This window comes from Zootoca vivipara, chromosome Z (genome assembly GCF_963506605.1).
Source record: "Zootoca vivipara chromosome Z, rZooViv1.1, whole genome shotgun sequence".
Taxonomy (NCBI): domain Eukaryota; kingdom Metazoa; phylum Chordata; class Lepidosauria; order Squamata; family Lacertidae; genus Zootoca; species Zootoca vivipara.
The window spans coordinates 46,971,541-47,115,719 of NC_083294.1; the positions used below are offsets into that span (position 1 = coordinate 46,971,541).

Below are 144,179 nucleotides of genomic sequence, written 5' to 3' on the forward strand. Positions count from 1 at the left end.
AACTCTATGATTACATTGGGGTGAAATACCACTATGTGCGTGAGGTGATAAAAGATTGACTTGTTGATTTGGCATATTGTCAAACCAAAGAAATGACAGTCAATATTCTGACCAAGGCACTACCAAGAGACAGTTTTGAGAATCTTTGAGTCAAGATGGGACTCTGGGTGGTTCATTACTTGTGTATGCAATTGTTATATTTTCCAGAGAAGGGGTTTCTGCAATAACCAGCTTCATACAACCAACATGCTTAAGTCTATTAATGCATGAAGGGGTTAATAACATAGGGTAAGCTGCCCTGCCAGACTTAGTGAGGTCACTTTCCCTTAACTTAGGAGGAAATGGGTAATCAAGCCTGTTGTTCAACCCTCAGTCTACCGGAGAAGCTGAATCCCATTTAGTTCCTATACCAATGATTTAAGAAATTTCACCAGTGCAACTAAGCCAAGTTTTACTGCCTGTGCAACTTTTCCTGAATGATGTATGGAAAATTGCATGCATCTGACCTTTACAGAGTTCAAAAGTACCGTAAACTATTTTTAAGTTACCAACCATGTAGTCTTTTTCTGCCCTTTTTATATCTCTATTTTTTACTTGAACCAACATGAGTCACATCTATTGCTCCACCCACTATTGTATTTAGCCCCACCCACCACTTGTAAGTGGACCCTGGAAGGTTATGTAAGAGGGGAGCCTTTGAGTTAAACAAGTTTTCCTGCCTCAAGCTTACAGAGTAATTGATCCAGGCACCCCATTTAAATTGTTCCAACAAGATTCTCCTGTTCCACTTCTTGTATATAAATAACGTTTTATTCACACAGAAATGAATTTTATTAACTATTTTGATTGTGGGTTGGGTTGGGGATATAACACTTTGGCAAAGGCCAGCCTTCCTCAATGGTTTAGATGTCCACCTTCCACCAGCTCCAGCCATTGTGTCCAGCACTGCAATCCAGCAGCCTCTGGATGGCACCAGGTTCAGAAAGGCTGGTGTACAGAGAGAGATTTGGTTACAGGTGATGGTTGTCCTCCTCTAATCAGAAATGCTCAGCTGAGTCCAGATGTTCTCCACTGTCCAACTCAGGTCTGAAAGATGGAAGTATTTTAAATGGTCACAGTCTATGGGCAGAATTAAATACTGAAGTCTTGAGAATGGTTCCCCTCTGGATTCCATTAGGCTCTCTACAGTTACAATAAACAGAAAATGATGAAAATGATATACCGTTGGCATTTAACACCATGTAAGCTGGCTAAAATGTATGGGGGTATGAATCCGAGGTGCTGGAGGTGCAAGAAAGAAGATGGCACATACTACCACATGTGGTGGTCCTGCAAAAATATAAAAGAATACTGGAACAAGATATATGAAGAACTAAAGAAAATGTTTAAAATAATATTTAAAAAAATGCCTGAAATGTTCCTTTTAAATATCCTACCACCGGAAATAAATAAGGAAATAAGATCTTTATGCCTATACGCTGTGACCACTGCTAGAATCTTGGTAGCTAAAAATTGGAAGAGCGAGACGCTACCCACAGTAATAGACTGGCAAACACAAATGTTACATTATATTAGGATGGCATGGTTGACAGACTCAATGAGAGATATACCTGTACAAAAGACAGTGAAAGAGTGGAGAGTGTATAAGAACTATCTCAAAACATATTACCCAAATAGCTCTCTACTCACGGATATTGAATGATGCTTCAGAGAAATAGAAAGGATTAGAATAATAATGAGGAGGAAAAAGAGATATCGTTAACATAAGCCTGTGAAACATAAGATATTGAAAAGTGTGCAACAAAAGGGACAGGAAGTATCTATATGTAGATGTGAGGAGTGTATCTGTTTTATATTCTTATTTGTTTTGTAAATCTGTGAGGATAGGTTTTGACGAAATATTGTAAGAATAAGGTTTTTCTTGCCCTTTTTTTTCTTTTTCTTCTTTTTTTATCGATCTTCTTTATTGTATTGCTGATTTCCCCCCCCTTATTATTCTCCCCCACCTTATTATTCCTTTTTATACGTAAGTGTATATTTGTTGCTTTGCTGATTTTAAACAATAAAAACTATTTAAAAAAAGAAAAAGAAAATGATTGTTTTCCTATCAGGTATAGAGTAGAGACCAAAGTCTTAGAGAAGCATCGGCTTGATGGCGCTCTCTGTATGGACCACTGGTCGTCCTTTGGGATTATCCCTTTCATGGTTGCTCAGATTTTCCAACCATTGCTTCCTTTTCCACCTGTCCTTCTGCTCTCCACTTAGCTTTCTTCTCTGCGTTCATCTTCAGCAGCGTGTCCTCTCTTTTGACAGCCTTCAAAAATAAGAACATCTGGTTGGTAACATTCCCTACAACAGGGAACCAGGGTAAAGATCACAAGGGCCCCACACAGCTGACTGTTTCTTGAGCAGCCCCCAAGTGCAGGCATCACCTGTCAGTGTTTGAAAAGGTTCTGACCTTCTTTGACTCCTTCACCTGGTCCTCAGACCCTAGTTGGCACAAAAGAGTCCTTGAAAAAGGTTTTTTTTTGCAGAGTATTGCTGCTTTTATTCTTAATCTTCTTCAACCACGACTGACAGCTTTATACATAAACCAAACTCAGCCAACTTTCTATCATCCAACCAACCCACACTCGCACAATCAATGAGCACTCTATATATACAGGCATATGTAGGTGAAAGGTTGGATGAGTCATGCAGGCTTTGCCAATTCATTGTAGGCCGTGAACTCATGCTAACTCAGTTCCTTTTGTATTAAAGAAACAGTGCCTGATTTTTAGCCGTGACATCACCTAGGACACTTGAGTGAAATTCATCACACACAGAAGCAGGGCCGTCTCAAGCCGGTCGGGCGCCGTGGCGCAGAGATCGCTCCGGCGCCCCTGCCCCCTGACGCCCCGCGCCACCGGGACTATCCCTAGGGCCGGGCCTGAGCAGCAGTTCCACCCCCAGTATGCTGGCTGTTTGCCATAATAATGAACATTAAAGACAACAGCGGCAACATGTGGACTGATGAAAAATGAGGGCATAAATGTATAACTTTATAAGTTGCAGCGAAGCGATATTCAAGAGTACAGTCCATATAGTATCAAAATAAAATTCATCCAGTGATATAATTTGAATGCTTAGTGATATCTGTCGATGCAACTACTGTAATAGCAAATCATAGACAGTGATCTGGATAATGACACTGTTTTGATGTGGTCTTCCTCAGTGTTCAACTACTATATATATATATATATATATATATATATATATATATATATATATAATGAAATTATATCAAGGACAATAACCAGCATAACAAGCTTCTTAATAATCAAAAACACTAATTTTCATCCAATACAATAAAGGTAAACAACACAAAAGTAAACAAAATAATAGCATACCACAGAAATGTTTACAGTCAACTTCTAAGGAGCAGTGGTCATAAAACCATAGCTGCCAAGTATCCCGTATCCGCCGGGAAAACCCCTTTTTTCTTACCGTTTCCCGGCGGTCTCCCGTTTAGTGGAAAATCCCGGTATTGTCCCTTAAATCGGGACACTTGGCAGCTATGAATGGAGGAGAATTACCCGGCCATTTTTCTGGTGCCGCTTGCCCTTCTATGGGCACCAGAAAATGGCGCCGGCGGCGCCGGAAGTCGCTTCCGCGCATGACCGCGTGACGCAACATCCGGTGGCGCTTTGCCCTTCTATGGGCATCAGAAAATGGCGGCGCCGGCGCCGGAAGTCGCTTTTACGTGTTTCCGGTCATGCGCGGAAGCGACTTCCGGCGCCGGCGCCGCCATTTTCTGATGCCCATAGAAGGGCGAAGCGCCACCGGAAGTTGCGTCACGCAACTTCCGGTCATGTGCGCGCTGCCGATCCCGGATCTTTACGACCCGGACTTGGCAGCAATGCATAAAACTATGTAACCACCATAGCTGCCAAGTTATCCCTTTTTTAAAGGGATTTTCCCTTATGCTGAATAGGCTTCCTCGCGAGAAAAGGGAAAACTTGGCAGCTATGGTAACCACTGCTACCCAAACCAAGGTGTTAAAAGTCTAATATACACCAAACCAACCACAGGTGACTCTCCTGCTAATCATGAAGACACAGAACATTTAAAGCTACAGACCAACTCTGATTTAAGATACAGAAATAATGACGCATGACCATGCTCTCTGCCCCCCCCCCCTGGTGCCAGAGCATGAAGCTCCACCACTGTGTAGAAGCTAGCATCTTCACAAATGTATGTGAACCCCGTGTGTGTGTGTGTGTGTGTGTGTGTGTGTGTGTGTTTAAAGCACATTGGGTTGTATTTCTTGGTCTGAGAAACAAATGAAGTCAGTTCTTTACCATTTTACCAGAGATTATCGTGGTCACGCATCCTAGCAGAGTCAATGCAATCATGATGTAGCAGATTCGGATCCTCAGCTGGCTCTGAGCAGCCTTGAGGACTTCCACTTTGGAAAATCAGAAAACAATGGTGTTGTCGTGTCATTGACTACTCTAGGATCCAACCTCCTGCTTGTTTCTGGACTCCATCAGCTCCAACCAACATGGCCAACGGTCAGGGATGGTGCGGCCTGAAGCTCATCCTGTCTGGTGAAGGGTGGGAGCCACCCGTGATCTAAAGTATATCCTCTCTTCAATTAGCACAACACAATACCACCCTAGATACAATGCCACAAAGTACAAAGTATCACATGTTGTCACATATCAACTTTCAGGCAACAAGTTTTGAAATCGGGCCTCCAAAACTGCACTCCCTTCCCCTCCCCTTTTCTGGCACAGCTGCAGGTATATATGATTCTATGACACCACAATAGTTAATTGATCTCTGGTTTTATTTTTTCCTGTGCTTTTTACAATATGATCTCATGTTTTCTTGGTGTAAAGTGCTGTTTTTAATGAATAGCAATATACATTTTTTTAATACTATAAATAAATATATGAATAATTTTTTGGAAGGAGGAAACAGCAAATTTATTTCGGCTTTCCCCTGCTCTCCAACATTTGTGTGTTGCTATTAAGCACCATGACATAACAAATGAACCATGATAAAAATGCTGCAGAGATCCTCTGTGTACCTTGTCATGGAAGCAGCTGAGTGCTACAGTAATTTGCTTTGCAAAATTTCTCTCAAAAGCAAGTGGAAGCGGTTATGGATAAATGAATGCTTCCAACTTGGTTTGGCTTATTTTTGGACGGAGATATTGATCGACGCCCACACACGAAACTTCCTGTATCACACACAGCCCCAGTGAAGCTCTTCCAGAGAAAGCACACACTTGCCATTAAATGTATTTTGGATGACATGGGAAATAATGGCTGTGCAGGCGTTATTATGAAGAGCAAGCAAGTGAGAGAGGAGTCGGGATTTAGTTCTCTCTGCCTGGAGGCAGGAAGTTGCTTCTGAGACACCAGATGGGTGGAATGATACGGTACAACAAAATGTGCCAGGGTCTTAACTCTCATTTTGCTGGTCTTGCTCCCACCCCTTGTTTCACAAATCTGGCAGGATGCCTCTGAATTCCAGTTGCTGGGAATCCCAAGCGGGGAGAGTGCTGCAGTTGCCCTCAGCTCTTGCTTGCAGGCTTCTCAGTGGGGCACCTGAGAAAATGGTGTGCAGATTAAACTTTATTTGCAGAGCCGATGGACCATAGCATTAAAAAGACAAACACCAACAAAAACACATTACAAATATGAATACCAATAAAACCTATTAAACCTATTAAAACCCAAGGTAAAAGCTGGGTTGTCATTCAGTCGATATCCCTCTGTCCCATGGGCGGCGGCCTTCTCTCTGGTAGATTGTTCTGGGCCGGTTAAGTGTAGAGTCCAGCCAAATTAAAAGATTGTGAATATAGCCTCGGGAAGATGGTCAGGACAAGGAGAAAGATAATAATAACCAAATAAGCAGGGGATAATAAATAAAAATGAATTAATAATCTCATTCCTTGAAACTTGGCATAAATAAAAAATATAAAATCCTAGGCGGGGAGTCCAGGTGACTACACAATTGTCATTCAAATAGTGTCAGTCTCATTGCTCTCCCGATAAATCTGGCAACCTTCTCTGTTATCGAGCTGTTCCGGTCGTCTAGGAGTGAAAACAATTTGGCTTCACATGAGCGGCCCGGGATGGCAGATAGGAGCGGCGTGATGGTCTCATCCCTCAGGTCTTTATATAGGGGGCAAGACAAGAGAACGTGTGACACAGTCTCTATGTAGCCGGATCCACAGGGGCAAAGCCGGTTCTCGATTGGAATTTTTTGGTATCGACCTTCAAGAACAGCTGAGGGTAACATATTTAGTAAAGGGTGCCTAAATTTTGGGATGGTTAGGTCAGACAAATATGGTGCCCGAGAGTCAAAGTGGGAGGGGGGCAGATAAGTGTACCAAGCACTAAATTTCTTAATAGAGGCCAGATTATTCTGCTGTTCGATATCCTTCAGGCGCTGGTCAATAAGGGATTTTGCCTTGGGGAGACCCATTTTAAGTAGGTGCTGTGCTACATGGCCACATGTAAGTAGTTTTTGATGCACTGCTTTGGACCACAGATTTCTGTGTGCATCATGTGTAACTAGGGATAATAGGCCGGATGGATTTAAATTTAAGCGAAGCTAATAATTGAATGTTCTTAGCCAGGTCCAGGTTTCGACAGAGGGGAGGCCGGTCTCCAATCGTAGGGCCACATTTGGTGCACATGGTGGGACAGCTAGAATCTGTCTTAAGAATTTAGATTGGACCATTTCAAGTGTGCTACAATGATTTCCCGTCCAGATTTGGGCCCCATAGAGTAATTGCGCCAAAGGTTTTGCTTGGAAAACCTCTAGAGCCGCTGGAATATGCCTGCCTCCCTTCGTATAATAAAAGTGAGACAGTATCTTGGCGCTTTGGGAAGCTTTTTCCCTAGCGTATTTATGATGAGCCTCCCAAGACCCTGTTGACTAGAAAACTATTCCAAGGTAGTTGAAAATTTTGACCTGTTCTATTGGCTGATTGTCCATCTCCCATCTGTGTAGTCTGTGTCTCCTAGCGAAGACCATGACTTTGGTTTTTTGGTGATTTACCACCAGTTGATTTCTCCTGCAATAGGATGAGAGTAGCCTTTTGAGGCCTACTTTAGTTCGTGATAGGAGAACCGCATTGTCCGCATAAAGGAGCACTGAAATTGATTTTTCCCAAGTTTAGGGGCATGAAACTCCGGGGATGTTAGGTATTTGACTATGTCATTTATATGCAAATTGAATAAGGCCGGGGCTAAAATGCAGCCCCGCTTGACTCCTTTAGTGGCTGGAACAGGGCCAATTAGTTGCCCATTAACTGCCCATTACATACAGCTTGGAGTCTTTGTATAGGCTTTTTATCAAGAATAGTAATCTTTTGTCAATGCGATGATAATATGTTGAAGAGTTTCTGCCATTGTTTTTTACTAATATGTTGGGTTCTTCTAGACGGCTTAAATTTTTTGATGTTTTTAGTTTTCTTCATCTTGGGTTCTGGTTTTCTTTTGCGTGAGTTCTTTTTGCGTGGTATGTGGATTCTAGCGTCTAAGTCCGGGGTCTGATCTGTGACTCTTTTTGCCTGTTTAAAATTCTCCACAAGCATCAGGAGTCGGCCATTTGTTATTGCTAGGAAAAATGTTTATATTGTGGAGGTCTGTCTGTATCTGATATATTTGGTTATGTAGCTGATCACCCATCTCTTCTATACTGTTGGCATTCACTGTAGGTCTTGCTGGTTTTTCCTGAGATTCTGAGATGATTTTTGAAGATCGGGGTCATTGGAGTTAGGGGAATTACTCGTCATGATGTTCTCAGCTAGGGCAAGTTCCTATGCCCATCTCATGGAATAATTTGGGCTTGCATGATCAGTTTGTAACTCTTTATGTTGTATTGACCAATCCAACACAGTAGGGACTACTTCTTTTAGGGTGCTCTCGCACTGTGGGTTCTTATTCCCTTCTTTATGAGGGAAATAATTGGTGATTTTACTTTGCCTCCTTCGGGGCTCCAACTCCCCCTGAGGTGATATTGGTGCAATTCCCAGGTCCATATAGTTCTTTCTTGTAAAGACCATATTGGGTATGGAAAAAAGGTAATTGGGAGCAGTTTGCTAGAGTCTCTTCATACCGGGGTTTTTAACTTTACCTTAATGGTGCTAGGGCCCGGATGGATTCACTTAGCTCAGTCACAAGCAGACGTGATTGATTATGCTTGTCTTCCAATTTCCCGCCTTCGAATCTTGGGCTACAGCTTGTTTTACATGCAAGGTTTCATGATTGTCCCTTGGCTTGTTAGAGCCTCCAGGGTTATTGCTCCCAACTTTCCGACTTCTCAGCTTAAGTTCTCAGCTTAAGGCTTCTACCGTGCTGTCCTATGGTGTCTTCCCCCTCATGTATACAAGCAGAAAATGCCAAGACTGTCTCCAATACCCTCATAGACCCCAATGATGTGCAGTGTCCTTTTACTTTTGAATTAGCACTTTTAGTTAACAATGTTTCTTTTTTTAAAAAAAATCTGATATATTCTAAATTTGGCATGGTATGGATTGGGGGGAGTAAGCAGCTTAAAAATCATGCTAGGGTCATATAGAGAAGCCTTGAAGGCTGCACTTGACCCCTGGGCCCTTTCCTTTTAAGGTTAGTTATGTAATAACTTATGACAAGAGGTGTGGGATGTCTTCTTCTTTTTTAAACCGTCCTGACCACAGCAGTACCTTTTTGTCAAGCTTGGTTGGTCTTCTTTCATTTCTGATTGCTCTGTGACCTTAAAAATATAAGCCAAAGTTCAGCAGTTGTTGGTTCCAATTGCATCCTGAACAGGATCCTTCATCCCCACCCCACTACTGAATCAATGGATAGGATTGACCCCTCTAAATAATTGGCATGTAGGATGGGATTTGTGGAGCATCCCTTTCCAGCAGGCTGATGATGGAAAAGCCACAAGTACTTTTCAAGGTGAGATGACATTTTCGTCCCATAAACTTCGGTTAAAGGACAAAGGGGTGGGGGGAGGTTCCCCCCTCCTTCCCCTCCACCCATATTTTTTTAAAAAAAACACAGCCAGCCCAGATGGAAATGGCAAATGTCTCATCTCCCTTTAGTAATTCCCTTCACTGAAATCAATAAAGCACACAGCTCCCAGAACAAGCTATGCAATGAAAAGAGTCTCTAAATGATTTATAGTTTGTGGGAAGAAAGAACCCAGAATAAATTGCTAAGACGGGAAGTTATAACAATGCTGCTGCAGCCTCACTGTGTACACACTTCAAGAAATAGATTATTTAAAAGAAATAGATTATTTAAAAGAAATAGATTATTCTTCATTTCTACCCAAGTCTACCTTCTGCAAGGAAATGGAAAGACTTTTACGAGAGAAAGAGAAAAATCATATGCATGCCTCTCAAGTCTTCCATTATTCAGAGGTGAGCTGTTTTTGTTTTTGTTGGCTTTGATTTTCTAATAACTAGAACCTGTATTAAAACAGGGGGGGGGATGACAGATCAGGTAGTGGAATTAGATGCAGTTCAAGTCCCTGCTTCAACTCTGAAGATTATTGGTGACCTTGGACCAACCACCATCTTATTTATTTCTTCCATTTATTAGGCACCCGATAACAGCAGATTTTGAGAAAAAATGTTGTGCACAAGAGAATCTGGCCCTTAGGTGAAAAAGCTTCCCTACCTCCGGCTTACAGTTTTCCTAATATTTTATTTATTTGAACTGTTATTTGAACTATTTCTATATCTATATCACTTAACTCCAATAGTCCAGACCCTCCAAGTGTCCCTGTTTTTCAGGGACATCCCTGATTTAGAGAAGCCGTCCCAGTTTCTGATTAGATCCCAGAATGTCTGATTAGATCCTTAGGATGTCCCTGTTTTCACTAGATAAATATTGGAGGGTACAGAGTTATCCAACCCCAGAGCCATCTGAAGGCAATCCTTTATAGGGAATGTTTTTAAATGTTGTATTATGTTTTTATTTATGTTGGAAGCTGCCCAGAGTGGCTTGGGCAACCTAGTCAGATGTGTGGGGTATAAATAGTAAAATTATCATTATGGAATGGGACCTCCCTATTTTCTTCAGAGAAATATCAGAGGGTATGATCGTCCCCAAAGGGAAAGGTACAATACCAAAAATAAATAAAAGCTGGTTAAAACTATAAAATCAAACCTCAGTTAAACAAATGCTAGCTGGAATGACAAAAAAGGTCTTCAGTAGATGCTGGTTGTTCAACAGGTAGAGAGCCTGCCTGGACTTAACTGGGAGGGTCTTGTACTAATTTGGGCACGTAATACTGAACACAGGGCTTCTGATTGATAGAAGCTATGCATCTGAGCCATGGGGGACCATTCACAGTGACTCCCCCGAGGATCCCAGTGACTGGTCAGGGATAGACAGGATTAGGTGGTCCCTGAAGTGCCTTGGACCCAAGTTGCTATGGGCACGATAAAGTAATGCAAGAACCCTGAAGCTGGCCTGGAAGCTTTTGAGCACTGGAATTGTGTGAAGTTGATTGTCTTTCCCCATCAATGGCCTAGCTGCAGCATATTGCATAGCTGCCAAGTCCGGGTTAAAAAAATAAGGGATCAGCAGCGCCGGCAACGGAAGTGGGCAGAGCGGCACCGGAAGAAATCAGAAGATTACATAGACTTGGCAGCTATGTAACAGTTACACACTTCCTGCAGAATTTTCAAAGTGTTTTTACTTAAGGCACGATGCCTTAAAGCTGCTCCAAGCAGCTTTGCACCGTTAAAGCAATCAATCAATCAATCATCAATCAATCAATCAATCAAAGAGAGCAAGCCCTCAGTTGACCTCCTAAGTACAATAGTTGAACCAACCCTCAGAAAGAGGTGTAGATCTAAAGAACTAAACTACAGGTCTGTGGCCTGTTTGCACTGGTCTGAGGACTGGTTTCGCAGCAAAATCTGGTATTCTCTGACATCCCAAATCTAATCTAATATCTGTTTACCCTAACTGGAAACAGTTCTCCATGCTCTCAGATACAGACCTTTCCTCAACACCTGCTACTTGATCCTTTAAAAACAAAACATAACAATAACAATAACCCTATGAGGTAGGTTAAGCTGAATGACTGGCCCAAGGTCGCCCAGTGAGCTTCATGGCTGATTGGGGATTTGAACTCTAGTCTCCAAGGTTCTAGATTAGCACTCCAACCACTTTAGCACACTGGTTTTTATTATGAGCTCTGCCCATGTGGCCCAGATCTTCCCAACATTATCTGAATAATGCGGGAGAAGCACAAGCTGCAGTGAATCCCACACCATCCAAGGACAGATCTTAGGACATGGTAGACCATGCTTAAAAAAATACTAATAATCATTTCAAATAAGGACAAACTAATGGCAGTGTGGGTCCACCACAATCATTTGTGTGCACCCAATTTTAAAATGCATGTTTCAGGACTATGGAATCTTGCCCACCCTCCCACCACCACCACTATTGCAAGGCTTACTTCTAACAAGTCATTCCTCCGATTTCACATTTTCATCAGCCAGGCTCCAATTTGAAGGTGAATCTAGCTAGGAGATAAATATTTTGTGTGGTAAAAGGCAGGGTGCTGTGGAAGGAGTGTTCTGAACTGAGCCAAAATAGGCAAACTGGTGTGCTTGGTCTTGGAGGACAGCATTGATATAATGAGATGTAAGTGTTGTTGAACCAGTTGAGAGCAGTGGCCATAAAGCTATTATGTTAAATATACATGCAAATTGCTAAGAAAACTCAACATGGTCACATTTGACTTCAAAAAAGGAAACCACCCCAAAATGAAGGGATTGATAAAAAAGAAGTTAATAGGCAAAACCAAGGGGGTCAAATCTCTCTGAAATGCTTGGGAGTTGTTTAAAAACACAAAATTAGAACTGGCATGCATACCGCAGATCAGAAAAGGTACCACCAAGGCCAAGAATATGCCAGTATAGAAGCAGAGCAAAGGAAGCTATTAGAGGCAATAAGGTTTCCTAAAAATGGAAGTTTTGTCCATGCGAGAACAGAATAGAACAGGAATTTGGCAAAAGAAATGCAAGCAGACAATAAGGAATGGTAAAATTACATAAAATTTTAGGAGCACATTGCTAAAAACATAAAGACAATCACTGCCAACAAAATCTTTAAATATATTAGGAGGAGGAGGAGGAGTATAGGTAGGGAGTGATAAAGGAGTTAAAGGTGTGCTGAAGGAAGATAAAAGGCTCAAGAAAGTGGAGTCTAGGCTTAGGCTGAGTGCACACCATACATTTAAAACACCTAGAAAAAGCAGCACCCAGGAAGCTGTAGTTCGTTAAGGATGCTGAGAGTTATAGCTCTTTTGGGGTAAGCTACAGCTCCCAGAATTCTTGGCGTGTGTGTGCTTTAAAAGTATGATATGTATAAAGCCTTAGATAGCTTTAATAGGGAATATAAGTTTTATAGAGGACAGAGATCTGCCAACAGTCCAAAACATTCATATTAATATACGTGCTGCTAATTTTCTCTTCCTTTATTATGCTGCTGCTCTAATAAACTGTTTTGTTATGAAAAAAACTATTCCATTGCGCATTTATTACTATCATAATTTGATTTTTATAACCATTTTCATTTCATCAGTAAAAGAAGTTACACGCAACTATTTAAAATATTTAAAAATAATTACAAATGAAGCATATACTAAAAAGCAGATTAAAATACATGTCCACATTTTACATGTCTGGATAGGCTTGCCTAAACAAACATTTATTTGTTTTTGCAAGCACCAAAAAGAAAAGGGAAAAAGAAAAAGTAGTGAAGGTGCCTGCCTGGAATCAACAGGCAGGGAGTTCCAAAGTCTACCTGTGCTGCCACACTAAAATATTGATTTCTCAGAAGTGCAGGTGTTTTATGTGGAACCAGTAACTGTGCTAGTTTTCTCAGATCAAAGCAGTTGAGTTGGGAATACATGGAGGAAGGCAATCTCTCAAGTAAACTGATCCCAAGCTGTTAAGAGATTTATAGTCCAGCATGAGTGGGATCAGGCCAGTGGCCCATCTAGCTCTAGAAACATGGCATTAGGGATTATTATTTTTTTAAAATACAGGAGGATAGCCATGTTGGTCTGCCATAGCCAAAATAAAAAAAATATTGAAAAAGATTATTTTTTAAAAAAAACTCTTCCAAAAAATTCCTTTGAATCAAATCCTTAAACTTTTTTTTCCTTAAAAAAATTCCTTAAAAGAATCCTTCCAAAAATTGTCCAGTAGCACCTTAGAGACCAACTAAGTTTGTTATGGGTATGAGCTTTGGTGTGCATGCACACTTCTTCAGATACTGGATATCAGATATCTGAAGAAATGTGCATGCAAAAAAATTTAAGGATAACACACACACACACACACACACACACACACACACCTCGTAAAGTGGCCCCATCTGATATTTGCAGGATTCCTTCCACCAGCCCAGACTTGCTCTTCTGAAAGAGAACTTACCCCCACCAAAAGCAGGGATCCCCAAACGTGGCGCCAAGGGGGAAGGGAAGAAAGCCCACAAAAAATCCAAAGCATTGGAAGCAGAGCGGAAGCAGCTAGCACCATAGAGAAAAGGTAAAGAGTGATCCCCGTGTGCACACTTCCTCCTGGCTCTGCTCGCAAAGCAAGCCTTTGTGCCGGGAACAGACGTGTCCATAGAGATAGGAAAAAGTAAAGAGTGATACTCGCGCACGCACTTCCTGGCTCTGTTTGCAAAGCAAGCCTTTGTACCGGGAACAGACGTGTCCATAGAGATAGGAAAAGTAAAGAGTGATACTCGCGCGTGCACTTCCTGGCTCTGTTTGCAAATTCCGGGGAAATGACGGGATTTTTACCCATACGGGATGACAGCAGGAAACGGCTTTAAAATCGGGGTTTTCCCGGAGGAAACGGGAGACTTGGCAGCTATGGATATTGTACCAGCCGGAGTTTCTGGACCAGGGAAGGATGGTTGGTGAGCACACACACACACACTGCAGTAATTGAGACTTGAGGTTAACATTGCATGGCTTATGGTGGGCAGATTATCCCTTTCCAAGAATGGTTGCCTGCTGTGCCCTCCCCCATGTACTTGTTCCATTACTTTTCACACACACAAATTCTAAAGAGCTTTAGAACTGCTCTTACCCACCTGAAAAAGTTCTTACCCACCTGAAAAAGCTCTTCACTGAGCCCTTCGTTTGGGGCAAAGGGGTTGTCCTCGCCAGTGTCATTCGGGTGCCAGGGCTCCTACAGAAAGCACCTGTTTTCCACAGTTTGGCTAGAGGCCTGTGTCCAAACAACCTTGCAAACATGCTGGCAGCCTCAAAGCTCCCTCTGGAGTTCTGGCTAGGTAGGCAACACAGGAGCAATTGAGTGTTGACTGAAGCAAGGCAGTATGGAAGAGGCCACTCCCCCCTGAGGTGACTCAGAGGCAAGTTCAGCCTTGGAGGTTTTCTTTCTGGGTTAAAGCTGATGGTCATTATATTATCATGAACCTTCTCCCAGTTAGATCTCCAGAGTAACAGTGACAATATCAATAAAATCTGCTTCCTTTGGCTGTGTGCACACCATATATTTAAAGCAACCCCTCACCTCCCAAAAAAGAATCGAGGGAACTGTAATTAACCTCTCATAGCACTGGATTTAGGGTGATGCAGGCGGCTCTCCCGTATAGGACACTGAACCAAGAGGGTGCAAAATTGAGAAGATCCATTTGGGGGTGCTAAATTTTGATCTTGCACAGAGTGCCATACTACCAAAGTCCACACCTGCCCTCACTGATAGACAATTCCTAGCACCCTTAACAAATTACAGGATTCTTGGTGAGTGTGCTTTTAGAAGTACTGTAAATGTATGGTGTGCTTTTAACCTCTCCCTTTTGCCACAGACCATGCATCCCGAAGGAGTCTGGCACAGGAACAGCTTGGGAAGCAACCTTGCAACATTCATATAAGTCACCTTCCTTCTCCAGGACAGAAATCCCATAAACATCCAAATGTAAAAGTGCTACAAAACTTAGCTGTGGGTGGTGATGGTTGGCCAGCACATGTGAAGCACATGTCAATCCCTGGAGAAGTTCTGCAACTTTTTTTAGAAAGTTGTTTTGGCATTGGGGAATAAGAGGAAGGATGAAATGTACATAGAATTGCAAAGTGACCATGAGGGTCATTTAGCCCAATCCTCTGCAGTGCAGGAATCTTTATTGCCCAACATGGGGCTGGAACCCATGAGATTGAGAATCATATGCTTTGCAAACTGAGCTAGCTCAGCAAAATTTTGTTTCTAGAAGACAGAGGGTTCGTATGAAGTAGGGTGGGTTCTCCCATACTGCTGGTCTCCAAGCAGACAGCTATTTCTTGAAGGTGCACTTGTTTAGGATTCCCTGCACCAAGGGCCCTTCAAGTCTGACCCTATAGTCCTTCCTGTGTTGGCATGGGCTAACCCAGCGTTTGACTTTATATTACTCCATGCAAGGATGGGAAGGTGGGAAGAAGCCTGGCACACTAGGAACAGAGGAACTTGGCTTATACTCAGGGGCGTACCCAGGATCAAAACTAGGGGGGGGGGAGCCATGGTTGTTCAGGGACGGGGTCAAGGCACAGGAGGGGAGGGGCCATGAAGTGAGAACATGGGCGAGGCTACAGGGCCAGCGGGCCCGACGGCATTGCGGCTACAGCCACCACCGCTTCTGGGAATGGTTGCTACCCTGCTTGGCTGGAGAGGACGGGAGGGTCGGGCAGGCGAGAGGGGGTGGCAGGGCGGGCGAGGGCGAGGCAAGGCACGGCCGCAGTCACGACGGCTCTGAGGCGTTGCTGCATATCAGCATAATATTTCAACCACCTTGGGGAAAAATTCCTGCATTGCAGGGGGTTGGACTAGATGACCCTTGTGGTCCCTTCCGACTACAATTCTATGATTCTATTGATGAATTACCATAGCATATGCATCATTCTGTTTCTTGAATTGTCCTAGGCATAGCAGCCAATGCGATAAACCATCTCCTTCAATAAGGGCCCCAAATATATATATATATATATATATATATATATATATATATATATATATATATATAATGTACACACACACACACACACACACACACACACACACACACACATAAAATGGGCAATAAAATAAAACATGTGTGATGGATTCAAGAGTATATTTCAGAGTATGGGATTTTCGAGAATCTACCTTGCATAACTGCAGACAGTAAGACATTAAAACTTGTGAAGGAAAGAGCTCTGCGCAGGTGGAGATCGTAAAGCTGGTGTCAATATGGAGTGCCCTGACCAAACGAGGGAGGAATTCCCAATCCCAATGGTGAACAGGTTTGGAATTCAATCTCTAGGATTCCACAGTGCACTCATGAAGCCTTTCTCACAAATGAGAATGGCCACAAGGAAGCAGAGGTTTAGGATCCTAGATGGGCTCCCTTCTCCAGCGGCAGAGCATATGCCTGTGCTGCCCAGGGTGGGCGTGCTCCCAAGGGGCATGGGGCGTGGAGGGTGCCCTCCCATACCCCGCAGTTCAGGGTAGGAGAGGGGCAGGGAAGCTGCTGCACACTCTTCTCCTGTTCTCTGCAGCCGGGTCAGATATGACCCGGCAATGGAGCTGCAGCAGTCGGGTGTGCCTCACCATGGCGGAGGAGGCCCGCTCTTTGCCAGTGGGTCAGAAGAGCTGCTGCCGCCGGGTGTGAGGTGTGCTGCCCACTTGCCTGCCATTTTGTCACCCCCTCAGTCATGACACCCGGGCAGACCGCACCCCCCGCACCCCCCACCCTTCCTACATCTCTGCTCTTCCCAGGTTGGAGACCCCCATCTTCCCCTTACTTCCCTCTTCAGTGTGCACAGAAACTGCCTTCTTGGTCTTTGGACCCATGATTGGTCTCATCTGCTCAATATGCCAGAGCCTGTTTTCACACGCAAGGCATAGGCAAGTCCCTAACTCACCTGATTCACTGAGAATCTGTTGGAGATGTGGGGACTTTAAGAAAGATCCTGTGAAAATGTGGGAGACTGAGGGACATTGGACTTTGTCCCAGCAAGAACCTTATAAGCTAGAGCCCAAGCTAGACTCAGAGAGTGAAGACTTCTTGCAGCAACTGTAAATAGTGTTTTTATATAGAGTGTGTGTTCCTGTTTGCTGTGTAAAAGCTGAACATCTGCCATACTGTTGTTTCCTGTTGCGAGCCTAAATGCTTGACTGAACTTCTGTGGCACATACTCAATACAACACACACAAACACAAACACGCACTGCCTCCATGCAAGTTTTATGCTGAATGCTCCCCTTTTGAACATCATAAAAATCTCAGTGACTTTCCAGTTTAGCAGAAGCCAGCCTTCCTCACTTAAGTAATATGAACTGCTCCTTTGGAATCAAACTAATTGAGCATTTTGAAGGGAAAGGTTAGTCTTGTAGATATCCTTTAGACTGTATTTAATCAAAGTCAAAGCAAACACGATTCAAAGAGTACCTACCGTAGGTACCTAGACAAATACGATCCACATGAGAAATTCCAATGAAGTTGATGCAAAACTCCCAGCAAACTTGAGTAGGTAGAAAATAAGGCAGGCTATAAAAGACAAAAGGGCCCTCTTATGCCTATGGAGTGTAAAGGTCTGTAACAGCAAGAACACACCCTTTGCATGTAAAAGTCCCAGGACCAGGCCCTGATATCTCCAGGTAAGGCTTGGAAATACTCCCAAAGAAGAACCTGCCAGTCAGTGTAGACAATGCTGAATTAGATGGAATAATAACGTTCTATAAATTAACTTCATATTTTTTCTTGTTTTATCTCTGAATGCAATCTATAGACTGGAAGGTAATTTCAGATCACAGCTTCTGATGTGATGAGGTGAAAAACCTGTCAAGTTTAGGAAGTTTCTATAAGTCATGAGGCCCCCCCTCTCCTCACGGATACAAGAGCCAATGTTCCCTTGGAAGAGAGATGGACTGTTAAACCAAGGGTGGATCTACACACACAGTATAAATAATACAGAAAATCAATCATTAAACAAAAGGGGAAAAATGCTATGGGAAATCTCAAAGAATTCTTTGCTCTCCATCGCCATCTGGTGTTGTATGTTTATAATTCATTCAAAGCACTGGTGTTTTTTTTTACTGATGTACCATGTTTCTCCAAAAATAAGACACCATCTTATATTTATTTTTTCTCAAAACAAAACAAAACACAGTGGCTTATTTTCAGGGGATGTCTTTTTTTTATTAAGTAAGGTACAGTTTAACCTACAAGGTTAAACTGCCTATCACTATGGCTTATTTTCGGGGTATGGCTTATTTTCGGAGAAACACGGTAGGTGAGTTCCAGGTCCTTGGTAAGTGGGCTGATAATTTCAGGGGCATCAGTCTGAGCTCCGTCCTCTATGAACATCTCCATCTAAAGTCACTATGTTAGGCTCCCCTCTCCCTACAGTAGCCTTTCACATGACCTCATACCTTCCAAAATCCCAGTGAGGCAAATCTTCTCTGTTCTCAACTCCCTCCCTTGGGGCTCACCAAATCCGCTTGCACCATCCTGCTAGTGGGCCCATATGCACTTTTGCCCACCACCACTTCTTCAAGGGCTACAGCAACTTGGCTTTCCAGACAGCATACTCCTGGAAGCCGGTGCCACTTCTGGAAGGAGGAAAAGGAGTGTGTGATGCTTGGGCACAGGGTGAGAGAGCATCTTTTGGTCTCATCTTTTGGTCCCATGCTCTGGTGGGAGTCAATTCACTCGTGCCAGAATGTGGAACCCAAGAGCATGCATCTTTTGGTTCTATATTCTGGCATGGCCAGAGCACAGGAGCCAAAACAGGACATCTGGGAATGTGATCAGAAGTCAGGGTGGCTTCTGTAAATCTGAGGTGTCTTTTTAAAAATGGGACAGTTGCATGGTATGTGAGCTGCCAGGCCTGAGAGCTCTTAAGCCTTTCTGGGCAATAGGCTGGATTAAATGTTCCCTACCCAGGTTTCCTAACATATGGGAAGGAATGATCCCCTCACTTCAGCAGGACCTGGTAACACCCACTTTAGCTAATATGTTAATTTCCCACCAGTGACATTTTCTCTCATTTGTTACACTTTGTGGTTTTTATTTGAAAGCCTGAAACTGTGGTTAATGCTGATGTTTAATTACACCACCAGGGCCTGTCCCCATGACATCTGTGGTCCCACCCCTACTTCTCAGGTTTGGGGAATCTCAAGGAATTTCAAAGTCTGGAATGTGCATGACTGTGCTTTACATGTGTGCTGCAGATGAAGCTCTGGAGAAAGTCTGCTTAGTTCCATTTTTGATGCTGTTCAGGAGGCAATAAGACAGGCCTGGCCTGTTGCACTTTAGGGACTTGTGTTTGCCAAATTGATTTTTGTTCTTGTTTCTAAACAGTATTCAACGGCATATTTGATCTAAATGTATGATGTTTCTGCTGTCGTTTGTATAATGTTTGATTAATGATATGTGTTCGGACGATTTTCTTTTCTTTCTGCCTGTGATTTTTTGTGTTGTTTTAGGGTGGTCTGGGAACTTTCTGTTTTCCTGTGAACTGCCAAGGGCAGCTCTTGCAATCAGGTGCCCTCCAGATGTTTGGGACTAGAGCTGTAATCATCCAGCCAGTTGTTGTCTCCAACATGTGGAGGGCACCAGGTTGGCCAAGGCTGGTCTTAAGTAAGCTCAGTTAGAAAAAGAGGCTATATTAGTGGGATAGGCAACAAAATATTACACTGAAGTTTTAGGTTTTTTAAATTTATTTTTCAAGCATCCATTCTAATTTGGTTGCATAGGTTAGACTAAAGCTGTGCATGCACTAACTCATACTGCTGGCATGTTGACTCCTGATTATGTGAGGTTCTGGGAGTCCCACTTATGTGGAAGCTTATAAGTCACTGATATACTGATTTAGGCCATCAGTATTGTAGATCAATATTGTCTATACTGCCTGGCAGGTGCTGTCTGTGGTTTCAGGTAGGCATTTCTCCTAGCCCTAGCTAGAGAAGTGAGAGTGACCCTGGGACCTCCTTCTCCATGCAAAGCAGCTTTCCATGCTTAGATTTCATCTGTATATGCTTCTGTACAGCAGGGCCCCACTTCCTGTGCGGAAGACTTTGCATGGCGAATGCATGAAGGGAGCTGCTGTTATGCCCCATTACACCTGGGGGCAGCTGGACAGGGGCAAGCACTCAGCTCTTTCCTCCAGCAGCTAGTCCTGCTGGTGTGTGTGTGTAGCACACTCTAGCTAAGAGGAGGGCCAGCCCTGCTCTGCTCTTCTGTAGGTTTAAAGTCAGTTTTTGCCCAAGCCTCTGCCTGTGCTGGACCACACCATTTGGCGATAAAAGCAGGATGCTGCAGGTCAAGGAAGAGATAATAATAAGATGATGATGATGTTTTTATTTGTTTTCCACTATTTCCCCAATAATAGCCAAATTATAACAATATCTACTTTCCAATTTATACAATTATTCAAATGCCAAAAACAATTATAAAAAGAATGAACTTGACAGAGATGGATGGTGGTCAACGGATTGAGGTTGAATCCTGACAAGACTTAAGTACTGTCTCTGGGGGGCAGGGGTATAGCCTTGTCCTGAATGGGGTATAGCCCGGGAGTCATTTTGGACTCACAACTGTCCATGGATCCACAGGTCTAGGCCAGCTCTCTACCAGCTCCATCTGGTACGCAGGTGGAGACCCTCCCTTTCTGCAGACTGTCTTGCCAGAGTGGCATATGCCCTGGTTATCTCCCACTTGGACTACTGCCATGTGTTCCAAGTGGGGCTACCTTTGAAGGTGATTCAAAAACTACCACTAATCCAGAATGCGGCAGCTAGACTGGTGACTGGGAGTGGCCGCTGAGACCAAATAACACCGGTCTTGAAAGACCTACAATGGTTCCCAGTACATTTTTTAGCACATTTCAAAGTGTTGGTACTGACCTTTAAAGCCTTAAACGGCCCCGGCCCAGTAGACCTGAAGGAGCATCTCCACCCCCATTGTTCAGCCTGGACACTGAGGTCCAGCTCCGAGGACCTTTTGGCACTTCCCTCCCTGTGAGAAGTGAGGTTACAGGGAACCAGGCAGAGGGCCTTTTTAGCAGTGATACCCTCCCTGTGGAACACCCTCCCTCCATATGTCAAGGAAATAAACAACTACCTGACTTTTAGAAGATATCTGAAAGCAGACCAGAAGGTTTTTTATGTTATATGTTGTATTGTGTTCTTATATCTGTTGGAAGCTGCCCAGAGTGGCTCGGGCAACCCAGTCTGATACACGGGATCCACATAATAAAATTATAATTTTTATAATTGTTAGAGAGAATTGTAAACTGCTTAGAGTTGTTTTATGATGGTGCAGTGTAGAAACTTAACTAAAACAAACAAACAAACAAACAAACAAAAAACAAACAGAGAAATGTAGAGGAACAGGATTTCAGCTGGGCAGCCCTATGCAAAGCAGGGGAGTGCATTACTGATCTTGTTCCCAATGCCATTTACTTTGTAAGAATTGGGCAGGGCAACAGCTTGCCCTGCAACGAAATGCACCAGGCATGGCTGCAAATTTGCAAGAGCAATGATGCTCCATGGTATCCACTTTTGATAACCTTGTTCTCCCAAGTTGTTGTTCTTATTATTCATATGAGGGATTTAGACACTGCACTTCAATAAAATATCTTCAAGAGCAGCTTCTTATGCATTGAAGCTCTTTCAAAGCTAGGTTTATGAGCTTTAGGGGCAGTTTGTGGCAGGGAAAGGGAAGGCAGCAAATGGAAAAGGTTGAAAGCACCACATGCAAACCACGAGGAGGATGCATTTGCTGAGAACAGAGGCTACAAGAACAAGGAGGCAGCAGAACAGCTTCAGCTTTTTTCACTTCTCTTTCCCCTTGTCAAGGTTGCTGAGCTAAGCAACAGGAAGGCATCACGCGCGCTTGCGGATTTGCCCAGGGCCAATTCTCTGACAGGTGATTGTGCGTGTTGAGTGGAAACTGCATGTTTCTTGAAAACCAGCCCATAGAGGGCAGCATAACCCAGCACTAAGCATCAAAAGCACTTTGTGCACTGATGATGAAGATTCTCTAACCCCTGCATGACAAACTCCCTAAGAAGAAGGTCAATCCAAAGAGCACAGCTGTCTCCCTTCCATTTCTTTATAATAGGCTCACCGTGTGCAATTTCATTTTCATATTTGGCTCTTTAAGTTATCTCTCAGGGCTACTACTGTGAGAAGCACAGTCTGCCAGGCATTGCACAGAGTTATAAATGGGACGCCTTGAGGGCAGAGAAGCTGTGCAGGCAGCTTCTACGATGCAGAGGGGATTGGTGTATTAGAGAGCCTCTGCGGTGGTTCTTAAGAAGGAAACCACCTTCAGAGGTAGTTTACCTAGGACTGCTATGTGTTGAGGACAAAATGGCTGTCCCTGTCTGACCTGCTTCTGAGCACCTTGAAGATAACTAGCTGTCCACTGTTAGAGACAGGGTACTGGGTCTATTTTGACCTAAGCTGGCAAGCCAAGCCCTCTGCAACTGGTTCCCACCCCCTTTGATGTGGATAATCACCCCAGGGAATTGTGAGATTATAAAAGGTAAAGGTAGGTAAAGGACCCCTGGACGGTTAAGTCCAGTCAAAGGTGACTATGGGGTGTGGCGCTCAACTCACTTTCAGACCGAGGAAGCCAGCATTTGTCCACAGACAGCTTTCCAGCTCATGTGGCCAGCAGGACTAAACTGCTTCTGGTGCAACAGAACACCGTGACAGAAACCAGAGTGCACAGAAATGCCATTTACTTTCCCGCTGCAGTGGTACCTATTTACCTACTTGCACTGGCCTGCTTTCGAACTGCTAGGTTGGCAGGAGTTGGGACAGAGCAATGGGAGCTCACCCCGTCATGGGGATTCGAACTACCAACCTAATCGGCAAGCCCAAGAGGCTCTGTGGTTTAGACCACAGCGCCACCCGCATCCCTTGTGAGGGTGTACATTGTTAGGGAGCCAAAGCCTCTAGTCTCAACTCCGATCTCCTTCTTCCCTGCTCCTTTAAAAAACACCATGATTGTAGATCCTTTTTACATGTACTGCTCTCAAGCCAGGTGTCACCCATCCTGTATTTGCCCAAGTGTAGTACTTTACATTTCTCCTTGTTAAAATGCATCTTGTTTGCTTTGGTCCAGTTGTCTAATCTGTTAAGGTCATTTTGAAGTGTGATCCTGTCCTCTGGGGTATTAGCCACCCCTCCCAATTTGGTGTCGTCTGCAAACTTGCTCAGGATGCCCTCAAGCCCATCATCCAAGTCATTGATAAAGATGTTGAATAAGACTGGGCTCAAGACCGAACCCTGTGGCACCCCACTAGTCACTACTCCCCAGGATGAGGAGGAGCCATTGATGAGCACCCTTTGGGTTCGGTCAGCCAGCCAGTTACAAATCCACTGAATGGTCGCATTATCTAGCCTGCATTTTACCAGCTTCTTTACAAGAATATCATGGGGCACCTTGTCAAAGGCCTTGCTGAAATCAAGATAGGCTACATCCACAGCGTTCCCTTCATCTACCAGGCTTGTAATTCTGTCAAAAAATGAGATCAGATTAGTCTGACATGACTTATTTTTCAGAAACCCATGCTGACTTTTAGTGATCACAGAGTTTCTTTCTAGGTGCTCACAGACCGTTTGCTTAATGATCTGCTCTAGAATCTTTCCTGGTATTGAGGTCAGGCTGACTGGGCGGTAATTGTTTGTCTTATTATAATAAGACAATTATAATTGTCTTATTTTTTAAACCATTAACATTCCATGTAATAACTCTTAATTCCATTTTCATTCACTTTACTTTCACTTTGTCCTACTTTATTTCACAAAAGAATACACTCCACAAATTTTTGATATAATGAAAAAGGAAATTTAAAAGAAGATAGGGAGAGGGAAAAAGAGGGAAAAGAAATAGGAAAAAAGAAAAAGAAAAAACACATATATACCTTCAATCTTTAAGTTTTACATTGCTTATTTTTTTAAAAAACCTATAATGAAATGAAGGAGAATGGTTATTTGATCCAACTATCTTAACTTCTGTTTTTACTCTTCTCCACTCCTGGAGGCTTCCTTATCCCCTCTGTTCTCCGTCTTGTCCAATGCCTCCTCCCCCCCCCCCGGAATTTTTCATATTTCCTCCAGAACTTCTCTGTTTCCAAGTCCGTGGTGAGTTTCCTCCAGCTCTGTTTATATGTGAAGGAAATCCCTTCTGGGAATTCCCATTTAAATTGAATGTTGTTCCTTTTCAGCACCTCCGTCAAGCATTTGATCTTTTCCTCAACAATTGATCTTTTCCTCAACAATTTCGGGAGGACTTCCCTCATGATGACAACTTCTTTATCATCGATTTTCAATTTTGTATTTTCTTTTGTTGCATGATTTTATCTCTCAATATTCTTGAGTTTAAAAAAACTGGGCAGTCCCCCGGTATTTGCTGCTATGTGCTTGCTTTGACTTCAACCTGAATGCTCTGTCTATGCATATGGATATGTCCTCTTCTTGTATTTACATCACGTCTGCAAGGCCTTTGATAATAATGTCCTCCACACTTTCATCTTGACTTTCTTTAAGGCCTTGAAATCTCAATGTCAAATCATTTTGCTTTAGTTCTTGCATCGCCAAAGCGTCCCAGATGGCTTCTTGTGTCTCCTTGAGTCTCTGGATGTCATCTTTCATTTTCTCTTGCTTTTTCCTATATTCTTTACATTCCTCTATATGCTTCTTCACCCCTTCATCTTGTTTGTTTATTTTACTTAATAAATTCCAGGATTCTTCTCCAAACTCTTTGCTCTTCTCTTGTAGCTCAGTGCATTGCTTATTCAAATCCACTATTGCAATAGTATTTTGCTCAATCAGTTTCAAATTCTGTTCTATTCTGTTCCCCATTTTATCTAATTTTTCATTCATAGCATCCATTTTTATTAAGTTCTGCTTTTAATCCCAGGATCAGTTCTTTGATGTCTGAGGTCTCTGTCTCCAAATTTGATGCACACCTTTGGGAACATGCAGGTGTGGCAGTGAAATGGTTTTTGAGCTTCTTATTTTCCATTTTCCAATTATTGATTCTACTTATACCTTTATACAAATCTTGACTTGGTTCTTTTCTTCCCTTTCTCCCTCCTTTTAGATAAGAGCAATTATATCTTTAGGTGGGGGGAGGGAAGTTTAATTCCTTAGTGTGGCATTCTATGTGTCTTTATTATATGACAGGAAGTGGACAGAGTCTTTGTTTTAGCTCTTTCCTGACGTTGAGGGTCGTTGAGTTCCCTGGCCTCTAGGTGTCACCAATTACTCTTCTTCTTCCTTGCGTGAGCTTCTCCTCTCTGACTTGGCTCAGCCTTCCCTTCCCATCCTTTTCTCTCTTGCCTTCTGGTGTGGGGTGACTTAGCAATATTGTATCGCCATATTGTATCCGGAGAGGGGTGACTTAGCAATAATGTATCGCCTTTTACGCCATTTCCCGGTATTTATTTTCACGCACTCCTCCCTCCCTCTTTATTTCTTCCTTCCTTCACTTTGGCGCTTTCTCCAATTTCCGCCTTTCAAACCTTCCTGGGGATTTCTCTCCGTCTCCCTCTCTTCATCCCCTCCCCTTCCTTTCCAGGAGTCGATCCAATTGTATTTTCCTCTCAAACCCCTCCTTTCACTTCATTTATTAAGTCAGTTTCCCTATTAAAAGTTCACCTTCCTCCTCTCCTCTTCGCCCCTGCCATCTCCGCAATGGCCTGTCTGTTTTTTTAAAGGAGCACTCCCTCTTCCCCGGTTTACTCACTCCATATTCACTGCTCTTGCATACCTCTGTTTTGCCCTTTCCCCAAATTTTGGGTACCTCCAGGCTTAGTGGGTCGAGGCTGGGGGTCGGTCCTTTTCGCTCCCAGATCTCCTGCTTAAATTCTTTGCTTTCTGCACCACTTTTTTCTAGCAGTTCGCGCATTCTCTGAGATCTCCGACAAGACCCTTTTGCAGTTCCTTACCGTTGGAATTCAGTTATTCTTTTGTGCAGCTGAAGCTCCTATAAATATCAGATTTTAAAATTCCATGTAAAAGCTTCGCTCTAGGTTCCCTTCTTTCCTTTGAGTGTCAGCCACTAGCCTGCGCCCCGTCCTGAGGCATCTCACAGAGGGGTGGACTTCTCCAAAGCGCTAGGGCTCTCTGTTTTTTATTAAGTTTTTAGCGCAAAAATCAGCTCTGCTTCTTGTCCTCAAACTCAGAAAATTTCCTTCTTGAGTTTTTAGGGGTTGTCACTGCTTTCAGAACACCCTTCAACCCTCTGCGATTGAACCGGCTTGAGCTCCGTTTACCAATTCACGACTTGGCTGCTGCCACGGCTAACCCGGTAGTCCTCAGATGGGAAGTGGGGAAAGTATAAAGATCTAATAGAGGAAAAGGAAGAGAAGCTCAAACTAAAAGAATATGAGGAAATAAAACATCTCCTGACGGGATGGATTCAATCCCACCAGATTCAATTCAATAAAGACAAAACACAAAGAGGATTTCTGGATAGACCTTCGCTGCTGGAGGAACATTTATTACAAAATAACAATAAGATCATATCTAAAATGTATAATGTCCTACTCGAATGGGAAGATAAAGATGAATTAACAAAGGAGACAATGATTAAATGGGCAACAGGGTAGGGGAAAACAATTCAGATAGAACAATGGGAAAAATTATGGAATGTTTCATGGAAGTTTACAGCCTGTGAAGGAATAAAGGAAAACATGATAAAAATGTTTTATAAATGGTACTTGACACCTGTAAAAATACACAAAATGTATAAAACAAAAGAAAATTTATGCTGGAGGTGCCAAAAAGAAACAGGGACCTTTATTCATATGTGGTGGCAATGTGAAAAAAATCAAGAATTATTGGAATCATATTTTTGAGGAAGTCAAAAAAAATTGAAGTATAACATTAAGAAGAAGCCCGAATATTTTCTATTAGGAATGTTAGATGAAGGGTATCAATAAAAAGGATGAAAAAATATTTCTTTATGCAGTGGCAGCTGCAAGAATAATGATTGCCACGTACTGGAAAAAACAGGAAATACCAAAAATTAGTGAGTAGCAGGAGAAATTATTTAGCTATTTAGACCTAGCGAAATTAACAAATTTGATCAGAGGGTGTAGTAAACAGAAATTTCATGAGAGTTGGGAGAAGTTTGGAGATTATATGAAGAGACATTGCCCTACATTAAGTACCTGGATCTATTTCTAATATCCTGTACTGTTTGTAAATTATGTGTATATGAGGAATTACTATTACGATAATGGAAGCAGTAATCAGTCTAGTCTAATTAACCTGTTATGAAGATAAGTGGAAGTTGTATGGCGGGAGAGGATAAATTTGTTTTGTTTGTAAGTTTTGTATGTTATGTTTATTTATTTGATTTTTGATTTGTAAATTTATGATCTGTCAATTTTTATGTATATCGATTTGAACTTTAATAAAGCTATTATAATTAAAAAAAGAAAAAAAGAAAAGAAGAATTACCCTCTCCAGAGAGGGTCACAAATGAGAGATTCAGGAGAGAATGGGGATAAAGATGGGTGAAGGAAAGAGCCTCTTGAGAAGATGGCAGCCAATACCAGCTTAATACAAGATCAGGCAAAACCATAGCTGCCAAGTTTTCCCTTTTCTCACGAGGAAGCCTATTCAGCATAATGGAATTTCCCTTAAAAAAGGGGATAACTTGGCAGCTATGGGCAAAACAGAAGCATCGTGCAAGTCAGGTACTTGGGCTGGCTGGCCAGTCACTCTGGGCTTTCTGAGACTAAGGCCACAAAGCACAGAATATGGCACTAGGCACAGGATCCAGCTTCTGAAGTGTCACATTTGAAAAACAAACTCCAGACACCAAGCTGCTAGCCTATATTGCTGGAACTGTAACAATATGCTTGAAGGTGTGGCAGAAACACCAGCTGAAACCCCCCAAAGCCAAAGAGCAGGCCGTGTTAAGCATATCCGGTGCCATGGTGCAAAGATCCCTCCAGTGCCCCCCCTTCCTCAGAGTTGTCGACCTTTTTTTAGGGAGCTGACACCACGCTTACACATTACCTCTGCTTTGGGGGGGGGGGAGCATGAAACATAAACAAACTATTTTAGTTGCTCATTTATTGACAATGCACTTATATATACACGACACCACCACATTGATTTGGGCAGATTTAAGACAAATTATCTTATTATGTAACACCTTGTTTTTAATAATAATTTCTTTTTAAATTCAGAATACCTGTGTTATTCATGTAAAATAGTTTGATAAAGTACATTGTATGGTATAGTTTTTCTCAAATTCTAAGCTTCTCCTAACACCTTAATCCTTTGCTTTAATAAGGGAGACCTTAAAACAATATGCAAATGTATTTTAAAATAATTAAAATTTGAAATCCACCACATCAAGCCAGCTCTCAAAAAATTAACACATACTGTATGCTTCAAATACCAGTTAAGAGATTTTGTGTACTATTGGTCAGATAACGTTGTTAACATCAGTAGAATTCACACCACCAAAATGCTTGCCCCTAGCACATTTCACAGCTTCAACTGCTACAGACTGTCACTGAAAACAATGCATTGGTCAGTCTGAACCACGTCAAGTAAACTATGGAAGTAGCATATCCACAACACAAACTGTGCTATTTTCAAGCCTAATTCCATAATGGCTCCAATCTGAGGGAGCCACTACTCCCAGCCTGTGAAAAGTAGTGGAACTTGGCTATCAGACATTTTGAAAATGTGATAGTTACAGTATATTCTTGCAGCCCAATGCCAGGTTCCAGGCATTGCAGTGGGTTGGACTAGATGACCATTGGGTCCCTTCCAACTTTACAATTCTAAGATTTAATAAAAGGTCCTTACAACATAATGCAATTTAGTCCCAGATTATTAAGCAATGATAAATAAATGAGTCCCACCCCCACCCTGAGAATAATGCACTCAGGTAAACTGGTTTGTGCAGATATTTTTTGGTAAGATACTTTGGTCATAACAACAGGCTACATCCAACTAAATCCTACTTAGGGCAGACCCTTTGAAATTAAAGTTTGAATTTTTAATTCATTTCAGTGAGTCTACTCTGAGTAGGTCTAGCACCTGAGGCAACCGTGTGTGTGTATGTGTGTGTAGGAGGGCAAACGAGGGCTGAAAGCAAATCTAAAAAGGATGGGACAGCTGCATATTCCTGCAATGAAGAGGGTTGGACTAGAGCAGGGGTGTCAAACTCAAATTCATCGGGGGCTGCATCAACAGTTTGGTCACCCTCAAAGGGCCGGTTGTATCTGTAGGACTATGTGTCCACTCTTTATTATCATAAATTATTGTCACTGCATTCAATTATTGCTGTTTTTTGTAATAATGTAAGTAATAACTAGCTCTGAAAGCAGAAACATAGTCAGAATAATGGCAAGTAGATATTCAAATGTACAATTATTGTACAATTTATTGAAAAATGATTTTTGGTAACTGCACTGGGTGGTGGAGGCTCGCTAGGATTTCATGCAGGACCTTTGCAGAGCTACTAGTACCTGGAGATGCTGGGGTCCTTCTGCATGCAGGACAGATGTTCTGCCAGTGAGCCACCACCCTTCACCAAAGGGACTGGCTGAGGTTGACTCACTGGAGCTGCTCTCCTGGTTCCAGGGTTTAAGGGCCAGAAGTATAAAGCAGCATCCTATGTTTCTGAGGAGAGGGAGGGGGGAGGGGAGGAAGGAAGGAAGGAAGGAAGGAAGGAAGAAAAGAGGGAGTGGGAGGGAGAGAGGAAGGAAGGAAAGAGGGGAGAGAAAGAAGAGTAGGAAATAAGGAAGGGAATAAAGAAGGAAAGAAAAAGAAAGAGGGAGAGAAGACGGAAAGGGAGAAAGAAGGAAGGAAGTAGAGGGAAAGAAAGAATAAGAATGAGGGAGAGGAAGAAAGATGGGAAGGACGGAAGGAAGAAAGGAAGTAAGTAAGGAAGGAAGGAAGAAAGAAAGAAAGAAAGAAAGAAAAGAGGGAGCAGGAGGGAGAGAGGAAGGAAAGAGGTGAGAGAAAGAAGAGTAGGAAAGAAGGAATAAAGAAGGAAAGAAAAAGAAAGAGGGAGAGAAGACAGAGATAAAGACGGAAGGAAGGAGAGGAAAAGAAAGAATAAGAACAAGAGAGAGGAAGAAAGAAAGGGAAGGGGGGGTCGCCTCCTTGATTCAGCGCCAGAAAAGAGCGCGAAGGGACCCAGGGGCAAAAAGCATTTCCCGTGCAGCGTGAGGCAGCGGGTGTCCGTTTTAGGAGAAGTGTGTAAAGCCTCAGAGTTGCACGTTCGTGAGGCTGAGCCGCTGCTGAGCTCACGTTCATGAGGCTGAGCCACGGCAGGAGGAGGAGGAGGTGAGGCAAGAGGAGGAGGAGGAGGCAGCTTGCCGGGTCGGTGCCTGGCAGCGCCGTGCGGAGAGTCCCGAGCCTCTGGGACGCAGCAGTGCTCTGTAGCACTTTGAATCCTCCTCCTCCACGTGGCGCTGCTGGGTGCTTTGTCTGTGCTTCAGCAGCAGCAGCAGCCGTTTCCAGGCGCCGAGCCGTGGCAGGAGGAGGAGGATTCAAAGTGCTACAGAGCACTGCTGCGTCGCAGAGGCTCGGGACTCTCCGTGCGGCGCTGCCGGGCGCTGCCCCGGCAAGCTGCCTCCTCCTTCTTCTACTGTGGCTCGGGGCGCTCCACGCAGTGCTGCTCCGGCTGCCTTTCTACCCCCCCCCGGCCCCAGCTGTTTGTCGGCACTTTGTCGGCGCAGCGCTTCAGCAGCAAGGTCCCACTGGCTGGGGCGCTTGGCGGGCCACATGACAAGGTCTGGCGGGCCGGATTTGGCCCGCGGGCCTTGTGTTTGATACCCGTGGACTAGATGATCCTCAGGGTCCCTTCCAACCCTACAATACTATAATTCTGGGGCACGAATGTCCAATATGTGGATCCTGAGGCCTCCTCCTCCTCCTTCCTCCTTCTGAAGCCGGCTTGCCTACTGGGGGTTAGAGCTCATGGGGAAAGCAAAGAACAACAGACATGGGGGAAAGCCCCCTTAGCGCTCCATGAGTTTGAGGGAAAGGCTTTAAAGCAACAGTAGGGGAAAGAAAGGTGGGTCTGCCTTATTCCTTCATTGGAGGGAGGGAGGAACTTTTATGTCACATCATTTGATGAATTGAGTAAGAACAGTAGGAGCTGTTCGACAGTGGAAAGGTAGCCGGAGGGGAGGGCGCGCTTCCCGCGGCTGGAGAGGGAAAGGCAACGCTGGACGGGAAGGAGGCTGATGAGGGAGCAAGCGCTTGGAGAGCAGAGGGAGCTAGGGGAGAGAGAGAAAGAGAGAGGCGGCAGGAGGGACAAGGCGGTTGCCTGCAAGAGGAGAGCTTCTCCCCTTTCTCTGCCACTGACACAGCCCTGGCCTTCTGACACTGCTGCCTGCCACCACCTCGCACCCCCTTTGCCCCGCCCCTGCCTCTGAGGAAACCCGAGGAGACTCCCCCGCCCCCTGCAAGCAGGACGGAGGAGGGGCTGCGGCAGAGCAAGGCCAGGCTGGGCACCCCTTGCTCGCCTCCCGGAACACGAGCAGCGCGCGAAGCAGCTGTTCCCGGATTCCCGCTGCTGGGCGCCCCTGCTGGAGCCAAACAGGACAGATGTCCCTGCCAAAGTGTTGGTTGGATCTTTAGCAACTGCATGAGGGTTGGAGAGCACCTGGCTTATCCATCAAGAAGAAAATCTGATCATCACCATCATTATTTTGCAAGAGGATAAAAATAAATTATGCAAAATAAAATAAAAAGTGCACATCACTCAGGTTTCTGTGGTGCCAAATTTGGAATGCCTGGATGCAGAAATACAGATATAGATCTGATGTATCATATACATGGTTCCAGAAACAGGAATACAGAAACAATATCTAATTGTCAAAAAAACTAATCTATTTGGGATTACATCCCACTGACTTCAATGATGCTTTCTTCTAGGTAAGGCACTTGTGTGATACTGAATCACCCTTCCAGCATTATGGAAGTGTATTCCTATCACAAAGTCCGTTAGGATGGGCAAGGCTGCTGCCCTTATTTTTTCAGTGGAGGTTTAAGACTCCAGGGAGGATTTCTACAGGGTTGTTGCAGGCATGGATCAAGATGGGTTAGGGAATGGAGCCCACTCCTAGCAAGATCTATGTTACAGCCTCCCCTGGGAACAGAGTCTAAACTCTGGAACTTCTTCCAGCTCTCCCCATGCATAGCATGGACCAGTTTTAGCACCAGCTAAGGGGACAGGGGGTGGCGCTGTGGGTTGAACCACAGAGCCTAGGGTTTGCCGATCAGAAAGTCGGCGGTTTGAATCCCCGCGATGTGGTGAGCTCCCGTTGCTTGGTCCCTGCTCCTGCCAACCTAGCAGTTCAAAAGCACGTCAAAGTGCAAGTAGATAAATAGGTATCGCTCCGGCGGGAAGGCAAATGGCATTTCTGTGTGCTGCTCTGGTTCACCAGAAGTGGCTTAGTCATGCTGGCCACATGACCTGGAAGCTGTACACCAGCTCCCTCGGCCTATAGAGCGAGATGAGCGCCGCAACCCGAGTCCTCTGCGACTGGACCTAACGGTCAGGGGTCCCTTTACCTTTAAGCCTTTCTCACTATATCTAGCAACTGGGCAGGTCAATAGGTCAGTATATGTTAGCGACGAAGAACCTGCCTCCACGCTCCATTGACTTGCTGTCCATTGATCTATCACAATATACAGTTCTCAGAATAAATAAAATGGCTTCCATTATATAAAAAACCCATTCACACAACCCCCCCCAAACCCCACTTTCTTTGCTGCACATGAGTGCCAATTGCCTCTCAATGGGCCACTTCACTCTGGTTTGTGTACATAGGCATCCACAGTCGGGATTTCGATGTCTTTCTCCTTCTCTGTGTCAACCATGTTGCGGTATCTTTCTCCACGATTGCGCTCCAGGGCAGGACCCCAGTTGGGCTGGGGTTTGCAGCAGAAAGTAATGCGCTAAAAGGGGGAGAATGAGAAAGGGGGAATGAAGGCTCAGTCTAGAGGTGTCATCCTAGTAGCAGACACAAGAGGCCTGGTGCAATTCTCTGCTGCAAGGTGTCTTGGTGAAAGCCTCTGGTTTAGATAGCTCTTCCAAACAGATTAGGTCAATAGTATGGAACCTCAAATTTGTGGGGAAATGAATGTGGCTCCTCTCCCCAGGCTTTTCTGCCTAGCCCCTGGGATTCTCCCCAGACCATGCCCCTTCTTCTCACACCATACCCCTCACTACTGCTGCTCCATGCCCTTATGAGAAGTGTCCATAAGTTTCTAGTCCTTAACGTTATGAAGAATGATTGGAAGGTACATGGCCTGTGTCAATATGTGACATGGAAACTCAGGACCCCAAAGGACAGGAGTCAGAGCAGCTGCCATGCAAAGGGTTCCGAAGCACCAAATTCCCAAGAACATTGAGGAGATGACACAACATCTGATGTCGCTCCACACCTGGCTTCATGTTAGGCTTCAACAATTGGGGGAGGGGCCAGCTCCTTCAAAAAAAATAAAAAAGAGCTGTTGCCTATGCAAGGGTTCCTTGGCCAACAAGTCTTTGCAGAAAGTAGAAAGCTTATAAACCAATGCTTTAGATTGCTCAGCAAAATTGTCCTAGCATTCATGGGAATTTACATGTGCATTATTATTTGCTATTGTTTCAGCTCTGGCCGAACTCAGTGCCTCTGGGTGCTTCCAGGCTGATTATTTACTGTGGGTGTATTCTGCAACATGTTCTTAACATAACAAAAGTGCAGTAATAGCCGGTTTCATCTGCTTTAGTTTGGTCTGTGAAGTTTCTTCAATGCTACCACATTATTGATGTCTGGAGGGCACACACACCCTGAACATTTGTGGTATGAAAAGTTAAGGAATTTCAACAGGAAGTTACAGGATATGCACTGATGGGAAATGAAGCAGTGTGACTGCTCAAAAATCTTTACAGGCACAAACAGTATTGAAAGCGGGATTGCATCCAACTACTTTGATAGCATTGTGATCACAAATCATCATGAATGCACAATAAAAGGACACCTGAAGGGACCCAGAGAAGAGCGACTATCCCATCAGAGCAGAGTTCATGATACATCAAAGCACTCACCTGCCACAAGCTCCCTTTTGCTTTTGCTATCTTGTAAATGGCAATGATGGGAATCCAAATCAGGCAGAACATGATCATGCACCAACCAACAGCGGCTCCCCAAACTGGGTACTCCACAGAGCCAAATGTTGGGCGCTCAAATGTGACCAAAGACCAAACCAAAATTGCCTGTTTGAAAAAAGAGTCAGAGACACAGGAGAGTCAAACTTAGACAATCCGAGCTAGTCAACTCAGACTAAGTTGCATGTGCAGCATTGAACAAGACCTGAACAGACATGTTTTACGCCCGGCTTTCAAGACTTGGTTTCCTAACCTCGAAATCTGGCCAAAAGGGAAAGCCAGGATCTGAGACTCTGAATCACGGCTGTAGAGCTGGTGGACCCTGGTAATGTCATGAGGTGGGTCTGGAAATTGACACTAATTGGGAGAGGGGAGCAGAGGAGGGCAAATCCCCCCCAGAGTGTTTGTGCTATCATTTGCAGCCAGCTCCTGCACTGTCTTCTTACTATATATATTTTTTATTAAAGGTACTCTTGCTCACCTGGAGATTCAAGATCTCCACCTGCCACCTGACAAGGCACCAGGCAAATTTGGAGACTTCAGAGCAGACCTAGACATCTGGCAACTGCACTAGGAAGAGAAGTCAACCCTTGCCTGTTTTCACACTGCATTTGAACATGGCTGAGCATGGCACCACCCCTCACCTATTCATGCTTAATGTTTGCAGAGTGCCAAGGAGAGTCAAGGCCATTGTCTTCAGTGGTGCAGCCAAGCATAAAATCAATGTGACTTGTTTCCTTCTGTGTAGCTAAGAACCATTCCAAGATAACGCATGGCCCCCCAAGAGAGGCATCTCATGGTAGTGCTGGGGTGGGGAAAATATTATGCTCCCTCTAGCCCAGGAGCTTATCCAGTCAGCCAGGGTATTTCTGGGCAGCCTGCAAAAAGACTACAAAGGCCTCCAATGTTTATTATACGTCCTGGCCTTTGTGGCTTTAAAGAAACTCTGTGCATCATGAGTGTCGGCTAAGTGCTGGATCTCTTGAGCCTTTTTTTTTTATCCACCAGGTGTTTTTTAGTTCTCTGGTTCTTCTTTGAACCTCAGCTTTAGCGTCGGCATAGGTTTTTTTCTTAGTGGCACAGTTTCTATCTCTTTGCCAGATCTGAGAGACCTTCCTTTTCTTGTCAATCATGCATTCAATCTCACTGTCATTCTCATCAAACCAGTCCTGGTGTTTCTTGGTTTGGTATCCAATAGTTTGTTCACAGGCTGCAATAATGGATGTTTTTAGCTTGGTCCAGTGTTCCTTGATGTTATCAGGGAATTCTGAAAGCAGATGGTCCTTAAGAGTCATTTGGAAGCAATCCCTCTTAATGGGATCTTGAAGGGCTTGAGTGTTCATTTTGCGCCTTGGTTTCCTTCCTTGAAGCCTGCGTTGAGGTATAATCTTGATAGCCATCGTGGAGCGTATTAGTCGGTGATCTGTCCAGCAAGTCATCAGTGCTCGTCATAGCTCTGGTAAGGAGCACATCACGGTGATCTTTAGCACAGCCAATAACCTAGTCTAAGAGGTGCCAGTGGCGAGAGTGCCGAGAGTGTGTTGGTAATAACAAGGTTGTGTGCTGCACATATCGTCAAAAGTAAGATTCTGTTCTGGTTGCTGTTGCCAACTCCTTCTTTCCCAATAGTCCCATGCCACAGATCTAACTCTTGCCCACTACTCTATTCCGAACTTAAAAATGGAAAGCATAATGCTCGTGGTCAACAAAAGAGGTTTAAAGACTGCCTCAAGGCAAATCTAAAAAAAATGTAGTATAAACACTGACAACTGGGAAACACTGGCCTGCGAGCACTCCAGTTGGAGAACAGTCTTTACCAAAGGTGTCATGGGCTTTGAAGACACTCGATCTCAGGACGCAAGGGAGAAACGTGCTAAGAGGAAGGCACGCTTGGCAAATCGACACTATGATCAACTCCCGGAAACCAATGTCCCTACTGTTGAAGGACGTGTGGATCCAGAATTGGCCTCCACAGTCACTTATGGACCCATTGTTAAAACCGTGTTTATGGAAGACAATCTTACTCGGATACGAGTGATTGCCCAAGAAAAAGAAGAATACGTCCTGGCATTACAGGGATAGGGACCAAGTAAGGTAGTATCAAGCTCCTTCCTGTGCTTCTGCTGGTGAACCAGGTTCTGTAGATTTGGGTGTGCAAGACAGTTTGGGGGGGGGGCAGACATATCACACATCCAAAGCATTCCTTGAAGTGCATGTGAGTTTAATCCTGCTCTCTGCAGGAATCTACCATGCGAGGTGCTGATCCAGCCATGTTGCCACCTGCCCAATACCTGACACCATATATGAGTTGTCAGTTGTGGAGATGGGGGGCTTGGTTTTGGGAAAATATGGGGAAGCTTGGTTGGGCAAATATGACCCACAGAGGTTCCCTGCAAGCCCAGCTCTACCTCCCCCCCCCCCAGCCTCAGAGCTCCTGAAATCTCTTGCTAAAAGCTGGCTACTTACAAGGAGAAGGAAAGGTGTGATGAAAAACCAGCAGGCTCTCCACCACAACCAGAACAACCAGCTTTTCTTCCCAATCATCATCTCAGTGTCTTCGATAAATCGGTTTCCACCTGTGCAAAGGGGACACACACAAACTGCTGGGTTAGTTCTGTGTTTGTGAACAGCCAACTTTCTTTTACTCCCCTTGAGAGTGATGGGATGGCCTGCAGACTGTCCTCAGTTGCACTGAGGTTGCTGCCTTGGAGTGGCTGAAAAACCTCTGCTAAAGTGTTTTAAGATGGGGAGAGATGTTGACAGACAGAGAAGACACAGGACTGAAGTTCTCTGACTGGCAAAGTGATTGAGGGGACTACAGAATCTGATCCAAGATGTGACCGGCTTGGTTAAGATCCTGTGACTCCATGCTAGAGTCCTGTGATTCCTCCCCACTCCTTCCCTGCCCACCTCACAGGGTCATTGTGAGGATAAAATGGGGAAGGGAAGGGACATGTATGCACCTTCAGTTCTGTGGAGGGAAGATGGGACGCAAATGTAATGACGAGGATGGTGATGCCAAGAATTAAACCTGGGACCTTCTACATGCAAAGCAGGTGCTCTGCTTCCCCTTCTCACAGGTGTAGTGGTTAGAGTGCTAGACTTGCACCTGGGAGACCAGGGTCTTATGAAACCCACTGAGTGACCTTGGGTGCCAGTCGCTGCCTCTCAGCCTAGCCTACCTCATAGAGTTGTTGTGGAGATTACCGGTAAATGATGAGAGGGAGAACCTCTCAGTTTGCATTTCTTAGTTCAGAAAGTATTGATCTGATGTGTAGAGATATTTCCTATTCTAATAAATTCAAGAGGGTTCTTTCTGTGTGAAAGAAACAAGCTAAAGATTCCTGATGTTTGGGTTATACCTTCAGAGAGCTGAGTACAGCTGGCTTAAACTGGTTCTCTTATCTCTTTCTGTCAAGGTCATGCTGACTATGATAATCAACCAGACGGAGCCTGGGTTTAACTTTCTCTTTTTATCTCTTTTCCTTCTGGTGTGGTGTTTTGCACATAGTATGCTTAGTATTAAGGTTTAGTCTTATTATAAGTTATTGTAAGTTTAAGTTAAGTCTGCTGCAGCTGTATTTCTTATGGACAGTGCCAATCCTGAATGTATTGGATTTGTGACCATTATGCTCATTTGCCTTCAGTAGCAGTAAAGCTCTGCTGAATAAAATATAATTGCCTCTGGTCTATTTTGGGGGGAATCCTGCAATGTGTTGAAGTTTTTACTCTGCCAACTATACTTTGGAGTTCTGCTCAGGATCAATATTGAGTAGAATTCCATGACAGAACCATGTACACCACCTTGAGCTCCTTGGAGAGAAAAAAGAGATATAAAAGCAACAAACAAACATACAAATCTGCTAATTCAATCTTCCAATTATGGGTGTCACTGGGTCTAGCCATTTGACCAGGGCGAGGGAGCATATAAAGCAATGCATTTGGGAGACTGAATTATCAAATTTAAGTTAGATGTTAAATGTTGATCACTGGCGGTGGAAGAGTGGGGCAGGGGGAGTGCACTGCCCCCTGCACCACGATCCCGGTGGGGTGCCATTGCAGCTGCCCCCCCCCGCAGTGGGTGCCACCCCCCCCCACAGGTGGTGCGCCATGCCCCCAGGATGTGCACCAGCCACGCCCCCGCCAGCTCTCCGCCCCTGGGGCCAGAGCATGAAGCTCCACCACTGATGTTGATGAAGCCTTCCTAATCATCAAGTTGCTGTTGCTGCTTTGGAACTGGGTGTTTGGTGAGGTTAGTGTTTTATGAGGGGCTGGGTGACACGGCATACATCATTTACCATAAATCCAGCAGATCCCCACCAGCTCCAGGACAGCTGCAAAAAGGATCCCCCAGCCAGCACAGAAATGGTCCACCAGGTTGACCCAGTAGATCCCTGCCTACAGAAACAGAATGAAAGGCAGTAGAAAAGTTAGTTCCATTCCACACAGATCTCTCTCAATTGTCTCTAGATTAGGGATGGATAAGTCTGTCAATTTTTGTTTCCTCTGTTTATCAAGTTCTTAAGTTCAGTTCACATTTTTGCTGCATTAACAAAATGCAGCAATTTCTCATTTAAAACTTTTAAAATCTCATTTAAATCTTTTACTGTGATTTCCCCCCCTAAAATACACATTTATTGTACGCAGTTTTGCTTAATATACACATTTTTGCAAAGCCCTTTTCCCCACTGTAGTGCATTTTCATGTTATTTTCAACAGCATATGCATTTATATTGGATGCATTTTTTGTACACAGTACTTGGCTAGAGAAAACTGCATTGCAAATTTCGGAGGAGGGTGAATTTCGGAGCATGGGTGTGTTTCAGTTTGTATACTGTTTTGGAAATCGAGTAGGTTTATCTTTAAACCCAAACTTCAAATTAATTTCTCCCCTGTTCCTTCTTCTGAGTGTCACTACTTTCCAGGAGGGACTGAATCACATCCCAGAAATATAGGCTCACATGGTTAAAAGGGCACTCTCTTGCCCTTGCACAACAAATCCTCTTATCCTTATTCTTCCTTTAAAAAAGACTTTTTGCAGCTAGGAAAGTGGCAGGAAATGCCCTGAAAAGTGCAGGATGCACAAATAATTAGCAGGAACATGCAGAGCAAACCAGGATGATCACTCAATAACGATGGGAATATCTTCTTTCTTCTTTGACAATCATTCCTAACCGAGTAAGATTGTCTTCCATAAACAGTCCTTAAACCTCTTTTGTTGACCACCAGCATTACGCTTTCCATTTTTAAGTTTGGAATAGAGTAGTTGCTTTGGAAGACGATCACACAACATGACCAATCCAACGAAGCTGATGTTGAAGAATCATTGCTTCAACACTAGTGTTTTTTTGCTTCTTCCGTTATACTGATATTAGTTCACCTGTCTTCCCAAGTGAATATGGCATCAACTGGGCCATAATTCAAAGCAGTATCACACCATTTCAAACAATGATGACTTTCTCTAAAGAATCCTTGGAAGTGTAGTTTGTCATGGGTGCTGAGTGTTGTTAAGGAAATCCTTATTCTCCTCACAGAGCGACATCTCCCAAAGCTCCCTGGGTAGAGGGATTGAGTGTGCTAAAGCACTCTGGGAGTTATAGTTTTGAGGAGGGTATACGGGTTCTCTTAACAACTCTCAGCAACATCACTGTTTAAAGCACTACCACAGTTCTTTAAATGCATAGTGGAGATGGAGCCACAGTCTAACCAGTGTGTAAGCTTCATGCACATAAACCAGGATGCATGCTCAATAGGACAGTCATCTGGAAAAGGCTATAGTGATTCCCACCCCACCCCCTTTGTCCCTGAGAGGAAAGATTCACAAATTCTATCCTCCTGGGGTCCCATGCTTCAAGGGAGAAGGTGGACCAATGGAAGCCTTGCTCCTTCCTACCTGCGTAACGCAGACAAGCCCAAGCAGGAATAGAACTGTGCACAGGCCCAAGGTCACCGGGATCCTCATTTTCTTCATAAGTTTGGGGTAAACATCCTGGATGGTGGTTGTAAGGGTCTCTGCAGGATAAAGTGGGCATGTTGAGCATTAGTACTATGGATTTACTTTATCATTTCAAGCTGCACTATACACACTATACCATTAAAGTGTGTGACTTCCCCACCAAAGAATAATGGAAACTGTTGTTTCTCCAGGGTATGAGGAACTGAACCCCTAGAGGCCTAAAGTACAATTCCCAGGGTTCTTTGGGGGAAGCCGTGTGCTTTAAATGTACTGACGTTCGCCAATCTAACGTGCATTGCAAATAATTCATTTCCGCAGAAGGGTTTGCAGAGTTTAAGGTTCTGTAATCCTAGGAAGACAGTTCGGAGTGGCAACCTGATTAAATAAAATTTAATATAATCTCTGTTGGCTGATTAATCAAGGGTTCATTTTAGGAGGTTAGAAATGTTAATAAATTATTAACTGAAGAATGCAATCCTAAGGATACGACTTTTCTGTTTAGGCCAGACATGGAATTTTGTTGTATATATTGTTGCTAATCTTATTATGTCTATTTGTTTATAAAGTCTGTTGATTTTATTGCTATTTCCCCATCATAATAGGTTTAAAAGCAATACATAAATGAACACCTATGAACAGGCTTTTACAGAGTTTGTCTGAGGCCTGGGGCAGGAATCTTGCTAGAATAAAGTTATAAACAAAAAAGGAGCCAGTCCCTGGTGGAGGCCCCCCAGCCAGCTTAGCTCTCATCAGCAAACCAGCTGGGTGAATGCAGGTTGGAGATTTGCACGAAGGTCACAGGGAAGAGTAGCTGAGCTAGGAATGGCTTATTTTGTACCATGACTCACCTACAGTAGCAAACTGGGAATCGAGCCCCAGGAGCAGAAGCATGAAGAAGAACAAGAAGGACCAGAGGGGGGCGACGGGGAGCTTTGAAAGAGCCTCTGGATAGGCAACAAACGCCAGATCAAAGCCTGTAACAGAAGAGAAACAATTGTGGGATGAGAAGGTAACAGGAAGTGATTTCTTGCAGTGTCTCAATGGAGGCCTCTGATGCCGTAGATCAAGGAAGAGCAGCAGAGAGGCTGCAATCTCCAGCCTAGTTTCATCAAAATCAGCTCTCATTCCATTCATTCTGCTGAAGTTTGATATCTGCTAAAACCTACCTTGTTCATCTTGCTATTTGTCATGGCCAAAACTAATGCAATTAATTACATAATCATGCATTTGATTTCAATGGAGGAAAACAGCATATTTATTCAATGCTTGTGGACTAAAAACCCCTCGCAATGATAGTGAATGCCGCTCATATTTGCTTGTGTGATTTCTGTTTCTGGCCTCATGAATTGATAGGATTTTTTCTGCTTCCGGTTTCAATGAAATGCTCCAACTTCCCTACCCACACATATCCCAAGAGCATCACAACCCCCGGACGCCCACAGCCTGTTACAGCTAAAGTAGGTGCCCCAGCAGGCTCTGGTTGCAGGTGACCAAGTATCCTCCAGCTGTGGTGCCCAATGGTCGGAGGGCACCAGCTTTGACAAGGCTGCTGTAAGATCACCAGAAGAGCCTTGCTGCATCAGAGCAGGGGTGGATCTGCTCCAGCTGGGGCTGGCACAGAAGAACATTTAGCCACCTAAAGTGAAGGAGAAGGTGGCGTCTCCCCCACATGTCAGGAGGGCAGCATCCTCTAGCACCTGAGGTTTTCAACCTTTTCGAGCTCTTGACCAACTACATTCTTTCTGCGGCTCCCCTGTGGGGCTCAGGACTCCAGTTACATCACCCCTTGCCTTCAGAGCTGGCAGTCCGTCACCCTTTTTCAAACACCCTCCCTGGTGGAGTGCTCCCTCAACCTCCTCCCCTCGCCTTGGGAGTCCTCTGGGCAGCTGCCGCCGCCCCCCACCCCCCTGCAAAGAGAGGTGCCTCCTCACACGACATTCCTAGCCGTAGTGGCCCAATGGAGACTGAGCAAAGGTGAACATGAGGCAGCACTTTACCTTGGGAGGCAGTAGTGGCAGCAGCAGGTGCTGCCGGGGCTGCATGGCAGAAAGGCTCCCCTTTAGCACAGGACACTCAGCTCCCAGGCAGGCAGTGCACACAGCGAGCACAAGAAAGGCCAGTGTAATGGCTGCCTGCCTGCCCGGCCTCCCACTTGTCTGTCCATTTCCCAACAGCAAGGGCTGGAGGACTGGCTGGCGGGGCTCCTTCGCCTGCTTGCTTTCTTACTCTGAGGCCACCTCAGCTCCTGGCAACCAGCACCCCCTGGCCAGCCCCAGAGGCACCATTTGCCTGCGGAGCTTATAGCCAGGGCTGCTGCAACAAACAGCTGTGCAAGCCTTTGGGAAGCAGAGATGTGAGAGGGCATCAGAGGTGGGAGAGAAGGAAAGAGGGACAGAGGCCAGTGTTGCCCATGGCACCCCTGACCATCATTCAAGGCACCCCAGGGGGCCACGGCACACTGGTTGAAAACCACTGGGCTATTGTATAGGGTGTGAGGCAGGGCACACGACACACAAACCTGTGCTCACTCCCCATCCTTCTGCACCCTCAGCTCTCTCTGCCTCATGGTAAGGCTAGCATCCAATTTGTCACAGTTCTAAGAAAGCTTAGGAGTAGTAATGGAAGGATCTTTTTTATTTTGCTTCTCCCAGCTTGTTTGCTTTTTCAGTCTTAGATTCTCAACATTCTTGCAGCAATTGGTGTACTTTCTTAGTGTACAAAAGCATGAAAATGTGCCAGTGTTTCATCATTTTTGTGTGTGTTCCTAATCAACAAATTTTTTGTATATCATTTTGACTACAAACATTTCTGCAAGTCACTTCCTAGTTCCGGGGAGGGCAGGAAACAAATAAATAAATACCTAATGGAATGCATTTTTGTATGTCATTTCCACGAATGCTTTCATTTTTTAGGCATGCTTTTCTCTGAAATAAGCATTTTTGTAAACATTGGCTGGTAGGAGAGCTGCATTGCCAAATTTGGAGAAGTGCAAATTTTGATGGCTGGCTGGCTATGCTCTGCTTCTCATATACTTCTCGAAAGTGCAAATTTGATAGATCCAACTTTACATGCAAACTGCATAGAATTTCTCCCCCACCCCTACTCACAAGTAGGGGATGCTTGCCACATCCCACTGCTGCTCTATAACACTAAAGAGTGCCTCATTTGAATGTCTGTTTTCTCTTCCCACATTCCATGTCAAGACTGCAGGCAGATACATACAGGGTCATGGCTTCAACACCAGCCAGCCTTTCCTCCACCTAAACCTTACTGCTTACTATCTAGCCTAGCGTGATAAAAAGCCATGGAGAACCCCAAAGGTGGCACACTATCATTGTGTTATTTTATTTATCACTAGCTGGCCCTGCCACACATTGCTGTGGCTTTTTGTGTTAAATGGACTTTTTATGTTAAATGGACCTTCAGAGTCTCCCTTCAGAGTCCCCTCATCTTCATTTTGCACACAATCATTCCCCCCCCAATACATGTGTTCTGTAATATTTTGCCCTGTTCCAACCCTGACTCCCCTACCCACGCGTGTTCTGTAAAATCCCCCCACCCCGCCCCGACACATTTATCCTACCCAAAGGCACGGCCCTGTAAAAGGCCCATATTCAGTTGGTTGTGGCCTACGGCCTAGTCAGTTCCCCCAGCTGGGCAATGCTGCGGCCTAGTCAGTTGGCTAGGCAATGCTGGGCCTTGTTGCTGCAAAAGGCCTGTTTTCAGTTGGTTGCCGTGGAATTTTGTGATGTCACCGATTGTCTGCAGCCAATGGAAACGCCGCTTCCCTGTTCTATTTCCCAGCATGCACTTTTGTCTGAGTGGGGAGGTTTTGAACACGGGGTTTGGGTTTTTTTTACGTTGCACAGGTGTGACACCTGTCTTTGAAAACGGTATGGGCTTGCTCTCGTGGTCACATTTGACTGTGTAAAAATTTGAACGCAATCGGTCAAGCGGTTTCATTGACCTTTGGAGAAGAACACACATGCCCAGTTTTCTTAAAATTAGGCCCCATTCATCCTTTCCCCAAATAAACTAGGGCAGCAAACCACTAACTTAATAATTCCAGTACAAACATAGACTGGGAAAGATCTTCATTTAAAAGAGGAAGGTGTTCAGCTGACACTGAAAAAAAATCAGAGGGAGTGTCTAACATTTAATTGGAGGGAGTTACATAGGATAGGTACCACAACACAAAAGACCTGATTTCTTTATTATGTGGAAGAAATCTCCTGATAAGGAGGCCTTCACCTGCAAAGCACAGTAATGGATTGGGGTGAGATAATCTTTCAGGTGCCCTGGTCCCAAGCCATATAGGGCTTTCTACACTTAAGCCAGCACCTATAACTTGGCTGTTAACTGGTAATTAATAGGCAGCCAGTAGCAATTAGGCCAGCACTTCGGTTGAGTAAAGTTATTGCTGTAATTTGGATTAAAAAAGAAGATTCTGAACTACAGGAGGACAGCTATCTTGAGCCTCCCACCCTTCCTTCATGCTCTGCTCTGAGCAAACATGCAGAGAATCCCATAATCCATATTTCTCAAGATTACTTCTAGTCCTCCTTGTCAAGGAGCCACTGCAGGACAAATGCATTTGGTGCATCTTCACCCAGGCATGAACTATGAACACATAATACATTTAAAGCACAGAGAATCTTGAGAACTGTAGTTTACCCCTTAAAAAGGTAATGGGATCCTTGACCGTTAGGTCCAGTCGCAGACGACTCTGGAGTTGTGGTGCTCATCTCGCTTTACTAGCCGAGGTAGCTGGCGTACAGCTTCCGGGTCATGTGGCCAGCATGACTAAGCCGCTTCTGGTGAACCAGAGCAGCGCACGGAAACGCTGTTCACCTTCCTGCTGCAGCGGTACCTATTTATCTACTTGCACTTCGTTTACCCCTTACAGAGCTACAATTCCCTGCACCCTTAACAAACTGCAGATTCCAGGATTTGGGGGGCAGGGGGAAGTGCCGCATGCTTTAAATGTCCCTTAACAGTACCTAGTCATAGATGGATCTAAACAGTATTTCTCCAGCCTACCTGAATCGACGACTTCTGAGACTTTCTTGCCTGCCTCGTGTGCCATGTGTCCCAAGATGGAGAAAATCGCAAAACCAGCAAAGACGCTTGTGAGGCAGTTTATCACACAGACAAAAATGGCGTCTGAATAGCAGTTGTTGTTGAATTTGTTGTATGAGGAGAGGGCGACCAACCCTCCCCATGCAACGGACAGAGAGAAGAAAATCTGTGTGGCAGCATCTTTCCAGACCTTGAGAAAGACAGATGGAGGTGGACAATATATATTATTGCATCGCAATCCCTGCCATTTTAGAGGGGTGTGTATGTCGCAAAGGCTGTTCTACACAGTGTATAGGCTGGGGTAGCCAACATAAGAACATAAGAGCTTGCTGGATCAGGCCAAAGGGGGCCTATCTAGTCCAACATCCTCTTCTGATAGTGGGTGACCAGACGCCCCCATGAGAAGCCAGCAAGCAGGATTCAGTCTTCTCCCCTCCTGTGGTTTCCAGCAATTGGTATTCAGAAGCATTGCTGCCTCTGGCTGTGGAGGTAGAACATAGCCAACATGCCTAGTAGCCATTAGCCAAGCTGGCAGGGGCTGATGGGACTTGGAGCCCAACCACATTGGGAAGGCACTGTCTTGACTACTCAGTATATAGGCTTCCACCCCACTACCTTCAAATTGTGTGCTCCCCAAGCTGTGGAGCAAATATGGTTCCGAAGATTGTGTTTATCTTTACAGAACATTGCAAAATCATCAGTCTCTCTCTCTCTCTCTCTCTCTCTCTCTCTCTCTCTCTCTCTCTCTCTCTCTCTCTCTCTCTCTCTTTCTCTCTCTCCCTCTTTCTCTCCCTCTCCCTCTCCCTCACACACACACCAACTATCACATAGGTGTCATAAGAAAGGCTGTGGCTCTTTTGCTTGTGGTTACTGACACTATAGTTCACCTCGTGTTGAGTTTTATGGTGGAAGCCTGAGCAACAAGCCAGCCTGAGACTCTGCACCACTGTGGTTTATTTTATTGCTATGGCCAGTGGCTGATGCAAATAAAGATTCTTCTGATTCTGAAAACATTGGCAGCATTAAGATAAATTCAACAGTGTAAATAAGTTTTGATGCATGTAATAATGGAATCCCCTACATGGATCACTGCCTTGTTGTGGCAAAGGGGCTTGAATAACTCCAAGAAGCTATGAGCTATGCCGTGCAGAGCCACCCAAGACGGACAGGTCATAGCTGAGAGTTTAGACTAAATGTGATCCACCTGGAGAAGGAACTGGCAAACCACTCCAGTATTTTGCCAAGAAAACTCCATGGACATAAAAAAGGAGAAGCTTTGAGAAGAAACTGAGAGTTTCCAAGGCATGCTCTGGTTCATGGGGTCACAGAGAGTCGAACACAACTAAGACGACTAAACAACAAATAAACAGTATTGGAATACTGAATGGTTTAGTTTATGTAAGATATGCAGGGATTTATTATATGCAAAATGAACCATGGAAAGAGAAGAAAGAAAATCATTTATATTTTAAGGATGTTTAAATAAGTATTCTAAATTGTAAAACAGAAAATTAAATAAAAATTATATGGAGTTACATCATTAAAGTGGCTACATCATCACAGTTGTGGTCTCTTGTTGTCTTCGCAGGACTGGCCTGTGTTGAAATAAAGCTAAGCTGGAGATTTGGAGACATCCCTGAGACACAAGGGGAAATTTTAGGTGTGTGGCCTGATTCTGCTCATATTTACTTTTTAAAATATAACATCCCTGCTCTCTTTATCCAGCAATGTTAGACAACAGGCAGTTTTTGCATGATGCCTGCCATGTTCAGACTGCAAAATGCTGCATTTTTAATGCCACACTGGAACTCATACATTTTGTGTGTGTGTGTGTGTGTGTGTGTGTGTGTGTTGGGCAGAGGGGAAAGAGGAATAACAGGATAACAGGGACTTGATCCCTCTTAGGAACATAATAGGAAGCTCCTTTATACCATGTCAGACCATTGGTCCATCTAGCTCAGATATGGAGATGCTAACAGGTCATGACTCCCCAAGGTTTCAAGGAAAGGACCCCCCAGCCCTGAAAAGTCTGTTGGGGATTGAACCTGGGACCTTCTAAATACAAAACAGTTGTTCTACCATGCACCAATGACCTTCCTCTTAAAAGGTAAGACTTTTCATGGTTGAAGATAAAGAGCTGATTTAAAGGTACATAAGAAGCTGCTTGACCTAGGAACTAATCTAAACAGGTGAGTTATAACGTTAAAAATTTGTTATAAAAATGTGACACCAAAGGACACTGTAGAGCAGAGATCTGTCACCAATGGGAAATTGCCCTGAGAGCAATATTTTTATAGCAGTTTTATACTGTTCTGCTGATCAGTGTAGAATCAGACCCCTGGGCCTATCTAGCTCAGTATTGTCACTCTACACTCAGGGCTGGCTCTAGGTATAGTCCCGGTGGCGCGGGGCGCAAGGGCACGGGGCTGGCAGGCGGGGCGCTGCGTGGCAAAGCCGCGCGGAAGCCATGCTGCGCACTGCGAGGGTGGGGGCGCCGGAGCGATCTCTGCGCCTCACGCCAGGGCGCCCGACCTGCTCGAGACTGCCCTGTCTACCCTGACTGGCAGCAGCATTCCAGGTTTTCAGGGAGGGGACATTCCCAGGCAGTGCTCTAACACTGACTCTTTTGTGGCTCTTCTGTACTGTTATCTGATATCTGGCAGAAGCTGTGCTCAGCCCAATTCTACCACCTGCCAGGGGACACTCACCTCTGCCTCTGTGAGCTTGGTGAAATTAGACTGTTTCCCAATGTAGAACTCAATGCCTTCTAGAGCACCATCTAGAGTAGCACCTCGGACCAACAATATCACGAGGACAACGTAGGGGAAGATGGCTGTGAAGTAAACAATCTGTGATGACGAGAAAAGAAATGAAAGAATGATCAAGATTTTGGATTTGGGTGGTAGAATTTGCTGCAGAGGCAATGGCAGAGCGCTCTGTGTCATCCATTTAAGCGGCAACATGGTTCTGGCTGTTAGGGCTCCCGGGGGTGTGCGCCAGAGCTAGGCGCCCCCCCCAAAACCCCATGGGCAAGTAGGGGGTCTGAGGGTCCAGCAGAGCATTGGAGAACTCACCACGACCTCAATCTCCCCATCACCATTTTTGCGAGGGGAGAAGGGGAAGAGGCTTGAGTCTGCTCACAGCTTTACTGTACCCTGCAGCCGAAGCCACACGCTGTCACCGTAAGCAGCGGATTTTCCAATCTGAGGTAAAGACCAAATAAAGATTTAAAGAAGAAATTGGACTTAAATTAATTGATTTGACAAAACGGAAGCAAAAAAGAAGTCAGCAATTTTGAAATACAAGAGATTTCCCTTCTTTTGGATACATACTGGATACAATTATGTCTGGTTGCTCTTCCGATAGGCAAGCTCTGTGGTTCAGACCACAGCGCCACCCGCGTCCCTAGGCTCTCCTTAAAGGTAAAGGTAAAGGGACCCCTGACCATTAGGTCCAGTCGTGACCGACTCTGGGGTTGCGCGCTCATCTCGCATTATTGGCCGAGGGAGCCGGCGTATAGCTTCCAGGTCATGTGGCCAGCATGACAAAGCCGCTTCTGGCAAACCAGAGCAGCACACGGAAACGCCGTTTACCTTCCCGCTGTAGCGGTTCCTATTTATCTACTTGCATTTTGACGTGCTTTCGAACTGCTAGGTTGGCAGGAGCTGGGACCAAGCAACGGGAGCTCACCCCGTCACAGGGATTCGAACCGCCGACCTTCTGATCAGCAAGCCCTAGGGCTCAGTGGTTTAACCACAGCGCCACCTGGGTCCCAGGCTCTCCTTAGGTGGAGATAAATTTAAGCAGAGCCTGGATGGCCTCTTGTTAGAGATACTCAGTTGCCTCTCCTACAGATTCGGAGGTTTGGCCTAGATGTCCTTCCATGCCCCTTACAACTCTACGATCCTATGGTTTTTGTGTGGTTGCTGCAAGGATGAAATGTGAGAGAGGAAGAACCATATATGCCTCTATGAGCTCCTTGCAGGAAAGGCAAGCTATAAATTTAAGAAATAAATAAATAGTGGCAGATGCAACAGGGAAGAACAAACCCACACACTGTGCAGAACTCCTTGGAGAGAGGACAGGGAAAAATTCAGATAATTTTTTAAAAAGGCTCATTTGGATCCAATTAAGATCTCCCAATTTTTTCCCGCTTCAAAAACTTCAACCATGACCCCATAACTTAATATAGTTTCTAAAAGTCTTTTTAAAGCCCACAGTGACCAAGAAATGCAAGGAGGTATAGCTACGTTTCCAACTGAGAGTATTTCCACTTATTAGCAAAAAACAAAAACAAAAAATACTGCAGAGTATCAGCAAATTGTAATGCACAGAATTCTCTTTGCTTCCAGAAGACAGTCTTCCCTTGCCTATCCAATCCATTTCTTAAGAGAAGGCAGGTTAATGCTGCGATAAGCAAAACAGTCCACACAGAGTTAGAAGTTGGAAAAATGCAACTTCCACAACCAGAGACACAAACCTGTGTGTCAAAAGACCCAGGAAACATGTTTATAATGTGCACATTTATCCCATCCCACAAACAGATACTTATTTACACATGCAGGCATCATTCTGGTTAGCTGCATTCTGATGAGCAATGCAACAGCTTTTACCAACTTTGTCTGATCCACCAGCTACAACCATATCTGGATCTGGATAACTAAGCCACTGTAGTGCTTGCATGAGTAACAGCAGGCATAGGCAACCTTGGCTCTCCAGATGTTTTGGAACTACAACTCCCATGATCCTTGACCACTGGCCCTGTTAGCTAGGGGTCATGGGAGTTGTAGTTCCAAAACATCTGGAGAGCCAAGGTTACCTATGCCTGGGTAACAGCAAGACTAGAATACTGCAGTACATTCTATTCTGGGGCTGCCCTTGGGCACGGTCTGGAAACTGTAGCTAGTACAAAAGGATATTTGCTGATCATAAAAGGTTTGTGCCAAAGCACTTCTAGGATGCCGTTCTTGCTACTGCAGGAAGCAATGGAGGAGGTGCAGCAGGCAAAGGTGCAAGGGGCGAGGGAGTGGGCGGGTGGGTGGGTGGACAAGTGGGGGGCCAGCATGGTGGCAGGGGGAGTGCGAACAGGCAAAAGGCAGCAGGGTGGGAGGGATGGGGGGCATGGTGCATACTGGCACCATTTCCCCAAGAAATAAAGCACTGTGCATAACATATAAGGTACAGGGACCCCTGACCATTAGGTCCAGTCGTGACCGACTCTGGGGTTGCAGCGCTCATCTCGCATTATTGGCCGAGGGAGCCGGCGTACAGCTTCCAGGTCATGTGGCCAGCATGGCAAAGCCACTTCTGACAAACCAGAGCAGCACACGGAAATGCCATTTACCTTCCCGCCGGAGCAGTACCTATTTATCTACTTGCACTTTGAGGTGCTTTCAAACTGCTAGGTTGGCAGGAGCTGGGACCAAGCAATGGGAGCTCACCCCGTCGCAGGGATTCAAACCGCCGACCTTCTGATGAGCAAGCCCTAGTCTCTGTGGTTTAACTCACAGCACCACCTGGGTCCTGTGCATAACATATATACATACAGCTGTTAAATAATATGTGCAATGATTGCCTATATAAAATATTTCTTGAAAATAATTATAATTGTAAAAGCTGCTCCTATCTACAGGCAAAGCAGCTGATCTGCATTTGTGATGGCCCCTCCCTCAATCCTGCCGGTACTGCAAAACCTCCTTCTGGGGAACAGCCTCCCTCTCCTCTACTGCAATTGTGAGCAGTCAGGTTCTCTGGAATGTATGAGTGTGTGAGTGACTGTGTGCGTGAGTGAGGACACTCCCATAGGTGATATCCCACAGGAGCCTCAGCTCTTGTCCTTGGGATCACCTCCAGATGAGCAACATAGATAAGAGCAACCCACTGCTTCCTGCCAAACTTGTCCTTCTATGCTGGCCCGGCAGAATTGGTTAGGAGGACCCAAATGCCGTGCCAAACTAGACTCATCTGCCACGTTGTTAACTGCTAATTTTAATGGAATCACCTTGCCGATGCTTCCCAGTGACTGGAGAAGGTAAGGGAGTCGGCCCCTGAGTTTAGCAGTGCTTAGGATAATCATTGCACTCTCAGGATGTCATCACTGAGCCAGTCAGGCTGGTTCTGCTCTCACAAACAGAAGCCCTCTCATTGCTTCACCATGGCCACTTGCCAGAAACCCTGTGCAGATGGAAAACCTTCTCTCTCTTTCTCTAGCCACCCTCAATTTAAAACACCATGATACTGCCTTAAACAGTCATGGTTTCCCCTAAAGAATTCTGGGAGTTGTAGTCTGTTAAGGGTGCTGAGAACTGTTGGAAGACCCCCTTATTCCCCTCACAGAGCTACAGTTCCCAGAGTTCCCTGTGAAGAGGGATTGACTGTTAAAGCACTCTGAAAATTGCCACTCTGCACCCTTAAACTACAGCTCCCAGGATTCTTTGAGGGAAGAAGCCAGGGAGGTTTAAAGTGCTTTAAATGCGAACTCTCTTCCAACTCAAGGGCGTTCTGAGCTGCGCAACCTCTTCTCAAGGGAGATTTTTATTCTGCTGATAGGCATGAAACAAGCCTAAACATCCCACATTGGAACAAGGGGACAATTATGTCATTGCTGCTGACTGGAAAGAACTGCAGGCTCTTATAAGCTCATGTATCTGCGAACACAAGTCTAGGATGTGGCTGCTGGTACTCTTGCTTTGGTGCCCAAAGGTGCTTGAACTATCCAAAGTTATTCTGGATTTTCTAGAGTGGGCTTGACCACTGCTACATAGGAAGCTGCTGTAAACCAAGTCAGACAACTGGTCTGTCTAACTCAGTAAAGTCTACACCTAGATAGCTCAGTTGGTTAGAGCATGATGCTGATGATGCCAAGATTGCAGGTCCGATCCCCGTATGGGACAGCATTGCAGGGGTTTCGACTAGATGGCCCTTAGGGTCCCTTCCAACCCTACAATTCACCAATTTTATGGTTCTTTGATGGTCACAGCTCTCGAGGGTTTCAGGAAGGGGTCCCTCCCAGCCCTACCTGCAGATGACATTGGGGATTGAACCTGGAACCTTCTGCGTGCAAGGCAGACCCTCTACCATGGACCTATGACCCTCCCCTTGAAAACAGTGCCTCACTCTAAATAAAGGGCTGGACTTACCGGTAGGAAAACTGTTTTGTCCATCAACTTCAGTACAGTCTGCACTTGACAAGCAGTTGCTCTCCAGGGTTTGAGACAGGGAGTTCATCTGAGCTACAGTGTTTTCCTTTCAATATGCAGTGGTACCTCGACTTACGAAGGAGATCCATTCTGCGGCGCTCTTCATAAGTCGAAACCTTCGGATGCCGAAGCGTCCATTCTGTGCATGCGCGAAGTGCAATTTTGCACTTTGCGTTTTGCGCATGCACAGAATGCGCGCTCGGCAAAAATACTTCCCGGTTTGCCAGCTTCGTAAGTCGAAACCTTCGGAAGTCGAGGCATTCGGAAGTCGAGGTACCACTGTGTTTGCATCCCATCACAGCACAGGCTTGATCAAAGAGAGGAAGAGCAGATCTGGTGGACTCATTATGTCCTTTCCTCACGCAAAGGAGGCTGGCGCTGCAGCAGGTAGCCCAACGTGTCTGGGTTAAGCCTACCTTTCCCGAAGACTTGATTCCTTTAAACAAGGCCACTGCCACAATCAGCCAGGAAAGGAGAAGGCAGAGGGCGAGGTACCACACAACCTCCCCGGTCTCGTCTAACCCACTTGAACGCTGAAGGACCTTGTTGCTGGCGGGAGACAAGGGAAGCATCAGCAAAGACATCACTTAGAACGGAGTGCTGTAGCCAGCTGTGCAAAATGAGGTGTTCTAAAGGAGGCATATGTGTAGCCTCCAAAAGGGACTCCTACATCCTGCAGACCACAGTTTGGCTTAGGAACTTTTATTTCACCCAGGGATGGCTCTCAGTGCTGGTGAAGGATGGGGAGAATGGCCTAAGAATATGTTACAGGCCACACAAAGGGGTTTAGAAGCTGGTTTTGATTCAGCAAGATTTCCCCTAACCACAAATACTAACTTAATCTTGACTTGGTCATACACCACGTCTGCATGTCTGAACCAGATCTAGGTTGCCAGGGTTTCATCCTGGCCCTGGGCACTGACTTTTTTGCCTCTGGGTTTTGAGCTTGGAGAACTGATCTTGTGAAGTCCCACCACCAGCTTCCAACGTTTCCCAAGCAATCAATGTCACGTTTCTCAAAGCAAAGCAGGATCCATGTCTCTCTTCTGGAGGTTGTAACGTGTTGTTTCACTAACAACATAGCTTTTATTACTCATATTACTCATCGGGCAAATGTGCCGCAACCCATGATGATTAGTGCACAAAAGAAGCAGGGCAGGTGACACACCTGCAAATTAGTTATGTTCAAGTGCCATTGCTACTCTCCAATGCCTGCCCCTTTCAGGTTGTATACACCTGAGCAAAGGGGTCCCCTAGGAAGATGCTTAATGATCAATGAGTTTTGGATGGGAGAAAAAACTGCCTAACATTTCAGCATCTGCCTTCCTGTGTTGTTAAACTGCTTCAGGACAGGTAGTGAGTGGGGTTTTTTTGGGGGGGGGGGTTTCAAAAAGATTGATGATAGAGGTGGATGGACAGAGGTCAGCCTGGATGTGGAAGAACCCTGTTGCTCATGTTTCAGTGTAGCCTTGGGCAAGTTTCTCAGTTCCCCATCTGTAAAATGGGGGTCAGCAGAGTCCTACCTCACAATGCCATTGTTTTAAAAGTCATAGGAAGTTGCCTATGGCTGTATGCAAACCAGACCTTTAAAGCACATTCTTCCCCACAAAGAAACCTGGGAACGGTAGCTTACCCCTCACAGAAATAAGGTTCCCAGCACCCATAACAAACTACAGAACCCAGGATTCTTTTGGGGGTGGTGTGCTCTGAATGTGCTTTAACAATCTGGTGTGTACTAGAGTTTGACTAAGTGACACCACTGGCCTATTCAGCTCAATGCTTTCTGTATCTTCTTTCTTTCCAGTATACCTAAAGGAGCGTTTCCACCCCCAACGTTCTGCCCGGACACTGAGGTCCAGCTCCGAGGGCCTTCTGGCAGTTACCTTGTTGTGAGAAGCCAGGTTACAGGGAACCAGGCAGAGGGCCTTCTCGGTAGTGGCACCCACCCTGTGGAATGCCCTCCCATCAGATGTCAGATAGAGAAAAACAACTACCAGACATCTGAAGGCAGCCCTGTTTAGGGAAGCTTTTAATATTTAATAGATTATTTTAATATTCTGTTGGAAGCTGCCCAGAGTGGCTGGGGAAACCCAGCCAGATGCGCGTGGTATAAATAATATATTTATTTATTTATTTATTTATTTATTTATTATTATTATTTTCTCCACTTGCCATTGACCACCAACCCTGGCCATTGACCATGTTGTCTGTGGTTGGTGAGAGTCGTGGTCTAAAACATCCAGAAGGTATGAGGTTGAGCAAATGCTGGTCTACACTGACTAGGAATTTTTCCTACCTGGGGATGCCATGGATCAAACCTGAATTCCTTCTATGTGTAGCTGTTGAGCCACAGCCCCTCCACCCACTGAGGGCAATCCCAATAACACCTGCAGACCACATTTCAACTAGAAGAGCAACAGGCCCAGGACTCACTTCCAGTATTGTTCGCTGGGAGCCTGGGTGTTCGCAAACACCTCGATGCCATTTTTGCAGGTGTGGTTGTTTCTCTCAAACCAAGAGTAATTCGTGATGATAGTCTCCCCGTCTAATGTAATGTTGCAGCCTGACACTGAAAGACAAAAAAGTGTTGCTCAGCAGTTCTGGAGAAGGAAGGGGGTACAACAAGTATGTGAAGCAACAGCAGCAAAAACATTTTTAACCCCCAGTGTGATTTTGACATCTGACCATTTCTTATGAGCAGAATGCCCATTGCAATGACACAAAGGGTGTGTGTCGGTATGGAGCAAGCAAGGATGGGGACCTTGATGGTCCCCAATATATTGATGTTGTCGTGGTGGTTGTCATTGTCACATTTATTAATCACTTCCCAAACCACCGTTGGAGTGAATTATACATATAACAAAAACAGTTAGAAACAGAAAAACAGCAAATACCTTTAGAGCAAAACTAAAACTGTAACCAGTGAACACTTAGGGTAAAGAGCCATTTTATCAAACTGGGAAAGCCTGTCGGAGCAAAACCGTCTCCTATGGTTTCTGCAAGGTGCAGATCATGGGCGCCTGTTGTATGCTATTCCACAGACAGAGGCAACACACTAAAAGCTTTGCTCCAGGTTACTGCAAAGCAGGCTGAGATCTTTGGAACTTGCATGAGAAACTCTTCTGCAGAGCACAATGAATGTATAAGAGATAAAGCAGGTCTTCCGGGTAATTTGGTCCTGAGCTGTGTAGGAACCTATACTCTGTTCAGGGGCGTTGCTAGCCACTTTGGTACCCGGGGCGTCAAAGCAGAGGCACCCCCCCTGGGGGGGCCAAGGCATTGCTCTCGCCTCCGTCCAAGGAGAGTGCGCACCGCAGCAGGAAGGGAGAGCGTGCATTGGCTGAGTGAGCCTTGCAGCGCCTAGCGAGGTTTTCGCTGGGCGGCTGCCGGGACCGGCTTGCTCCCTCGGCCGATGCATGCTCTCCCTTTCTGCTGTGGTGCGCGCTCTCCCTGGACGGAGTAGAGGGGCGGGCCAGCGAGGGGCATAACAAGCATCGCCTTGCTGGCCTGCCCCTCAACTCCACCCAGGGAGAGCGCACATCGGCCAATGGAGCAAGCCGGTACTGGCAGCCGCCTGACGAAAACCTCACTAGGCGCTGCAGGGGCTTGCTCAGCCAATGTGCACTTTCTCTGCTGCAGCGTGCTCTCTCCCTGGACGGAGGCGAGGGGCGGGCCAGCGAGGGGCATCATGCCACCCACAAGCGTGACGCCACCTCGTGTTCATTTTGGGGCAGAGCATGTGTTTTGGGGGCGGGGTTGGCAGCCGTGATGGGGCCCCTAGATTGCGCCGCTCGGGGCAGCCCGCCCCCACTGCCCCCATCTTCCTACGCCCCTGACTCTGCTGTATTATGGATCCCCATCATCCCAGACCACTGGCCATGCTGGCTGCTAATACTGAGAGCTGAAGGCCAGCAACAACTGGAAGAACCAGGCCAGGGAAGATTGGCCTACAGAAAAGGATGGGGGACCAATTAACACCCCAATTGCATATGGAAAACTGATTGGTTCAAAAGGAGTACAACAAGGCTGTATATTGTCTCCCTGCTTATTTAACTTATATGCAGAATTCATCATGCGAAAGGCTGGACTAGATGAATCCCAAGCAGGAATTAAGATTGCCGGAAGAAATATCAACAACCTCAGATATGCAGATGATACAACCTTGATGGCAGAAAGTGAGGAGGAATTAAAGAACCTTTTAATGAGGGTGAAAGAGGAGAGCGCAAAATATGGTCTGAAGCTCAACATAAAAAAACCAAGATCATGGCCACTGGCCCCGTCTCCTCCTGGCAAATAGAAGGGGAAGAAATGGAGGCAGTGAGAGATTTTACTTTCTTGGGTTCCATAATCACTGCAGATGGTGACAGCAGTCAGGAAATTAAAAGACGCCTGCTTCTTGGGAGAAAAGCAATGACAAACCTAGACAGCATCTTAAAAAGCAGAGACATCACCTTGCCGACAAAGGTCTGTATAGTTAAAGCTATGGTTTTCCCAGTAGTGATGTATGGAAGTGAGAGCTGGACCATAAAGAAGGCTGATTGCCGAAGAATTGATGCTTTTGAATTATGGTGCTGGAGGAGACTCTTGAGAGTCCCATGGACTGCAAGAAGATCAAACCTCTCCATTCTGCAGGAAATCAGCCCTGAGTGCTCACTGGAAGGATAGATGGTGAAGCTGAGGCTCCAATACTTTGGCCACCTCATGAGAAGAGAAGACTCCCTGGAAAAGACCCTGATGCTGGGAAAGATGGAGAGCACAAGGAGGAGGGGACAACAGAGGATGAGATGGTTGGACAGTATTTTCGAAGCTACGAACATGAGTTTGACCAAACTGCGGGAGGCAGTGCAAGTCAGGAGTGCCTGGCGTGCTATGGTCCATGGGGTCACGAAGAGTCAGACATGACTAAACGACTAAACAACAAACACCCCAACTGCATGGGTTCTTTTTATGCGGTGCTTTGCCAGTTTGCATCAGCACCTGCACACATAGGTTAAAACACTGTAGAAAACAGGACATCTCAATGTGACTGCACATCCAGGTGTATTAAGAGTTCTGGTGTGGTGTTTTACCACTATGCATGGATGCCTATACCTATCATTAAATGTAAAGGTAAAGGGACCCCTGACCATTAGGTCCAATCGTGACTGACTCTGGGGTTGCGCGCTCATCTCGCATTATTGGCCGAGGGAGCCGGCGTATAGCTTCCAGGTCATGTGGCCAGCATGAGAACACCCTGAAAAATGAACTGAACATAGGAAGCCTCCCTTAGGCTGAGTCAGACCATAGGCCCATCTAACTCAGTATTGTCTACACTGACTATCCAGGGCTTTGTACAGGAAGTCTTTCCTAGCCCAGCTTGGAGATCCTGGGCTATTCTACCATTGTACTACAGAGCTTCCCTGCACTGCAATCATATGTATGACCACATCAAAATTGCTCTTTTGTAGTGTTTTATCAGTCCACATTCCATACCGGTAACATGGAGGTTCAAATGAACAGAAGTTGTTGAGCGTGGAGGCAAACTCTGTATTTCCCCAGAGAAGTAGATGCCGGGGGTGGGGGTGTAGTTAGAGTAGTAACAGTCAGGCGGGGGGGGGGGGGCACTGGTACTTAGCTGACCTCCCGTCTCCAGTTTTGCTGCAGCTTACCCAAAAGAAGGAGGAGTGGTGAGGTCAGCATGGTACAAATGCATTGGTAGGAGTGCCAGATTGGTTCTGCCAGTGTGTTTGCACTATGCTAGCCTCACCCCTCTCCGTAATGACACACTGGGCAGGAAATCAGGTAAGAGCCACTTGCCCCACCCTGCCAACCACTACAGACTTAGAGGACACCATTAGCAGTAGGGTCACAGCTTGCTTTCTGCCCCTGGTGACTTGGCCACAGATAACCAAACTCGCTTCTAACTGCATAGTGCCACCTATGCATGGCCAAACGCTTCATTTGCAGAGTCCATCCCGGTTTCTTGGTCACACACTGATGAGTGATAGAATGTTGCAACATTGCTCTTATATACTGAGGCACCATTTGGGAGAGGGAAAGAAAAATGATGCACTAATCTAGACTCCAAATAAGCCATCATTCAGTAACAGCAAGAGACCACGGCATCAGTTTACTATAAATAAGTTGCAACACGATCAGGGATTATTGAATGAGCTTGAAAGAACAGTGTGCTGCTATGGAAGTCTTACCTAGCCTTGTTTTGCTGCAGTTCGCATTGGCCCACTCAGGATTGCAATCTGCCCAAGGGAGGACGCTTTGGAAGGAGGCAAACAAGTAGTAGAGGCTGTAGCCAATGATGACATTGTAATAGATGGTCACAAACGTTGAAATGATCACCATTGTGACTCCGACTCCTAAAGCAATAGAGAGGAGACATCGTGATAAGTGCAGGGGGAGCATTTCTAATGGCCATGATGTTCGTTCCCCCAGAATTATTTAACAGACTCACTGGATTGGAGAATAAGGATTTGGGGGGGGGGGCATCCCTATCTCATCCCTCCAGTACCTGCCCAAACTGTCCTTCTCCAAACTTTCTAGTTGAAAATCGCATTCCATATGGGCCAAAGCACTTTCTAGAGCAGAGATGGGCAACACTGAGTGTGAGGGAAGCATCCCCTCCTAGGGGCCACATACTAGATGCAAAAGTGGACAGAACAACAAATGTTATTTTTACCTCTTCTACACCTATGCAAGAGGCATGATAAGAGTTTAAGGGCGCATTTCCAACCAGGCAAAAGCAGTCAAGGAGTATACACATCAGATGTGTTGTTGAGTTTATGAATGGTCCACAGGGATCATGCCTCCCTACCTCTTAACATTTTTCATCCAATGGGTGGTGAATATCACATTTTTCATCTCTTGGGGTGGTGAATATCCCGTATGCTATTATTGTAGCACAGTTATGACCACCAAGCATGCAATTTTGCTTTCTCTGCTGCTTTCCCAATAAGCCACAAGTAAGAAAAGAAAGATGCAAAAGATGGAGTGGATGGAAACTGATTAACTCAAGTTCTAGATCAAATTCTTTTTGAGGGAAATATTGTGGGATGTAATCCATGAGAGGCAGTCAAGTACAACATTCCTTGAAAAGCTAGAGAAGACATGCGATGGAATGTTTGGTCCAGCCAGTTGAAACTTCCCATTCCTCCTGGCTGGAGCACCCTTCCTTTTGCATGTGATAGAAGGTGGGTGTGATGTAACCTGTCCAGGTATCAAAAGGACGAGTCACGCAGCACACCCTCTTTTTCAGTTCCTTCTTCATTTGACTAGCTTCTAGCTTGGACTACTTTGCTAGCTCTTGGCTAGCAGAAACTGGGATTATTCCCCCATATGGGGTAGATCCACATGTACATATTTGTAACTAAGTCTGCCTTCAGAGATCCAACTGTGAACTGATGTAAGTAAACTTATTTTACTGACTTTGAATAAGATTGTGGCATCTTTATTCTTTTAAGAGGCATTCAAGGGAACTTACCAGGAACGTACAATTCAATTTGAGACAGAATGAATTGTATAATAGTAAGAAGCTCACATGAGCTTGCAACCAGCTATCTGCTGTGCATGTAAAAGGGAATGTAGACTCTGCTAAATAAAGAAACTTGCTAACTCAAGTTAAAAAGGTAAAGGGACCCGTAACAGTTAAGTCCAGTCGTGAATGACTCTGGGGTTGCGGCACTCATCTCGCTTTACAGGCCGAGCGCAAGTTAGGAAGGATATTAATAAACAATATATCCTCTCCTGCCACCCTGAACTTTCTTACGAATATTACATTGCATTTCCTTCTTCCTAAGGTTCCTGGGTTTTCTACACCCAGAGTTGGCAGCAGAAACACAAGAACAAATACCAGCTCATAAAGGGAGGAGTCTTAAAAAGTAAAGAAAAAACAGAAAAGCACAGTAGCTGTGCATTTTTAACATACAATGTCTATTGGTCTCCCTTCACTGTTGGAGGCTGCGTGCCTCTGAATACCAGTTGCTGAGAATCACAACTGGGGAGAACGCTGTTGCACCCACATACTGCTCCCCATTAGGGCATCTGGCTGGCCACTGTGAGAACAAGATGTTTGTTGGGTTAGATGGACATCTGGTCTGCTGTGCTGCTGTGCTGATATACAAACCCTTGAACAACTTGGGTCTAGGGCACCTTAAGGACTGCCTGTGGCCCAATCACTCAGATCACCCGGAGGAGTGCTGTTCGTTGCCCTCATGTTGCAGTGGCCCAAATGGCTTCATTCGTAAGTCAGGCATTGAGTGTCACCAGCCCCATTCTGTGAGGTGCTCTTCCAGCAGTGATCCAGCAAGCACCCTCACTTCTCAGGCATCTCTTGGAGGTGTAATCATGCTGGCAGGCCTATGCAGTTGCTTCAAACTCACACAAATTGTCTGTTCTGTGCTGCTTTAAAAAATGTTTGTATATTGCTCAGCACCACCCTGATATATTATGAGAGGGTGGTAGATAAAAATACATTCATAAATAAAATAATGTGCACAAACCACCCTCGATTTTGCATTAGAGAGCTACAAACAGAAACTTTCCCAGGAAGTGCTGTGTATGTGTGAGTGAGTGTGTGGATGTTTCATGGCAGCCCAGTGAAAACCAATGTGGAAAAGGTAACAATGCCAACCTTGTAAAAGGGGTAGAATCCTCCAAACAGAAATGGGTCCCAAGCTGGCAAACTGCCCAAGCGAGCATTCCAGGAAGAACAAAGGCAGCCCAGCCAAAGCCAGCATGATGGTATAAGGTATCAAGAAGGCCCCTGCCAAGAAGACAACAAAAGGAAAGAATGTGAGCCTTTGACCAGCCAACCTTCCAAGACATGTGCGTGTGCATATACAAAGGCAACAAAATGTTACGCACCACAAACACACTGGGGAACAGCAGATTAGCAGCCTGCTGGTGGTGTGAGCGCAGAGAATCATAATTGCTCCACCCCCACCCTGGAGAAAAGCACCCTTAAACAGACATTTGGCATTTGGATGAATTCTGATGTCAAAGTATTACCCCAACTTCTGTATAAATCTAAACCAGGCTTCTAGAAGTCTGGTATTTGGGGCTCCCACTCCCAACAGCCTTGCTGACTGGGACTGGTAGGCATTGCTCGAAGCATTGCACCTTTGTATGCCAACCACACTTGGCACAATGTAAGTTATTTCTAGCCTGCAGCATTCATGCTGTTTGTGTCCCAAGGGCTGGAAGAGGAGTGGGATGAAATGCCTTTCATGGAAATTTCCTCGGCTGGTCGCCTAAAGGCACTTTCAATGCACTCTACCATAGGTGAGCAGGTAAGCAGCTATTTGACAGCCTGCATTATAAGACAGGCAGCTTCAACAAACGCTCCACTAAGGTGCTTCTCCACTTTCTCCTTCTAGGGTGGCCTTGCCACTGACACAGGAAGCACAAACAGAAAACCTACCTCCTCCATCCCTATAGGTGAGGTATGGAAAGCGCCAGACATTCCCCAATCCAACGGCATAGCCGACCATAGAGAGGAGGTAGTCTGATTTGCGCGACCAGTTTCCTCGTTCACTCTCCTCATCTTTCTCTGTGATTTTCTCAGTAGACAAAGTGAAATCCTTAAAGAAGGAAGAGAGAAAATCATTCATGCATTTATATCAAAACCTTTGCATCATGTCACCATGAGATCCATCCATTTCCATAAGTCTACTCTGAGTAAAACTAAGTTGGATGCAGCCCAATAATTAATATTTATTAATTAATATTAATTAGTTTACATTAATTTACATACACGACTCAAGGCCCAAGTAGACCCGTTTTGTTGTATAACAACAGCTATAATGCTCACCAGCCATGGCGACAATGTTCTGCCTCCATTACAAGAGGCACAATGTTTCTGAACACCACTTTCTAGGAATCTCAGGGGAGAAAGTGCTCTTGCAGACCCTCCAAGTGCCCCTATTTTCCAGGGATGGTCCCAGATTTACAGAAGCCACCCCAATTTCTGATTTGATCCCAGAGTGTCCTACTTTTCCTTAAGATGTCCAAGACCTCCAAAGGCAACCCTGTATAGGAAAGTTTTTTAATGTTTAATGTTTGATTATCTTTTTAAATATGTTGGAAGCTGCCGTGAGTGGCTGGGGCAACCCAGTCAGATGGGTGGGGTATAAATAGCAAAACTATTATTATTATTATTATTATTATTAGATAGGACACGGCTATTTTCATTGGAGGGCTTGTTCTTGTGCTCATATCCTTCTGGGGGGGCTACCCTTGGGGGCATCTGGTTGGCCACTATGAGAACAAGATGCTGGGCTAGATGGGCCATTGTCCTCGTCCAGCAGGCCCTTCTTATGTGCCTATGTTCTTGGCAGTTTACAAAATAAAAAAGCCAAATTACACCAACATTAAACTATAAACACCCATGATTGAAATACACAATAAAAGAAAGCCACTTAAAACAATACAGCAATTAAAAGCAGGAGACTCAGGAAAGGCACCTGAGCCAAGGACAAGGTTAATAACGCACCCCTTGGTGAAGCTCTCAAAGTTTACCAATCAAAGACCAGAGGTGGAAGAGATGAGCCTGAATGCTGGGGGCTGCTGGGGGCAGCAAGGGGGGCGGGGGTTGCTCTTGCACTCATGTGCTGCTTTTGCTTCCCAGAGGGGAAAGGAGATGCTGGGCAGGTGGCGCTTAGACCATAGCTGTCAACCCTCCCTTTTTTTGTGGGAAACTCCCTTATTCCAAGCCACAGCTGTCAACTCCCCCCCCCTTTTTTGCTGGAAATTCCTTTATTCCAGCGCCGTTTCCCGCCGCTGTCCTGGATTGTTAGATATACTGTCCCCGGGACAGGTGAGGCTGCTGATCCCTTATTTTCAAATCCAAAAGTTGACAGCTATGCCTTAGACCTGATCTAGCAGCCAGGTCCTTCCTGTATTTCTTCACCATCAGGGAAGAATCAACAGCAGCAATAGTGAAGCAGAAAAGCATTTCACATAATTCAATTTCCTGTGGATATCCAGGTCAGAGCATGTCCTGGGCTGCAACTGAAATTACTGCTGTTGCTTTAAAAGCAGCTGAGAAAAAGGCAGAGAATCTTAAGTTTTACATGCAGAGCACATGGATTCCTCCAAGGCAGGAGTGCCAGCTTGGCCCCGTGACTGGGGGGCCCTAGGGCTGTGGTGGGTACCATGCAGCTTGTCTGGCCCTGTCGCTGAAATTTGTGGGTGCCCAGCCCATTCATGGGGAATTTTGTAGAGGATGCTCAGGCACCCAGGGCCCCAGGCACCTATGCTCCAAGGCATCTTGGGAGCTGCAGTTTGCCCACAACAGAGCGACAATCCTCAGCAGCAACCTTAACTACAGTTCCCAGAATCCTTTTGGGGGGAGGGGGGAGGGAGTTGTGTGTTTCAAGTATGCTTTAATTATATGGCAAAGTGAAAATGAATGAATAAATAAATTTGTATGCCACCTTTAGATCTCAGGGCATAAAAATACAAATGCTTTCCTCACACGCATCTGCCACTTTAGTTCTGAAACTTTTTTTTTAAAAAAGCACACACCCAGGATCTGTTCTCATGGGCATGGCTGGGGGGGCAGGGGGGTAGTTGTCCCCCAGATCAAGTAAAACAGTATAAATATTTAACTAACTGAGCAGACACGTTGATTCTGACCCCCCCCCCAACTACCTAGCTATGCCCATGTCAACCCTTTTAACTCTTGATCATTTCTGCTCCTGCCCCATCAGAGGTTCCCAAGGGAGGGGCAACAAAGGTGAGCTCTTCTGTTCAACCTTATCGAAATCTTTGGGCTGCCAGAACCTGCTGTCAGTAATGCAATCCTTTGCCCCCCCTTTTGCTTCTGCCTCCGGTTCCCCTACACCTGGTCTCACCCTGGGGTAAAATTGTTATTCATTCCTTCGTTCGTCTGTACCAATATTGATATACTTAGCAATAAGATTGTAATGAGAGCATCGAACTGCAGCACTTGTTCCCTTGTTCTGGATCTTGGTAAGACCCAGTTAATCACTAAAACAAGGGGTGAAACCAGGCTTTATTTCACCTGGGCTAAGGCACTAACACCATCCATTTATGCCAAGGACTTACCAAGCAGGAGTTTTAAATTATTGTAGCAAAAAGCAGAGCAACTGATGGAGGCAGAAGCCCAAACCCTTTGCTATAAGAATTGAGCATTTTTGATCTGCAAGCTATTGTTCATCATATATCTGTGTCTATATATCCGAAAGTATCTATATATCTAAAAGCAAATCAGGAGCAGATAAAAAAGCTACCATAGTTAAACTAACCAGGGGTGCCAACTTGAATAAAATATTGGGGGGGAGCCCCGCCCTGCATAATCGATCACATTACACGGGGCACACACACCATTTGATTGGCAATGCTCATCAACTGGGGGGGGCAGCCCTCTCAAATATTTTATGGGGGGGGGCGGAATCAAAGGTACCTTGGCCCCCAGGAGTTGGCTCCAATGAAACTAACCATCACTAACACGCTCTAAATGTAGAATCCTTAATACTACAGGAAGTGGACCCCTCCTTGCAACTTGAATGAGGGACCCATTGAACAGAGGAGTTGAGTCCTTTGCACCCCACAGATGCATGGCAATGGGGCACACAAAACTTTCCTCTTGCGCTCTGAAAAAGGCTACAGGCAAAGAAGAGGAGGAGAATAGGAAGAAGTTACCTGCCGCAGGGAGCTTACAATCTAAACCTACGGCATATGATGGAGGAGCCCCCAGGAGCTTCCAAGGCGAAGGCACCCACCCACCCCGGCTTGCTGCCTCCTGTTATTTAGTGGGAGGCGGACTTTTCAGTCGAGACACCGCAGTTTGTTTGTTACTGGGGCATCCTGGTTATTCCCGGCAGCCTCCTCCCGTCCCTCCTTGCGCGGCCAGCCGGACGCCGGTGACACCTGTTCGACTACAGCTTGCCCATCACTGTACGGACTCACCTCCTTGTTACCGCACCGCAGGAAAGACGGCAAGCTGAGCCACCCCATTGCTGTCTGTGCTCTAAGCCCGGTGTCTTTCGCAGACTGCTACCTCCTGCCCTCCTGTCCAGGTAGCTTTTATGGGGCGAGGCGGCCGGGCCCGCCCTAGCTGATCTCCTCCTCCACCTCTCCGGGAGGGACCTTACAGGTGGAACCGGGAGGAGGGGGAGGAGGACAGGCCCCTCCCCTCCACCACCCGGTCATGTCCCGTCCCGTTTGGGCACAGCACGTGGGGAGGAGGCCATGGAGCAGCGTACCCGTCACCCGCCTCCAATTCTCCACTCAGGCAATTTCTCCTCCCGCCCCAAATCGGAGCCTACCCCGGTCTCAGGAGGACAGGTAGCCGTTCAAACGTTCTCTGTAGCTTCCCTTTTCTTCAATGGATTCACGTCTAAGTTCCACTTTCCCTCCTCTCTGCCGCTCAGGCGTCCCATACTTCTTTCCTCCCCCCCCCCCTTTGCTCATCTGCGGAGCAGCCTCCCTTCCCGCTTGCCCACTCTGTAGCAAGGCTTCCCTTACCCGCTTCAAATTTTTAAAATGGATTTTTCACAAAGGCAGCGGGAGCTTCCTTACACTAGCCTGGTCCACACGGGACGTTGAACAGGAGTCCAAGCTGCCTCGGTTATTTATTTACTTTTTGCATTTATGTCCCACATATTGGTCCCCAAGGAGATCAAGGTGACCTGCATGGTTCTCCCCCTCCTCATTTAAGCCCAGCAACAACCTAGTGAGGTAGGTTAGACTGAGAGGCAGGGACTGGCCCCCAGGGTCTCCCAGCAGGAGCTTCACTGCTGAGTGGGGCTTCAAACCTGGTCTTCCCTGTTTCCTGGTCCGAGAGACTCTAACCCAGGACAGCCCAACTTTTCATACCAAGTGGGCCATAAAAGTACTTCAACACAGAACCCATGGTTGCACACTGCCCTGTTGTGCAGGGGGTGGTGGTGAAGGATGCCAAAATTTGATGCCCCCCCCCAGTGTGCTGCCTTGTAACACCATACAATACTTGTTTTGTTGTTGTTGTTAAAAAATCAACTAATTATCTACTCCTGTACAAGATAAGTGTGTGCACTCATGTACATAGATGATACTCTTGCTGAATACCGTATATTAAGAACCATAGGAGTGTGCAGCTCCGTCAGTTTGTGTACACAGATTGTGCACTCATCTGGATCAGATGTCCTTACTGGCAGAGGCTTTCTCTTCTCTCTACCTGGAGATGCCTTTGGGGGTTGAACCTGAGACCTTCTGCATTCAAGGCAGATGCTCTGCCACGGAGCTACAGCTCTTCTTCTAAGAACAAAACAAGGTACTAGTCCTCATAGATTTGTATTAAGGGTGGATTTGATAAGAACATAGAAAACTGCCTGGTACCATGGGCGTACCCAGGATCAAAACTGGGGGGGGGGGCAGGCAAGCCATGGGGCCCAGCCACGCCCCCCAACCACCCGATTGCCTGGCTGGCGATGACATGGCTGGGATCCCCCTGGAGGCGTGGTCAAAGCCCACGCCCCCCCTGGAGGGGAGGGGGTGGTCACCCCGAGAGAGAGACCGAAAGAGAGGCGGAGAGGAGCCTGGCAAAGGTGGCAGGGGGGAGGAAACATGCGCGCGCTCTCCCTCACACACAACACAACTCAAGCGCTTTCTCTCCCGCTCTTGCCACCACTCAGACTCTGCACCGCTCTTGCTGCGAACACCAAGTTGCGACCACCTATTGCCGCCGAACGTGCCCGCAAGTACAAGGGCGAAGAGGGCGAGAGGAGCCGCTGCAGCAGGCTCCTCTAGCTAGCCTCTTCCTCCTCATGTCACGGTCCGGTCGGCGGGCGTCAGGACCAGAAACAAGATGGTGGTGAAGAAGCAGGAACAGGAGCAGGGCTGAGGGTCCAGCAGCAGGCAGTTGCAGGGTCAAGGAGCAAGGCAGAGATGAAGGTCCACGGGGCAAGAAGCAAGGCGAAGGCTCAAGGAACAAGAAGCAAGGCGAAGGTCCAAGGAACAAGAAGCAAGGCGAAGGTCCAAGGGTCGAGGAGCAAGGCAAAGGCAAAGCAAGGGTCCCAGGAGCAAGGAGCAAGGCGAAGGATCAAGGAACAAGAAGCAAGGCGAAGGTCCAAGGAACAGGAAGCAAGGCGAAGGTCCAAGGGTCGAGGAGCAAGGCGTCGACAAGGCGAGGGTCCAAGGAACAAGACGCAAGGCGAAGGTCCAAGGGTCGAGGAGCAAGGCGTCGACAAGGCGAGGGTCCAAGGAGCAGGAGGCCAGATGCAACCAGGCAGGGATAGCGTTGCTGTGGCAAAGAGCTGAAGGGAAATGCTGGGCTTTTATCCCTCCCAGCTCCTGCCACCAGGTGCAGTGAGATCTCAAGTGGCCTCACCTGGGTGACTACTCCTTGCCTCTCCAGCACAAGCTGATGTCTTCACCTGTGTGGCCACGCCTCGCTTCCCCAGCACAAGCTGAGGCAGGCCCCAGTCCTGCAAGGCACTACAGGCCCCAGAGCCTGACTCCTGCCCATACTCCTGACACCTCAGCATGGAGCGGTCACTCCGGAGCCCAATCCTGTGGCGGAGGCGACCGTGGCAAAGCATGCGCGCGCACCCCCACTCCCTGCTGAAGCAGCTCAGGAGCCGGGTGGGATGGGAAAGAGGCGGGAACGCACGCCTCCTCCTCACGCGATTGGCTGGCTATGATGTCCACGCCCCCCCCGGAGGGGAGGCAGCAGTCACGCGGTTCTCTGCAAACACTTTTCCCCGCCAGCCACTTTTTGCACTGAGAAAAAACAGTGCGAGCTGTAGTTTATACCTTTCCCCCCTCCCTTTTTAGCTTCTGGGGGGGCAGCTGCCCCCCTGCCCCCCCTGGGTATGCCCATGCCTGGTACCAAATCAGATTGTTTTGGGTACAACCAGCTCAGTATTGCCTGTACTGACTGGCAGTGGCTCTCCATGGTTTCAGGCGGGGGACATTCTCATCCCAACCTGGGCTCCACCTGCAAAGTGGGTGCTCTGCCACTGAGTCAGAGTCCTGCAGAGTCCTGCAGAGTGCATAGAGCTTCTCCATTTAAAAGGTCAGAAAGATAAAATCTGTTCCTGATTCCAGGAAGGAAAAGTAGGCAGCAGGATGCTAAAGAGCCATCTGTCCACTGAGCTTTCTTTTCAATCCATCATCAGATGCCTCTTTAGGACTGCTTTGGCATCTATTCGTCCCTTTCAGTCCAATTACCCACCATTCCATTCATTTTTGCCTGGCTCTTTATCACGGACTGCTCTCTGTGTATGAGAATGGGGAGGGGAGGAGGAGGGAGAGAAATGTCTCTGCTAGCTTTTCAGAATCACAGTCTCTCTCATTTTCTCCCCTCTCAACCTCTATCCACACATTTCATTTATTTTTATTTTTTGGGAACAATTCATATATTTTGCAAAGTATGCTTTTCAGCGCCATCTTTTTTTTTTTTTTAAGGGAACCATAGGAGCCAACTCCTAGGGGCATAGCTGCCAAGTTTTCCCTTTTCTCACGAGGAAGCCTATTCAGCATAAGGGAAAATCCCTTTAAAAAAGGGATAACTTGGCAGCTATGCCTAGGGGCCCTGGGGGCTTCGGGCCCCCACAATAAAAGATTTGAGGGGGCCAGGCCCCTGCAAAGTTGATGGGCATTGCCATTCAAATGGTCTTGTGTGCGCTGTGTCATGTGAAGGCGGAGCTTACCTGGGCCCCTGAAGGCACTCCTGAAGGAAAGCACACAAGGTCTGTGTTTCCTTGCTTTTCAAGTCGACCCCCACAGTATATCTTTGCATTCTTAAAATAGTGCAAAGCAGGACAGCATTTGCATCTGAGGTTCAAGCAAAGCTAAGCTAGGAAAAATGAGTTTGGATTGCTTGGATAAGATGTTTGCAGCCTAGGAAGCAAGTCGTGGAGAGGGGGGCAAAAGAGTTTTAGCTCCCCCACCCACAGCCAAATCCAGCGGAGCAGAGCCTCTCCTAGGGAAGGGCGTTAAGAACACCAGAAACAGCTGGAAGGGGAAGGAGTCGGGCGGCAGGGATTCTTTTAATTTTATTGCTTCTTTTTCATGGCTATTTATGTATTTCGGTATTTTATGTATTGCAATGCTGCTGCTATTTTTATTTATTATAATTTAGGTAATGGTTTGTTGTAATTGTTGAGAGCAAGTTTCCATTTAATTGTTATTTGTTGATACTTTGAGCGTTGATTTTGTTGTGAACTATAATAATAATCATAATTATTTGTACCCCACCCCTCTGACTGGTTTGTCCCAGCCACTACATACTAATGGATTATTGAATACTACATTATTTGATATGTTGTTTATTTTAAGTCATATTTTTGCATTGGATTAGATGGTTGTAAGATGTGTGATATTTGTTGCATATTTCCTTGTTTCTTCTGTTTGTAAACCGCCTTGTTGTGAAGCAATACAGAAAAGCGGTATACAAATTATAAGAGAAATGAAATGAAAATGAAATGAAGGTTGTCAGAATAGGACCTGGAGACCAGGGTTCAAAGTGCCTCTCATCCTAGGCTCCCTCACAGAGTTGTTGTGAGGATAAAATGCATTCCACCTTGAGCTTCTTGGAGGAAAGGCAATATAGAAATGGGATTTTTTAAAAATGGGAATGTGAGAGGTTTTGCCATGGTTTGAAGAACCCATAAATCAGGGGGGAGGGAGGTTTAAGTAGAAAGGGTAAGGCAAGTGAAGGATATCTGCCAGTTCAACTCTTCTTCGCCCTTTTTCTTTCATTCTTCGCAGATCCAGAAGTTTGCTTCACAGTCAGCTGAGAGAAAGGGTGACTTCAAAGAGGAAAATCTAGAGTTGCCCCATCACTTTTCCTGCACCCACACAGTTGCTGTGCAATGCAGATCTTCATTCACCCTGAACTAACAACTCTTCAAGGTGTCTTGCAATGTATCTGGGAAAACCAAAGTCACCATCACGACATCAGCTGGAGCAATAAAGCCAAGGTAGGTAGGTTGACTCATAAGGAGCTAAAAACCAAAAACTGAAGACCATTAGGGCAACTGGAATGGCACAAAGGAGTTATCAGGAAAAGTGGGTAAACAAAGCAACCGGGATCTTTTGTGGGCAGGAGTGAGGGGTGGAGATGAAGCTGTGAGTTTGCAACAGGGAATACACTTAAGATGGAATGTGGGAGGAGATAGCAGACATTAGAATAAGTTGCACATGTGTGTGATGAGGTTTCAGAGTGCACAAAGGGCTGCTGAGAAATGAGAAGAAAAAAGGGAGGGGTCATAGGTAAGCACCAGAGCACCTGCTTTGCATGCAGAAGAATATGCCAGGTTCACTTCAAATGCCAGGTTCACTTCTCCAATGGCATCTCCCAGTAGGGCTTAGAGAGATCCCTGCCTGAAACCCTGGAGAGCTGCTGCCAGGCAGTGTAGACAATACTGACTAGATCAGGGGTAGGCAACCTAAGGCCCGGGGCAGGATGCGGCCCAATCACCTTCTCAATCCACCCCACGGACAGTGTGGGAATCAACGTGTTTTTACATGAGTAGAATGTGTGCTTTTATTTAAAATGCATCTCTGGGTTATTTGTGGGGCATGGGAATTCGTTCATTTCCCCCCAAAAAATATAGTCCGGCCCACCACATGGTCTGAGGGAAAGTGGAAAAGGTTGCTGACCCCTCGACTAAATGGACATCTTCCTGTGTTCCTAACATACAGCGACCGACTTGCCCATCTGTGGGAATTCAAAAGAAGAAAAAATACCCTAGTCCATTGCCACCCTTAGGAACAACACAGGTGCCTTGGAACAGGTGGGAAACAGGAGTGAAGAGGAACAAGGCAGGAGTTATGTCAGGCAGGTACAGGTTAATTTTAGGTATCTGAGATTGCTTTATTCCTCTTACCTCCTGGTCCACTTTCCCTTGTGTTGTGTTGTGTTTGCTTAGATTATTAGCCTGTGGAGAAGGGACTGCCTTGTTTTGTATGTAAACTCATTTGGGAACCCCCCCCCCCCAAAAAAAAACTGGTATAAAATCTTCCTTTTCCAGTTTAGAATTTTACATCTGAATTGCTTAATTTTTTAAAAAAATCTAAAGTCGCATAGAAAGTTAGAATCTAGAATCCATTTTGGGGCACTATCTTTATTAGGCCACCAAAATGTCACAAAGGGGAGGTCTGGATATTATTATCTGGAAATGGCCTATGTCTCCAGATTTAAGGACTTAATAAGAGCATTGGTAGATCAGCAAATGTTAAGCAAGTTGGTGTTCATCTTTATCATCTTTGTCATCATCATCATCATTTTATTATTTATATCCCAATCATCTGACTTGGTTGCCCCAGCCACTCTGGGGGGCTTCCAACAGATATTAAAACATCTTACATTAACATCATACAGATCAGATACAGACCAAAATCTTTTTTCCTGCACTTACAGTATCCTTTTCAGAGTGTGGTGACCAGAAATATGGATGTACTCTATTCCAAATGTGGCAGCAGCATAGATTTCTGTAGACATTGCAGTACCAACAGTTTCAACACACAGTACACAAATGTCCCCATTTAGAAGTCAAGAAGAAATCTTTTGATTGCCTCGATAGCTATCGGGGCGCCGACTTGTGCCTCGGCTTATAGGTGCCCAGTGTATGCGACGTGACATCATGATGTGACATCGTGATGTGATGTCATGATGTCACACACACCATGATCTCAGAATCTGACTTCCAGTGCCACCGGAAGTCAGGTTCCAAGGTTTCATGAGGCCTCTGATAGCATCTCCAAGGGCTCGCAAGATGCTTCATGAGACACCGTATGTTGCATCGGGGGCTCTGCAGTGTGGGTGCTGAACACCCACAACTAATTTTTGTGGGTGCTCAGGCCCCCAGGGCTCCCTATAGTTGCTGCCCCTGATACCTATCTTCTTCCACTGTAGAAGGAAGCAAGCCTCCAAATATCAGTAGCTGAGGTCAAGGATGTGGGGTGAGGATAAATAAGAATTTGCAGTTCTCCAAATTTTGCACTGTGGTTTTCCAACCTACCAAATGACTACAAGAATCCAAATATTTGGGGAAGATGTGCATAAAAACAAATATATTAATGAAAACAGTATACAAAAAATGTAATATATTAAAGAGAAATTGCATGCATGCATGTGTGAATGAGTCAAAACTGCATACAAAGATGTGTTCCTTAGGAGAAATTTGCACTAAAATGCTGAAGAATTTTCATGAGGGCTGTTTCTTTTGGGGGGGGATCACAAATTGCTGCAGCAACATGGAAAAAGTGAATTTAATATTAGAAAAATGAGAAAACAGAGAGAACCAAAGCTGACAGAACCTTCTCTCACTAGCTGGGAATTGCAGGTGTACGGGTGCTGATGTGCTCATATCTTGCTTCCAGGCTTCCCACTGGAGTATCTGTTTGGCCACTATGAGAAGGGGATGGTAGACTTGATGGGTTACTGGCCAGATCCAACTCTCAGGCACCTTCTTGCGTTTTTATGCTTTCTGGTTCAGCTACATTTGTGCCTAACTCGGGCCGGTATACCTCGAAAGATGATAATGTGGGGCTGGGAAAGGGGGCTGAAAATAGCAAAAAACACCAAGGCCATTGAGAAGGTTGTTTCCTTCTCAATGACCTTTGGAATCTCTTGCATTTATGAATGCATTAACCAGGGTGAAGGGTTGCTTATTAGTCTTCTCTAGGGAATATCCCAAAACGGCCAAGCAGTTCTCCCTCTACAAATGGCCAGTTTTGAATGCATTGGCATGGTTTGGGATTCTGCGCCTATATCCTACAAGGTTTCTATATGCCACAAAGCCAGATAGGCATGCCTGTTTCCAAAGGGAGCAATGGGAGTGCCCTGGGATAGGATGGCCTACTGCGCAGTGCACTGCAGAACATAGAATAAATGTCTGAAAAATGCTTGCTCTGCTGAGTGACCAGGAGAAAGGGTCCTTCCTTCAAAACAAACTCATAGCATTCCTGTTGAGATTCAACAGGTGCCCGCTACCTGCACTTCCCAGGTACAATTGGAATATTTTTGTTTGTTTGTTCCAGTGGGTTTTCTCAGATGGATAAATGACTTTTAGTATTTGTATAGTTTTAGTTTTGTTCAACATGTATTCAGTTGGGGGATCTGCTGTGTTTTTAATAGTTTTTATTGTACATTGCCTTGAGACAATTGCATAGAAGATTAATGAATAAATGCTAATGATATTAATTATCACCATCTGTCCCCTGAATGGGCTGCTAGTGGCTACTCAACACACCCTCATTCAATGCATTCCACTCACCATTCAGGAACATTTATTTATGTTCATCTGGCCATTTGGAAGGGCCCATGGAAATACATTAGAAAGGGTTGAGATTCTTTTTGTTCTGGCCATTTGAAGACAGTCCCTAAGAATCACCAAGGACACTGGGCCAATCACCGCCCTGATGTTGGGAAGCATGTAGCAGTTGGGGCCTGGCATTCCTTTGGCTATTCAGAAGGAACCAATGTATTCCATTTGCTACTCCCTGATATTGGCTTGACTATCTCCCCAAGGGAAAAGCAAAGACATTTGGAGCTTTGGAGAAGGGTGGGTTATATGTGTGGTGCAGAGAAAGCAGGCAGAGATCATTTTTCACCACCTGCCTCTTTTGCTACTAGAACTCAGGGGCCACCCAATGAAACCAGCCTGCAAGAGGCAGAGAGCAAAGCAAAAGGGGGCATTATTAGCTAGTGGAATCTGCAGCTGCACAAAAGTGGTTTAAAGAGGGCTTGAAGGAGGGGATCCTTATTTTGTTGTGGTGGTTGGTACAACCTTAGATCTGATCCAGCAGGACTCTCCAAATTTTCTTACTAAATTGCCTCATTTCAAAAGCACAAGAAAGGGAAAACCATCTGCAGAAAGCACCTTGATTCATGTCAATTTTGGGCTTTGAATGCGGGGGGGGGGCACTCAAGGCACCATGCCACACCTGGTTTGAGGCTAATCTATATCAGGCATCCCCAAACTGCGACCCTCCAGATGTTTTGGCCTACAACTCCCATGTATTGTAAAATGAGAAGTAGTGGAAATGACAGTAGAAAGCCTCATGACCATCAAGGGCTAACTAATAACCTTTGCAGCATAAATCTGCAGCCTAAATCTGCCAGAATAAATTTTAAGAGACAGATTAAATTGGTATACAACTGTATAACAAAATATTTTTGTATTTACATTAACATAAGGAAACCCTGTTGGGCCAGACCAACGCCCAAACTAGGTCAGAATCCAGTTTCTTGCAAGCTGATGCATCTGGAAGAGACCATAGCTCAGTGGCAGAGCATCTGTCTTGCATGTGAAGGCCACAGGTGTGACCCCTGGCATCTAAGTTGGGCTGGGAATGTCCCCTGCCTGAAACCCTGGAAAGCTGTTGCCAGTCAATGTAGACAAGTACTGAGCCATTGGTTGATTCATTTGTTCCAATGGGATGCCCACAAGAGGGACTTAAGAGGACAACAAGCCCTCGCTGTCATATGTCCACACCATTTGCTAAGCAGACGTAGACTGCTTCTGAAAACAGAGGTTCTATCACAACTCCTAGCTGCTCATCCATCTATCCAAAATTAAATGTAGCAATGGTTTTTCACTGTCAAACAAACATCAACAACATCATCATAAGCAGAATAGAGAGCAGCAAATGTCTGGGGGGGGGGGGATGATGCAATTAAGGATGGGTTTTAACTAGGCATCAAAAGCTACACAGCAAAGTAGCCAAGGCAGGAGATAGGGTTGTAATCACAGTACAATAAAAGACCTACTTCTTGAGTCACCCACTCAATTTCTCACAGGTGTTTAGGGAAGCTTTTAATGTTTAATAGATTATTGTATTTTAATATTCCCCCCCCCCCTACAGTGGCCTCTCAACAAATAGGAGACACTACTGGTTTCCTCCCACTCCTAGGGAGAAAATGGTGGGAGCTTCCCTTTGGGGCAGGCATCCCCAAACTTTGGCCCTCCAGATGTTTTGGACTATAATTCCCATCATCCCTCACAACTGGTCCTGTTAGCTAGGGATCATGGGAGTTGTAGGCCAAAACATCTGGAGGGCCGCAGTTTGGGGTTGCCTGCTCTGGGGTCTCCTGGGGTCTGCACATACTAGGTGTGATTTAAAGCAGGCTGCCACCCCACAAATGCCTTTGATTCTCACTTCAACTGTCCGGTAAGCCTGATTTGATTCCACTGCCCTTATTCCCAATGTAGACATTCACTCACTCCCTTTCTTCCCTGGAGGGGGCCCCACCATTTTGTACTTTGCCTCAGGTCCCAGATGTCTTGGTTCACCCCCCCCCTCCCACACATGGCAGATTGGGCTCATCCACCTGGGAAGGGAGCCCATCTAGGAGACGGAAAACCTTGATTTTAAACCTCCACTGCCTTGCAAGGTATCTTCAGGAGAAGAAAAGGCTAAGGAATAAACCTACAGAAATCTGGAGTCTCTAAGAAGGGTTGGATGGTGCCTTGTACATCACCTTCTGGCAACTCTTGCAGCCAAACTGGTGCCAAATGTCTTGCTCTGCTTTCCTTTGGACCACATCAACCTGGCTGAGAGGGAGGACATTGTCTGGGGAGTCCAGGATCTCCCTACATGTTGCCCAGGTTTGTGCCTTGAGGAGGTCACTTCGGTGCTGCTCACGCAGCAGTTTGACTTCCTCCACAGAGTCATGGGGAGGAATTTCTACTGCTAAGGAGCTGCCACAGAACAATGATATTGAAGCCCTACTCCTCAGGTGGATAACAAACAGCCCTTAGGCTTACAACAATCCCAGGCGTGGTGGAAGGTTGTTGTTGATGTTGTTGTTTTAAAAAACACTCTATTGGCATCTTGCCTTAATGACTTGGAAGGCTCCTCTGAGATAATCTGTATTTACTTGGCAACACAGCCTGATGCCAACCACAGACTGTGCTCATCCCTGCTTAGCAGGATGAAAGTATATTTTGCAATGTTAATGATGTCATGCTACTGTGGTGTTTCATTCCTTTTTTTAAAAAAGGCACAACCACAAGGTGCCCAGAAAGCAAAGGGTCAACCCTACAAGATAAACAGAATTTAATCCGCTTAGGGGGTGGGAGGAACCTGGGTGCCATGGGGATATTTACATTATTTCCTTCTTTTAAAAAATATAACCAGTGTGTGTAACCAGGCTGGCAACTGCAAGGCTATGGTGACTGCTGTGAAATAGACTTCTGGCATTTTCTCTCGGTGGAGAGGGGTGGGCTTGGCCTTACAAGAAAGAGTCTGAAAGCCAGTTCAAGCAGGATTTGGAGTTATGGGGGTGAGGAGGAATCAAACTGCTATTATTATTCACTTTCTACACAGTTGTCTCAAGGCAATGTACACTAGAACCTGCAAAAACAGCCTAGTTAGAAATAGGAAAAAACAGCAGATTTAAAACAAAAACAAAACCATACAAAGTATTCAACTCACAGTGAAGACCCATTTATCCAGCTGGGAAAGACTGTTAGAACAACAACAACAACAACAACAACAACAACAACAACAACAACAACAACAACAACAACAACTGCCCTCAGTTGTTTTTGGAATCTGGCAGTTAGAGTACTGGGTTGAGACTGGGAGACCAGGGTTCAAATCCCCACTCAAACATGAAGCTCACTGGGTGTGACCTTGGGCCAGTTGCTCAAGCTCCTTGGAGAAAAAGGTGGGATATAAATGTAAGCAAAGAGATAACAAATAAATAAATGTTCATTCAGAAGCAAGCCCCAAGGTGCTCAGCGGCTGTTATCCCCAGGAATGGTTGTGTTGGGATTACAGCCTTAAATTCATGTGACTGGCAGATTAACCAGCTGATTAAGTAACAAAACGTTTAGTCAATTAACTGGGGGAGGCCAGTTCCCGGCTGCAAGTGATGCTGAAAGCGAAGGGAAAAGCTTGTTGTTTTTGTGCCATGGAGTTGTGACATTTAGGAGGGGGGAGTCCCCACCCTTCTAATAACCAAACATGAATGAGAAAAGGAAAATTCATAATTGATTCTTCTAAGAATAAGTGGCAGCTGCTGTTTATAGATCTGTAAGTTATCTTTCCTAGCTTTGTAACACTTTCCCCAATATATTAGTTAAACTGTGGCACTCACACCCACCGGAAGAGTTAGTTATGGCCACCAACTTGGATGGTTTTAAAAGGGGGTTGGACAAATTCATGGAGAAGGCTATTGGGGGCTGCCAGTAGCTTCTAGCAGTGATGGCCGTGCTCCACTTCCACAGTCAGGCTTTGGCTACCAGTTTCTGGAAACCACAAGTGGGGAGAGTGGTCTGGTTCTATGTTCCTGTTTCCAGGCTTCCCACAGGCCCCTGGTTGGCCACTGTGAGAACTGGAAGGTGGACTAGATTGGCCTCCGTTGGCCTAATCCAGCAGGCCATCTGTGTTCTTATGCTTAAGAGACCTTTGTCTCAGGGGTTTCAAAATAGCACTTCCTTTTTTTCACTGCACCTTCTGCCCTCTTGCCTAGGACAAGAGACAAGTATGCCAGCCAACTTGTTTCTGATTTCACCCAAACACTTTCAGACAGGTTCTTATCCCTTGACTTGCAGGTGGAAAATGCAAGATCCACAGAGTAAATCAGCTTGTTGGGCAAGTCTGCCCACATGCCACACATGGAAGTGAGGTGTCCCTTAACAGGAAATCTTCCCTGAAAAGTGCTGGCAGGAGCAATGAGTGCATGCCAGGGCCTTAGATGCCATTGTGGTGGAGATGAGTGACTGTCTTAGAAGACCAGGCTGGGCACCCCGTCTGACGTATGGAAGAGACAGCTCTTACACAAGCAGGTTGGCAGAAGGAGAACACCCAGGTCAAACAGTATGTGTCAAGGGGTGCTGGCCAGGTGATGGAATTGCAGAGCTGAGCGACTGTCAAGATAAGGTTAGTTCAGCAGAAACACAGAGAGTTCCAAGTTTCTTCCAGGCCAAACGGGTGTGCCTGGCATTCCAATTCTCCTCTAGACATAGTTTCAGGAGTTACCTTAAGCAGAACAAAGGTACATGTGTATTCAGACTCTGACCAAAGATAACCCCAGTTCTGAATAACCATCAATTTTGTCATATGAGATAGCTTTGGTTCATATAAGATAGCTTAATGAAGATGTTGAGCCAGTATGCAGTGGCTGTTGAAAAGGCAAATTCCATGCTAGGGATCATTAGGAAGAGAATTGAAAATAAAACAGCAGATATCATTAATGCCATTATAGAAATCTATGGTGCAACCAAATTTGGAGTCATGTGGACAGTTCTGGCCGACTCGCCTCAAAAAGGCTATTGTGGAGTTGGAAAAGGTTCAGGTAAGGACAACTGAAAAATAATCAAGGGGATGGGGGTGACTCCCCTTTGAAGACACGTTGTAGCATTTGAGACTTCTTAGTTTAGAGAAAAAGTGAGTAAGGAGCAGCGTGACAGAAGTTTGTGAAATTATGCTTGGCATGGAGAAAATGGGTAGAGAAAAGTTTTTCTCCCTCTCTCATAACACTGGAACTCATGGACATCAAATGAAGCTGAATCCTGGAAGATTTAGGAAAGATAAAAGACAGTATTTTTTTTAAGCAGCACATAGTCTAACTGTGGAACTTGCTCCACCAGAAGGAAATCAACTAGGGTGGCCGGGAGGGCTATGCTCTACCGCCACAGTCAGAGGCTGGGTGCCCCACTAGGGAGGGGAAAGTGCTCTTTTACTTGAATCCTGCGTCTAGGTTTTCCACTGGGGCATCTGGTTGGCCACTGTGAGAACAGCAGACTCTCCAAGTGTCCCTATTTTCCAGGGATGTCCCTGATTTAGAGAAGCTGTCCCAGTTTCTGATTTGATTGTGGAATGGAATATCCCTATTTTCATTGGAGAAGTGTTGGAGGCTATGGAACAGGATGTTGGGTCATTTGCTAGATCCAGCAGACTATTTTTATGTTCTTGTGGCAGTTACAACCATTACAACACAATGGCTAAGGACAGTTTAAAACAACTTACGGCCACAGAAATAAGGCGAGTCCTGAAATAGACATCGAAGGGGCCCACAGATGTGTCTTTAGCATCTTTCCATATTATTTTAACCAATAATAGATTTTAGGCACAATTTACCCCAATGAATGTGTTTTTGTACACATTACTTGGCTGAAGAAGTGCAGTGCAGAATTTGGAGAATCTGGAAGGAAAGCCGTGTTTTGGTTCATGTGCAAATCAGACAGATTTGCCTTGGAATGCAAGTAAGCCGGATTTCTCCCCATCCTTCTCATCCTTGACATCAGCCCAGCTGAGCATCATTGGACTTGGCAATGATACAGAGGAACAGGCTGCCCCTGCTTGCTGCCATAATGGAGATGATGCAGCAGAGGAGGGTGCACAGACCGCTTTGCATTATGGTGCAGAACATGTCTGGGGTCACTGGGATTAGAGATGGCAACAGTGGCCAAGCCTTTCCCCCCCAGCCAAAGGGCCCCCTGCCTCCCATCTGGGGCTAGTGTGACAGTAGTGGCTGTGGCCACTGCCAACTCCCACAAACACCTCACATGCACACATCAGAGCACCACAGTGACCAGCCGGCAACCCCTCAGCAAAGGACAAGGGCCTGGGGGGACACTTTCCTCCCCATCGCAGCATTGGGATGGGCAGAGTGCTTGAAATCTCTTTGCTCAGCCCAGGGCCGAGATGGGGAGGAAAACTGCAACCACTCTGCTCTTCAGATAGGAGGCAAGGGGACTTGCTGTTACTTATGAGATACTCAAGGCCACTATCGTCCACCTCCTTCTTCCAAAATTCCTGGATCTGGGCAGTGCAAGGATTCTTCCATGAATCATTCTTTTAATTTCCCCAGGCAGTTTCAGATTTTGATTGACTCACAGTTCTGGGAATGTTGAACCTTCCCCTTGTTCCTGTGCTGTTACATAAACAGCTGTTCAGTAGTTGATGGGGGAAGTTTCTCTAGGGTGTCTCAGTCCAACCATCTAGTTTCCAACACATTCCCATCTAATGCCGGGGGAGAGAGAGAGAGAGAGAGAGAGTTGGGAATGTGGCAAAAATACTTCCTAAAGCCTTTGGCCACAGAATTGTTGTTGTTGTTTAGTCGTTTAGTCGTGTCCGACTCTTCGTGAGCCCATGGACCAGAGCACGCCAGGCACTCCTGTCTTCTACTGCCTCCCGCAGTTTGGTCAAACTCATGTTCGTAGCTTTGAGAACATTGTCCAACCATCTCGTCCTCTGTCGTCCCCTTCTCCTAGTGCCCTCCATCTTTCCCAACATCAAGGGCTTTTCCAAGGATTATTCTCTTCTCATGAGGTGGCCAAAGTATTGGAGCCTCAGCTTCACGATCTGTCCTTCCAGTGAGCACTCAGGGCTAATTTCCTTAAGAATGGATAAGTTTGATCTTCTTGCAGTCAAGAGTCTCCTCCAGCGCCATAACTCAAAAGCATCAATTCTTCGGCGATCAGCCTTCTTTACGGTCCAGCTCTCACTTCCATACATCATTACTGGGAAAACAATAGCTTTAACCTTACGGACCTTTGTAGGCAAGGTGATGTCTCTGCTTTTTAAGATGCTGTCTAGGTTTGCCATTGCTTTTCTCCCAAGAAGCAGGTTTCTTTTCATTTCGTGACTGCTGTCACCATCTGCAGTGATCATGGAACCCAAGAAAGTAAAATCTCTCACTGCCTCCATTTTCCCCCTTCTATTTGCCAGGAGGAGATGGGACCAGTGGCCATGATCTTGGTTTTTTTGATGTTGAGCTTCAGACCATATTTTTCACTCTCTTCTTTCACCCTCATTAAAAGGTTCTTTAATTCCTCCTCACTTTCTGCCATCAAGGTTGTGTCATCAGCATATCTCAGGTTGTTGATATTTCTTCTGGCAATCTTCATTCCGGCTTGGGATTCATCTAGTCCAGGGGTTCCCAAACTAAGGCCCGGGGGCCGGATGTGGCCCAATTGTCTTCTAAATCTGGCCCGAGGATGGTCCGGGAATCAGCATGTTTTTACATGAGTAGAATGTGTCCTTTTATTTAAAATGCATCTCTGGGTTATTTGTGGGGCATAGGAATTTGTTCATATTTTTTTTCAAAATATAGTCTGGCCCCCCACAAGGTCTGAGGGACAGTGGAAAGGCCCCCTGCTGAAAAAGTTTGCTGACCCCTGATCTAGTCCAGCCTTTCGCATGATGAATTCTGCATATAAGTTAAATAAGCAGGGAGACAATATACAGCCTTGTTGTACTCCTTTCCCAATTTTGAACCAATAAGTTGTTCCATATCCAGTTCTAACTGTAGCTTCTTGTCCCACATAGAGATTTCTCAGGAGACAGATGAGGTGATCAGGCACTCCCATTTCTTTAAGAACTTGCCAAAGTTTGCTGTGGTCGACACAGTCAAAGGCTTTTGCATAGTCAATGAAGCAGAAGTAGACGTTTTTCTGGAACTCTCTAGCTTTCTCCATAATCCAGTGCATGTTTGCTATTTGGTCTCTGGTTCCTCTGCCCCTTCAAAATCCAGCTTGCACTTCTGGGAGTTCTCAGTCCACATACTGCCTAAGCCTGCCTTGTAGAATTTTAAGCATAACCTTGCTAGCGTGTGAAATGAGCGCAATTGTGCGGTAGTTGGAGCCTTCTTTGGCACTGCCCTTCTTTGGAATTGGGATGTAGACTGATCTTCTCCAATCCTCTGGCCACTGCTGAGTTTTCCAAACTTGCTGGTATATTGGGTGTAGCACCTTAACAGCATCATCTTTTAGAATTTTAAATAGTTCAGCTGGAATATCATCACTTCCACTGGCCTTGTTATTAGCAGTGCTTTCTAAGGCCCATTTGACTTCGCTCTCCAAGATGTCTGGCTCAAGGTCAGCAAGCACACTACCTGGGGTGTACGAGACCTCCCTATCTTTCTGGTATAATTCCTCTGTGTATTCTTGCCACCTCTTCTTGATGTCTTCTGCTTCTGTTAGGTCCTTACCACTTTTGTCCTTTATTATGGTAATCTTTGTACGAAATGTTCCTTTCATATCTCCAATTTTCTTGAACAGATCTCTGGTTTTCCCCATTCTATTGTTTTCCTCTATTTCCTTGCATTGCTCATTTAGGAAGCCCTATTCTGGCCACAGAATCCAATTGTCTTTGGGTATCGATCCAGGAGCAAGGTATATTTCATGGGGCAAGATGTTCCATAAAGTAGCTCGGCTTTAGCTAACCTGAGTTGTAGTTCAAAACATCTGGGAGGCACCAGGCTGGGAACGTCGCTGAGATATGAATGTTATTGTGGGAAGACAGAAGCTAGTGGCTCACCAGGTATGGGGCTGCCACTGAAAAGGCTTCCATATCCAGCTGGAATTTGCTCCATTTACCTATGTGGGTGGATGTGTTAAATCTCAAGCTGTTCAACAAGAGCAAATCATAGAATCATAGAGTTGGAAGAGACCACAAGAGCCATCCAGTCCAACCCCCTGCCAAGCAGGAAACACCATCAAAGCATTCTTGACATATGACTGTCAAGCCTCTGCTTAAAGACCTCCAAAGAAGGAGACTCCACCACACTCCTTGGCAGCAAATTCCACTGCCGAACAGCTCTTACTGTCAGGAAGTTCTTCCTAATGTTTAGGTGGAATCTTCTTTCTTGTAGTTTGAATCCATTGCTCAGTGTCCGCTTCTATGGACCCGCAGAAAACAACTTTTCTCCCTCCTCTATATGACATCCTTTGATATATTTGAACAGCGTTCATTTCTAGGTGCTCACAGACCGTTTGCTTAATGATCTGCTCTAGAATCTTTCCTGGTATTGAGGTCAGGCTGACTGGGCGGTAATTGTTTGGGTCCTCTCTTTCCCCCTTTTTGAATATAGGGACAACATTTGCCCTCCTCCAGTCTGCTGGAACTTCACCTGTTCTCCAGGAATTCTCAAAGATAACTGCCAGTGGTTCTGAAATCACCTCTGCCAGTTCTTTTAATACTCTTGGATGTAGTTCATCTGGCCCTGGAGAATTGAATACATCTAAACTAGCCAAGTATTCTTGCACCACCTCCTTACTTGTTCGGGGCTGTGTTTCCCCTGCTGAATTATCTGCTCCATATTCTTCAGGTCGGGCATTGTTTCTTTTTTGGAGAAGACTGAGGCAAAGAAGGTATTGTGGAGTTCTGCCCTTTCTGTGTCCCCTGTTCGCATTTCACCATATTCTCCTCTAAGTGACCCCACTGTTTCCTTGTTCTTCCTCTTGCTACGGACATACTCATAAAAGCCCTTTTTGTTGCTTTTAACCTCTCTAGTAACCTGAGTTCATTCTGTGCTTTAGCTTTTCTGACTTTGTCTCTACACATGCTGGCTATTTGTTTGAATTCCTCTCTGGTGATTTCCCCCTTTTTCCATTTTTTGTACATATCCCTTTTAAATCTTAACTCAGTTAAAAGTTCTTTAGATAGCCACCCTGACTTCTTTAGGCACCTTCCATGTTTCCATCTCATTGGTATTGCCTGAAGTTGTGCTTTTAATACCTCCCTTTTAACAAACTCCCAACCATCATGAACTCCCTTCCCTTTTAGTATTGCTGTCCATGGGATCTCACCCAGCGTTTCCCTAAGTTTTCTGAAGTCGGCTTTCTTAAAGTCTAGGATTTGAGTCTTAGTATGCTTGGTTGCTCCTTTCCGCTGTATAATAAACTCCAAAAGAGCATGATCACTCCCACCTAATGATCCTGCCACTTCTACCCTTTTGAGTCAGATCCTTGGCACATCCAGGCCAGTATCAGCAACACTGATTGGCAGCAGCGCTCCAGCATCACAGACAGCTGGAAGCCCCCTTTTCCATCCTTAGATGGTGGCTTAACTGGAGAAGTGCATTTTTTCCTGAAATGCTTCCTTCTTTTCCTTCTTATGGTCCTCAGTGCATCCTCTGAGTTGTGTGGTTAACAGAGTTGTTTTTCTGGTGATGCAACCATTTTTATTTTTATTTTTTTTAAGTATTACTCTAAACTTGCCTAGCTAGTATTGCAATACATAGCACGCAAACCTGTTCAGCAACAGCAACATGCGTGCGGTAGAAACTGAGGCTATAATTCAATAGATTATTTGCCAAGGTGACTGCTTCCTTTTGTGGTCCTTATTTGCGAGATTATTTGCCAAGGTGACTGCTTCCTTTTGTGCTCCTTTGGTCACCTTCCTTATTGTTTTTATGCAATACATGTTGAAGAATAGTTCCCCCATCTAAGAAAATTATGGACTCCTTTGCAATAGTCATCAATGAATGCAGATATAGTATAGAAATATCTCAGCTTGCCAATACAACTGTTGCATTCTAAATTAATAGGGAGCAAGCTTTGGAGTTCACCAGCACTCTTCATCAGACTGTATGGGTAGCCAACATGGTGTGTTCCAAATATTGTTGGACTACAAACTCCATCAGCTTCAGCCAGCATGAGCAGCCGTCAAAGAAGATGAGAGTTGTAGTGCAACATTAACGTCATGGCATTTTCACTTGACAGAGTTCCAGAGCAGGGGAATGAAATCCTCACCCCCACATCTTGTAGAAGGTCAGCTCTAAGGGGCTCAGGCTTCAATTTGCTCTGCCCTTCAGGAGTGCCAACTTGAATAAAATATGGGGGGGGTAAGCCCCACCCTGCATAATCAATCACATGACGCAGTGCATGCACACCATTTGAATGGCAATGCCCATCAACTCGGGGGGGGGGGCTCAAATATTTTTTGGGAGGGGGCATAGATCCTTCAGCTCCTTCACCAGCAGCACCCTGGAGAAGCAATGTTGCCTAGGCTTCCAGCTGCCTTTCAGGCTGCCCCCTCCCCCATCTCTCCCAGGGTTACAGGAGCAGAGCAGGAAACAAGCTGAAAAACAGTTTCAAGGCTGTTTACCAACAGATTGGTTAGATCAAGATTGTGTGCATTAATTGATGCTTTAGTAATATCTGACATTTAGTGAGATAGCATATCAAATTTCTGCTCAAGCAGAGCTGGGGCTGCTCTCCCGTCCAAGGCCAGTGCCCACCTTTTTTTTTGTTACTGTACTCATCTGAGTCTCTGTCCTCCTCCATTGTGGCAGACACTTCCCCACCTTTTTGCTCTTTCATATTGCCTTTGGCCATGTCAGCATCTGAGGGCTCCTCTGAAGACTCAGGCAGAGCTCCCTTTACTTCTTCCTGAAGATCTAACGTTGCTGAGGCTGTGTAAAACTTTTTGATTAGATGTCAATAGGATCCACCACGGGCATAGAATGGGGGTGTGAGCCAGGCGTCCCTGCACAGTGAGTCCCATCCCACCCTGCTCTGCTGCTGCGTCCCCAGCTGCCTGGCCAGCATCAGGAGGGATTTGCCCACCAAGAGCTGCTGCATTGGTTGACCGGCCTCCACTCCGCATGTGTTGGCAGGGGCACAGCCCCGCTTGGCTCAGGTGGCCAGGGCTGAGCTGGCTTACGGGCTCCATGAACCCTCTGCACTTGGTGGACGTGTGCTCAGCAGTGTTGGTGGTGATGGCTGGCCTGGCACAGTGGCTTCGGTGGCCCTTCCCAGCGCGCACACACATGCGTCCCAGGTGTCAAAAAGGACACAACACTGCTGGGAGCCAGTCTGCCTAGATTCTGTCCCAGAGTGATTGGAGACAAAGAGCTATGCTTCCATTTCACTTTCCACCCTAGGATTCTGTTTGGCACTGCAGACGCTCCATTGTGTCAGGAGCAAGGAGCCATCCCTGGAGGACACTGTACCCATCCACCCATGACACCAACAGCTTAAAGGGGAAGAAATGCTGGTCTGATGTGAATGATTTTTGGACTAGGGGGAGGTTGAGGTTTTGTTTATTTGTTAAGTAGAGGACCTGAGTGTTGCTGCTATTATTATTATTATTATTATTATTATTATTATTAGGGTATGTTTTATATGGACATTATGGTCTCAACTCGCTGGTAGTTAGAAAGACAAAGACCAGAGTTGGGGTTTGTGTGTGCAACCTAGAAGCAAGCAGGCTGCAGGCTGGGCAGCTGGGAGGCAGAGCCATGCCTGATTTCTGTTGAAATCCAAGACTGTGGCTAGGGGAGAAGCAAGATCTTCTGGGGTGTTAATGTTGTGAACCCCTCCGTCATAGGCTCAGGTGGTATATACAGTTGTGCCTCGCTTAACAAATGCCCTGCTTAATGAAATTTCCGCTTAACGAAAGGATTTTTTGAGCAGAGCTTGCCTCGCTAGACGAATGCGTTTTACGAAACATTCGTCTAGCGAATCGCGGTTTCCCATAGGAATGCATTGAAATTCAATTAATGCGTTCCTATGGGCAAAAAAAAGTCGAAAAAAATACAGTGCATTCCTATGGGATTCGCTAGACGAATTTTTTGCTATAAGAAAAGACCCGTGGAACGAATTAATTTCGTCTAGCGAGGCACCACTGTATGTGCAAATAACCCATATATCATGAAGACACCCAGTGCCAGATTTACGTATAAGCTATAGCTTAGGGCCCCACTCTCTTGGGCCCCCCCAAAAAATTAAAGGAAAAAAACTGGATGTACATTTCCAAAATATAAGATAAAAAAAACAAATAAAACAAAGCCTATATATATTGTTATGTGCAAATGGCTTTAGATACCTACAGTGGTACCTCGGTTTAGAACCACAATTGGTTCCGGAAGTCTGCACTTAACCTGAAGCGTACTTAACCTGAAGCGAACTTTCCCATTGAAAGTAATGGAAAGTGGATTAATCCGTTCCAGATGGGTCCGCGGTGTTTGTAAACCGAGGTGTTTGTAAACCGAGGTGGTTGTAAACCGAGGTATGACTGTATTAGATCCATAAATTACCATTTAGCATATATTCAATACAAAAAAAACAGTGACAATTTGTTGCTGACAAAGGACAGCTGGACATATAAAGGGCCCCATTACCTTCAGTAGCTTAGGGCCTCATCAAACCTCAATCCGGCCCTGAAGACACCACAATTGCCACTGAGCCACATTCTCGAAGGAAATATGAACCCTGGGTAAGCACCTGGAACCCTTGGAATCTTGCACCACTCAAGAGATTATGGTGGCCTGCAGCTATACTATTAAAGGGATTCTAAATACTATGAAAGCCAGAGTTACTAGGATGGCCTTTCCCTAAAAGAGATGAGCATGGGCCGATCTGCACAACTTTCAACAACCTGGCATGGCACCCCAGATATTTTGCTTGGGGCTGCTGTAAGTTGTCATTGATAAGGGAAAGGAACAATGAGGAAATGGAGATTAGTGTAGGTGTGCAAGAGAGTGTACAGACTTGCTGCTCCAGATGATAAGGAAATGGTGAATAAGGGTAAGGGCGTACAAAAAGATGCACTGCCTGATGACAAAGATGATGAGACATTAACAGACCCTTCCCCACCAAGAGTGAGTTTGGGATGTTGGGGGGTGGGATATTTTCATAAAACTGTATTTTGATTATTCTGTTTTCTTTTGAGTCTATGGCCTAGCTAAACTGAAAGAGCCTGTACCAGCCTCTTACAGTACAGAACTAGCTGCTTTTAGGTACTGTAAGTAGCTAATGTCCGTTACAGAACATTGAAAAGAATAAACTGTTAGAATCTATGGTGCACAAAAAGAGAATTAGCTGGACACAGCAATTGTAATTAATCTTGAATTGTTTTGCAGACAGATGAAAGGCGACATTGGAAGACTTTTAACAAACAGGAAAATTGGTTAAAGCCTTAACAGAGAAAGACGCTGAAAAATGGTTAGATGTAATCACATGATATTATGGTGAGGGCTGATCTGAAGAGCCAAATGACTTTGATTGGTTCAGGATGGTGACACTGGGTTGCAACAGCTAAGATTGCTGTGATCCTTTGAGTAGTGAATAGAAATGACCAATCTGGAAGTGTAAAAAAAAGAAAACCAATGGCTTTGGATGTGGTTCTTTGCAGCCTCCTCTTTACTTTTGGGGCTGTCCCTGTTTGCATTTGTATTTCAATAAAGGCCTACCTTCTCAGGGTAGGGATACTGGAGTGGCTTGCCAGTTCCTTCTCCAGGTGGATCACGTTTAGTCAAAACTCTCCACTATGACCTGTCCATCTTGGGTGGCCCTGCATGGCATAGCTCATAGCTTCTCTGAGTTATTCAAGCCCCTTCGCCACAACAAGGCATTGATCCATGAAGGGGAAACCACAGAGCCTAGGGCTTGCCAATCAGAAGGTAAGTAGTTTGAATCCCTGTGATGGGGTGAGTTCCTGTTGCTCGGTCCCTGCTCCTCCCAACCTAGCAGTTTGAAAGCACATCAAAGTGCAAGTAGATAAATAGGTAGGAAGGTAAACGGCATTTCCATGCACTGCTCTGGTTTGCCAGAAATGGCTTAGTCATAGCTGGCCCTGGCCACATGACCCGGAAGCTGTACGCCGGCTCCCTTGGCCAATAAAGCGAGATGAGCACCACAACCCCAGAGCTTCTCCACCCCCATTGTTCTGCTCGGACACTGAGGTACAGCGCCGAGGGCCTTCTGGCGGTTCCCTCGTTGCGAGAAGCCATGTTACAGGGAAGCAGGCAGAGGGCCTCCTCAGTAGTGGCACCCGCCCTGTGGAACACCCTCCCACCAGATGTCAAAGAGAAAAACAACCACTGAACTTTTAGAAGACATCTGAAGGCAGCCCTGTTTGGGAAAGCTTTTAATGTTTAATAGATTATTGTATTTTAATATTCCGTTGAAGGCCGCCCAGAGTGGCTGGGGAAACCCAGTCAGATGGGCGGGGTATAAATATTACTACTACTACTACTACTACTACTACTACTACTGGACCTAACAGTCCAGATGAACATTTTACCTACCATCCATGTTTTAAGCTTAGGATGGCTTTAAACTGTTTTCAGCTGTGCTGTGTTTGATTTCCATCAAGTTACTTTGAGACATTCGATTGCAAAAAGCAACTGATAAAAGTAATAAATAATAATATAATAATAAATAAAATCACTATAAAAATTCTATACAGTCTGAAGATTGATGGGGAATCTTATATAAAACATTTAAATAAACTTATATAAAATATAAAGCTCTGTCTACTCCTCCTCCCCAAGAAATAAATATTACCTGTGTGCCAGACCAAGACAAATCTACAATGTCCAAAATTTAAAAATACATTTATAGATATAGATACATTATTTTTTGCCCACCTTTAATCATAATGCCCCAGTGTGGATTATACCAACATTGTTGGTATAATGCACAGTTAGGAAACAGGGAAAACTATTATAATGATACAACAAGTAAAGACCATTCCAGAGTGGAACAAAACAGTTATAGACAAAAGAGGAGGGTCTCACAAAACAAAACACATTTTCTGTCAAAGGCAAGGGTAGAAGGGGCCTCTCTTATATTGGAATCAGACTCCGTATACCTGCTGTGTATCTTGCAATGATGCCTAGAGAGAAGGATTCAAGTCTAGCTCTTTCTCTGATAATATGATTTTTACAGGTAGGCAGCCGTGTTGGTCTGACGTAGTCGAAACAAAAAATAAAATAAAAATTCCTTCCAGTAGCACCTTAGAGACCAACTAAGTTTGTCATTGGTATGAGCTTTCGTGTGCATGCACACTTCTTCTGTGTTTTTGAAGAAGTGTGCATGCACACAAAAGCTCATACCTATGACAAACTTAGTTGGTCTCTAAGGTGTTACTGGAAGGAATATGATTTTTAGTTACCCAAGTGCCTAAAGGAGTGCCTCTCCTAATACCTACCATCTTGGGTCCTAGGATCAGAAGGGGAGACCCCAGTGGTGGTGGGTTCAGTGCTGTTGACCACAGCAGGTCCTTTTCAGTGGTGCCCCCCCATTGGCAGAATGCCCACCCTGGTAAGGGACATTTCTCTTCTTCTCTTTCCTTCTGTTAACATTCAGAAGGAATTTAAGAACATTTCTCTCCACCCAATCATTTGATGGCTGGAAGAAACCTGAAATTATTAACTGTGAGGGTATGGCGACTGTTTGTCATTCTTCTTAGATGTTGTAATGTGGTGTCCTTGATGTTTTTTAATTTGTTTTGTTTTGTTTTTAATTCCCTTGTTTTCTTACTTTGTAGTTTGCTGCCCTCAGCTCCTTGGGGAGGAAGGATGGGACAGAAATTTAGTAAAGAAAGAAAGAAGTCAAATTTTGTCTTCCAGAAAAGGAGCCTGCCCCGAAGGTCCTTGTCACCCTCGGGAGCTGTGCTGTTCCAAGTGGAAGTCTAGGAACTGATGTGGGACAAACTACACAGCAGTACTCACCAAATTCTAAAGGTGCTAGCCAGAAAAAGAATTACTCTGTGTTGACTTTGATGCTCTGCAGGAAAAAGGCAGAGGAGAGTCATTCAAGAACATGCTGATGACTCTTCATTTTGTGGTTTAGTATCTGGGCATGAACATCTAAGGTAGCCCTGCTCACTCATTGGCTCGAGCATGAAGCAGACAGTGGTGCCAGGTGGAACATCATGTGGGCCCCAGGTGAAAAAACTTTCCTCTCACCTCAGCCCCACCCTCTGAATTACACACCAGCTTTTTGCTCCTATCTGAAGCGTGCCAACCCAGTAACCATATACAGAGATGTAAATCAAGCACCTACTTTGTTCCAGGCCTGAGCCTCTGGACCTGGCTCGCTTGCCCCGGTTCCTGAAGCATTATTCCGTCCTTTCTGGCTGAGGGTCCACAACCACAGCAAGCCCTGGTCCCACATCTTGGGGGGCAGAGCCTTCGTGTTGCTAGGTCCTGGACTGCCGGAGGCTAAGAGGGAGAGAGGGAGCCCCCCCCATGCACTGGGTGACCCCTGGGTGCTATGAGTTGAGAGCAATGCCCGCTTAAGCAGCCAGCTGATGCACGACGGGTGCTGTTCAACATTCTAAATCCCCACCCAGTAAGTGGCTTGACAAAAGGATTGCTGGCCAGTTCTGAGCATGGGCTTCTATGACCTTGGATCATGTTCGAGGGTTGTCTTTGACAGGTGGGACTTCATGTGGAAAAACCCAAGAAGATGTTCCATCTCCCAAGGAAATGGAACAGGAAATGCCCACACCCCTAGGATCTTCTCCCTGCCACCTGACTCAGGTTCTGGCTAATGGCACTCATGGCTCCCACTGCCTGGCTTCTTTGGAAAGCTTCAGCTGCATCTCCCTTTATGACACCAAGTTTACCTCATTAGCTACTTCAAAATGAGCAAACAATGAAATTAGTCAGAGGGATACCTCTGAGTGATGACTGGGTGTCACTTCCTAACCTGTCGGTCTTATGCCCCTTTCATGAGGAAGTAAGATTGTTAGGCTACTTAATGGCACTGAGGGAATTGCTGTTCCTTCTTCTTCTAGTGCAGGCATCCCCAAACTGCAGCCCTCCAGATGTTTTGGCCTACAATTCCCATGATCCCTAGCTAACAGGTACAGTTGTCAGGGATGATGGGAATTGTAGTCCAAAACATCTGGAGGGCCGAAGTTTGGGGATGCCTACTCTAGTGCTTGACTTGCTAAGATCAACATTATTCTCAGTACAGACTTTCCTCAGCAAACTTATTTGGGTCGCTGGGTTTCTCAGCTTTCCATGTTTCCCCAAAACTTTCAATTTTATTCAGCAGCATAACAGCATTTTGAAATTTTGCAGTCAGATTTATGCCTTTCCAAAGGTTCTTGAGTGTGCTTGGGGGAAAGGTGTTTCCCTGTAGAACGTTATAGTGCTCGTCATAATCGCCAGTCCAACACAAGTCCACTTCACTCTCTTTCCTGGTATGCTATTCCTACCCTATATTGCACAAGCCCCACTCAAAATGGGGATGCCCCAAATTCTTCATGCCCTGCATTGTACAAAGAGCACTTAGTTCAGGAATGCATCAAGTGAAGCAATTCAGAACTCACTCCACCCTTTCATATCTGCCACCAGCTGTAGAGGAAAAATGTACAGGACTAGCATTCTTTGGCACTTGTTTGGGTGACAAAGTGAATTTATCTTCTGCAGTGTAACATAGAATTAGTCATGAAGACAAATTAGTCCTCTGCACAAATCACACACACACACACACACACACCAACTCCACATAATCTTACTTGCAGGAAATGTACAGCACAGCAGTGCCAAGTTCCAAAATTACCACACCTGACTTCCTCGTTTCCTTTGATGGGCACAAGCAGTCCAAACACAGCTGAACCAGAACAAACATTTCAGGCCTCACACGTCAAAACTTTGAGGCAGCAAAAGGAATACCATAGAATTCAGATTGTGATACAGTACAGTAAAATACAATGTAAGAAATAAAATAATAAAAACTCAGTTAACAATAATACAGCACATTTCAAATGATAACACAGGCAGAAAAATTACTAGGTGGTCTGCTAAGAACAGCAGCAATTTTCAAGTGGTTCCTGGGGGGAAGGGGGTTTGGAGCCACTGATGTACATTAAAAGGGATAAAGTGTAGTGGTTAGAGTGTTGGACTGGGACCTGGAAAACCAGTGTTGAAATCTCCACTCAGCCATGAAGCTTACGAGCCTAACCTACCACACAGGGATGTTGTGGTGATTAAAGGAGGAGCAGTAGAACCACCTTGAGTTCCTTGGAGAGAAAAAAGGGATATAAATACAGTAGATCAGGGGTGTCAAACTCAAATTCATCGGGGGCCACATCAGCAGTTTGGTCACCCTCAAAGGGCCGGTTGTATCTGTAGGACTATGTGTCCACTCTTTATTATCATAAATTATTGTCACTGCATTCAATTATTACTGGTTTTTGTAATAATGTAAGTAATAACTAGCTCTGAAAGCAGAAACATAGTCAGAATAATGGCAAGTAGATATTCAAATGTACAATTATTGTACAATTTATTGAAAAATGATTTTTGGTAACAGACATCAAAGCAGGGGGGAGGAGACGGTAAAACAGAAGGGGCAAAGATCGGACCTACAAACAGAAGGGGGAAAGATCGGAGCGTAGCTGTCAGCCAGCATACTAAACCTCCGGAGAGGGAGAGGCGCAGGGAGAGAGAGGAGGAGAGGGAGTCTGAAACGCGCACACTTTGACCAAACTCTTAAAACCACGGCCCAAGTCTGAGATTTGCACACATACCCCTCCCTCCCCCCGTGCTAACGCTTCAAAGCACCTTTTTAAAGGGCTCTTGCAGTCCTTCCTGTCCTCCTTCTGAGAAGCCCCCCCCACGCGCTCCTTTTGGAGTACTAGCCGAAAAGCTGCTGTGGCGCAACCAATTTGACATGACGCTTTTGTTTTCACCTCTCCCGTTTGCTAGACTGGTTGTGGCGCGAGGGTGGAGGTGGGGGGAGAGAGAGAAAGAGAGCGAGAGAGGAGAGCAAAGACCTGACATCAAGGAGGATGCTTCACTGCGAATCCTAATAATATCCTGCTCCGCGAGCAGGACTCCTTGTTCGGGAGAAGGCTGGCAAGCGGGGAGGCTGCAGCATCGGGGACGAGGGAACGTTGCTAGATTGACCCCGCCACACTTTTTTGGTGGGGGGGAAGAGTACTGGTGGCGGTGGGAAGAAACTCGCAGCCCCTCCCTGGCTTAGAGGAACACAACTTTAGGAACACAACCTAAAGAGCCGTTGCCACCCCACTCCACCCAAAACGGGGGGGGGGGGGGCGTGCACACACATTTTTTCCCTCAAAAAAAAAATCTGAATCTTTCTAAAAACACACACACGAGAGGCAGCTGCACACTCCATCCATCCAGAGAGAGGGAGCCACCCCCACACCCAGGGGGAGGGAGAACGCGAGAAGCAGTGCAAGCCTCTGAGAGAACGCGAGACCTCGCGCAGCTGCTGCTCCTGCCTCAGCTTTGGCAGCGGTGGCGGCGGCTGCTGCTGTTCGGTTGGCGAGCTCTGCGGGCTCCAGCGCCTTCCCTGCCGAGGGGAATCCCCACAAGCTCGGCAGGGCATGAGGCTGGGAGCGCGGCGCCTGACCGCCTGCCCAGCTCACGACTTCCCCTCCGCCTGGACCCTGGGCGGCTCTGGCCCTTTTGCACTCTGTTGAGCTCCTCTTCTGATTTCCGGAGGAGCGGCCGCGGGTGCCTCGGCTTGCCATTGGCTGCCCAGCGCCTGATGTCGGGGCTGTGGGGAGGCGGCGCGGGCTCGGGCCGCCAGAGGATCGCTCCCAAACATGCTGAGCTGAAAGCCCCGGAGCAAGTGGTGGGCGCCGCTCTCGCCCTCTTGCCCACGGCTGCGCGCTCCGCCGGGGTCCTGGCCATAGTGGATGCGCCGGCCCTGCTTCTAGAGGGCGGGCCACATGACAAGGTCTGGCGGGCCGGATTTGGCCCCCGGGCCTTGTGTTTGACACCCATGCAGTAGATTAAAAAAAGGATCTTCAGTTTATCCTGGACTCCTCTAGTTGATGTTTAATAGAGCATTTGCTGGTGGGGTGTTTCATTGGTCAAACATTTGCCCATTCAATTCCCTGTAACTTGCCTAGGTGCAGCAGCCGGCTTCTTTTCTAAAGTGCATCATTACACCAGGGTAACAGCACTTTAACCGACCTACGGTAAAGAAGGCAAACCTAAATCCTGCCACAGAATTAAGCCCCATTGGATCAATGGGCTTGAGCCCAGTGATTGTACCTTGAGAGTGGATAGTGGAGCTATCCACTGGGAGCGCTGAAAGTGTTCTTGAGGACTCTCCACCATTTAGGTCCTAGGTGGGTAACATGCCTCCTGAGACCCTCAGCCAACGGGGGCCCATCTAGTCTGGCATCTTGTTCTTCCAATGGCCAACCAGATGCTCTGATGGGAAGGGCACCCACAGGTCCTGAGGGCAACAGCAACTCTCTCCACTTGTGAGTCCCAGCAACTGGGATTCAAATGCAGCTGGCCTCTGACCCTGGAGGGAGAACATGGCCATACTGGCTAGCAGCTGTTGAGATAGCCTGGTCCTCTGTGAAAGCCATTGAAGCTGGCAGCCATCATTGCCCCTTGGGACAGCTAATTCCAGGCTGTGCACAATGTGAAGAAGTACAATCCTTAGCATCTCCAGGCAAGGCTGGGAATGTCCCCTGGATGGAACTGTGGAGAGACTCTGCTAGACAGAAATCCTGAGCCAACTCCACCCAGGAACATGGGAAGCTGCCCTATACCAAGTCAGATGATTGGTGCATCTAGATCCATATTGTCTACACTGACCAGCAGCAGTGGCTCTCCAGAATTCCAGGCAGCGGTCTCTCTCAGCCCTACCTGGAAATACTGGGGATTGAACCTCAGATCATTTGCCAGGTCTTCTACCAGGGAACTACTGTTGCTCCATTATGGACCAATGGTCTGACTCAGCTGAAGATGGATCCATATGTTCTTCCACTAAACCTTTAAGAGTAGATCAGTATGCTTCCTAAAATTATTTGTGCTTCCCAGAGAAGCCTAATCTAATGAAACAGTTCCATCTCATAAATGGAGCTGGGTCACCTCCAGAATTCTCAAAGCTCTTTTTATTGTTTTGCTTTCGGAAAATGTATTTTGTGTACTTCAAGTGACAGCTTGAAAACAAATGAATCACTGAGGGCTGGACCAAACCACCAATGCTTATCTTCTGTGCCCTATGGAGGCTCACTTTGGGAAAACATGTAAATGAGAAACCCCAAATTACGTTAAATGTGAGGTCATTCTTTCTGTTGGTAGCCACCAACTATGAATCAGCCTTAAGCCTGTTTAGAGCAAGGGATTCTTTGGGCTCAAGCACAGCCTCAAGAAACCAGCATTTCCCCAGGTTCTGCCACTAGGATTCTGACTCTGACAACAGCCCCCTGGACTTGTTGCAGTGAGGAGGGAGCTCAGTCAGAGAAAGGATGTCTTGCCCAAGGACTTTCTATAACCTTGCACTGACCGTGCAGAACACCTATGTTTAAAGCTCATTTAGCACATTATTTTCTCCCAAAGAATCCTAGGAGCTGTAGTTTGTAAAGGATTCTGGGAATTGTAGCTCTGTGGAGGTAAACTATGCTTTGCAGGCTTCTTGGCAGGAAAACCATGTGATTTAAATCATATGGTCATTAAAAAAAGAAAATGTATAGATTTTACTGGAGTATAAAATGTAAACTGTAAGTATCACAACCTGGAAGGATAAAACTAGAGATACAGCGCAGCTCCAAAGGGATAATAAAGTGTTAATTCATACAAAGCTTCCCATTACAAATAATAAAGATGCATAAAAATAAAAGTATTATCTACCTTGAATTCCACCATTATTGAGAATTAAGGTTCTATGTGGTCTTAAAGGAGCAAGACCTTTGCATATCGTGGTGCCTTTGAGAGCTCATCCACAGGAGGAGTATTTCTGAACGCTCCAAAGCTAAGCATTCAAGACCATGGAGAACACAAGGTGCTTCAGTGCATGTTACAAACAAGGGAACTTCAAGGAAGGCACAAGCGAAGTCACTCCAGGAGGAGACAGTGGAGCCCTCCACATCCTTTGCCCTTGTACTCACGTGCCCAGGAAATGGTCGTTGCTGAAAGGCAACACAGGGAGAGCTGCATTGATGGTTGTGATACATCCATAGTTATAATTATGCTATAATCATGAGATTATTTTAGACTCTTAGCAGGTTTGTGATCTTAGAAATTGCCTTGGCTGTGACTATTATGAAGCGACTCTGCATGTCTGAATTTGCCACTACGCTACTGCTTCTGAGTTAACATCAGACCAGGCTGCTAATCACTTTCAAAATACATAAAGCGGATGTTATGTTTTTAGGGTCTTGCTGCTTTGAGTTGGCTTACGGTAGGCAGAGGGCATTAGGTGCACTGAAGCGCCACAAAACAGTGGGTGGGAACTTTGAATCGGAGACCTCTGGGTTATTTTATTTTATTTTATTTTTGAAAAAAATAAAGTATATAGGAAAGGGACCAGAGTACTAAAACATGCCCGAAAAGCTTGCAAGCACTCCTGTGATGCCATGTTTGCAAATCAATGGATTCTATTATCCTCTTAGTTGTTGTCTGCAGGCTGAGAAGAATTCAGGCCTCCAGCAAAGCATCACTGTTTGCCTGGCACATGGAAGACTTTTTGTTCCACAATGGTTACTAAGCAGATGAACAGTGAGTCTTAGGTTCTAGCAATTCTGTTTCCAACTTTGACCTCTGCTTGAAAACCAATTAATCTATCCATTTTGAAAACTTCATTTATCTGATGGTATTGGAGCCAATCATCTAATTTACATTTCAACTCCTCGTAAGTCTTTAGCTTAAATTGGTCTCCTTGAATCAACAAATCTCTATACTTCAGCCAACTGGGTTCCATATTTACTCTTTTACGAACCTTGGCCTCCAATGGTGATATCCATTTAGGTGTTTTTCTTTCTAACAAATCCTTATACCTGGACCAGACACTATACAGAGATTTTCTAATTATATGCGTTTTGAAGCCTCTGTGGGCCTTCACTTTATCATACCATAAATATGCATGCCAACCATAAACATTATCGTAACCTTCTAAATCCAGAATATCTGAATTTTCCAACAAAAACCAATCCTTCATCCAGCAAAAGGTAGCTGCTTCATAATAAATCTTTAAATCCGGCAGGGAAAAGCCTCCTCTTTGTTTATCATCAGTAAGTATCTTATATTTAATTCTTGGCTTTTCCCCTTGCCATATAAATTTCGATAAGACCTTTTGCCATTCTTTAAAACAATCTAACTTCTCAATTATTGGCAACGATTGGAATAAAAACAACATCTTTGGCAATACATTCATTTTAACAGTAGCTATACGGCCCAACAGAGAAAGTTTCAAATTAGTCCAGGTTTCTAAATCCTTTTTAACTTCATTCCACATTTTCACATAATTGTCCTTAAATAAATTCAAATTTTTTGCCATCATATTAACACCAAGGTACTTTACTTTCTTAACAAAAGATAAACAAGTTGCTTCTTGTAATTTTTCTCTTTCCTTACTATCCAAATTCTTATCTAATACTTTGGTTTTTGATTTATTCAATTTAAAACCTGCTACCCTTCCAAATTCTTGAATTACTTCCAGAGCCCTTTGAACACTGGACTCTGGATCTTGTAAAGTCAAAACAAGATCATCTGCAAAGGCTTTAAGTTTATATTGTTTCTTCCCTACAGTCACTCCTTTTATTTCCTCATCCTTTCTAATCCTGTCGAGTAAAACTTCCAGAACCGATATAAAAAGCAAGGGGGAGAGGGGACACCCTTGTCTTGTGCCCTTTTCAATTCTAATATCTTCTGAAACCATATTGTTGACAATTATCTTTGCTCTTTGCTCTGAATAGATCGCGTTTACTCCATTCAGAAAATTTGGGCCCACCTCCATTTTTTCTAAGTTCCTTTTTAAAAATAGCCAAGAAATATTGTCAAAGGCCTTCTCTGCATCGATAAACATCAGCACAGCTTTTTTATTTATTTTCTGTTCTAACATCTCCAAAATGTCCACCACATTCCTTATATTGTCCTTCATATGTCTTCCTGGCAAAAAGCCAGCTTGATCGTGGTGGATGAAATCTCTTAAGGCCTTTTTCAATCTAGAAGCCAGAATACTGGCAAATATTTTGTAATCCACATTCAACAAGGAGATTGGGCGATAATTCTTTACTTGCGTTCTATCCATGTCCGGTTTAGGTATCAGTGTGATATAGGCGTCTTTCCAAGACTCAGGGGCCTCTCCTCCGTTCAAAATTTTGTTGCATAAATCTTTCAAAGGTTGGACTATCCAGTCCTTCATTGTTTTATAATAAGTAGCAGTAAGTCCATCCGGTCCTGGGGCCTTACCCAATTGCATTTGTTGTATAGCTTGTTCCACTTCTTGTGTAGATATCTGTTGCGAAAGTAGGGAAAGTTCTTCCTAATGTTTAGGTAGTCTGTAGTCAATAAATCTGTAGCCTGATTTGACCCAGACTTTGGCTCCAGATGATCCTTCCATAGTTATGGCAGGGGTGAGACGGTGAAGTGCGGGTGCACATCCGCAGCTGCAGCAGGCCCCAACAAAGGCCCCATGATGGGGGCAGAAGTCCAGCCTAGTTGCCACTGCAGGGCTGGAGAGCTGGAAGTAAGGCAGCAGGTGGCAGCGGGAGGAGGCCGGGCACCCACAGTGAAAATTTTGTGGGTGCCCAGGCTCCCTGGGCCTCCTGCAGGTGGCACCAGTGATTTGACCAAAAATGGAACTTGTCAGTTCTTATTATTTACAGTTTAAGATGTTCCATCAGACAGGGGGGTGCCTGGGAATGCAAGGGACGTTCAGGGGTGCAATGCTCACTTGACATAATTTAAGAGGTTCCTAGTTCAAAAGCAAGTCAAAGTGCAAGTAGATAAATAGGTACCGCTCTGGTGGTAAATGGCGTTTCCGTGCGTTGCTCTGGGTCCCCAGAAGCGGCTTAGTCATGCTGGCCACATGACCCGGAAGCTGTACGACGGCTCCCTCAGCCAATAAAGCGAGATGAGTGCCACAACCCCAGAGTTGTCCACGACTGGACCTAACGGTCAGGGGTCCCTTTACCTTTTTAATTTAGCTGCCATAGGCCAACAAAAATGGCACAAAATAGGGTGAAAGCTTTCAAGTTCACCTAAGTAATTTTATTATTTGTACCCAGCCCATCTGATTGGGTTGCCCCAGTCACTCTGAGCAGCTTCCAACAAATTATAAAAGCATAGTCAAACATCAAACATTAAAAACTCCCCTATATAGCACTAACACTTTGAATTGTTCTTGGAAATGTACTGGGAACCAATGCAGTTCTTCTAGGACCAATGTTATATGGTCCTGGTGGTTGCTCCTAGTCACCATTCCAGCTGATGCATTCTGGACCAGTGGTAGTTTCTGGGTCACCTTCAAAGGTAGTCCCACATAGAGTGCATAGCAGTAGTCCAAGTGGTAGATAATCAGGGCATGCACTACTCTGGCAAGACAGTGAGCAGGCAGGTAGGGTCTCAGCCAGCGTACCAGATGGAGCTGGTAGACAGCTGCATTGGACACAGAATTAACCTTCAGCTCCATGGACAACTGTGAGTCCAAAATGACCCCACAGCTGCACACCTGGTTCTTTAGGAGCACATTTACCGTGTTCAGGACCAGGGTGTCCCCCATTCCTGCCCGCCCCCTGTCCCACAAAAACAGTACTTCTGTCTTGTCAAGATTCAACCTCAGTCTGTTAGCTGCCATCTATCCTCTAATTGTCATTAGAAGTAAAATACAAGCTATAACAATATAATAAAATGAGTGGACATTATAAGCATATTGTACAGCACTTGTGTTTGTCAAGGATGGCAGGAAATACCCAATAAATAAAAGTGTCTCCAAATGTTGTTGTTGGGGTTTTTTGGGGGGGGAGCAGTACCAGTTTGGGGGTGAACTGAACAGGTTCTTTAATAATTTTATAGAGTTATTCAAAAACTCTAGACCAGGAACTTTTACTAGTGGATGCTCCCACCATAAGTGGAAGTATGTACCACAGGACCCACATCCCCCAAACTGTTCTCAAGATAATACATGAAAGGTGGATGGGGTACAGTACCACTTGCCTATTGACTGCCAACCCTACTGCTGTCCCCGTCAGTTCACCAAATGAGAGAGACTCCCTGCCACCCTCTCCTCCCTGAGGAAGGACCAAGGGCAGTGGAAGCACAACCATTTGGGTGTATGGATCACTGCCCTGCATACTCTCTTTCCCCACTGCCAACCCCTGCCTGCTTGCCTTCCTGCCTGAAGCTGGGACAGGCGACAACTCTGGCTGTCAGCTGCCTTCTCCTCCTTAGTCTCAATGCTGCCCTTGTAGAACTAAGCAGGGAGAATGATGAGGACAAAACTAGAATGAGATGCTCTTGCTATCAATGGCTCTGGCTCCACCTGCTGTTGGTCTTCCAGCCTTACCAGGCACCAGGGATTCTTCTTCAGAGTGAGGCATCGGGTGAGGTGGCTGAGAGAGCACCTGCACTACTGCAGTTTGCCATGGTGGTCAGAAATGCTGCTAAAACGTCACTTAAAAGTCACCTGAAAACTTGTACCAAGTTTAAACCACCTTTTGAGCTCCTGTGGCAGCAATATCAGCACAGGCTCTCTCCCAGCCACCTTGCCTGGAATTCCGTGCTCTGCAGAAGGTTTTGAATCCCCTAGCCATCAGGGATGGAGAAAACTGGACTTGAGTAAAAATAAGGCATCCAGTTGGCTTTATGGGGTCACGTGACCCCTCTACAATGATAGCAGGCCATTGTGGATCAATAGGAGGAGGTTTTGAAGGCCTTAGCCAATCCAGGGATTGGGGAACCTGGCCATACTGAAACAGAGATTAGGAGAGCTTTCCAAGCTCTCAACACTAATGTGTTGTGACACATTAGTGTGTTGGCTGCAGTGTGTAGGTGTGCCCCCATACATTGTGTTATTACAATTTATGTATGTGTCCATATCTCTGATAAGGGGTTAGTTTAACCTCCAGTTTGCTCATAAAACTGAACCACATCATGCTGATTTAAAAAGTATGTCAGCAACATGACAAGTTCAACAAGCTCTGTAGTATAGTATACAGTACACTGCTGTAAGTTTGTGGAATGCCTGGGCTCCACTTCTGATTACGAGCCTTCCTTCTAATTCTGAGGTGCCAGGTGTTGAATTCAGCATGTTAAAATATAAGCCATGATAAAAAAATAAATAAGCCAGGCCTCTTCTCCCCTTAAATTGGGCACTATTGTTAGGGTGGCTTCCGATCTGAGTCAGCTACAGGTGCAGGGATCACCTGCTCTGTCATTCTTCCCAAGCTGCTGACCACATACATGCAGCCCCTTCTCACTACGCAAACAATAGAGTTCTTCCCTCCTTACCTGCCTACAGGCTCCAGGTGACAGCAGTGGTGGTGGGGAGTTTAAGCTCCTTCCTTGCTTTGATCAGACCCTCTAGTAATTCTTCCACTGGTCCTGTTGATACAGTAAGTCTCACCTGCTGGAAGGTGAAAGTGGGAACCTCTCAGAAGGATCTGCATGCTCGGCTGGGTCACAGACAGAAGGTGCGATGCAAGGACTGGAAAGAGAGAAAGACACGGTTTGTTTGAATGTTTAAGGAAAATGCTGTAACTTAGGGAAGCCCATGCTTGGATAGGCATGTGAATGTAAATACTTTGCATACATTCTTCTTTAGCTATATGTTCTAGGAGAAAAGCAATGACAAACCTAGACAGCATCTTAAAAAGCAGAGACATCACCTTGCCTACAAAGGTCCGTATAGTTAAAGCTATGGTTTTCCCAGTAGTGATGTATGGAAGTGAGAGCTGGACCATAAAGAAGGCTGATCGCCGAAGAATTGATGCTTTTGAATTATGGTGCTGGAGGAGACTCTTGAGAGTCCCATGGACTGCAAGAAGATCAAACCTGAGTGCTCACTGGAAGGACAGATCGTGAAGTTGAGGCTCCAATACTTTGGCCACCTCATGAGAAGAGAAGAATCCTTGGAAAAGACCTTGATGTTGGGAAAGATGGAGGGCACTAGGAGAAGGGGACGACAGAGGACGAGATGGTTGGACAGTGTTCTCGAAGCTACGAGCATGAGTTTGGCCAAACTGCGGGAGGCAGTGGAAGACAGGAGTGCCTGGCGTGCTATGGTCCATGGGGTCACGAAGAGTCGGACACAACTCTTTGCTCCTCCTCATCCTGGAGAGTAGTGACTAGTGGGGTGCCACAGGGTTCTGTCTTGGGCCCAGTCTTGTTCAACATCTTTATCAATGACTTGGATGATGGGCTTGAGGGAATCCTGAGCAAGTTTGCAGATGACACCAAATTGGGAGGGGTGGCTAACACCCCAGAGGACAGGATCACACTTCAGAATGACCTTAACAGATTAGACAACTGGGCCAAAGCAAACAATATGAATTTTAACAAGGAGAAATGTAAAGTACTACACTTGGGCAAAAAAAATGAAAGGCACAAATACAGGATGGGAGACACCTGGCTTGAGAGCAGTACATGTGAAAAGGATCTAGGAGTTTTGGTTGACCACAAACTTGACATGAGTCAGCAGTGTGATGCAGCAGCTAAAAAAGCCAATGCAATTCTGGGCTGCATCAATAGGAGTATAGCATCTAGATCTAGGGAAGTAATAGTACCACTGTATTCTGCTCTGGTCAGACCTCACCTGGAGTATTGTGTCCAGTTCTGGGCACCACAGTTCAAGAAGGATACTGATAAGCTGGAACGTGTCCAGAAGAGGGCAACCAAAATGGTCAAAGGCCTGGAAATGATGCCTTATGAGGAACGGCTTAGGGAGCTGGGTATGTTTAGCCTGGAGAAGAGAAGGTTAAGGGGTGATATGATGACCATGTTCAAATATATAAAAGGATGTCATATAAAGGAGGGAGAAAGGTTGTTTTCTGCTGCTCCAGAGAAGCGGACACGGAGCAACGGATTCAAACTACAAGAAAGAAAATTCCACCTGAACATTAGGAAGAACTTCCTGACAGTAAGAGCTGTTCGGCAGTGGAATTTGCTGCCAAGGACTGTGGTGGAGTCTCCTTCTTTGGAGGTCTTTAAGCAGAGGCTTGACAGCCATCTGTCAGGAATGCTTTGATGGTGTTTCCTGCTTGGCAGGGGGTTGGACTGGATGGCTCTTGTGGCCTCTTCCAACTCTATGATTCTATGATTCTATGATTAAACGACTAAACAAGGACAAAGCGTACCTTGCCCATCAGGGTACGGTTTTATCTAGCATAAAAAATATCAAAAAAAACACACCTTTCACACCTAAAATAATGATTAAACACAAAAAGTGGCACCCAAATTATACATCACCAGCATAAGCTCTGAAGACTCCAGCAGCATCCAATAGAAAGGCAGATCTCTAAGGGTGGGGGCCAAATCATTACGTCATCAACCGCCAAAACGGCCATTCCACCTCCAAAGCCCAAAGCCCAAAGCCTCTCCCGGTGGCTGCATTAATAAACACCTGGCAGCAGGGGGGGTACCCAGGATCAAAACGGGGGGGGGGGGGAGCCATGGTCGTTAGGTTGTAACATTTCAGCACGGAAAAGGCTAATGAAACCAAAATTTTATTATAAATAAGGAAAAACGGGAGGGGAAACAAAAATTAAAACACAACAACCAATGCAGCAGAAAAGAAAGATAGGAAGAAGAGGGGTGGGGATGTAGATGTTTGCTTATATGTCAAAAATAAATTAAAATGAAGCACCAGGGGGAACAGGGGCATCTTAAGCATATCCGGCGCCGTGGTGCAAAGATCCCTTTCCCAGAGTTGTTGACTTTTTTTAGGGAGCTGACACCACACTTACACTTTATCTCTGCTTGGGAAAAGAAAACAGGAAACATAAACAAACCTCAGTCAGTAAAGCATGAGACTCTTAATCTCAGGGTTGTGGTTTCAAGCCCCATGTTGGGCAAAAGATTCCTGCATTGCAGGAGGTTGGACTAGATGACCCTGGTGGTTCCCTTCCAACTCTGTGAATAGTTCTGTTGTATCTGAAGGGTTGTTCACAAGGAAGATGGAACAAACTTGTTTTGTGAGAGATGCTTGTGCTGTGATTCCTGCACTGGAGGGGGTTGGTCTAGAGCAGGCATAGGCAACCTTGGCTCTCCAGATGTTTTGGAACTACAACTCCCATGATCCCTAGCTAAGAGGACCAGTGGTCAGGGATCATGGGAGTTGTAGTTCCAAAACATCTGGAGAGCCAAGGTTGCCTATGCCTGGTCTGGAGGAACCTCGGGGGGTCCCTTCCAACCGTCCAGTTCTCAAGAGAGTGGCTTGCAAAAGGCACCTTTTGTTTATTTGAAACCAAAGAATGTTACAGATTTGCAAGATGCAAATAAAAGAGGGGGGGAGGGAGAGAGAGAGCTTGCAGCAGATCCCTCACCTTAATGGGGCAACAGCAAGGATCACTCATCTTTTTTACACGCAGGAGCATTGCCGGCCAGCCACTGGGGGAGGTGGTGTGTGTGAGAGAGAGGGGGGGGCAGGCAGAGAGAGGCAGAGAGACAGAAAGTGAGAGAAACAGAAAGTGAGAGAGACAGAGACAGAGACAGAGAGGCAGAGATAGGCAGAGAGAGAGAAAGAAAGAGACAGACAGAGAGAGAGAGAGAGAGACAGAAAGTGAGAGAAACAGAAAGTGAGAGAGACAGAGACAGAGACAGAGAGGCAGAAAGTGTGTGTGCCCATGAGGGAAGCGTGTCCTCCTCCTGCAAGTTCTTTCCAGCCTGAGGACTCCCCGCACCCCCAGTGGCAGCTTTGGGAACTGCAGCCCCCTTCCCTGGTCTGGAGCTGGGTGAGTTGGAGCGAGAGCGGAGCCCTTTCCCTTCTGGGCGGCTGTGTCGCCGGCGGGATGCCTGCCTTCCTCGCTTGGCTGCTGACTTAACCATTTAATTTTTTTGCTTGGGGGGGGGGCAGCTGCTCCCTTCTACCCCCCTGGCTACGCCTATGCCTGGCAGCATTAGGCAATTGTTCATCATTTCCCCTAACACGCACTTGGAGGCACGGCGAGGGGTTTTTGCTTTTTAATTTAGTGAGCGTTGTGTCACATGTGAGGCTGCAGCGGCCATTTTAAGTAAGGGCAGTTGTGCCCCTTTTAACCTAGGCTTTATACTATGACTGATTGCAAGCCTCTGCGTCTTTTTTTAAAAAAACAACAACCATGGAATTTCTCTCCCCAGTTTAATTCCTCAGATATTTGCAGTGGCTCATGAGTCAGGACAGGGTGGGGCCAGTCACAGGGATGTGCCAGAGGGGTGGGGGGAGAAGGGGACTCGATAGCTCATGGGTCAGGACAGAGTGGGGCCAGTCACATGGATGTGCTGATAACTTCATAAGAGGGGTCACATCCACGCCCTTCCACCCATCCTCCAATGGGCAGGCTGAGCACATGGTAAGAACAGCCAAAGAATCCATTGCACACTTAATGGAGGGTAACTGGTCAGCTCGCATTGCGCGAATGTTTTAGACACCACGTAGATAAAAAATTATGGGTTTTCCTACTAGTTTCCCCGAGTAAAAGCAGTCAAAATCTGTGCCAACTACCTGGTGGATATCACTGATCCCACCCTTCGGAGAACTTTCACTATGGCCCGGTTTCAAACATTGCCAACTGCATACCTGACCAGTAGATTTACAAAAATCCCAGCAGAACACCGTTTATGCCCTTGCTTCATGAAAATTAAAGAGGATCTTATACATTACCTCCTCTATTGCCCCATTTACTCGGGCTTTAGAGATGCAATGCTGCAAATTATACCCAACTCTATAATCAATCCTGAAGATAGAGTAAATTTTTTGTTAGTTGATGCTAACCCACGAATTACCCATGTGGTAGCGGTCTTTGTGATGAAGGCCATGAAAGCCAGGGAAAGATTTATGGATGACAAAGTAAAGACCCCTTCATCGTTTGTTTAACTCATTGCTTGTTTTCCTTCTCTTCCTGTTTTGTGGGGTGAAGGGTTGTTGGGATAGTATGTAATGAATTTTAACATTTTTAATTATTGTTGTGTTGATATTTGTGTACAGGCATGGTCCTCACAATAAACAGATTTGTTGTTGTTGAAATCTTTAAAATGTTTGGTGTATGGAAAGAACTTCAATGACAAGGGCTTCCTTACTAAAGAGTAAAGATCTCATACAAGGAAATCTTCTTAGAAAGGGTTGGAGTGTTGGAAGATCTTTAATCATATCAAATAACTCCTACAGAGTAAACCAATGATCATGTTCTGTTCAGCATTAGAATTTGCTTCCTTTAGAATTTCCCCCCCTTTAGTGGTTGTGTTGCAGATTGTTCTCCTGATCAGAGTTAGATTTACATAGCTATATTCTATTTTCTTTCCCATGTATTTATCACTTGTATATACCGTTTTCTAAGTATTTCTCCCTTCCCCAAGATTTGTTAATCTGGTGTGAATTTCTCCTTGTTATTACCAGGCTGATATTTTTCATAGACACAAATGGATTTGCTGGTATTCTGTTGACATATGTAAAGTAGATCCTTGCAATGAGAGTATAGCCCCTCTGATCACACCTCTAATGAATAAATGCTGTTGAAAAACATGTATAATAAACCTCAATACACAGTCACCAGAGAAATTAGAACAGTATAGAAGATGCACTGATTTTCCAGCCTGTGTCTAGAGTGTTAATAGGTCACTGTTTCAGGGTGTGTGTTTCTTCACCTTCAACTGCCTATGAGGACTTTCAATTTTATGTCTCCAAAATATCCAGGCAGTGGCCAGTTCCTGATGGGATGTGTTTGTGCTGTGTGTTCTCCCCCCAGCTCTCCCATCCACTAGTATTTCCTGTAAACCCCCCCCATGCATTCTGGAAATGTGAAATCCATTTGTTTATCTGATAATATGGCAAAGGAAGAAGATGCAACCTCAACCACCACACAACATTATAAAACCAAATTATGATTTAAATTCAATTTTTGGATAAATCAGATTTGCACAAAAGAGCAGTCAAACATTTAAAAATTTATGTGTGTTAGCGAGACAATTTCCCTGTTGCATACACTAGTGAAAGGTGATATTGTGGACCTGAACTCTGCTGATCAAATAACTGATAGTGCAGGTAATAGTCCAGCAAACTTAGCACATCTTCTCCAATGGATGCCTGTTGCTCATGCCACCTTGATCGCTGCCTTGTTAGAAACTATCCTCTGGTCCCCACATATGTCTGTCGTTCACTAAAATGCTTGCACTTCCCATGACAAGGAACAAGCGCTTCCTGGGCGGAGAGCAGCTGTACTGCAGAGCCCAAAAGAAAATTTAATCTCATCCAGCAGGCAATGCTAAAAATTGAATTCTGTTTTAAATTCTGTTTTGTAGATATATTTGCACAGAAGAGCAGCCAAAAATGTCAAAAATGCCTGTGTTAGGAAAACAATTGCAGGCTTTCCCAAACTTGGGTTTCTAGCTGGTTTTGGACTACAATTCCCATAATCCCTTACTGCTGCTAGCTGCGGGTGATGGGAATTGTAGTCCAGAAAGAGCTGGAGACTCAAGTGTGGGAAAACCTGCTCTAGTGAAAGGCAATGATACGGACATGAACTGTGCTGATTAAATTGTACATTGGATCTTTCATAGCTCCGATAAGAGTGGAGTTCAGGGAGCAAATGGCCCTTACTCCCATGACATTGCTCCCCCATCCTTGCTGAACTTGTGTGTGTTTACTCCCTTGAAGCGAAAGGATCTGCTGTTGTTCTTGCTCATGCCGCTGTCTTTGCTGCCTTGTTAGCAGCTGCCCACTGGTGTCCCCCAACCCCAGCCACCCCTGTAGATGTATCAATCACTATAAGGCTTGGGCTTTCCATGGCGATGCACAAGCCATTCCTTGCCACTGGTGGAGAGCCTGCCCAGACCCCAATATGTCTGTTTGGTGCTCTGCCACTTCTTGTGCCAAAGATTGCCCATTTTTCCACCAGGCACATGGGCAAGAGGGGAAGTAGGCTGAAATATACTCGGAGTCGAGAGTGAATTTCATGCTCTTTATTCAGTTCATAGTCATCAAGGAGAAGAAGAGAAGAAGAATGGCTCTTTTCCCAAAACCATCTGCTTATACATGGGTGTACCCAGCATGGGGCAGGGGGGTGCAGCTGCCCCCCTAGAAGGCCAAACCGCGTGCCCGACTAGGGAAGCAAATACCCTGCGCAGGCGCCCTGCTTGTTGACACGGGAGAGGGGGGAGGAAACGCTGCTGGTGCCGTGGCTCCGTGGCAGTGGCTCCTCCTCTCAGCCCACCCTGCCTACATTTGCACCAATTCCCGCCCACTAAAGCCTTCGCGCCTCCCAATGGAAAGCCCTGCCGGGCGGCAACCTTTCCTACCTAAGACTTCTGCTGGGCTGGCAAGCGAAGGAGACGCGGCTCCCTGCATTGGTTGCAGCCGCTGCCGCGCTCTACCTCCCAGTAGGCTGCACTGCGATCGTCAGCGCCGCGAGCTGGGAATCGCCCCCTTCCCCCCTCCGCACCCTCTCCCCCCCCCTGAGTTAGGAGTTGCTACTGAGACTCCTCCTGGGCCGGGAGAGGAAGTGCACCGACAGGAGCCAGTTCAGCCTCGGGGGGCAGAAGCCCGCAAAGGAGGAGTGGGGGGCGGCACCCGAAGGCAGTGGTCGTGGCTGCTTCAAAGAAGCTGCAGGGGGGCGTTTGCGCCGGATTGCCGGCGGCAGGAGTAGCCTAGCGGCAGTGACCCTTCCTTGCCGCCCCCAACCCCCGGCAATAGGAAAGGAGCTGCCTTGGGGGGCGGCATTGGCTGCTGTTTCCTTCTTTGCAATGCGCCCCCCCCAGCCGCTCTCCCTTGCTGCCCCTGCCAAGAGAGGGGCATTGAGGGCGGGTGAGCCGCCATAGGGTCGCAGTTGGGGGGGGGGCTCGCTCGCCTGCGCTGCGCCACCCCACCTTTCCCATCTTTTGCTCCTTGCGATGGGGAGGCGGCGGTGGCAGCTTCTTCTTCTTTGAGGGTCTCAGCTTGGCGGGGGGTGTCCAGTATCCTCCCAGGCCACGGGGGGATGGCCCCCCAGGACTAGCAGACCTCTGAGCTCCTTCCCCATCCCAGATATATAGGGTGGGAACTGGCAAGGCTTTGGGGGGACCTGGAGGAGGGAAAGCGGGGCACAAAGGGGTTTTTGAGGGGGGGTGGCTAGCCGTAAATGGATGGGAGCGGTGTTTTCAGAGCAGGGCCGTCTTAAGCATACCTGGCGCCCTGGCACCATGGTGTGACGGATCCCTCTGGCGCCCCCACCCTGCCCCGTTTCCCAGCGCGGCGGGCGCAGCTCACTGCGTGGCTGCCGCCTGGAGGGCCAGAGCCCTGCTCAACGCAGCCTGGCCGTAGGGCCGGCCCTGGGCCAGGGGGTGCTCCCCGCCCCCTGTTGCAACGCCCCTGCGTGCGGCAGAGGCGGCCCCAGGCCTGCACGCCTTCAGAAAGCAGCCTGAAGCCGCCGAACAGCTGAGAGGCATGCCTGGGGCGGCCTCCGCCGCGCCTCTCAGCAGGTGCAGTGGCGCCCCTGGTGGCCTGGCGCTCCGTGCCACCGGACCTGGGCCTAGAGACGGCCCTGCTTCAGAGCAGGGGGATTTCATGTGAGAGAGTTTAGGGGTTTCATTTAACGGCTACCACCGCCGAGTCATCAGGCCCACTGGCCCTGTAGCCCCGCCCACATTCCCACTTTGTGGCCCCTCCCCTCCCGTGCCTTGGCCCCACCCCTGAACGACCATGGCTTGCCCCCCCCCCTAGTTTTGATCCTGGGTACGCCCCTGTGCTTATATACATTATTTACACAATGGGCCTTGCGTGATTGGCTACTTCAGGGCTACACCTGTGGGCCAATCAGGTTGTGGATTGACTTCTGCCTGCAGCCTGATTGGCTGCTCCTACAGGCCAATCAGGTTGCAGATTCATTTCTACCAGCCTCCTTATTGGCTGCTCCTGCAGGCCAATCAGGTTCCGGATTCACTTCCACCTGGAGTTGGATTGGGTAGCTCCTGCGGACCAATCAGACTGCTGATTCTGAATCCTATTGTTCTAGGATTCAGCTCAGTACATAACATAGGCATACAAATCCTTAAGGCCAGGTTTGCTGTGGAAGTTCAAAGGATCTCAGCCAGGAAACCTTGGTTCATTGTGGGGATTTGTTTCTCTGTGCACAAGCAACTCATTAGGAAATTAATTTTGGAAATGCATGGCTTGTGATATACTGGATTTGCCCAAAAGGGCAGTCAAAAAAGTGAAAAATAATAGTGATGCCTTAAGCCAACCAGCTAAAATGTGAATTTAAAAAGGAGAAACGGTTATTGTAGGCACCCCTCTGTCTGAAGAAACCATGGTATGTGCCTTGGGGGCTGAAGCCAAATTGCTGGGCTAGCAGCACTGAAGTGACCTCCCCAGGGCACAAGCCTGGGCAGTGTGTCTGGAGGTCTTGGGATGTCCAGATGACAAGATCCCCCTCTCGGCCTCACTGATGGAGTCCAGAGGAAAGCAGAGCAATGCATTAGGCAACAGCGTGGCTGCAAGAGTTGTTGGAAGGAGGCACACAAGGCGACAGCCCAACTGCTTTTTGGACTCCACTCCAGATTGTGTAGGGTTTATTCCTTAGCCTTTCCTTCTCCTGGAGATATCCTGCAAGACAGAGGAGGTTTAGGATCAGAGTTTTCTTTTTCCCAAATGGGCTCCCTTCCCAGGTGGACGAGCCCCACCTGCCCCTCACTTCCGTCTCCAGCACATGCAGGAACCGCCTCCTTAACAGTTGGACCCATTATTGGTCCCATCTGCTCCATCCACCGGAGCCTGTCTTTGCATGCAGGGGAACTCCCTAACTTACTGAGGGTTTGAGACCCATTGGCTCCCCTCCCCCTTCGACTCCCCAGCCAGTCGAAGCTGTTCCTGGGGTGTGGCCTCTGTCACTTGATGACGGCTTCTAGGACCAATTTACATTGAGATGGATGAAAGTAGACACAGAAGCATTTGGAACACACCCTTTTCTACATTTGCTGTAAGTCACTTGCAGAGCTTTGGGTGACAGGCAACTAATAAGTCTAATAAATTAAATGATTCTACTTCCCTCGACCATGATGCCTGTCAGTTCTATGCTGTCAAACGCTCCGTGTCACAAAAGCCACTGTTGGAACCTGCAGCTTTCGGCACCTTTTCAGCAATAGGAATAAACTGACATATAAACCAAGAATGGCTGTTAACTGTGATGAGTGAGAACAGAGTCATTTATTTGACATTTAAATGAGAAACTGTACTTTGTTAAAATTGTTCCACGGGGCTTTGTTCACACCATAACTGCAAAGCACATTCTCGCCCCTGAGAATTCTGGGAATTGTAGTTCACTATGATTCCCAGCAGCCCTTAACAAACCACAGTGCCCAGAACTTGAGGGGGGGGGTGTACATTGAAAGTACTGTACTCAGAAACATAAGACAGAACCCCATCTCATGAGCTACAGGTATTGGGATATTCTCTGATGAGAATTTCTCCCCTCTGTGGGTTCGTTGATGTGAAAAAAGGAGTATACTTCTTTCCATGTTCCAAGCATTTCCACGTTCCAAGAATGAGCCCCTTCTGGAATACATGAATATTATTATTATTATTATTATTATTATTATCATCATCTTCATCATCTTCATCATCTTCATCATCTTCATCCTCTACATCCTCTACATCCTCTTCATCATCATCATTGAAGGTGGTTTTCAAAGTAAATCTGGATTATTTTGAAAGTTGCAGGTAGTTTTGCATTAAATGTTCAGTGCTCGACAGAACTGACCACATTATTTCGCCACTTTCTGCTATGTGCTTTACATATTTTTAGAACAAAAATGCAACCGATGATAGTGTGAGAAAGTCACTTTAAATCCACCAAGGTCAGAGTAGTAATGCTCGAGACATTCACTGATGATTTACTAGGAATTGCTTTTCTACATAAAAAGGCAACCATAATTTTAAGTGAAAGACATTAGGCCAGTAGAAAAAGATTGAAACAAACTACATCTCTGTTAAAAGAACATGCAGAGAATATAGTTCATATTTGTTCCAATCAGGCTGCTTGAAATTATCAAAGGTTTTTTTTTCTGGTAATCATCTATTTGGCAATGATATCATAATCAGTTGAAACTGTGTGCAGGATATAAAATGATAATATATGAAATAGAATAATATGTCTTAGCTGAAATGTTTATTAGAATGCAGTATGTAAATGGGACGACATTAAGAGCAGCAGGGAGGAAAAGGCGGGAAATCAAAGTTTAAAGAGAAATGTACGTATAGCAAATTTCAAAGCTGGAATTTATATGTAAAGAGAAGAAGAAATGGAGGTTGGTGGTTGGTGGTTGATTGAGTCCAGCATCCTGTTCTCACTGCGGCCAACTAAGTGCCTGTGAGAAACCAGGGCTAGGGTTGGAACCTGCATTGGGAGAAGGTTTGGAGAGGCTCAGTTGAGACTCAGGTGGCTCAGGAGTCCTGTTGTGTGGCAGATAGTGGCTGCACCTACCATGCCCACAATAGGAAACCTCTGTCTTACTCAGCCTCATTTGCCGGCAAGACAAGCAAAGGGTTGCAGGCAACAGTGGCATCAACTTCCTGCTGTGGCAGGGCAGCCCTGTGCCTCAGAACACGGGAAGAGCCTTTAAGGAAGATTGGAAAACGTTTGTAGAATCATTGGAAACTGATGGAAACATTAGCAGGGTTAGAATAAATTCAGCAGTTTAAATTAAGTGAAGATACAATGGGGGAAATAAAAAAAATAATTAGCATATGCAATCGTAATGGAAAACTGAACCATGGAAGGGGGAAGGAAGGGAAGTTGATGGTTATTGTATGTTAATATTAATTTGAATTTGAACCTATGTAATGGGAAATTACAAATACATTTTTTTAAAGAGCACAGGAAGAGCCATGCAGCTGGGTCAGGCCAATGGCCCATGTAATTCAGCCTCTTGTCCTCTCAGTGGCTGACCAGGCACCCAGAGGGAGGAAGCCCCCAGTCAGTATCCCAGCAAAAGAGACCCCTCCTCCCCTGTGGTTTCCAGCAACTCGTATTCAGAAGACCTCCAACTGGGGAGGCAGAGCATAGCCATTGCGGCCAGGAGCCATTGAGAGTCGAGCCCTCTCCACGAATCTACTGAATCCTCTTTGGAAGCCATCCACGTTGGTGGCCGTCACTGTCTCCTGGGGGAGGGGGTCCCAGAGTCTGACTCTGTGCTGTGTGAAGAACAGCTGGGTCTTCCCACATTCAGCTTCCCAGCTCTAGTGTTGGGAAAGAGGGACCAAAATGTTCCTCTGACTGCCAGCATAGTATGCTGATGCAATAAATACTCAGAGAGGGGGAGAAAAACTTCAAAATGCACTTCAAAGAGTGGTTGCTTCAACTCTTTTGCAGGAGGTGACCTGTTCCAGGTTTGGGGGGGGGGAGAGATGGCTAAGTGGAGTACTTCATATGGTGAGGTAAGCTGTAAACTTGCCTTGTTTACTAAACTTAGCTTTCCAAATCATGCAACTTAAAAGCAATTCAAATCTAGCTTTTGACTTGTCCAGGTCTTGATCAGTTTGCTATCAGGAGTTTGAAGAAGGCATGGCAGCTGGGAGCCTGGGAAATTATTCAGTGCCAGTGTTTTGCTCTTTCCTGTGTAAAAGAAAAAGAAGACGAAGAAGATAAGAAGCGGTTTTATGCATTCCTGGTATCTTTGAAAACCCAAAACAATGCAATGCCTGGGACAAAGGGAATGTAAACTATTTCTGCACTGTGTGGGAACTCTCAGAATCATAGAATGGTAGAGTTGGAAGGGACCTCAAGGCTCATCAAGTCCAACCCCCTGCAATGCAGGAAGAAAGGGGTGCCCTGTTAATATTGGAATCCTTGCCACCTTCCATAGCTGCCAAGTTATCCCTTTTTTAAAGGGATTTTCCCTTATGCTGAATAGGCTTCCTCGCGAGAAAAGGGAAAACTTGGCAGCTATGCCACCTTCCAGTCAGCTATTGGGAATGCTATAGCCCTTGATTCCCTGCATTAAACAGGGTCATTTATTTATTGCTTTCCTCGTTTATATGCCACCCTCTTGGCTGCATTTGGCTTAAAAGAGCATGAGAAGAACCTGCCAGTGGCCCATCTAGTCCAGCTTCCTGCTCTCACAGTGGTCCCTCAGATGCCTGTGGGAAGCCAGAAAGCAGCGCCCATGAGCAAGAGCATTCTCCTTTCCTCTGGTTTCCATCATCTTCTGTTTAGAAGCATTGCTGCCTCCAGTCATGGAAGCAGAGCATAACCATCCCGGCTAGTAGCCACTGATAGTCTTAGCCTTCATGAAATTGCCCAGTCCATTTTTAAAGCCATATTCACAAAATGCAATAGTGATGCTGTTAGTAATGATTCCATTAAAACCATCTGATCACGGGCTCCCTTCCACACAATATAGGAACTTAGTCTTTAGTGGGGGGGGGGGTCCCTGCCCTTTGGAATTCCCTCTCCTTAAAATAATAGACAGACACTTTTCAACACCTGCTTGTCTTTTCAACACCCGCTGAAGACCCTTTTCTTCCAGTAAGCCCTTGAAGTATATATCTATTCTAGCCTGCATATGTTGGAACTGATTATATGTATTTAAATCCAGGTGGGGAAAACCTGTACAAGGTTTTGCTGAGCTACAACTTCCATTATCCCTGACCACATTGGCTATGCTGGCAGGGGCTGATGGGAGTTGGAGTCCAGTAACATCTGGAGGGCTACAAGTTTTTTCTTCTGTGTTTTTATTCTTTTATTCCTTCAGTAGCACCTTAAAGACCAACTAAGTTTATATTTTGGTATGAGCTTTCGTGTGCATGCACACTTCTTCAGATATCTTCTGGTATCTGAAGAAGTGTGCATGCACACGAAAGCTCATACCAAAATATAAACTTAGTTGGTCTTTAAGGTGCTACTGAAGGAATTTTTTTTATTTTGCTTCGACTCAGACCAACACGGCTACCTACCTGTAACTATTCTTTTATTGCCTGTGTGTTTGCTGCCCTTGGCTCCTTTGGGAGGAATGGCAGGTATTAAATTAGTACTGGTATTACTATTTCTGCATAACCTTCTTCAGCCTGCCTTCTCCATCTTAGAAATGCAGCAATCTTGGTAATATTGCCACAGCCAATTGCCACCAATCAGGGACTTGTTCAGGTAACAACGACCAGGTGCAACTGTAGACAAACATCTTATGATGATGACGACAGGAGCATGCTTCTTTGCATGCCCAAGTGTGGAGAAACCCAAATGCAACTCCCCCCCCCAAAAAAAACCACCTCTCTCAGCCCCTCCTTACTCTCTGGAGACTACATAACTTTCTTGTGTGTTTTCCCCTAGATGGAATGTGTCCTTGAAGTGTGCCTGGATGAAAAATAATGCTGCAGACACCTCTGACTCTTGAAAGGCTTGAAGGCAAGGACCACACACCTTCCTCTGACTGCTTTCACAATAAATAAAATACTTTTTGTTCTGCCTCCTCAGTTCCTGCACACACATCCTAAGCCTATCCTAAATAAGCACACAACCAAGTCTGGGGCAAAAGAGCACCTCCACTTCTGTGGCTTCCAGCAACAGGTCCTTGGGCCTCTTCTTGGTCCATGCTCTGGTCATTCTTGAGCTGCAGCTTGTAGCTCTTGGGTGCTCAACATAAACACAAGTGGTGCCAGAAGTGGGGAATCCGTAGGCGGCAACCATCTCTTGACCATCTCCATCCAGAGGAACATCAAAAAATCCTTTATTACCAGGTCAGATGAGGTGCCCATCCAGGCCAGTACTGTCTGCACCAGTCTATGTCTAAACATTTGCCCTGGCCAATGTCTTGCAACCTCCTTCATCCCAGTTCCTGTGGAAGATCTCTCATGAGATCCTCAGCAGTGAACATCCAAAGAGTCTTCTGGATCAGACCAGTGGCCCATTCACTCCAGCATTCAGTCCAGCACCCTGTTCTCACAGAGGCCAACCCACAAGCAAGATTTGCACAAAGCCACTCTCTCCTGTGGTTTCCAACAACTGGGATGCAGAGGCACCACTGCCTCCAACAATGGAGGCAGAGCCTAGTCGTCATATCTAGAGCCATCAGCAATCCTCTCCTCCAGGACTCAGGTTAATCTTGAGACCCAAGAAGACCCACAGATCTTTTTCACATGCGCTGCTGTCAAACCAGGTGTCCCCATCCTATATTTGTGCATTATTATTTCTGCCTAAGTGTAGAAGCTTTGTAAATTCATTTTGTTAGTTCTCCAATCTGTTAAGGCCACATTGAATGCTTTCTTCTGCAGCATTAGCTGCAGGTTGGTGTCACTGCAAATTTGTTGAGCACCCCCTCCATTCCTTCACCCAAGTTATTGTAAAGACGTGCTCCAAAATGTTCAGACCCTTGACCAGAGTAGAGGAAGACTGAGATTTAGACCCATTTCTTTAGAAAAGAGATGGTGAAATGTAACTTCTAGGGATGAAGAGGGTGTGCAGGCTTTGTTGATGCTTGGTCATTTGTGATATACAGATAGCACAGGTGAGGGGGCTTTAGAGCAGGCATCCCCAAACTTCGGCCCTCCAGATGTTTTGGACTACAATTCCCATCATCCCTGACCACTGGTCCTGTTAGCTAGGGATCATGGGAGTTGTAGGCCAAAATATCTGGAGGGCTGCAGTTTGGGGATGCCTGCTTTAGAGTAAGGTTACCAGACGTCCCCATTTCCCGGGGACAGTCCCTGGATTTACAAATCAGTCCCCTGACAAAATCCATCTATATAGTAGGAAGTTGAAAAGTGTCCCCGGATTCATTGAAAAAAAATATGGTAACCTTACTTTAGAGACACCTGCGGAACAGATGTGGATGTGGCACTGCAGGTATTTCAAGCCCCTTGTTTAGTGGCTTGGCATCTACTACACTTGAGGGATTGCTTTACACCCTGTGTGCTACTCAACCTGCACAACTGGGACTGTTACAGCTGCCATGTAAGACTCATTCCACACTTGCAAGAAATCTATATTTTAGTGCAACAGCACCAATCACTTTGGGACCCAGGCAGCTGCCTTCACTGTACTCTTCCCCACACCTCCGTAAAGCATTCTGGTTTAGGGGCCTTTGGAAGACATGTGGAAGGCTGCATGGTATGGAAAGCCCTTTGCTTACTGCTGATTTTAATTGTCATTGCAGTGTTTTTAAATGTGTGCCTGTATTTCGCTGCTTCATTAAACATTTCCATGAGGTGTTTTTGTAAACTTGCTTTAAGTTTTTTTTGACAATCAAGTCTGGTATAAATGATATAGGATGAATTATGTTATATTAAATTAAAATGAACTCAACTGAAGTTGAATCTGAAGTGGTGATGCTCTAACTCTCCACTTGTGACTTACCGTATGTTATTCCTGTACTGCATCATTTTTGTGCTTCTTCCTGATTTTGTTGTGTCTTGAGAGCAAGTGAGATAAAAACCTCTCAACCTACAGCAGCCATCCTGAAAATATTCCGGACTGACTTCAAGGGCTGCAATGCTTTCCTATCTAACCTTTCCTCTATTTTTTGACCATGTAGAGGTTACATGCCCCATATGTTTTAGAAAGCTCTCCTCCTTTTATGGAAACTTTTCCTCAAAAGGCCCTCACTTGTGTTCTATGACAAAAGCTTCTGAAGAATGTTTAAGCATTCAGTGGAATTCATCTTATTGTGAGCCCACTGGTGCACCCTGGGAGTGGAATAGGGCACATAACATATTTCAGATCAATTTTACAACATCCTGTAGTTTGATTCCACTCTGGCTGACAGAACATGGGAGGTCATGAACTGGACATGCCTAAGTTATGGGGGTAGTGTTTATCCCCACTGACACAGGGTTATGCTGTTATGCTGTGTGGGTATGTCAGAGCCAGGATGGGGGCTCTTGGGTAGTCATCTGGCAGCCTGAGGTCAATCCTTGTTTGGGGTGAGGGTTGGCAATGTAGCTATCATACCTGAGTTCCTGGGGTTGTGTTTTCATTGTGGCAGCATGGCCTATAAGAGGCTGTCAGTGGGGGGGGGTGGCTCACAGGGGATCATTTTTCCAATGCCACCATCACACGTAACATCACAGGTGAGGAACCTTTGAACTAAGGCAGCTTTGCACATGGAAGAGAATTGGGAGACACAACTGTAAGCCCCTTAACAGACAGAAATCTGTCCTGGTTGTGGTTTGGGAAAAATACAGTGGCGTCGTGTAGGCAGGATCACGGGGCAATTTTCCTGGGCACAAAATTCTTAGGCGCATAAAATTTTGAAAGAAGAAAGTAGTAATAATAAATAACACACACACACACACACACACACACACACACACACACATCTCCCAACATTTATGTGAGGAGTAGATTTGGGCAATGGTTGGTTGCAAGGGCACCCTCCACACAGTCTTTAGTAAGATGCCCACTTCCAACCAATCCCATGCCCTGCTCTCCTCTGTGCTCAGTGCTCACAGGAGCCGTGGCTGGCACTTGGGTAGTTTGCTGAGCTATTGCCCCTTTGTTCCAGCCTGCCAGGAGTTCTGCCCTGCCCCACATCCCCTTGCCTGCTGGTGCCAAGGCAGAATGGGAGTGCTCCCCCCCCCATCTCTGCAAAGGGAAGCTGCTGCTACCTCTGTGAAGGAAGCTGCTGGTCTCTGGGGTGCTGCAGGGGTGAGCGAGCTGGTGGGGCTAGATTGAACTATAACTCCCTTCATTCCTGGCCATTGGCCATGCTTTCTGGGGTTGATAAGAGTTGTAGTTCAGCAGCATCTGGAGGATGAAAAGTTTTCCACTCCTGGGATATATGAATGCATGCCTCTCTCTCCCACCTCTGATGTGCCCTAAAAGGCAGTTGGCATAGGAAGCGAAATAATAGTCAGATCCTGGCTCTGTATGTCCTATTCTGACAGGTGCTGCCTTTCATATTCACGCCAAGAGCCTTTCAGCTGGAGAGATCTGGGGCTGAACCCGGGACCTTCAAGCCAAGGCTGTAGTAAGAAAGAGGCCAGTGGCCACGTGGGGCGCCTGCTGGTGAGTGGAACCCGGGGGTTTGAGGGACATTGTGCTGCTCCTGGCAATCCCCACCCAACCCGACGTCCTCCTCTGCCTGAATCCTGCTCCCCCTGGGACGCACGTCCCATCCTGGATCTGCTGTTATCGCTCCCCGCCCCCCTTTCCAGACCCTGTTCTCCTCGTTGTTCTTCATGCCCCCTCTTTGTTCCTTCCAGCCTGGTCTCCCTCCCCGTGTCAGCGGGCACCCCACTGCCTGCAGCATGCCAGGGTTCTCCAAATCCCGAAACAAACGCTCGGGTGTTTTCCTGAGTGTATCTTCACAACCGCCCTCTGTGAGCGAGGCTCAGCTTGATAAAGGTCTGGCCCTAACCCAAAAAAATCCTTAATAAAAATAATTGTTAAAAAATAAAAATAAAGGTCTGGCCCAAGGTAGCCCAGTGAAGCTGAGAATGCGAGCGGGACAGCATTAAAGATGTAACGAACACAGCGGAGCTGCGGGAATTTCGCCCTTTGCCAACCATTTCAGAGCTAGTTACAGGTAGGTAGCCGTGTTGGTCTGAGTCGAAACAATTTTTTTTAAAAAAAATCCTTCAGTAGCACCTTAAAGACCAACTAAGTTTTTATTTTGGTATGAGCTTTCGTGTGCATGCACACGTATCTGAAGAAGTGTGCATGCACACACGAAAGCTCATACCAAAATAAAAACTTAGTTGGTCTTTAAGGTGCTACTGAAGGAATTTTTTTTATTTCATTTCAGAGCTGACAGTGAAGAAAGCAATGTTTTACTTCCTGAAATAGTAAGACTGAATGAGTGAAGTTTGGAAATACTGGTGTATCATAAACGATATACTAAGTCTTGTCACTGTGTAGTCAAAAGGTAACTTTAGAGGAATTCTGACAAAGCTGCTTGATGTCGCTGGATGAACACAACACACAGCACACACAGAGAGAGGGGGGGAGAGAGAGGGAGAGGGAGAGGGAGAGGGAGAGGGAGAGAGAGAGACCTATTTTGGATGAGAAAGGGGGACTGAGTCATGCTAGTGGCCTTGACTTGCTCTCAGACATCCCATCGCACTTAGTTTTCATACTTGGCATTGGAGGAGGGCAACTGACCCAAGCACATCCAACGCCTTGAGGGGAGGGGGCAGAACTGCCCACTTCCTCCTCCTCTATTGGCCGACCGCAGCACGCGAGCTCCAGCCTTTCCCCGACAACTCAGTTAATTGGGGGAAGCTGCACATCCCAGGTGGGAATCTCTGCTGGCGGCTGCTGTGTCTGGAGCTCGGACTAATCCAGGAGACAGAGCGTGTCCCGAAGCGGAGAGAGGACTTGCCGGCGCATCCTCGGAATGGAAAAGAAAAGTCCGTCCGAGAAGCCCGAAGAACCTTCTCCTGCCCAACCTGCTAGGGAGAACTGCAGGATCCAATCTCCTATTCTCACCTCTGTTCTCTTGGGCCTGGAAAGTTTGGTGCCCCGGCGCCGTCCGCAGCCAGTGTTTGAATTGCGCCGGCCCCACTACCCGTCGACCAGGGCTCCAGAGCGGGCTCCTGCCCAGCGACATCGAGATGAAGAGGTGGGGGAAAGTTGGCAGAACCCACACGCTATTGTGCTATTGCGATGTTCGGTTTGTGGGGAGAATAGCGCCTTTTTCCTGTGGGTGGGTGGGCAGCCAGCAGCAGGGTGGCATGTGGGCCCAGGGAAATGGCTTTGTTGGGGGAGCCTCAGAACTCGTTATCTGCATGTTTGTTCCCCGTTGTACCAAAGTGGGAACTGTCTTGCAATTCAGGCTTGTGGCACACAGGTAGAGAAAGTGAGCTGTTCGCGTCTTAAGATGCCTGGGAGAAGAGAGCAGTGGGTGGGGGCAGCCTCTGCTGTTCCTTCTAGAAACATGAGTGCAATTCTGGGTGGGAAACGTGTTTTTCCATCACTGCCAGCTAGTATGGGCTATTTATATAATATTACATAAGATATTAAGCATCTTTTTTTCTGTAGGCCTGTTTATTTTGCTGTATTTCAATGATTGAAATATTTTCTGACATGATTTTAAAGTGTCTTGAGGTTCCCATATAATAGGTGGCAGGTAAACCTAATCTAAAAAAATAATAAAAAATTACTTCCCCCCTATCATGTCACAAAGTCAATTGACATAGAGCCTAAAATAATGCCAACGAGTGCTTCTACCTGGACGTGCAACATTAGCCCGTAACATGACAGCCCATTTCTCACCCTTACTTGAAAGAGTAATTGGATAGCTCAGTCAGTACAGCATGAGACCCTCAGAGTTGTGGGTTTGATGCCCATGTTGGGCAAAAGGATTCCTACATTGCAGGGGGTTCAACTACATGACCCGGGTGGTCCCTTCCAACTCTACAATTCTATGGTTCTATGATTAATGCAGGTCTGAATAGTGATCCTGTGGTCTTTAAGCCACAAGGAACCCCCACCCCACATGCAGAAAAAGAGCATCTCCTCCTGAAATCCTTCCACTTTAAAGTGTGTGAATAAAAAAAATCTACTTTGGGTCATGTGTCTCATAGAAAGTGCCTCCTGGCCGACAACAGGCTCCCCAGGGAAACAGGCAGAATACTTCCCAACCTGCCATGAGATTTGCCGGAGGAGCTACAGGAACATGGACTCCAGTTTCTGGCGGTGAGCTGACTTGGTTTTGGGTGGGAGAATGTGCACTGGTCTGCTTAGGCTCATTTCTAATGGGTGCTTATGCTGTTTAGGTGTGCATCCTCTGAACTACAAATATCTGACTATCATTGTATTCTTTTCCTGCATGGCTGCAGTTAGGTTAGCCAGATGGCAAATCCTGATAGTTTGGGTTGGGATGCATATGGAATGGGTTGTGGGGGGGGGAAGGGAACTCATTTATAAACTCAAGAGCTGGTTATATGTTGGGATAGGGAAGGAAGAGGGCTGGATAGACTCTTACAGTTTGTGTAGCAGGCTCTGAGAGCTTTTGGCATTTTCCTCAATAGCTGTTACACCGCATGCTAGTATGAAGGTGAAAACCAGTACCTTTCCATTGTGTGGAGGGTGTTGGCCACGGCACTTTCATTAGGCTGTGGTCTGAATGGAGATGCATTGCAGCCTTAGGACTCAACTTGATGCCTTTCCTAAATTGGTGTTTGTGGTTTTTGCAGCTGGGAATAAGAAGAAAGCATCTGGTTTTGTATTCAGCTCAGATCAAGACATCCACAGTTGGGAGTTTGGTGGTGGCTGGGATTGCCACCTTTGGTTGGGTAAAATACAAGACAGGGGGGGCTGGGGGGGCAGAGAAGATTGGGGGGATATTTTTTTACCTGGTGCTGAAATGACTTCAGAGCAATCCATTACAAAGACACGGTGCTTTATTCAATGAAAAGACAACAAAAAAAGCACTATGGTTTAGAAGGGTAAGAAAAATATTGCATATTACATGTTTTGCTGGGCTTTGTATTGCTAATTGGTTTGATACAAATCAGCATGATTTGCCATTATGGGATGGAAACTGTGTGTTTGTCACCCATGGATATACTGCCACCCACTCTGAGTTATATACTGATTGCCTCTTCTGCTTCTGGGATGCATGTTGTAGACATATTGAATAGATTAAAAACTGCAAAAGGTTCCTATACTGAGAAAGCAATGGGAATACTCGATCTGTTTCTCCTTTTCTTCAGAAAATAACAACCCTTATACAATGCCGCTTCCTCTCCCACCGCAGATACTCCTGTGCAGCCTGTCGTCTTGCGCCCAGCCGTCCTACGTCCTGCACCATATCCAGCCAGGACTTGGTTCACCGGCTGCTGCTGCTGCTGCTGCTCCTATGCAGCTGCCATCGCTGCGAGAGCCACCTCAACTGTCGGTCTCCACTACCAGGCCAGTCACTCTATCCCTCCTTTAAATTCATTGTGTTTTCAAGCAAATTAATTATCAAACTTAACCAAAGGTCCAAGTGCCAGTCAACATCATCAGTGTATTTAAAACCTTTTCCATGAAAGAAAACAAACTATTACACCCTGTATAGATCTCATTTTCACAGAGTCCATAACTACAAACACAGATCCGAGTTATGAGAACCGGACCACAGAATGTTGCCACCCTGGACTATTTAGTTTGCTGCTATCACCTTCCCCATGCAGCCTCACAGAAACACGTTCAGTGCAAGAAAGAAAAGGGGCAGATGCATACTCTGAGAGCGTATTTTAAACCTGCCACATAAGAAACAAAACTACTACGTCCCACATAAATCTCAATTTCATTAGTAGATTTCATAAATACAAAACCCCACCTGCAAAGTTTGTTTCTGTCATTCACAAATTCTTTAACCAGTGTCTCTGAGTCTTCTGTAAACACCTGGAGTAAATGTGTACCCATTTCTGTCCTCTCCAGGGAAATCTGGCTCAGAAGATGGTGGTTGAGAGACTTAGGAGGGATGTGCAAAATACATATAGGGATAATCAGGCACTTTGCAGAGCCCTTCAGGTGTTTGAAGCAGACATCTTGGAGCGTGACGCAAGATTCCAGGAGCTGCAAGCAAGAGGTATTTTTGTGGCCCTCCGAATGATGTTGGGTTTCAAGTCCCATCATCCATGATGAACGCTGGCTACGCTGGCTGGGGTTTAGGGGAGTTCCACCACGCCACGCCCCCAGTCTGGAGCACAGTTCAGTGCATCTTTTTGGCGAACTGGTAACTATGCCAGGGTCGCCTTCACTGAGTAGAAGGAGTGGCATCCCACCCCCACCCCACCCCCAGGAGGCCAGTAGCAGGCTGTGCATGTGCCTCTGAAGGGCACAAAGGTTTGCTGTCTTCCTTGTGAGCATTTTCTTGCCAAAAATAATAAAAATATAGCATAATGAAAATACAGCATATGGGTGCACATAAAGGTAATGGTATAGGGACCCCTGACCATTAGGTCCAGTCGTGACCGACTCTAGGGTTGCGCGCTCATCTCACATTATTGGCTGAGGGAGCCGGCGTACAGCTTCCAGGTCATGTGGCCAGCATGACTAAGCCACTTCTGGCAAACCAGAGCAGTGCACGGAAACGCCGTTTACCTTCCCGCTGTAGCGGTACCTATTTATCTACTTGCACTTTGATGTGCTTTCATACTGCTAGGTTGGCAGGAGCAGGGACCGAGCAACGGGAGCTCACCCCATCGCAGGGATTCAAACCGCCGACCTTCTGATCAGCAAGCCCTAGGCTCAGTGGTTTAACCCACAGCACCACCCGCATCCCTATGGTTGCACATACCAGGCACCAATTTTAACCGGTGATTCTTTGGCTTTTCCCTCAGGTGAGGAACAGGAGGCAGAGGAGGAGGAGGAGGAGTTGAAGGAGAAGGAAAAATAAAGAAAACTGGAGGATATATTTTTTCATATATATTTCTATTATCAGTTATATTCCTATAATCATTTTAAAAATACATGAAGTGTATTTGTACTGAATAGAGATTAGTCTTCTGAGCACACTCTGTGAAAAGGTTTTCTGAAGAAGATCAGCAGCGCTTGGCTTTAGCTTGCTGCAAAGAAATCCCTTGTTGCTCTTGCCTTTTATATCTCACTGTTTTGTTGTAGTCCTTGCCATACTTGTACAGAGAAGTATTCTCGGGATCCTGTTGAGGTTTCTCCCTTCCCCCCTTCCCCCTAGACAGAACAGGTTCTTTGGAATCTGGTAGCCACTGTCCCTTAAAGTTGTAGTTTAGCCTTTTGAGACACATAACCCCATTTTAACCCAAGCATGCACCTGAGAGCTCATTTCTTAAATTTCTTGGGCATGCATTTATATTCCCTGAATTGTGGAGGCTCCATTGACAGCAATGAGAAACCGAGCTTTTAGAGTCATCAGCCCAGACCTGTGGAACTCCTTGCCAACAGAGATTAATTCTGTTTTAAACACCTGCTGTTTATTCCACAAGGCCTATGCGAGCACACCTCCCACAATGGTATATGGGTGCATCTTTAACTTATACATTTTGTCATTCAGTGATATATATTCCTTTATTAATAAATAAAATTGTTAATTAAATATGCTGAGAGTGCTTTTGTTGTGACCCCCCTGACCCCAGCTGAAAGCAACACTTTAAAGCAGGTGTGGGGAACCTCCGGCCCTCCAGATGTTGGGGATATGTAGCGCCCCCCACCTCTGGTCATCGGCTGTGTTCCTGGGGATGTTGGGAGTTGCAGTTCAGCACCAGGTTCCCCAAACTTTCTTTAAGGTACCGGTATCACCATCTGGGGCAAAGGGCACCCGGGACCTTGATCTGACAGCTCCAGGTTATTAGATGACAACATTTATTTTCCATAGCAATCACCCCCAGTTTGGTCTTCAGGACATGCTGCAGACAGGGCCGTCTCAAGCAGGTCGGGCGCCCTGGCGCTGAGATCGCTCCGGCACCCCCGCCCTCGCAGAGCGCAGCGCCACCCCCCCCCTGCCGGCTCAGCACCCTGGCACCCCGTGCCACCGGGACTATACCTAGAGCCGGGCCTGGCTGCAGAAGGGCCAAAATGTAGCGGGAGAACAGCTTCCTCCCATGAGAAGGTCCCCATTTCAGACCGTGATGTCTCCAGTCAGAGGTGGAAAAATCCCACAGAACAGCTGCCAGTCAATGCAGAAATATGTCTCCGGTCTTTTTATTTCGGAGAGCTGAACTCAAAGAAAGGAGCAAGGGTCACAAGCAGCAGAACACGGCCAATAGAGACTAAAACCTGAGTTTATAGCACCTTGTTTATAATCTGGGGCTGGGGAAAGAGGGTGAGCATGTTCAGCTCCAAATTTAGAGTGGTGTGGCAAGTTCCACCCCACAGGGTGCCAAGCAGAGGTGTGCACAGCAACAACAACAACAACAACAACAACAACAACAACAACATTTATTATGGAGAAGAGCCATTAAACAGCAACTGCATCGAAAGGAATTATTGTGAAAATAAGACCTGGGTGTTGCACCAGATTTTGTCCTTAGAGTGGCGTATTCCCAAAATGTGCCTTCCACAAAAAATGCACCCCAGCTTGCAGCCAGAGGTTCCTGATTAGCTTATTTTGCAGAATGGGTTGACAGCAGATAAAGATCTGGCATCCATCTCACCCATGCTCTGGCCTTTTGCCAGCTGCTGGCATGTGCTTGTTGGCAGTGGGGGCTTCAGACCCCACAATAAAACATTTGAAGGGGCCAGGCCCCCATAAAGTTGATGGGCATTCCCATTGAAATGGTGTGTGTGCACTGTGTCATGTGTGATGCGGCTTACCTAGACCCCCACAATATTTTATTCAAATTGGCACCCCTGGACTCCAGGCTACCACATCATCAGGGACCCCTCTTAGCTGGGAGCTCTCTCTGTAGTTAGCCTCTTTCTTTCTTTCTTTCTTTCTTTCTTTCTTTCTTTCTTTCTTTCTTTCTTTCTTTCTTTCTTTCTTTCTTCCCAGCAGGATAAGGCTCCCTACTCTGGAAAGCAATACAGTGAAAGCTGAAGTTCACCGGGCGTCCTGAGTAGGGACCCTCTGTTGACAAGCGTCAGTTTCACAGCCGCAGCTTTTGAAAGAGAAGTGGGTTCTGCTTCTTATCCTTCTTGGTAGTGGCACCCTCCCGGTGGAACGCCCTGCCCTCCCTTCAGATGTCCAGGACAGAAAGAACTATATAACTTTAACAAGACATCTAAAGACAGCCCTGTATCTGGAAGTTTTCAATGTTTGATGTTTTATTATGTTTCAATAAATGCTGTAAGCCGCCCAAGAGCAGGATTGTGAGCCCCCAATTTATTTCTGGGGCAGTTCACTAGCCAAATCCAGGTCCCATCTTAATATCTGCCTTTGCTGCATTTGGTGATATGTGAGAAACTTCAGCATCCCCAAACAACTGGAGAGCTCCAGCAAGTGATGGCACACTCTCTCAAGGCTTGTTAGCTTCTCAATAGGGAACTGGATGCCCCTTTGCAGGGAAGAAGGGGTGGAGAAAGCAGCAGCAGGTTTGGTGAAGATCTTCCTCCTCCTAAGGGATCAACAAATAAAACAGGGCCAGGAAACTGCATTGCTTTGCAAGTCTGTGTCACATAATGCTCCTTCTCCCAGTCAAGGATGGCCTTGATGGAAACATGCAGGCTGTATAAGTGGACTTGAGGGCAAAAATATTTCCCATCCTTTTGACAAGTAGAATTATGCTCTCCACCCCCACCTCACAATGCAAATTAAACAGTAGATTCATACAGGTTGCAAAAACGTGAAAGTGTTAAGTAGAGTGAAGAACAGCAGGACCATTGCAGAAAGGGTTACTTGTAATGCCATGCAATGAACAATCCATGCCCTCTAACATTTCTCCAGTAAATATAGGGACGTCCTAGTCCATAAAAAATAATATTAATCATTTTATTATTTATACTCCACACATCTTACTGGGTTGCCCCAGCCACTCTGGGTGGCTTCCAACACATATAAAAACAAAATCAAACATTAAAAAAACTTCCCTATACAAGGCTGCCTTCAGATAACTTCTGGTTGTATAGATACTTATCTCCTTGGCTCAAGAGTTGTAACAAGACACTGACACTAGCTGAGCAAATGACCAATGTATAAAGCACAATTCCCAGGGACTGCTGGGAACTAAGAAGACAACTGATAACTCTGTGAGGGATAAGTTACACTTCTGCTGCAGCTTTCTGTCCAGGGCCCGTTAATGTTCAACATCTTTATAAATTACTTGGATGAAGGAATTGAGGGGATGCTCGTCAAATTTGCAGATGTCACCAAACTGTGGAGGTAACTAATGCTGCAGAAGACAGAATCAGAATTCAATATAACCTTAACACATTTGAGAACTGCGCCCAGACTAACAAAATCAATTTCAATAGGGACAAATGTCAGGTTCTGCACTGAGACAAGCAGAACCAGATGCACAAATATAAGATGGTGGACACTTGGCTTGCCATTAGTACATAAGAAAAGGATCTAGGGGTCTTGGTGAACCACAAGCTTAACATAAGTCAACAGTGTGATGCAGCAGCAAAAAAGTTAATGCTATTCTAGGCTACATCAACATAATCACAGGAAGTAATTAAGGTTCTATGTGGTCTTAAAGGAGCAAGACCTTTGCATATCGTGGTGCCTTTGAGAGCTCATCCACAGGAGGAGTATTTCTGAACGCTCCAAAGCTAAGCATTCAAGACCATGGAGAACACAAGGTGCTTCAGTGCATGTTACAAACAAGGGAACTTCAAGGAAGGCACAAGCGAAGTCACTCCAGGAGGAGACAGTGGAGCCCTCCACATCCTTTGCCCTTGTACTCACGTGCCCAGGAAACGGTCGTTGCTGAAAGGCAACACAGGGAGAGCTGCATTGATGGTTGTGATACATCCATAGTTATAATTATGCTATAATCATGAGATTATTTTAGACTCTTAGCAGGTTTGTGATCTTAGAAATTGCCTTGGCTGTGACTATTATGAAGCGACTCTGCATGTCTGAATTTGCCACTACGCTACTGCTTCTGAGTTAACATCAGACCAGGCTGCTAATCACTTTCAAAATACATAAAGCGGATGTTATGTTTTTAGGGTCTTGCTGCTTTGAGTTGGCTTACGGTAGGCAGAGGGCATTAGGTGCACTGAAGCGCCACAAAACAGTGGGTGGGAACTTAACCTAGGCAATCAGGGGTAGGGAAAACTGAAATGCGATATCCGATTGGCTTTATGAGGTCATATGATGAAGTTGTGGTTTTGAATGCCTTAACAAGATCTTCTTCACTGCATCTACAAAAAAACAGCAGCAGGAGACTCTTTCAGGTGGTTCATGATCTAACGCAACCACCTTCACCATCCAGGCCAAGCATCTCAAGAACTCTTGCAATGATTTTGCAAGTCCCCCCCCCCAGATAAAGTTGCTCAGATTTGGAAAGAAGGTAGACTCCACTATGGGAGCAGGGCTGGGGTGGGAAAGTGCTAGAGTAGTGAAAATACAGATAGAAAAGTTGTTGAGCTTTTTTGAGCTGTTTAATAGCACTGCTGACATGGGCTACCGTACGTCCAAATTTTTCTGGGTTTTTTTGGGCTGATTTCCACCCAGACACTGCTGCTGGATGCGGTATTCCAGATATGTCAGGGAAATTCTGGGTGTATGGCAACCCTGTGCTAGAGTCCTGTCTAGTCAAGTTGCATGGGATCAATTCCAATCTGTTACCTCTGAGGATGTGGACAGGCTGTTTGGACAAGTGAAGCCTTGATCCTTGCCCATCCCGACTCATAAAAGCAAGCTGGGAAGGGCTGGGCAATGGGCTCTGCGGGGTGGTGAATGCTTCCTTCTGTGAGAGAGCCTTCCCAGGCCCACTGAAAGGAGGTTACTAAACCGCTTCTTTTTAAAAAACATATATGGACCAGGACAATATGGCCAACTATCGCCCTGTCTCAAATCTTCCACTCTTGGGCAAGGTCATCGGGGGTTTGGGCTGGGTGTTTATCAGGACGCGGATGATACCCAGCTCTACCTCTCTTTTAAATCTGAACCAGTGAAGGCAAAGAATGTCCTGTGTGAGTGGTTGGAGGTGGTTGGAGGATGGATGGTGGCTAACAGATTGAGGTTGAACTCAGACAAGACAAAGGTACTGTTTTGGGGGGACAGGGGGTAAGTGGTATGGGGGACTCCCTGGTCCTGAATGGGGTAACTGTGTTAGTATTTTCATCCCTCCCTTTTCTGTCAATCTCCTGACTCAGTGGAGAGAGGGGAGGAGGAGTCTTCCTTGGTAACTGTTATTCCTAACTGTCAGTTCTGGAGAGTGTGTTCTGAGGTAAAGATGTGTTCTTACTTATGTTAGGCTAGCTGGCCCTGCCACGCGTTGCTGTGGGTTATTTGTGTGATTTCCCCTACCCTGTGCCGAGATTTCCCCTACCCTGTGCCGATCCATGACGTATCCTTGTAATTCTAGAGCAGATCATTAAGCAAACGATCTGTGAGCACCTAGAAAGGAACGCTGTGATCACTAAAAGTCAGCAAGGGTTTCTGAAAAATGAGATCAGATTAGTCTGACATGACTTATTTTTTGACAGAATTACAAGCCTGGTAGATGAAGGGAACGCTGTGGATGTAGCCTATCTTGATTTCACAAGCCTTTTGACAAGGTGCCCCATGATATTCTTGTAAAGAAGCTGGTAAAATGCGGGCTAGACAATGCTACCATTCAGTGGATTTGTAACTGGCTGACTGACCAAACCCACAGGGTGCTCATCAATGGCTCCTCCTCATCCTGGAGAGTAGTGACTAGTGGGGTGCCACAGGGTTCGGTCTTGAGCCCAGTCTTATTCAACATCTTTATCAATGACTTGGATGATGGGCTTGAGGGCTTCCTGAGCAAGTTTGCAGATGACACCAAATTGGGAGGGGTGGCTAATACCCCAGAGGACAGGATCACACTTCAAAATGACCTTAACAGATTAGACAACTGGGCCAAAGCAAACAAGATGAATTTTAACAAGGAGACATGTAAAGTACTACACTTGGGCAAAAAAAATGAAAGGCACAAATACAGGGTGGGAGACACCTGGCTTGAGTCAACATGTGAAAAGGATCTAGGAGTCTTGGTAGACCACAAACCTGACATGAGTCAACAGTGTGATGCAGCAGCTTAAAAAGCCAATGCAATTCTGGGCTGCATCAATAGGAGTATAGCATCTAGATCTAGGGAAGTAATAGTACCACTGTCTTCTGCTCTGGTCAGACCTCACCTGGAGTACTGTGTCCAGTTCTGGGCACCACAGTTCAAGAAGGATACTGACAAGCTGGAACGTGTCCAGAAGAGGGCAACCAAAATGGTCAAAGGCCTGGAAACGATGCCTTATGAGGAACGGCTTAGGGAGCTGGGTATGTTTAGCCTGGAGAAGAGAAGGTTAAGGGGTGATATGATAGCCATGTTCAAATATATAAAAGGATGTCATATAGAGGAGGGAGAAAGGTTGTTTTCTGCTGCTCCAGAGAAGCAGACACGGAGCAATGGATTCAAACTTCAAGAAAGAAGATTCCACCTAAACATTAGGAAGAACTTCCTGACAGTAAGAGCTGTTCGGCAGTGGAATTTGCTCCCAAGGAGTGTGGTGGAGTCTCCTTCTTTGGAGGTCTTTAAGCAGAGGCTTGACAGGCATATGTCAAGAATGCTTTGATGGTGTTTCCTGCTTGGCAGGGGGTTGGACTGGATGGTCTCTTCCAACTCTATTATTCTATGATTCATTCTGTTCACAGATGGATCCCAGAAGGCAGACTTAAGTTACAAAAGTAATATACCTAGAATCTGTGGTAATGTTCAGGGATGCAGGAGAGGATATATTATTTGATTAAATCCTATTCCAACTTGTGTTAACAAGTTGCACAATTTAGCAGAGTAACATTCCCCTTTTAAACTCACACAGCAGATGCGTTGCTCAGGTTCGCTAAAACCTCTATAATAATACTGTCCTGGTATTTTCCCCTTTATTCTCTCCTAAAGGATAAGACACAACACAGTCTTCTATAAAAGTATAAAAAGAGTTTACTCACACATCATCCTGTTCACAATAAGATCCCAGAAGGCAGACTTTGCTTAGAAAAGTAATTGTGTTTATGAACACAATTGGTTCCGGCAGTCTGTTCATAAGCTGAAGCGTTCATAAACTGAAGCGAACTTTCCCATTGAAAGTAATGGAAAGTGGAATAATCCGTTCCAGACGGGTCCGCGGAGTGCTCAACCTGAAGCGTACTTAACCCGAAGCATGGGTGTAATTGGTTCCGGAAGTCTGTTCATAAACAGAAGTGTTCATAAACTGAAGCGAACTTTCCCATTGAAAGTAATGGAACGTGAATTAATCCATTCCAGATGGGTCCGCGGCGTTCGTAAACCGAAAATTCGTAAACCGAGGTGTTCATAAACTGAGGTTCCACTGTATCTGGAATCTATTCCATAGGGAGATAGTTCCTTTGTTCTCTCTTGGCTGGAATCCAAGAGAGCATCTTTGGCTAAGCAGATGTTACTTGCTTGAAGATGGAAATCAAAAGGGAGAGAGATGGCTGCCAGTCCACTGCTTTTGTTTAACCTGCACAGGTGAAGGTCGCGCCAATCTTGTCACATGCAGAGGAAGTCTGTCCCAGCCCAGGAGAAACAGGAAGTTCCTACTTGATGGCCCAGACATCCCCTTCTATGTCCACTCTAGGGATGTTGTACTTGACTGCTCTTGTGTTTCACATCCCACAGAATCGATCCCATAATTGTCCTCTCTTAGGCTAAGCAGATGTTACTTCTTTAATGAATATAGTCAGAGAGAGAGATAGCGGCCAGTTCTATGCTTTTGTTACCTGCACAGCTGAGGCCACGCCCACCTTTGGTCACGTGTAGAGGAAGTCTGCCCCAGCCTAGGAGGAAACAGGAAGTTCTGACTGGCTGGTCCAGACATCCCCTTTTTATGTCCACTCTAGGGATGTTATACTTGACTTCTCTGTGTTTCAAATCCCACAGATCTTTGCTTTTTCCAGTACACTGGCATTAGTTCACCTGTCTTCCCAAGTGATGTGTAATTTTTTTTCAGAGACACCGTTGATGGAATCTTTCAAGGAGTTGGAGATGGCATTTTAAGTGGTCCATGTCACAAGCATACAGTGAGGTTGGTAGTACAATAACTTTGTAAACAAGCATTTTTGTTTCCGTGCGAATGTCCTCGTCCTCGTCCTCAAACAGTCTGCACTTCAATTTGTAGAAAGCTGCTCTCAGAGCTCAAGCAATGCTGGATTTCAGCATCAATGTCGGCCCTTCTGGAAAGATAACTGCCCAGGTAGGAGAAGTGATCAACATTTTTCAACAGTACACCGTTGAGTTGGATTTGTGGCACTGCAGAGGGGTTGTTTTGTGCTTGTTGGTGCAGCACTTTGGTTTTTTGGATGTTGAGTGATAGGCGAAGCTTTTTGTAAGCTTCTGCGGAGATGTTGAGGATGGTTTGGAGGTCATTCTCTGAGTGTGCACACATTACTTTGTCATCAGCATATTGAAGCTTTATGACGGAAGTTGCAGTAACCTTGCTCTTTGCTTTCAGCCTACTCAGATTAAAGAGATCTCCATCTGTTGAATATATGATTTCTACTCCGGAGGGGAGCTTCCTTTCGACAAAGTGTAGGATCATGGCAATGAAATTAATGAATAGAGTTGGGGCGATAATGCAACCCTCTTTAACACCTGATCCTACTGTGAATGATTCACTTTGAGAGCCATTGTTATCTGCAATTGTTGCTGTCTTATTATCATGGAGGAGCTGGATGATATTCACAAATTTATCTGGGCAGCCAATTTTCAGAAGGACAGCCCACAGGGCATTACGATTTACAGTGTTGAAGGCCTGTCAGGTCATTAAACGCCATATACAGGGGTTGGTTTTGCTCTCTGCATTTTTCTTGAAGCTGTTGAGTGGTGAAAATCATGTCCACTGTCCCCTTAGAAGGTCTAAAACCATTTTGGGATTCAGGAAAAGTCACCTTGGATATTGTTAAGAGATGGTTTGCTAAGATCCTTACAATAATTTTGCTGTCTGCAGCTAATAGAGATGCCTCAACAGTTTCCGCAATCTGTTCTGTAACCCTTTTTAAAAAAAGAGATTGATAATTTGGCATCCCTAAAGTCTAGGATCTCCTCTCTCTCCCATATTTCTTCAATGAGCTTGTGAAGTTGTTGTGTTAGTTCAATTCTGCACACTTTGAAGACTATGGCAGGTCTCCCATCAGGTCTGCTGGCTTTGTTGTTTTTCATTTGGTTAATAGCTGTACACAACTCTCCCAGATTTGGAGATACTGCAAGCTCAACTCTAATTTGTTTTTGCAGAATTTGTGAGAGGACCTCAGCAGCTACAGGGGAGTTGTGGTTAAGGAGATGCTGGTAATGTTATTTCCAGTGCAGTGCGATAGTCTATTTATCTTTTAGAAGTGTGGTAGTCTGATGAGTGTAGGGGACATATGCCATGATATATTGGCCCATAGATGGTCTTTGTGGCTTTATAGAAACTCTGTACATCATGAATGTTGGCTAAGTGCTGGATTTCTTGAGCTTTTAGTTCTTTAGTTTTCTGGTTCTTCTTTCAACCTCAGCCTTAGCGCTGGCATAGGTTTTTTTTCTTAGTGGCACAGTTTCTATCTCTTTGCCTGACCTGAAAGGCCTTCCTTTTCTTGTCAATAATGTGTTCAATCTCACTGTTATTCTCACATACCTGCCAAGTTCCTGCCTGAGAAATAAGGGACCAGACCAGAAGTAGCAGACCGGAAGTAGCGCTGCCGCCATTTTGGAAGTGGGCGGAGCATGCTCAGAAGTGACTTTTGATGCTGCTGTACCCAGTTCCAAAATGGCCGTCGCGCCAGAATAAACCGGGGAAAAACAAAAAAATCCGTATTTTCAGCTGGGAACAGCTGGAAAAACGGGGGTTTCCCGGGGAATACGGGAGACTTGGCAGCTATGTATTCTCATCAAACCAGTCCTGGTGTTTCTTGGTTTGGTATCCAATAGTTTGTTCACAGTCTGCAATAATGGATGTTTTTAGCTTGGTCCAGTGTTCCTCAATGTTATCAGGGAATTCTGAAAGCAGATTGTCCTTAAGAGTCATTTGGAAGCAATCCCACTTAATAGGAACTTGAAGGGCTTGAGTGTTCATTTTGCACCTTGGTTTCCTTCTTTGAAGCCTGTGTTGAAGTATAATCTTGATAGCCGTCATGGAGCATATTAATCGGTTATCTGTCGAACAGTCGTTGGCACTCGTCATAGCTCTGAGCACGTCACGGCGATCTTCAGTTCGGACAATTACATAGGCTTAAGATGTGCCAGTGGTTTGACCGAGGGTGCCTCCAAGATGTTTTAAATTTATTTATTTATTGTCAAAAAAGTGTGTTGGTAATATCAAGGTTGTGTGCTGCACATATTGTCAAAAGTAAGATTTCGTTCTGGTTGCTGTTGCCAATTCCTTCTTTCCCAATAGTCCCAGGCCAAAGAAATTTTACCCAACTCTTGCATTAAAATCACCCAGGAGGATAATTTTATCCCCCTTAGGCATCTCTGATAGGATGGTATCCACCTGAGAGTAATTTTTTTCTTTAATGTCTTCATCCAGTGTTGATATATAAGCACGGAGAATAGTAGCCTGTTGGTTTTTGGCGAGTCTTATTCGAAGGGTTGAAAGTTGCTCATTAATACTGGGAGGGACTTCTGACAAGATTTAGTTGGAATTATTTTCATTTAGTGCAGGCTGCTCAGAGAACATTAATCTGGGGCAGTACACTGATACAATAAATACGAAGGAAGAGAAGGAGAGGAAGTTTAAAACACTTCAAAGAGTGGTTGCTTCAACTCTTTTGCAGGACTTGTTCCAGGTTGGGGGGGGGGAGAGAGAGAGAGAGAGAGAGAGAGAGAGAGAGAGAGAGAGAGAGAGAGAGAGAGAGAGAGAGAGAGAGAGAGAAGCAAAGCACTTCAAATGGTGAGGTAAGCTGCAAACTTGCCTTGTTTACTAAACTTAGCTTTACATATTATGCAACTTAAAAGCAATCCAAATCCACCTTTTGCAACAATTTGTTGTTGACTAAGGACAGCTGGACATATAAAGGGCCTCACTACCTTCAGTAGCTTAGGGCCTCATCAAACCTAAATCTGGGCCTGCTGGCAGGGGCTGATAGGAGTTGGAGTCCAGTAACATCTGGAGGGCCACAAGTTTTTCCTGCTGTGTTTTATTCTTTTATTGCCTGTGTGTTTGCTGCCCTTGGCTCCTTTGGGAGGAATGTCATTATATGAATTTTTTTAGTGCTGGTATTCTATATTATATTATCTGCAGCACCTAGCAGAGACTTCTTTAGCCTGCATTCTCCATCTTGGAGATACAACAGTCCTGGAGATCTTGCTCCGGCCAGGTGCATTTGGTTCTGCCCAACATTGTGGGTGCTCAGCACAGGTTTGTGACATCACACACTAGGAGGAGACCCAGCATGCCCTCTGAAAGTCCTGGCAAGGCTTGCTGCAGTTGTGATGGGCTCCGTTAGGCCCTCCTGCTGTGGAGCCCATCACACCAGCAAGGCAGCCTGTCAGAGCCTACTGCAGCAGTGAGAGGGCCCACTGGAGCACATCCCAACAGTGGGAGGGCCTGCTGCAGCTTGGTGCAGCAGGGGGGGGGGGGTCCGCCAGTCCCCGACACAATTGCAGGAGGGCCTGCTACAGCCTGCCGCAGCTGAGGCAGGGCTATACTGAGCCTACCTGGTTGTGGAATATTGAGGGGGTCTGGCCCCTCACTGAAAATTGCAGGGTCTGGCCCTGCAAAGATGTCTCCGGTGGTCTCAGCCAGGGATTTGTTTTGACAACAGTGCCCATTCACAAGGGTGGCCGAAGACCTCATGATGACGATCATAGCAGCCCCCTATGACACCCTCTGCTCCTCTGCATGCTCATGGGCGGAGAAATGCAAATGCAGCCCCCCCCAAGCTCTCTCTCAGCCCCTCCTGACGCTCTGGAGAATATGTACATAACTTTCTTGTGTGTTTTTCCCCAGATGGAATGTGTTGTTGAAGTGTGACAATGCCTGCAGCTTGCCTGGATGAAAAATAGTACTAGTCCAGAGCCCTCCATGGGCATAGCCAGGATTGATTGGGGGGGGCAGGACACCCACCTGTCATCATCCTCTGGCTCTGTCTAGCAGATTCAGAATGAAATGTCTCAACAACAGTTGTTTTAAATTACTTTCTTTTGACTCCAAGTGCTCAGAAAAATCTGTCAAAATCTTCAGTCATTTGAAAACTAGAAAGTAGGGTAGAAATTAACATCATGTGGTAAACGAGTATATTTTGCAAAAAATGTCAAAGAACATGCCTTTTTCATTTTATTTTTTAAAAAATCTAAACTCAAACAAGTTTTCTTGGATTTGCTGAAAAGCTTTTCAGTGCTTCGTTCTCAAATTCCTCCTCTTTTCCATTGCAGCTCAGTAAGCATAGCCCATTGAGATGTTCCCTTGTCATCCTCAACCTTAGCCAGGTCTTTACTCTCTGCAAGGGACTGAATGGCTGCTCCAGGGCACAAGTGGTGCCTGGCTGAGCAAGAGAGGTGGTCAGTTAGACCCACTGCTGTAGGATCCTAAATTCGGATGTTCTGCAGAGAGTGGCTCACACATTACAACGAAGTAGTAAATTATATGCTACCTTCATAAGTGTAGCAAAAGCAGGCCCTGACTTTTTCTAGGCAAAGTTCATTAGGGAGGGAGATTGTGGTATCTCAGCAAGCATTTCAATTTCAAATATTCCAATTATTTCTGCTTTTAGCTAGGTATTGCTGTTTATTTACTTCATGGGGGGAGCTGCCCAGCTGCCTCCCTCCCCCCTCACTGTGCCCATGGAATCATCTGACTCTTGAAAGGCTGGAAGGCAAGGACCACATGCCTCTTCCTGGTCCACGCTCTGGTCATTCTTGAGCTGCAGCTTGTAGCTCTTGGGTGCTCAACATAAACACAAGCGGTACCAGAAGTGGGGAATCCATAGGCAGCAACCATCTCTTGACCATCTCCACCCAGAGGAACATCAAAAGATCCTTTATTACCAGGTCAGATGAGGTGCCCATCCAGGCCAGTACTGTCTGCACCAGTCTATCTCTAAACATTTGCCCTGGCCAATGTCTAGCAACCTCCTTCATCCCAGTTCCTGTGGAAGATCTCACATGAGATCCTCAGCAGTGAACATCCAAAGAGTCTTCTGGATCAGACCAGTGGCCCATTCAGTCCAGCATTCAGTCCAGCACCCTGTTCTCACAGAGGCCAACCCACAAGCAAGATTTGCACAAAGCCACTCTCTCCTGTGGTTTCCAACAACTGGGATGCAGAGGCACCACTGCCTCCAACAATGGAGGCAGAGCCTAGTCGTCATATCTAGGTAAAGGACCCCTGGACGGTTAAGTCCAGTCAAAGGTGACTATGGGCTTGTGGCGCTCATCTCGCTTTCAGGCTGAGGGAGCCGGCATTTGTCCACAGACAGCTTTCTGGATCATGTGGGCAGCAGGACTAAACTGCTTCTGGCACAACAGAACACTGTGACGGAAACCAGAGTGCACAGAAACACCATTTACCTTCCCGCCACAGCGGTACCTATTTATCTACTTGCACTGGCGTGCTTTTGAACAGCTTAGGTAGGCAGGAGCTGGGACAGAGCAACAGGAGCTCACCCCATTGTGCAGATTCGAACCGCCAACCTTCTGATCTGCGAGCCCAAGAGGCTCAGTGGTTTAGACCACAGCGCCACCCTCCCATCGGCAACCCTCTCCTCCAGCCATTCGCCTAGGTTCCTGCTGTCATTTGTCCATTTGACTTTCTTTTATTCAAGATGTGCATTCTCTGGCCTTAAAAGCCCTCAAGGAGAACCTAGGAGGCCATCTTGCTGAAGCAGAAAAAGATCCCCAATGGGTGACAATGCATTCCCACAACTCCAGCATCACAGGGCAGCACTGGCTGAGCTTCTGGGAATTGGACTCCAGACTGGGGGGGGGGGCTAGCTGTATGGTGTAGTGGGTAGAGTGTTGGACTGGGACCTAGAAGGCTAGAGTTCAAATCCCCACACAACCGTGAGCTTGGGCCAGTTCCTGCCTCTCAGCCTAACCTACCTCACAGGGTTGTTGTGAGCATAAATGGAGGAACGGTGGGAGAATAATACTTGGCCTCCACCAGGGTTGCTAACATGAATAAAAATGGGGGGGGAGGTTAAGCCCCTCCCTGCATAATCAGTCACACACACCAATTGAAGGGCAATGCCCATCCACTTTGGGCTGGGAGCCACCTTCGGAGTGAAGTCTAGCCATTGGAAATAATGCACATCAATATCCTGTTCCACACACTGGCTAACTAGATGCCTCTGGGAAGCCCACAAGCCAGGCAGGAAAGCAACCTCCCCACATGCTGCTTCTCCCCAACAGCTTGTCTCCAGTGGCAACAACTTATACATGGAGCAACAATTTATACATGGAGGTGCTAACAGCATGAAACTGGGCCAGGCCCACAAGAGGTTGGAGGGGAGATGGGGTCAGTTCCAGGGCTGATGGGAAGCTGGCGTCTGCTTCCTGGGTCTGGAAGGAGTTGCACTGGAGCTCAGTGCTATAAAGTGAACATTTCAAAATATGTACCTGTTCACTGCTTCCTCGAACATTTTTGTGAGGCTTTTTTTTGGGGGGGCAAACTGCTTATATGGGTTTCTTTTGACAATCCAATGGTATATAAATGTTATTGGATAAATTAAATTAGAATGAACTCAACTGAAGTTAATTTTGAAGTGGTGAAGGTCTAATTATCTGCTTGTGACGTCTGTTATTCCTGTACTGCATCATTCCTGTGCTTGTGCATGATTTTGTTGTGTCTTGAGAGCTAGTGAGATAAAAGCCTCTCGACCTACAGCAGCTATCCTTCTGCAAATAACCAGGACCTCAAGGGCTGCAATGCTTTCCTATCTAACCTTTCCTCTGTTTTTTGACCATGTAGAAGTTACATGCTCCAAATGTTTTGGAAAACTCCCGGATAATCATCCTTCTTCTATGGGAACTTTGCCTCACAAAGCCTGCACTTATGTTCTATGGCTAGGCACAGCCTTCTGAAGATTGTTTAAGCATTCAGTGGAATTCATCTTATTGTGAGCCCACTGGTGCACCCTGGGAGTGGAATAGGACACATAACATATTTCAGATCAATTTTACAACTTCCTGTAGTTTGATTCCACTCTGGCTGACAGAACATGGGAGGTCATGAACTGGACATGCCTAAGTTATGGGGGTAGTGTTTATCCCCACTGACACAGGGTTATGCTGTTATGCTGTGTGGGTATGTCAGAGCCAGGTTGGGGGCTCTTGGGTAATCTTCTGGCAGCCTGAGGTCAATCCTTGTTTGGGGTGAGGGTTGGCAATGTAGCTATCATACCTGAGTTCCTGGGGTTGTGTTTTCATTGTGGCAGCATGGCCTATAAGAGGCTGTCAGTGGGGGGGGGTGGCTCACAGGGGATCATTTTTCCAATGCCACCATCACACGTAACATCACAGGTGAGGAACCTTTGAACTAAGGCAGCTTTGCACATAGAAGAGAATTGGGAGACGCAACTGTAAGCCCCTTAACAGACAGACACACTGTGTTTCAAAAAGTCATGTCCTAACCGGTTCCTAATTTAGGGCTTATAAAATTGGAACATGCCATATCTAATATATCTGCAACGCCTGCTATCGCTTTTAGCAGTACTATGAGAACTAATGGTGATTTGCAGGAGGAAATAGATTCTCTTAAACAAATAGCCATTCAAAATAATATGGCACTAGGGGCTCACCCACACTTCCAGAAAACTGCTCTTTAGCATTCAATCAGAGCAAACAGCCAACTGGGGCTTTCCTCACCATTATTTGTCCTTATCTATCACTACAGAGCAGGTTTTCCCTTGGAAAGGGAAAACTGCTCAGATGGTGCTTTCTAGCCATGTCACAAGCAAAAGTATGGATGAGCCCTTAATCTCACCCAGAAGCAAAGAGGGGAAAGAGTGTATTATTATTTATTTGAGTTGTTGTCGTTATGTACCAGTAACTTCTTCGGGGCAGGTAGAGGCTGAAGTGCAGAGAATTAAGGAAGCAATCCATGTGTTTAATGAGGGGCTGACATTTCTCATGGTTAACAAGCTGGTTGCCTAGCAGCACCTTCTGATTTAAAAAGCTGATAGTGGGAGTTATGTCTGTAGTAAGCATCCTTTAATGTCTGGCTCAATGGCTTCGTAGGATTACGCTGCTTGAGATACAGGATACTCAGTGTGCCATCTTGAAAAGGGCCCCAGCCCTATAGAAACAAAATTGAAATGTTAATTAAGGTTGTTGCAAGAGTTAAAGTATGAACAGGAAGAGGGACAAAGGTTCATGGAAACAGAGGTGCTCCAAAGGTTCTGACTATGCAAGAAATTATTAAAGGCATAAATGCCTTTTAAGTCTAAGGGGGAGGCTTTTGTGGAAAACAAGGTTTGAAGAACATAGAGAAAGCCAGAGTACATGTATGTTGAAAAGGGCAATGCAGTCAGATGCTTGAGGGTGGACAAAATTACATTTCTGGGCAGGCTTTTGTTGGCATCCATCTGACGAGAGATAATGGAGTGTGCCTACAGGGGTGAAGTTAAACTGTTGAATTAACAGTGAAATGACCTCCCCATTGCACAAGCTGGCACTGGGTGTATAGAGGTCTGGGCTGTCCAGATGATAAGACTCTCCCCCTTTGAGCTCAATGATTTGGTCCAAATGGAAAGAGCAATACAGGGCCGGCCACACAACCAGGTTGGGTGCCGCAGGGTGCCAGGGCGCCCGCCCGCCGCGGAGCTGTGCCCCTGGCAGCCGCGCTGTGCGCTGTGCCCGCCGGCCGCGCTGGGAAAAGGGGCGGGGCGGGGGCGCCGGAGGGATCTGTTGCACCACGGTGCCAGGGCGCCAAATATACTTAAGACGGCCCTGGAGCAATAATACATTTGGCACCAGCTTGGCTGCAGGAGTTGCCGGAAGGAGGTGTACAAGGTGCTATCCAACCACTCTTGGAGATTCCATTCTGGATTTGTGTAGGGTTCACTCTTTAGTCTTCTCTTCTCTTGAATATATCATGCAAAGCAGCAGAGGCTTAAGGGTCAGAGTTTTCCTTTTCCCAGATGGGCTCCCTTCCTAGGTTGACCAGGCCCATTTGCCCCTCACTTTCCTTTACAACATGTGCAGAAATCATCTTCTTGGCTGTTGGACCCACTATTGGTCTCATCCACTCAATCCACAGGAGCCTATCTTTGCATGCAGCCGAAGTCCCCAACTCATTGGGGTTTTGAGATCCATTCGCTACTCTCACCTGGTTTAGCCAGCCAGTCGAAGCCATTTCCCGGGGTGTGGCCGCTGCTACATGCTAACAACTTCTTGGGGCCCCAGGTGAGCTGAGTGCAGGGTAAGGGACCAAAGGTGGACGAACTACCCTAGAAGCATGCCACTGAAATTTGAAAACCCCAAATCTGCCACTGGAACGGAAGGCCATATTGCTATGCTGTATGTAAATGTGTCTTTGTCCATGGAGTTTTCTTGGCAGGGATACTGGAGTGGCTTGCCAGTTCCCTCTCCAGGTGGATCACATTTAGTCAAAACTCTCTACTATGACCTGTCCATCTTGGGTGGCCCTGCATGCCATAGCTCATAGCTTCTCTGAGTTATTCAAGCCCCTTCGCCATGACAAGGCATTGATCCATGAAGGGAGAGTGCAAAATATGGTCTGAAGCTCAACATCAAAAAAACCAAGATCATGGCTACTGGTCCCATCACCTCCTGGCAAATAGAAGGGGAAGAAATGGAGGCAGTGAGAGATTTTACTTTCTTGGGCTCCTTGATCACTGCAGATGGTGACAGCAGTCACGAAATTAAAAGACGCCTGCTTCTTGGGAGAAAAGCAATGACAAACCTAGACAGCATCTTAAAAAGCAGAGACATCACCTTGCCTACAAAGGTCCGTATAGTTAAAGCTATGGTTTTCCCAGTAGTGATGTATGGAAGTGAGAGCTGGACCATAAAGAAGGCTGATCACCGAAGAATTGATGCTTTTGAATTATGGTGCTGGAGGAGACTCTTGAGAGTCCCATGGACTGCAAGAAGATCAAACCTATCCATTCTGAAGGAAATCAGCCCTGAGTGCTCACTGGAAGGACAGGTCGTGAAGCTGAGGCTCCAATACTTTGGCCACCTCATGAGAAGAGAAGACTCCCTGGAAAAGACCCTGATGTTGGGAAAGATTGAGGGCACTAGGAGAAGGGGACGACAGAGGACGAGATGGCTGGACAGTGTTCTTGAAGCTACGGAAATGAGTCTGACCAAACTGTGGGAGGTACAGTGGAACCTCGGTTTATGAACACCTCGGTTTACGAATTTTCAGTTTACGAACGCCGCGGACCCACCTGGAACGGATTAATTGACTTTCCATTACTTTCAATGGGAAAGTTCGCTTCAGTTTATGAACGTTTCAGTTTATGAACAGACTTCCGGAACCAATTACACCCATGCTTCGGGTTAAGTACGCTTCAGGTTGAGTACTCCGCGGACCCGACTGGAACGGATTAATCCACTTTCCATTACTTTCAATGGGAAAGTTCGCTTCAGTTTATGAACGCTTCAGTTTAAGTACTCCGCGGACCGTCTGGAACAGATTAATCCACTTTCCATTACTTTCAATGGGAAAGTTCGCTTCTTTTGGAACCAATTGTGTTCATAAACCGAGGTACCACTGTAATGGAAGACAGGAGTGCCTGGCGTGCTATGGTCCATGGGGTCACGAAGAGTCGGACACGACTAAACGCCTAAACAACAAACAACAACATGTAAATGTGACTAAAGCTGAACAGTCAATACATCGAGTTTGAAGTGTAAAAGTTACTGTATCCCTCTGTTCCATGTGCCAATTTCCCTGTGACAAGGGGGGAGGGGTCATCAGCCACATTGCAATGCTAATAAACATCATTTAGTAGATATGACTGGTGTATGGATTGACTAATGAG

At 45.9% G+C, this 144,179-nt stretch overlaps 2 protein-coding genes and 1 long non-coding RNA gene across 4 annotated transcripts; 2 read left to right on the forward strand and 1 right to left on the reverse strand.

The window, feature by feature from the left end:
- Window positions 1-24,144: 24,144 nt before the first annotated feature.
- SLC6A14 (solute carrier family 6 member 14) lies at window positions 24,145-65,431 on the reverse strand. Its single transcript, XM_035102535.2, has 15 exons — window positions 65,330-65,431; window positions 61,818-61,977; window positions 61,029-61,160; window positions 58,594-58,758; window positions 54,839-54,974; window positions 52,822-52,954; window positions 47,915-48,055; window positions 45,168-45,396; window positions 40,976-41,101; window positions 40,065-40,183; window positions 38,470-38,569; window positions 36,638-36,747; window positions 34,112-34,279; window positions 32,845-32,976; window positions 24,145-26,375 (listed from the first exon to the last, which is right to left on the reverse strand). The coding sequence occupies exons 1-15, from the start codon at window positions 65,375-65,377 to the stop codon at window positions 26,346-26,348; spliced, it is 1,929 nt and encodes a 642-aa protein (XP_034958426.1). The 5' UTR covers window positions 65,378-65,431; the 3' UTR covers window positions 24,145-26,345.
- Window positions 65,432-65,602: 171 nt separating this feature from the next.
- LOC118078619 (uncharacterized) lies at window positions 65,603-88,884 on the forward strand. Of its 2 annotated transcripts, none has more exons than XR_009557010.1 (3): window positions 65,603-65,707; window positions 70,115-70,326; window positions 87,954-88,884. It is a non-coding gene; the product is annotated as an uncharacterized LOC118078619 (long non-coding RNA). The 2 variants fall into 2 exon arrangements; XR_009557009.1 differs by having other exon boundaries at window positions 65,612-66,674.
- Window positions 88,885-120,926: 32,042 nt separating this feature from the next.
- Window positions 120,927-125,696, forward strand: LOC132591509 (uncharacterized). Its single transcript, XM_060270306.1, has 5 exons — window positions 120,927-121,259; window positions 122,224-122,335; window positions 123,399-123,553; window positions 124,067-124,217; window positions 124,972-125,696. Exons 1-5 carry the CDS (start codon window positions 121,035-121,037, stop codon window positions 125,025-125,027), a joined length of 699 nt encoding a protein of 232 aa, XP_060126289.1. The 5' UTR covers window positions 120,927-121,034; the 3' UTR covers window positions 125,028-125,696.
- The last annotated feature ends 18,483 nt before the right edge of the window (window positions 125,697-144,179 follow it).

Bases quoted from the DNA above. Each gene is read 5' to 3' on its own strand.
- SLC6A14 (XM_035102535.2), bottom strand. From the start codon at position 65,377: ATGGGGTGGCTCAGCTTGCCGTCTTTCCTGCGGTGCGGTAACAAGGAG. The intron at 45,397-47,914 runs GTGAGTGTCCCC...GTCTTTCTCAAG, and splicing joins CCAAGCTCACAGAGGCAGAG to GTCTGGAAAGATGCTGCCAC. The intron at 41,102-45,167 runs GTAGGCTGGAGA...CTTCTGTTACAG, and splicing joins CTCAGAAGTCGTCGATTCAG to GCTTTGATCTGGCGTTTGTT.
- LOC132591509 (XM_060270306.1), top strand. From the start codon at position 121,035: ATGGAAAAGAAAAGTCCGTCCGAGAAGCCCGAAGAACCTTCTCCTGCC. The intron at 123,554-124,066 runs GCCAGTCACTCT...TGTCCTCTCCAG, and splicing joins CTGTCGGTCTCCACTACCAG to GGAAATCTGGCTCAGAAGAT. The intron at 124,218-124,971 runs GTATTTTTGTGG...CTTTTCCCTCAG, and splicing joins CCAGGAGCTGCAAGCAAGAG to GTGAGGAACAGGAGGCAGAG.